Genomic DNA, 144,179 nt, shown 5'->3' on the forward strand with positions numbered 1-144,179 from the left:
TCAGCAAATTCAAAAAAACTGAAATTGTACCAACTGTATTTTCTGATCATAAAGTCTTGAAACTAGAATTCAACTGCAAAAAAGAGGGAAAAAACCCCAACAAAAATGTGGAAACTAAGCATCATAATTTTTTTTTTGTATTTTTCTGAAGCTGGAAACGGGGAGAGACAGTCAGACAGACTCCCACATGTGCCCGACCGGGATCCACCCGGCACGCCAACCAGGGGTGTCGCTCTGCCCACCAGGGGGTGATGCTCTGTCCCTCCGGGGCATCACTCAGTTGCAACTAGAGCCACTCTAGCACCTGGGGCAGAGGCCAAGTAGCCATCCCCAGTGCCTGGGCTATCTTTGCTCCAATGGAGCCTCAGCTTCGGGAGGGGAAGAGAGAGACAGAGAGGAAGGAGAGGGGGAGGGGTGGAGAAGCAAATGGGTGCTCCTCCTGTGTGCCCTGGCTGGGAATCGAACAAGGGACTTCTGCATGCCAGGCCGACGCTCTACCACTGAGCCAACCGGCCAGGGCTACAACATACTTTTAAAAAATGAATAGGTAATGAAGAAATAAGTGCAGAGTTCAAAAGATATTTACAGAAAAATGAAAATGACAGTATGACATATCAGATTCTCTCGGACACAGCAAAAGCAGTAATAAAAGGAAAGTTCATATCACTTCAGGTGTATAAGAACAAACAAGAGAGAGCCCAAGTGAACCACTTAACTTCACACCTTAAGAAACTAGAAAAAGAAGAACAAAGACAACCCAAAACCAGCCGAAGAAAGGAGATAACAAAAATCAGAGCAGAAATAAACAAAATAGAGAACAGAAACACCATAGAAAAAATTAATAAAACAAGAAGCTGGTTCTTTGAAAAGATCAACAAAATTGACAAACCCTTGGCAAGACTTACCAAGGAAAAAAGAGAAAGAACTCATATAAACAAAATCCAAAATGAAAGAGGAGAGATCACCACAGACATCATAGATATACAAAGAATTATTGTAGAATACTATGAAAAATTATATACCACCAAATACAACAATCTAGAAGAAATGGATAAATTCCTAGAACAATACAACCTTCCTAGACTGAGTCATAAAGAAGCACAAAGCCTAAACAGACCAATCAGCAGGGAGGAAATAGAAAAAACTATTAAAAACCTCCCCCAAAATAACACTCCAGGCCCAGACGGTTATACTAGTGAATCCTATCAAACATTCAAAGAAGACTTGGTTCCTATTCTACTCAAAGTCTTCCAAAAAATTGAAGAAGCAATACTTCCAAACACATTTTATGAGGCCAACATAACCCTCATACCAAAACCTGGCAAGGATGGCACAAAGAAAGAAAACTACAGACCAATATCTCTAATGAATACAGATGCTAAAATACTAAACAAAATACTAGCAAATCAAATACAACAACATATTAAAAAAATAATACATCATGATCAAGTGGGATTCATCCCAGAATCTCAAGGATGGTTCAACATACGTAAAACGGTTAACGTAATACACCATATCAACAAAACAAAGAAGAAAAGCCACATGATCTTTTTTTTTTAAATGTGTAAAAACATTTTTTTTATTAAATTTAATGCAGTGACATTGATAAATCAGGGTACATATGTTGAGAGAAAATATCTCTAGATTATTTTGACATTTGATTGTGCTGTATACCCCTCCCCCATAGTTAAATTGTCTTCTGTCACCTTCTATCTGGTTTTCTTTGTGCCCCTCCCCTCCCCTAACCCCTCTCTCCTTCTTCACCCCCTCCCCCCTCCCCCAACCTCCTGCCCCTGTTGCCATCACATTCTTGTTCATGTCTCTGAGTCTCATGTTTATGTCCGTTCTATGTATGGATTCATCTTAGTTTTTTTTTTTTTCTGATTTACTTATTTCACTCCATATAATGTTGTCAAGGTCCATCCATGTTATTGAAAATGATTCCATGTAATCATTTCTTATGGCTGAGTAGTATTCCATAGTATATATGTACCAAAGCTTTTTAATCCACTCGTCCTCTGACAGACACTTGGGCTGTTTCCAGATCTTTGCTATTGTGAACAATGCTGCCAGAAACATGTGGGTGCGTTTCTCCTTTTCGAGCCGTTCTATGGTGTTTGGGGTATATTCCTAAAAGTGGGATAGCTGGGTCAAAAGGCAGTTCGATTTTCAGATTTTTGAGGAATCTCCATACTGTTTTCCACAGTGGCTGCACCAGTCTGCATTCCCACCAGCAGTGCAGGAGGGTTCCCTTTTCTCCACATCCTCGCCAGCATTTATTCTGTGTTGTTTTGTTGATGAGCGCCATTCTGACTGGTGTGAGGTGATACCTCATTGTGGTTTTAATTTGCATTTCTCTAATGATTAGTGATGTTGAGCATTTTTTCATATGCCTATTGGCCATCTGTATGTCCTCTTTAGAGAAGTGTCTATTCATCTCTTTTGCCCATTTTTGGATTGGGTTGTTTGTCTTCCTGGTGTTGAGTTTTACAAGTTCTTTATAAATTTTGGTTATTAACCCCTTATCAGACGTATTGTCAAATATGTTCTCCCATTGTGTAGTTTGTCTTTTTATTCTGTTCTTGTTGTCTTTAGCTGTGCAAAAGCTTTTTAGTTTGATATCCCATTTGTTTATCCTGTCTTTTATTTCACTTCCCCGTGGAGATAAATCAGGAAATATATTGCTCCGAGAGATGTCCGAGAACTTACTGCCTATGTTTTCTTCTAAGATGCTTATGGTTTCACGGCTTACATTTAAGTCTTTTATCCATTTTGAGTTTATTTTTGTGAGTGGTGTAACCTGGTGATCTAGTTTCATTTTTTTTGCAGGTAGCTGTCCAATTTTCCCAACACTATTTGATAAAGAGGCTGTCTTTACTCCATTATATTTCCTTACCTCCTTTGTCAAATATCAGTTTTCCATAGAACTGTGGGTTTATTTCTGGGTTCTCTGTTCTGTTCCATTGATCTATATGCCTGTTCTTATGCCAGTACCAGGCTGAAAAACCACATGATCTTATCAATAGATGCAGAAAAGGTATTTGATAAAATACAACACAACTTTATGTTTAAGACACTCAACAAAATGGGTATAGAAGGGAAATATCTCAACATGATAAAGGCCATATATGAATAACCATCATCCAACATCATATTAAATGGCATAAAACTAAGGGCTTTCCACCTTAAATCATGAACAAGACAGGGTTGTCCACTTTCTCCACTCTTATTTAACGTTGTGCAAGAAGTTCTGGCCAGAGCAATCAGACAAGAGGAAGAAATAAAAGGCATCCATATCATAAAAGAAGAAGTAAAGGTATCAATTTTTGCAGATGATATGATCCTATGCATCGAAAATCCAAAGGATTCCACAAAAAGATTACTAGAAACAATAAGCCAATACAAAATTTTGTATACGCAGTATACAAAATTAACATACAAAAGTCCATAGCCTTTCTATATGCCAACAATATTAGAAAAAAACTCAAATAAAATAATCCCCTTCACAATTGCAACAACAACAACAACAACAAAAATACCTAGGAAGAAACAGAACAAAGAACGTAAAGGACCTATATAACAAAAACTAGAAAGCATCGTTAAGAGAAATTGAAAAAGAGACAATGAAATGGAAAAATATTTCTTGTTCTTGGATAGGAAGAATAAATATAATCAAAATGGCCATATTACCCAAAGCAATTTATAAATTTAATGCAATTCCCATCAAAATTCCTATGACATTTTTAAAAGAAATGGAACAAAAAATTATCAGATTTATATGGAACTATAAAAAACCCTGAATAGCCAAAGCAATCTTAAGGAAAAAGAATGAAACTGGGGGCATTACAATACCTGACTTCAAACTATACTATAGGGCCACGATAATCAAAACAGCATGGTATTGGCAGAAAAATAGACACTCAGACCAATGGAACAGAATAGAAAGTCCAGAAATAAAACCGTTTATATATGGTCAAATAATTTATGATAAAGGGGCCAACAACACACAATGGAGAAAAGAAATCCTCTTCAACAAATGGTGTTGGGAAAACTGGAAAGCCACATGCAAAAGAATGAAACTCGACTACAGCTTGTCTCCATGTACTAAAATTAACTCAAAATGAATCAAAGATCTAAATATAAGACCTGAAACAATAAAGTATATAGAAGAAGACATAGGTATTAAACTCATGGAACTGGGTTGTAGAGAACATTTTATGAACTTGACTCCAAAGGCAAGAGAAGTGAAGGCAAAGATAAATGAATGGGACTACATCAGACTAAAAAGTTTTTGCTCAACAAGAGAAACTGACATAAAAATAAACAGAAAGCCAACTAAATGGGAAATGATATTTTCAAACAGCAGCTCAGATATCCAAAATTTACAAAGAACTCATAAAACTCAACAACAAACAAACAAACAAACAATCCAATAAAAAAATGGGAAGAGGACATGAACAGACACTTATCCCAGGAGGAAATACAAATGGCCAACATATATATGAAAAGATGCTCATCTTCATTAGTTATCAGAAAAATGCAAATCAAAACTACAATGAGATACCACCTCACCCCATTTAGATTAGCTATTATCAACAAGACGGGTAATAGCAAGTGTTGGAGGGGTTGTGGAGAAAAGGGAACCCTCATTCACTGTTGGTGGGACTGTAAAGTGGTGCAGCCATTGTCGAGGAAAGTATGATGGTTCCTCAAAAAACTGAAAATAGAACTACCTTATGACCCAGCAATCACTCTACTGGGTATATACCCCAATACCTCAGAAAAATTGATATGTAAAGACACATGTAGCCCCATGTTCATTGCAGCACTGTTCACAGTGGCAAAGACATGGAAACAACCAAAAAGCCCCCAATAGAAGACTGGATAAAGAAGATGTGGCATATATATATACACTATGGAATACTACTCAGCCATAAGAAATGATGACTTTGGATCATTTACAACAAAATGGTGGGAACTTGATAACATTATATGGAGTGCAATAAGTAAATCAGAAAAAACAAGAACTACATGATTCCATACATTGGTGGGACATAAAAGCAAGACTAAGAGACATGGACAAGAGTGTGGTGGTTACCACGGGTGGGGGGAGGGAGGATGTGGGAGGGAAGGAGGGAGAGGGTTAGAGGGAGGGGGAGGGCCACAAAGAAACCTAGATAGAGGGTAACGGAGGACAATCGACTCTGGGTGATGGGTATGCAACATAATTGAATGACAAGATAACCTGGACATGTTTTCTTTGAATATATGTACCCTCATTTATTAATGTCACCCCATTAACATAAATAAAAATTTATTTAAAAAAATCTCTAAATACACTTCATGTATCATATATATACTTTATATGTATAATTACATATCACCAGAAGACTTCCCGCTGCTCCTAAGCATGTAAAACAAAGGTAGGTTTGGCAACGTAACACCCACAGTTGCATATATAACCAGGTGCTTGAATTACAAATTTATTTACACCTTGCTTTAGGCTGTAATAAATGACTACCGTTCTATCATACAAACATGACAGGAAAGGTTTATTTTAAATACAAAGACTGCAAATGAATACATGAAAAAGTTACACACATGTACAGTACGAATAGTGTATAAATGCCAAATGAAGACCCCTTTAAGTGATTGCCCATGTGCATCTTTACAAAGGTTTCTATTATACATAGAAAATAATTGTTTTTTGAAATGTACTCATTCACTGCAACACAGTTGGGTATTGTTCACTTGAAATTTTTTCTCCTTCCAAAAGTGAGCCCAGCAGCCCTTGGGGCATGGGGTCGTTGACCATAAACTGGTTTGTGGGGTGCACTGCTGTTGTGAGCCGTGTGACCGACTGCACCCCAGCAGTTCTGTGGTTCATGGGGGTGGGACACTGTCACCAGCAGGCTCTCAGGTGCCTGAGGGAGGGAGACAGGAGCTCTTGTTTATATGGACTTGGAATGAAAGTCATCTTTTCTTTTCAGAAAGAGTTAAAATGCTGCATTTCTACAAATTTTGTTAACTACTTCACAGTGTGTGGGCTAGCACATTATTTCAAATGCATCACTGGTCTGGTCTGGTAGACAGGTAGAGGTATTGTACAGCAATCAATACCTTCTCCTATAGGTAAATATACTGTACCTTCAGTTTGCACGCTAAAGAAACACAGAATATACACCATATGACAGATCATAGGGAAACACTCCCCTATGTCACTTCTAAAGGACTGCATGGACCATCACTTGATGGTACTTTAGGAGAGCAATCATTAAATACCCTGTTAAAACTCAACTTGCAATAGCAATAAAAACTGCCCATTTTGGCTTCCTTAAATACACGGTACCTCACTAACAGCTAAAAAACCACCTTTGCTAACTGATTTCTCTACTGGGCAACCCACATGCAGCTGGAAGTTTCTGTCTGAGTCCCTGGGTGACCTCACCTGTGTCCACAGAGCCTCGTGGGCCCATGGGGTGTCAGTCACACACCCCCTTTAGGCAACAGGGCACTGCTTTGTCCTATTGGGGCAAGGATCAAGGATGAACAAGCCTTGAGTCTGAGGGAAGAGAGTGATGCTTCTATGGATTTTGAACGTGTTTCTTGGGAAAAACTGTTGTCTTTCTCTTTGTTCCATCTTGTAATAATTTAGAACCAGAACACCATTGAAACTTGTTTCTTTTTTTTTTTTTTTGCTATTTTTAACATCAATCACATCAATGTATCAAATGCTTCACACAATCAAAATGTCCAGTTAGAAAAAAAAAGGCCAGAAAGCAAAAAGGTATGCTGGATTGGATATTACTGATTTCAATTTAGTGTACGTCTTTTTAAAAACATCTGCAAAATGTGTAGCAGGTAAATACTTACGCAAATGTAAAAACATCACAGCCAGGGGCTCCTGACAAGCAGGGGGCCATACCCCCACAGCACACTCAGGTAAGGTACACTGTATGGTAAATCTGGCTGACACTGGCAACAGAAGAGATGCATGGATGTGACTAAATCACTGTTGTTCAAGAATTAAACACTAAGTCAGCCAAGTGTAGAAAGCATGTTGAAAATATATATAAAGCGAAAAGTGATTTTCAAAATCTGAAAAACCCATGCGTATGTACCTGAACCCCAATAAAATCACATCACAATTCTTGAAAGCTGCCAAAAAAGAAAAAGTTTGAACATTCATGAACTGTCATCACCAGGGTCCATGCAAATAAAATCAGAGTAAAATCTGTAAGTATAGAATGGTCCTGCTCATTGCATTGGGTCCCATGCACCACAGGTCTGTCCCCCTGAAATGTCTTTCATTAGAGTTAAGCAAGAAAAGCAAAGGAAAAAAAAGATGTGACTGCAGAAGCAAGATTACAGTAGTTTAAAGTAAAGGCACAGCCCAAGGCATGGTGAATAATTTAGGTCTAGTTAAAGCTCACAACCTTCATTTTGAATTCAAAGAGCAGCACAGAATGCTCCAGACCAAATGCATTTTAGAAACCAAGGATAGGCGAAGGACTTAGCAGCTAAGTGCACCATGTGCAGACATGTCCAGTGCACTTGAACATTCCCATAAAGAGAAGTTCACCGAGACTGCACAAAGTTAAAAAACAAAATCTAGAAGGCATGCCGAAAAAAAGGAAACCCACATGGGACAAATCTAGTTTCAAGAGAGTTCTGTTTATGTGGCTGTGAGCGGTGGCTTCAAGTGGCCCTTCAGGTCACCTGCAGGGATGCTTCTCTGGCCTCCACAAAAACAAAAGAAAAAAAGTCAAAGAAGCGAGGTGAGCATCTGCAGGCGGGACGGCCCCCCTGGGCATCAATCGTCCGTCTTTACAGAGGGCTTCTCCGAGGGTCCCAGGGCTGGCAGTGGTGACGAGATCCACGTGACACTCTCCTCCCTATGGATGACTTTCTCCCACTGGCTGAGGTTGTTTCCAGGACAAGAGATGCAGGGTTAGGAAGATGCACCCATCTTTAAAAGGATTTCTGGACTGTGCCTCCAAAACCAACCCCACCCCTTGTGCAACTTAGCAACATGGCTTCTGGTGCCATCAGACCCTGACAGCAGCTTACCTGCTGGGCCCGGCTGGCTCCCGTGGCCCTCTGACTGGGCACCATAGCTCAGTGTTCCCAAAAGAGCTGCCAACCACCAAATCCTGGGGGCTCCCGGTCCCAGACACCAAGGACAGAAAGCAAGCTGGGTTCAAGGCAGGCCATTCTCAGCTGGTTAGAAAGGGAAGGACAAAGGAGGGCCATTGGGTTCCTGCTGAGTGGCGTGGGGGTCAGTGAACAGGGAGGGAGTGGGGACACTGAGGGACACTGGAAACAGTCAGCACAGCCCTGCTCCACGGGTGGAAATGAGGCCACATCACATCAGAAGCTGCCGGGTGCCTCATTGTAGACACTGTCATACATAGAAAGCCACCACAAGCTACACTTGCTACATGTCACACATAACATGTCACCGTGTGTTACACCTGACATACATCTGAATCTCCTCGTCACAGGAGAGCTGTCCCTGTGCCCTGGTGACTCCCAATCTCAACACGGCCTTGACTCTCCCTACCCTCCCATCTCTCTCTGTGTGTCTGTGGCTCACAGGCTGCCTGTCATGTGACACCCACCCCATGTTACCACCGTCCTGTCCTGTGTGGGGTCCTGCAGGGATCTTGCCACTCCCCGCCTTGCACTTTGCCTGCTGACATGTGAAGCAGGACACCAGCCATAAAGCTCTCCCGCAGCACTCAGAGCAGAGTTGCTTAGAAGGAGGGAGCTTTTGGGTCTACTGTAGTGAGTGTTAGGGTCTGAGTTGCAGCACCTGCACCCCACACAGCTGAAGGCTCACTGGAGGGTGGGTTGAGGCAGGACATGGAGGCGTGGTTCTGTAAGCAGGGGCAGAAGCCTGCTGGCCGCTACTGGCCTCACGTGTGAGCTCAGTCTTGCCAAGCTGGGAAGGAGTAGGCGTGCAAAAGCAGTCATGCCCAGCTGCCAGCAGCCTGTAATCCAGCCTATGGGAGAAGGGCGGGAACCCCAGAAGGGGTGGAGATTAGCCCTTGAACAATGGTGCAGAGGCACAGCCTGGCCCTGCCCATTGAACCGAGGCTTGTGGTCTGACTTGGGAGCCAGCTCCTCCCATGGGGTTGGAGCAAAAAGCCCAGAACAGGTGGAGTTCCGCTACTGAGCTGAGTGTGGGCATGCAGTCCTGCCTGGCCAGTAGAGCCAAGGATAGCAGCTGTTCATGAGCGGGCTCCTCCTGCAAGGGTGGGGTGAAATCCCGGAAAAAGGCAGAGACCCGCAGCTGAGCAAAGGTGCTCACCACTGCCCTCAGGGCCGAGCATAATGCCACACACAGGGGCAGGGCAAAGGCCATGACCACCAAAGCTTGTGCACCCAAGCCACTCTCGTGAAGGAGAGGTGGATACCACAACAACAGGCCCTGTAGGCAGGCACTGGCAATGCCCAAACCCAAACCCAAAAGATCTAGGCAGCAACAGAAGATGGGGTGGCGGGCATGCAGACAGATCATACCTAGGGAACACAGGCCATACCCAGTGGACTCCAGGGCCCAAAACCTTTCTTTACTCAGAGAAAATGCGAAGGCAGACAAATGCAACACAAATGAACCAAGAGGAAATCCCCAGAAAAGGAGCTAAATGAATCAGATATAACCAAATTACCAGATGCAGAGTTTAAAATAATGATTGTCAGGATGCTCAAAGATATTAGAACAATAGATGGTCATTTAGACCACCTAAATAAAGAGATAGCAAATATAAAAAAGGACATTGAAATAATAAAAAAGAATCAGTCAGAAATGACAAGTACAATAACTGAAATAAAGAACACATGGAAGGAATTAAAAGCAAGATGGATGAAGCAGAAAATCAAGTCAGCGAGTTAGAGACAAGATAAATAAAGGCATGGAAGCAGAGCAAAAAAAAAAGAGAGACTCAAAAAGTTTGAGGAAATTCTAAGAGAGCTCTGTGACAACAAGAAGAGAAATAACATCCACATCATAGGAGAAGAAGAGAAAGAACAAGGGATATAGACTTTGTTCAAGAATACCATAGCTAAAAACTTCCCTTAATTAAGGCAGAAAAACATCTCACATGTTCAGAAAGCACAGAGAACTCCATTAAGGAGAAACACAAGGAAATCAACACCAAGACACATCATAATTAAAACACCAAAGCTAAGTGATAAAGAGAACATATTAAAAGCTGCTAGAGAAAATAAGACTATCACCTACAAAGGAGCCCCCATAAGGATGAATTCTGACTTCTCAACAGAAACACTTGAGGCCAGAAGGGAATGGCAAGAAATATTCAAAGTAATGAGGAAGAAGAGCCTACAACCAAGACTACTTTATCCAGCAAGGCTATCATTTAAAATCAAAGGAGAAATAAAAAGCTTTACAGGCAAAAAAAAAAATCTCAAGGAATTTACTACAACCAAACCAAGCCTGCAAGAAATCCTAAGGGACCTGTTGTAAACAGATCAAAGGAGAAAAAGAATATAACAAAAGAGGAATACAGTTTTAAAGAATAAAATGGCAATAAACAATTACATATCAATAATAACCTTAAATGTAAATGGATTAAATGATCCGATCAAGAGACATAGGGTAGCTGCGTGGATAAGAAAACAGGACCCATACATATGCTGCCTACAAGAGACACACCTTAAATTAAAAGATGCACATAGACTGAAGAAAAAAGGATGAAAAAAACATTTTATGCAAATGGAAATAAAAAAAAGCTGGGGTAGCAATACTTATATCAGACAAAATGGAGTTTAAGACAAAGACTATAGTTAGAGATAAAGAAGGTCACTATATAATGATAAAGGAAGCAATCCAAAAGGAAGATATAACCGTTATAAATATCTTTGCACCTGATATAGGAGTAGCTAAATATATAAAGCAGATTTTAATGAATTTAAAAGGTGAGGTCAACAGCAATACTATAATAATAGGGGATTTCAATACCCCATTAACATCATTAGATAGATCCTCAGGAAAGAAAATTAACAAAGAAACAGCAGACTTAATGGACATATTAGATCAACTCGATTTAATAGATATCTTCAGAACCTTTCACCATAAAGCAGCAGAATATACCTTCTTTTCAAGCGCTCATGGTATATTCTCTAGAATAGACCACATGTTAGGGCACAAAAGTGGTCTCAACAAATTTAAGAAGGTTGAAATCATATCGAGCACTTTCTCTGATCACAATGGCATTAAACTAGCAATCAACTACAACAGAAAAACTGAAAAGTACTCAAACACTTGGAAACTAAATAACATGTTGTTAAATAATGAATGGGTAAACAATGAGATCAAAGAAGAAATTTAAAAATTCCTAGAAACAAACGATAATGAGCTAACATCAACTCAAAATTTATGAGACACAGCAAAAGCAGTCCTGAGAGGGAAGTTTATAGCATTACAGGCATACCTCAAGAAGCTAGAAAAAGCTCAAATAAACAACTTGACCATCCCTCTAAAAGAACTAGAAAAAGAACAGCAAGTAAAGCCCAGAGCTAGTAGAAGGAAGGAAATAATAAAAATCAGAACAGAAATAAATAACATAGAGTCTAAAGAAACAATACAGAGGATCAATGAGACCAGGAGCTGGTTCTTTGAAAAGGTAAACAAGATCGATGAAACTTTAACCAGACTCACCAAGAAAAAACGAGAGAGGACTCAAATAAATAAAATTAGAAAAGAAAGTGGAGAGATAACTGACACAACAGAAATACAAAATATTGTAAGAAAATACTATGAAGAACTGTATGCCAAAAAACTAGACAACCTAGATGAAATGGACAAATTCCTTGAAACATAATCTTCCAAAAATTAACCTGGAAGAATTAGAAAACCTAAACAGACCAATTACAACAAATGAGATTGAAACAGTTATCAAAAAACTCCCAAAAGAGAAAAGTCCTGGGCCTGATGGCTTCACAAGTGAATTCTACCAAATATTCAAAGAAGAACTAACTCCTATCCTTCTCAAGCTACTTCAAAAAATTCAAGAGGAAGGAAGACATCCAAGCTCCTTTTATGAGGCAAGCATAATCCTGATTCCAAAACCGGGCAAAGACAACACGAAAAAAGAAAATTATATGCCAATATTCCTGATGAATTTAGATGCAAAAATCCTCAACAAAATATTAGCAAACTGGATCCAACAATATATGAAAAAAATCATACACCAGGATCAAGTAGGATTTATTCTGGGGAGGCAAGGCTGATACAATATTCACAAATCAATCAATGTGATTCATCACATAAACAAAAGAAAGGAGAAAAACCACATGATAATTTCAATATATGCAGAAAAAGCATTTGATAAAATCTAGCACCCATTCATGATCAAAACTCTCAGCAAAGTGAGAATACAGGGAACATACCTCAACATGATAAAGGCCATCTATGACAAACCTACAACCAACATAATACTCAATGGGAAAAATTAAAAGCACTCCCCTTAAGATCAGGAAAAAGGCAGGGGTGCCCCCTTTCACCACTCTCATTCAACATAGTTCTGGAAGTCCTAGCCATAGCAATCAGACAAGAAAAAGAAATAAAAGGCATCCAAATTGGAAAAGAAGTAAAACTATCATTATTTGCAGATGATAAGATATTGTATTGTATGCAGAAAACCCTAAAGTCTCAGTCAAAAAACTACTAGACCTAATAAATGAATTCGGCAAGGTGGCAGGATATAAAATCAATACTCAGAAATCAGAGGCATTTTTATACACTACTAATGAACTGTCAGAAAGAGAAATCAAGGAATCAATCTCCCTTACCATTGCAACCAAAAAAATAAAGTACCTAGGAATAAATTTAACCAGGGAGATTAAAGACTTGTACTCAGAAAATTATAAAACATTGATAAAAGAAATCAGGGAAGATACAAATAAGTGGAGGCATATACCTTGCTCATGGTTAGGAAGAATAAACATCATTAAAATGTCTATATTACCCAAAGCAATTTATAAATGCAATGCAATACTGATTAAAATACCAATGACTTATTTCAAAGTTATAGAACACATATTCCAAAAATTTATATGGAACCAAAAGAGAACACAAATAGCCTCAGCAATCTTGAAATGGAAGAATAAAGCAGGAGGTATTACACTTCCTAATATCAAGTTATACTATAAGGCCATTGTACTCAAAACAGCCTGGTACTGGCATAAAAACAGGCATACAATCAATGGAACAGACTGAGAATCCAGAAATAAACCTGCACTTTCATGGCCAACTGATATTTGACAAAGGAGGTAAGAGCATACATTGGAGTTAAGACAGCCTCTTCAACAAATGGTGTTGGGAAAATAGGACAGCTACCTGCAAAAAAATGAAACTAGACCACCAACTTACACCATTCACAAAAATAAACTCAAAATGGATAAAAGACTTAAATGTAAGCTGTAAAACCATAAGTATATTAGAAGAAAACATGGGCAGTAAGCTCTCTGACATCTCTTACAGCAGTATATTTGCTGATTGGTCTCCACAGGTAAGTGAAATAAAAGACAGGATAAACCAATAGGACTTTATCAAACTAAAAAGCTTCTGCACAGCTAAAGACAATAAGAACAGAATAAAAAGACAAACTACACAATGGGAGAATATATTTGACAATGCACCTGATAAGGGATTAATAACCAAAATTTATAAAGAACTTCTAAAACTTAATATCAGGAAAAGAAACAATCCAATCCAAAAATGGGAAAAAGAAATGAATAGACACTTCTCCGAAGAGGACATACAAATGGTCAATAGGCATATGAAAAATGCTCAACATCACTAATGATTAGAGAAATGCAAATTAAAACCACAATGAGATATCACCTCACACCAGTCAGAATGGCGCTCATCAACAAAACAACACAGAATAACTGCTGGCGAGGATGTGGAGAACTCTCCTGCACTGCTGGTGGGAATGCAGACTGGTGCAGCCACTGTGGAAAACAGTATGGAAATTCCTTAAAAAATTAAAAATCGAACTGCCTTTTGACCCAGCTCTACTGCTGTTAGGAATATACCCCAAGAACGCAAGAGCACTGTTTGAAAAGAAGAAATGCACTCCCATGTTTATGGCAGTAGTGTTCACAATAGCAAAGACCTGGAAACAGCCTAAATGTTCATCAGAGGATGAGTGGATTAAAAGCTTTGGTATATATATACTATGGAATACTACTCAGTCATAAGAAATGATGACATCAGATCATTTACAATAACATGGATGGACCTTGATAACATTATACTGAGCAAAATAAGTAAATCAGAAAAAACTAAGAACTATATGATTCCATATATAGGTGGGACATAAAAATGAGACTCAGAGACATGGACTACAATGTTAGGGTTACAGGGTGGAAAGGAGAAGAGGGAGGGTGTTGTGGGAGGGGAGGGGCATAAAGAAAACCAGTTAGAAGGTGATGGAAGACAATTTTATCAATGTCACCCCATTAAAATTAATCAAAAATAAGTTTGTCTCACGGCTAATTCAGGCAGTTAGAAGAATAGTATAAGGATGCTAATTCTGCTTCTCAGGCCACATCTTGCAAAAGGGGCCCCAAGCAAATTGGTGATTTAGCTCCTCTGATTTTGAATATTGGATTAAAAAAAATAGGTCAGGAACGCCCTAAAATGGAACTAACAATACATGAGCATAAATTAAAGGACTTTTAGATACTGGAGTTGATGTATCTGTTATTGCTAAGCTACATTGGCCTCCTTCCTGGCCCACTCACGCAGCAGCCACAGAATTACAAGGTATAGGGCAGAGTAAATGCCCTCCACAAAGTTCCATTTTTCTAAATTGGGAAGATTAAGAAGGTCATTCTGTTTTTTTTAAGCCTTATGTGCTCCCTGGATGGCCAGTTAATTTGTGGGGTAGTGATGTTTTGAAAAATATGGGAGCATTGCTTATCAGTACTAATGGTTTAGTCAGCACTCAGATGCTTGATCAGGGATTTTTGCCCACCAAGGGACTAAGGAAAGTACAGTGAGGAGTTCTCACCCTCATAGAAGTGGCACTCAATACCAGAAGGTGTGGATTAGGATATCAAAATTTAGCATAGGGTCCTCGGTAGCTTCTGCTACCTCAATAATGCATTGTGCAGACCCAATTACTTGGAAATCAGATAATCCTGTATGGGTAGACCAATTGACCTTTCTCAGGAGAAAATTAGGACAGCTGCTCAATGGGTACAAGAGCAGCTACCGCTTGGGCACATTGAACCATCTAATAGCCCATGGAATACACATCCATATTTTGATCTTGTCGCCTCCTGGATTATCAAGGGGCATAGGCGACCCTTACAGCTTATAGGTTTTGAGCCTCAAAATTATTGTTGTCCCTTTTTTTAAAGGATCAACAACAATGGCTCTGGGAAACTTCCACTAAATGGCAAATCACTCTTGCAAATCAATGGACAACTTTATACTGAAACTGTCAACTTAAAATCAGCTCAAAGACTAGAATTATATGCCATTATCATGGTTTTTCAGCATTTGCCATATTCCCCCTTTACTCTATATACAGACAGCAAATATTTACTTATGGTGTTTCCAATATAAAGACTGTTGTCTTAGGGACAAATGCTGATGAACTATTTCAGCGGTTCCTCCTTCTTCAAAGACTTGAATGTCAACATAGAGCTCGATGTTTTATAGGACATACTTGAGCTCACTCCATGCTCCCTGGAGCTTTAGCCCTTGTTGATCAAGCTACCCAAAAGAAAATTATTTGGAGCAACCATGACAGATTGAGCAATTCAGTCTCATAGTATTCATCACTGGAACGCTGCAGCCCTGTTTAAACAGTTTCAACTTTCTTGGGAAGCAGCATGGCAGATTGGAAAATCCTGTCCAAGGTGTCCTATACTAAAATCTGTCCCTTCATTTGAAGTTAACCCTCAAGGACCCCTACCAGGACAACTTTGGCAAATGGATGTTACTCATATACCTTCATTTGTCAAACAGTCCTATGTCCAAGTTACAGTGGATACATATTCTGGATTTATAGTAACCTCTGTCAGAACAGGAGAGGCTGCTAAGCATGTTATAGCTCATTGTCTGTATGCATTGTTCTATTATTGGATTTCCTAAAATGGCTAAACTGAAAATGCTCCTGCATATGGAGCAAAAGCATTCACTGTATTTTGTCATGCTTACAATCTTTAAAGTTAAGGTATTATTAAAGTGTACTCAGCAAACATTTTAAGGTCAATTTAAAAAAAAATTTAAAGGGGGTAGTCATATCCTGGAACTCCTATGGGTCTACCATATCATACTTTTTACTTAAAAAAAGTTACATTTCTTTTAAATACTGATGAACAGGAAACACCAAATCTTTTTCTCCTGGAAACTACAACCTTCTTTATTAGATTCAGCTAATATCACTGTTTTGTTTTTTTCCAAATAGCTTCAGATATATAAAAAAGATTTATATAGGCAGATGGGGATCCTCAAACCCCTCAGCGAGATCTTCTGAGCATGGATTTTAAGATACCTAGAGGCAGAAAAAGCCCAATAGAGATCACGGGAACTACCAGATTTTAGGATACATCCTTAAAGGCTCCAACGCCCCAAAGGGGTCTCATAGGATGCCATCTGGGTCCTGCTTCAATAGTGGAAAGGAAGGTCATTGAGCTAAAGCCTGCCAGGCTTACATGCCTCAGCTGGGAGGAAACAGGGACACTGGAAGTTAGGCTACCCCCTCGCTCCTCTAAGGGAAGGTTCAGTCTCTTCCAGCCCTGCTCCAGCCACCTATGACCTAACCTTACCCAGAAAGCTGGGGTTTGCCACTGAAGGGTGAAGGAGCCCAGGGCCGTTGGCCCCATCTACAACACTGTGGATGAGCCTAGGGTATTTCTTCCAAGAAGCAGGTAAACTGATCTCATTTGCACAAGGGCCACTTAACTATATTTTGCCTGAATAGTCAGGTTCTTTATTTTTCCCTCAAAGATCTCTGTTGTGGGTGTTGATAGTCCTATTTTCTGCTGCTTTGCTTAATATATAGTGTTTCCTTTATTCCTCCTACCTCAATGCCCCACTCATATTTCAGGCTGGGACATACTCCTAATTTAGAGCTCTCTTTCCCCCTTTTGCCAACTTCTATTATGAATCTACCTTTGCCACCCAGCTTAGTGCATCCCAAGGTTCTCTTTACCAAGCCACAGTCTCAGAGCTTCAGGGAAAAGCAACCTGGTCTTATCTCTCCAGGCAGAGGAGAACAGAAGATCCTTCTCCACACATGCTGCCAATGGCTTTTCCAGTCTACCTGAATCATTACCAGCTAGAAGCAGTGGTCATTGGGACTTGGATGTGAGCTGCAAAGTATAGAATTGTGACATTTCTAGTGCGATGCAGACTTTTCCTGGATGTGAACTTTTCCTAGACTCCTGCTTTTTGTGACAACTTCTAACAGACCTAACTGGGGTTGGGTTGCATTTTTCAGGGATTTGGCATGGTGTTGGGGCCAACTTGGACTTGGTGAACTTGTTAAGGACACTACTCTTTTATGGATTCTTGCTGTATTGGCCAAGAGTTTACTTAAAGGCTTTAATCACTGTAAAAAAAATAGAAGACTGGATAAAGAAGATGTGGCACATATACAACATGGTATACTATTCAGTCATAAGAAATGATGACATCGGATCACTTACAACAAAATGGTGGGATCTTGATAACATTATACGGAGTGAAATAAGTAAATCAAAAAAACCCCCAAGAAGTTCAGGATTCCACACATTGGTGGGATATAAAAACAAGACTAAGAGACATGGACAAGAGTGTGGTGGCTACAGGAGGCAGGGGAAGGGAAGGAGGGAGAGGGGTAGGGGCACAAAGAAAACTAGATAGAAAGTGATGGAGGACAATCTGACTTTGGGGAATGGGTATGCAACAGAATTGAATGACAAGATAACCTAGAAATGTATTCTTTGAATATATGTACCCTGATTTATTGATGTCACCTTATTAAAATTAATAAAAATTTATCTATTTAAAAAAAAAGAAACTTAAAAAGTATTTTCCAAAGCAGCCATACACTTTATACTCCAAGCAGCAACAAATTAGTATACACTTTGATAGTCTCACATTCTTGCTAATCCTTGGTGTTCTTGTTCTTTTTAAATTGCGGCAATTCTGGAGAATGTGAGTGGTACACTGCTGTGGTTCTAATTTGGATTTTCTTAGGATGAAAGATGTTCAGCAAAATTTCATACCCTTATGATCTAAGTTTTGAAAAACTATTTTCATTCTGGGGTCATTACAAAAAAATGCCTTTAAATGCTGTATAGCTGATGTGCTAAAAAGGAAAAAAAATCAATCCCATAAAATTATCAAATAAAGAACAAAAAATGGAAAAGAGTGGAACACAAAAACAGGAACAAAGAGCACAGCCAAGAATATAAAACAGTAACAAATATGGCAGATATTTTTCAACAATATCAATAATCATTTTAAATAGTAAGGACTATGCCCTGAAGTGAGAGATGGTCAGAGTAGGTTCCAACTGCCCGCTATCTACAAGAAACACACTTTAAATAAAAAGACACATAAAGATTACAAGTGAATGAGTGGACAAAGATATGCCACATTGATGCCAATCAAAAGAAAATGGGAGTGGCTATATTTATGTCAAATACAGTAAACTTACAAGAAAGAAAATTTATCAAGGATAAATAAAAGCATTACATAATGAGAAAGGGGTAATTTATTAAGAATATATAACAATTCTAAATTTGCATGTGCCTAACAATAGAACATTAATATGTGTAGCAAAAATTTGCAGAACTCCAAGGAGAAAAGATGAATCCATTCTTTTAGCAAGAGACTACATACAACACCCCTCTTTCAGAAACAGACAGATCAAGAGGCAGAAAGTTAGAATGGTCATATCTGAACACAACAACTTCATCAAATAACTGGATACATTAGCTTCAATAGATTGCTTCATCCAAAAACAGCAGAAGACTCATTATTTTCAGCTCACATAAAACAGTCACCAAAGTAGACCATGTTCTCGGCCATGAACTACACCTTAACAAACTTAAAAGAACAGAAATCATATATTGTATGCTCTTAGACAAAAATGGAATTGTTTAGGTACAAATAACAGAAAACTGGGGGGAAAATATCTCTAAATGCTTGGAGATTGGACAGCACACTTCTAAATACAACATAAGTCACAGAAGAAATCAAGAGAAAATCTATATGCTTCCACTTTATGAAACTAGAAAAATAATGGCAAATTAAATTCAAGTAAGCAGAAAAAAAGAAATAAGAATTAGATCAGAAATCAATAAAATTGAGAATAGAGGCCCTGGCCAGTTGGCTCAGTGGTAGAGCATTGGCCTGGTGTGCAGAAGTCCCAGGTTCGATTCCTGGCCAGGGCACACAGGAGAAGCACCCATCTGCTTCTCCACCCCTCCCCCTCTCCTTCCTCTCTGTCTCTCTCTTCCCCTCCCGCAGCCGAGGCTCCATTGGAGCAAGGATGGCCCGGGCGCTGGGGATGGCTACTTGGCCTCTGCCCCAGGCGCTAGAGAGGCTCTGGTCGCAACAGAGCGATGCCCCGGAGGGGCAGAGCATCGCCCCCTGGTGGGCAGAGCGTTGCCCCTGGTTGGTGTGTCGGGTGGATCCCAGTCGGGCGCATGTGGAGTCTGTCTGACTGTCTCTCCCCGTTTTCAGCTTTAGAAAAATACAAAAAAAAAATTGAGAATAGAAAATCAACAGAGAAAATCAAACTCAAACCTGTTTTTTGAATAGATCAATAAAATCAATAAGCCTGACCTGTGGTGGCGCAGTGGATAAAGCGTTGACCTGGAAATGCTGAGGTCACCGGTTCAAAACCCTGGGCTTGCCTGGTCAAGGCACATATGGGAGTTGATGCTTCCAGCTCCTCCCTACCTTCTCTCTCTGTCTCTCTCTCCCTCTCTGTCTCTCCCTTTCTCTCTCCTCTCTAAAATGAATAAATAAAAAAAAAGAAATCTTAAAAAAAAAGAAAAAAAAATCAATAAGCCTCTGACAAGTCTGAGAAGAAAAGAGAGAGAATACAAGTTACTAATATCATAAATGAGAAAAGAACATCACTACAGATCCCATGGACATGAAAAAGTGACCAGGCATACATATCATGAAAAACTTTATGCCCCAAGCTTGACAACCAAGATGAAACGGACCAACTTCTTGAAGGATCTGCCAAAATATACACAAGAATAAAAACAATCTGAAAGTACTTTATTTATTACAGATGATTGAGTTAATACTAAATAACTTTTCCAAAACAGAATGAACCAGGTCCAGAATGGTTCACTGGTGAGTTCTATCAAACATTTGAAGAAAAAAAATTGTATCAATTCACTATAATTCCTCTTTGTGCATAAAAGCAAGAAAACACTCCCTCATTCTATGAGGCTGGCACTACCCCAAGACCAAAACTTGACAAAGACATTACAGGAAAAGAAAACTACAGACCAACAGTTCTCATGAGCATAGATGTAAAAAATCCTCAACAGAATTTTAGCAAATCAAATCCAATCCTGCACAAAAGGAATTATACACCATGACCAAGTAGGATACATCTCAGGTATGCAAGGATAATTCAATATTCAAAAATAATTTAATCTATCATATTACCAACAGACCAAAGAAAATCACATGATCATATCAATAGATGCATAACATTCATCCAACAATACTCAACACTCATTCATGATGGCAGCTCTCAGTAAACTAGGGATGGAGGTAACCTCAACTTGATAAAGATGTATGGCTAGCATCATACTTAATGGGAAGAAACCAGAAGCTTTTTTCTAAGATGAGGAATAAGGTAAGGGTATCCTTTCTTCTAAACTCTCCTTTTTAACATCAGACCAGAAGTCCTTAACAATGCAGTAAGACAATAATAGGAAATAAAAGATATACTTATTGAGAAAGAAGATATAAAACTGTCCTTGTTCACAGATGACATGTTTATCTCTGTAGAAAATTCAAAAGAACAGACAAGAACACCACTGGACCTAACAGGTGATTACACAGAGATGGAAGGATACAAGGTCAATACACAAAAGTCAACTGCTTCCCTTGTGTACTGGCAAAGAAGAAGTGAAATTATAAATTAGGAACATAGTACTTATTATATTAACACCTCCCAAAATGAAATGCTTGTTTGTATGATGGCCTAAGACCCAGAATAGCTCACACAATGTTGGAGGCCTGGCATCGCCCGACTTCAAGGCTAACTATAAATCTACTGTAGTCATCAGCACAGTGGGAGAACAGACAAATAGATCAATGGAACAGAACAGAAAGCCCCCAAGTAGACCCACATAACAGTGTCAACTGATGTCTGACAAAAAAGCAAAACCCAAACAGTGGATAAAGACAGTCTCTTCAACAACGGGACACCCATATGCACAAAAAGTGAATCCAGACACATGCCTCTCCAAAAGCTGCACTTCTGTTTTTAGAGGTGCGTGGACTCCGATCACAGCTGCTGGGCTCCCAGCTCTCAGACCCCCCTACCTGTGTTACTGGTTGTTGAGGTTCAGTGAGCTGCTCTGGTACATCTCCTCCAGCTGCTTCCTGTTTCCGATGTAGAGCACCAGGTTGGTAGTGATGATCATTTTGCAGATGATCTTGAGCACCTGCTTGTACTCGCTGGAGCTCAGTGTAGAGAAAATGTTGTGCCCTTCTAGCTGCAGAGACACAAACACACCACCAGTGACCATCACAAGCTCGGATCCTGTGGCTTCTTTCTGGCTGGCAGTAGCAGAGTGAGCCAGGGGCACCTGGCCCACCAATGACAGGTTTGGGGGGAACAGAAGAACAGTCTGAAATGACAAATGGAATGGGTTGTGTCTTCTCTTCCAGCTATAACAACAAAACCAGTACTTGAATGAATTATTTCAGTGTTGGTAACATCATCTGCTGCCACAAAATCTCAGTGACAGGACTACCTACCTAGTTTGTGGATATGTCTAATCAGTTACTAAAGGCCTGAAAAATGTAAAGTATTTAAATAAAAATTTTTTCTTCTTAAATTAAAAGTGTAGTGCTTTTAATATTATACTGAAAATTAATGAGCTACAAGTCACCTCTATCCTTGTCCACTTCAGCAAGAGTAATGAACACTGACATCCTGTCTCCTTACCCTAGAACAAGGGTAGTCAACCTTCTTATACCTACCACCCACTTTTGTATCTCTGTTAGTAGTAAAATTTTCTAACCACCCACCAGTTCCACAGTAATGATGATTTATAAAGTAGGGAAGTAACTTTACTTTATAAAATTTATAGCCTGACCAGGCGGTGGCGCTGTGGATAGAGCATCGGACTGGGATGCAGAGAACCTGGGTTCGAGGCCCCGAGGTTGCCAGCTTGAGCGAAGGCTCATCTGGTTTGAGCAAAAGCTTACCAGTTTGAGCCCAAGGTTGCTGGCTCCAGCAAGTTGTTACTCAGTCTGCTGAAGGCCTGCAGTCAAGGCACGTATGAGAAGGCTATCAATGAACAAATAAGGTGTTGCAAGGCACAAGAAAAAACTAATGATTGATGCTTCTCATCTCTCCATTCCTGTCTGTTTGTTCCTGTCTATCCCTCTCTCTGACTCTCTCTTTGTCTCTGTAAAAAAAAAAAAAATTAAAAAAAAAATTATAAAGCAGAGTTAGAGCAAGTTAAAGCATATAATAATAATTACTTACCAAGTACTTTATGCCAGATTTTCACTGTTTGGCAGGATAAATCTTTATAAAACAATTTACATAGTTAAATCTATCTTTTTTTTTTTTTTTTCATTTTTCTGAAGCTGGAAACAGGGAGAGACAGTCAGACAGACTCCCGCATGCGCCTGACCGGGATCCACCCGGCACGCCCACCAGGGGCGACGCTCTGCCCACCAGGGGGCGATGCTCTGCCCATCCTGGGCGTTGCCATGTTGTGACCAGAGCCACTCTAGCGCCTGAGGCAGAGACCACAGAGCCATCCCCAGCGCCCGGGCCATCTTTGCTCCAATGGAGCCTCGGCTGCGGGAGGGGAGGAGAGAGACAGAGAGGAAAGCGCGGCGGAGGGGTGGAGAAGCAAATGGGCGCTTCTCCTGTGTGCCCTGGCCGGGAATCGAACCCGGGTCCTCCGCACGCTAGGCCGACGCTCTACCGCTGAGCCAACCGGCCAGGGCTAAATCTATCTTTTTATTTATATTTTGGTTACTCTGCTACTGCCCAGCATGAAAGCTGGAGCGCCCCCTAGTGGGTGGGAGGGACCAGGTTGACTACCCCTGCCCTGGAAGAATGCGCCCCACAACCTCAAAGTAAAGTGCATGTCAGCACACTGAATACTCCCCACACGCAAGAGCTCACACACAAAATGCCAATCACACAGGAGCAAGCCCGGGCCACCTTCCCTCCCATCCTTGGGGTGGGGACAGTGCAGCGTGTCCCTCCCAGCAAGGCCCCAAGGCTGGTTACTTTGATTCTACTGTCCCAGAATTCTCCTTCTATATGGGCATCTTTAAAAAACTTTCTACATTATTTAACTTACTACAAATTCTCCCTCTGAGAATTTCAAGTTTTTATTTGTAATTGAGACAAAAATGGGTTGCTTTTCTCCAAACAGAAAAAAGGTTGAGATAATTAAGATGTGTAAAATTTGTGGGTTCACTAATAATATTTTAATTATTTCATTTACAATCATCATGGTGCTACCAAAATTTGGTTTTTTAGTGTTCTTACTTGCCGTAAGCTACTATGATTGGCTGATGAGATATATTAAATTGTAAAGTTATTAAAGTGTATTTCTGTACAAGATCAGACATCTACTACATGCTGTCTGCATCCTGTCACTCTGGAGTAAAGCTGCATATGCATACTATGTCCTTGCCCTCAGTCTTTCTGCATCATTCACCCTCGGGAGTCCGTAAATGTCCACAGTGTCCTCCGGTGCATGCAGCAGTTGGTTCTGGGTGGCTACCTCCCCGAGAGCAAGGGCTGTATGGTCTTCTGCTTGCACAAGGTGCTAAGTGTAAAAGGCACTTTCACATACATGATTTTGCTTTCCAGTTACAAAGTGTAGACGAATCCAGCATCTCTCTGAGATGATGGCTATGCTGGAACATTACAAAGAGGTCCCTCTGACTGACAAGACCCTGTTTCTCCTGGCTATCACCATGACTGTAGTGACACAGCCTCACGGCAGCAGCTCCGCGAGCCCAGAGGGCGAGGTGCAGGCTGTGACCCAATGGACGTCAGCTCGGCAGAGCGGGACGCATCTCATGCTCAGAACATGCGTGAGCTCCATGGGCCCAGCAGCTGCAGGGAAGGCTGCTTAGTGACTGGTGGGGACAGGGAACGACTCAAGGTTGGGTGGCTGGCTGAACTCAACCACCTTTCCATTCAACCTTGCTCTCTGTAGTCCTAGAGCCAAATGCTACAGAACAGAAACCTTTTCTCTAACTCGTGCTGTGACATCTCCCTGCTTTGGCACGACCATGTCCCAGGAGGCCACTGGCCTCTGCTTCCACCCTGAGTGCCTGCAAGCTGGGCTCCCCCTAACATGCTGTCAGCCGCAGGGTGTCCCCCAGTGCTGATATGCTCACCTGCTGACTGACGGGACCTGAAGAGGAGCCACATGCAATCCATGTGTGCACGTGACTCATCCCTCTGCTGCCAATACCCACATGGTCACAGTGCACACAGAATTCTCACGTGCTGCTGGATGTGTTTTTAGTCTGTCTAGAATAGGGGGATCTTAGATTGGACTCTGTAAATGCTCTTGACGACCAGAGTTACAACTGGACTGCAACCCTGTTAGTGTGTCATCGTGATTGTGTTTTCATCCCAGTATAAGAAGTGTCTGTTGTCTAAGACAAATGAAAACCATTATAAAGGAGCTGTATATTCTGCCACCCACTGTGGATTTGTTATTTCTGTGATTGCTTCACAATACCAAAGGAGGAAAAGTTGAGAATGGGATTTCTGTAATAAAAGTTGTAACTAGGACTTATTACTGCCTCCTTTATTTTTATAAAAGTAAAAGAAATGAATAAATAAACAAAAAATGACCCTCTTCCCTTCAAGAGACTCTAGAATAAATATATTCCAGATCGTTTGCAACAACACACAAAACTGTAAGGGAGTCATATAAACCAAACACACCAGATGGACAGCTTGAACTGTCCTTCAGTAGAGGGCCAGGTGAGGGAGGCATGGTACATGTTCACAGTGGGATGCTCCTCAGCCATGAGAAAGGATGACACTGCCATTGTGACAGCATGGATGGATGGTGAGAACGCCATGCTAAGCAAAGTTAAGTCAGACAAGAAAGGCTAAGTACCACATAATTTCACTCATCTGTGGGACATAAAACTGAAACTCAGAGACACAGACAATGGCATGATGATACCAGAGGAAGGGGTGGGGGGAGTAAAGGCTTAAGGAGACCAAACACATGGTGACAGAAAGAGACCTGAATCTGGAGGTGGGTGGACAACACAATGTGTATCACAGAATTGTACTCTTGAAACCTATAGGATTCTATTAACCAAAGTCACCCCAACATATTTAACTAAAAAAAGAATTAAAATAAAATACAGGGTGGGGCAATAGTATACTTACAGTGGTGAGTATATAAAATGGAGTTGATTCTTGTATTGTTATATTTATTATTTTATACAAACAACCATAAACCTATTTTTGCACCATCCTATTTTGTGTCCATAAACAAAGTATTATTTAAAGCTTCAATTTCACGTTAGTTAAAACATAAAGCCTCACAGAGTAATACAACATATGTGTATCTCAGTTGGTAAGTGTGTCAGCATTAAGAGCCCAGGCCACACTGTGTGAGGCTCACACACACTGAAGGCAGCGGGCCCACTGCCATCAGGCAGGCACGTGGTGGAGGCAAGCAGCCCAGCACTCCGGCCTCCGTGACAGCAGAGGTGCAGTCTATGGGCGCTGCGCCCCTGGGACCCGTGCCGTACCTGAGCACACACGGCGCTGAGGTCAGTGATGCTGGAAGGCCTCCATCTCTTACACCTGGTGACACAAAATACCCGCCCCCTTCCTGCCATTGCTGTGTCTGTCTGTCAGAGCGGGGAGCACAGTCCACCCTGAGCAGACGCTCAGCCTGCAGGGTCTCCTGGTGCCAGACAGTGGTTACTTAGGGCCACTGCATTTAAGGCCCAACCTCCCTAAGCTCACCATGGAGGAACTTATGAGGTAGTGAAGCCACAGGAGATGGAAAGTGGACGGAGTGTCTAGATGGGTGGGGAGGGCTCTGGCAGGACAGTAGTGGGACGCATTCTGAAGGACACACAGAGGTGGGAAGGGGGAGCATAAGACGTGTGTTTGCTGGGATGACAGCAACTTCAGGATGTTGAGCAAGTGGACTAGTGCAAAGTGAGAGTTCAGGTAAAGGAGAGTGAACAAGAGGCACAGGAGGGAGCCCACGTCTGGCTGTAACAGGGGCCATAGATGATTCTAGGCAGGTGCTGACACGACCAGGTCTGCTCTACCTCAGCTCTGCAGGGGTCGTCAAACTTTTTATAAAAACCGCCCACTTTTGCAGTGCTGGTAGACCTGGTCCCTACCTCCCACTATTGGGCGTTCCAGCTTTCATGATGGGCCAATCGTGGCGCTGTTTGGTTGCACGGTAGGGACCAGGTTGACCAGCACTGCAAAAGTGGGCGGTTTTTATAAAAAGTTTGACGACCCCCCTGCCCACAGTGTAAATGCGGGCAGAATGGGGCTGTTGGGCACGCAGGCAGAGATGGCCGCACGTGGGCAGGACCGGGGCACATGAGCAGGGGGGGTGAGGAGGGCACACGGCAGGGCAGAGGGCACGTGGGCAGAGGCAGGGGCAAGCAGGCAGGGTTGGGGAAGGGCAGGCACGTGGGCAGGGCCAGGGCATGCCGGCAGGGCAGAGGGGATGCGGGTACATTAGAAGAGATGCGGGAAGACACACCGACCAATCTTTACTCAGCGAGATTTTAAACACTATTATTAATCACAGTAACTCCAGAAGGCCCTGTGCTGCTCAGACCTATGAGAGTCTGTGGAAGGCCTGGGGCTCAGGTGTCGACACCTGCAGTCCAGCAGTCCAGACCTCACTCCCTGCAGTCTTGCTCCAGCCAGGTGGAAAGTCACTGCTCTAGGAAGTGACAGGCAGGGTGGACTCCTAAGGGCTTTAGGATGAAAACGTCCATGACAACTGACTGCATCCAACGTGCACAACCCAAGGCCTTGAAAAGATGCCCAAGGCTCACTCTGATGCGTCATCGCCCCCTATATGGGACAATCGACACACTTAGGAGCAGGAGCAGGCTGTAAGTAAGAACGCAGGTTTTGGGGTCAAGCAATTCCAAAGTTAGATCCCATTCTGCCACTGCCAGTGATGGCACAATGGACGATGCTCACAGTTCTTATCTGTGAAATGGGAGTGCAGAATTCCCACCACACAAGATACCACAGGACTGACAGCACATGAGTATGAGCACGGACCTCGAGTCTGGTTTACAGTGAGTCCTCAGCTGGTGACAAAACAATGACTAGGATGGTAGAAGTGGTTCACTCCACCAGCACCATTCTGCAGTTGGAGGGAAGGAATAGGGATAAGGAGACACAGACAAAGAGATGTGCCCAGATGGACATGGGGGCCAAAGACCATGTCCACTCAGAATCCTGCATGCAGGACAGACTGAAGCCAACCTGTCCCGCCATCTCAGGTCAGCAGCGAGGCAGTGCTGGGCATACCACAGGCAACGGAAATTTCCCAGCACAGACACACTGCAGGAACATGTGAGCATGTCACAGAAACGTCACCACTACATAAAGTAATGATGAAACTGCCATGGGATCTCATAATGCTGAATGAAGAGGAACTTTCTTCAAGTGTGAACATATTTCCAAAGCCATGGGATTTCGAGATTCATAGGATGTTTGGAAGTTTTTCTTAATAATGAGCATAATCATTCCTAATGAGACTGTTTTATAAAATTTTGACTTTCTTATACCTACCATAGGTAGGAGAGTTACAGGAGGCAAGTGACAGAGAAAAAGCAGATTCAATTTTCAAAATAATCATTAACATCTCAGAGGAAAGGGAAGGAATGCATTTAATATTCTGACACTAATGGTTCTAAAACAATCACTAAGGTGAGTGGATAAGGTTTAGGTGAGAAAAAAGGGTCTATTTTTTTGGATGTTACTGTTCACACAGAGGAGTCTCCTCACTCAAAGGCATGCCCCTTTCTCCTGCTGAGCCACCTACTCATTCTGCACCATGGAGACTTACCTACTCACTTTCCCCCAAACAAGACTTGCAGTTTTTATCTCTGGACTTGTTCTGCTCAATCTGAAGACTCCCTCATTCTCCCCATTTATATCTTGGTGTGACCATCTCCACACCCATCCACAGACCCTGAGGCCACAGCCCACAGTTACAGAGATGACTGACATGCAGGGACTGCCCCCTCCGGCTTACACTTCAGAGCAGAAGAGAGCTCACTCATCCCGGAAAGCTCAGCACAGCGTGGAACCAGGAAGACACGTGTGTGCTCCGGGGCACCGTGTGGGGGCATGCTGAAGAGGCACCGGGCCACCGCAGCCATGGCACGGAGCACCGGCCCCTCCTGGCCACGGAAAGGCTATTGAGAAGGACGGACAGACTGCGACACAGCAGCACTGAAGGCAGTCAGGAAGGAGACATGCAGCAGATGCACAGTCTTGGTCAGTGAGGAGACCGAGGCTGGGAGACCACTAAGGACTGCCTGGCAGGAAAGCGACAATGTGCAGACAGACACTGAGAAGATGGAGGGGGGAGGCACCACCTTGGAGAAATGGTGGTCAGGGGACGAAAGGCAGTAAACAGACACGTGATGAAGGACCGAGGTGGGCTGCCAAGCACAAAGCCCTTGAGGGACATGCAGGAGGGCATTGTCAGAGTGTCCAGCTCTGCATGGGGTACTCCAGGTGGGCAGTCTCTCTCTCCTGAATGCCCACCCATCACGACCTACACACAGCCATGGCGCAGTCACTGTGGAAACTATCCTGATGCCCTGAGTTAAGAGGTCTCGGTAAAAGGTTAGAATGCAGCCTCTCTTCTCTCTGGTTGGCCTCACATGGCGGCTGGCTTTCTAATGGCTCCACTCACCCCACTGCCCACTCCACAGGCCAATCCACATGCCTGCTCATGCATGGAAGTGGAGCTGGGCCACATGTCTGTGTGTGCTCCTCCTTCCCTCGGCTGGCACTGCTGTCAGCCCACAGCCCCTGCACGCTCCGCCCACCTGTCCTGATCAGCGAGGAGCTAGCTGTGACCCTGCACTCAGGTCAACATCACTGTGATGTGCACAGCACACAGTTGGAGGTCTGGACAAGCAGGGTCCTGGCAGACCTGGCCACGAGACATGGGGCGAGAAAACTGCAAGTGAAGAGGGGCCGTCCAGGCACAGCCTATGATGGGGAGCCAGGCCACAGCAGGTGCCCACACTGAGCACAACTCTGGCCACACTGAATGCTGCTGGGGGTTTGGGAACCAATGTGACAGCACCCTAGGCTGAGACACAGTGAGAGCCACAGCCCACTAGAAGGGCTGCCTCCCCAGAGCGCCCACAGGCGGAGCAGTGAGAAGAGCGGCCACGGGGTTGAGCTGGTTCGTTGGCCCCCTGCATACCCCAAGCTCCAGGACAGAGACGTGTGCTGCGTTGTCCCCTTGCCTCCTGTGGTGGCTGGTGGCAGCTGGGAGGTGCTCAGTGACAGGCTCCCCCTGAACCCTCAGGGGCAGTGATATATGAGCAGGAACACTCAGAGACGTGTCTTGAGTGTACCTGCAAAATCAGCTGAGAGTACAGAGGTTTCCAGAAAAGGAGGGCGCCTGTCCTGAACACTGCTGCCCATACTATGGGCCCCATGGGGCAGGGTCTGCAGTGGCCTCAGTACACTGCTCCCTGTCACAGCTCACACAGGAGATTTGGTCGGTCTGGGATCGGCTCAGTCTTCACAGGCAGGCTGCTCCCCTGAATCCACAGCCATGCCCAGCCCCTTGCCAGCTTCCTGTCCTTGTGATCTGCTGAGCCCGTCTCCTCAGGAAACAGAGTAGACATGCCCTGGGGCTTGTGCAGCGACTCAAATCCACCTCCGGGGCTTGCAGCCTAATCCTTCCCAGGACCTTCTAGGTGCCAGCGGCTAGCCTGGACTCCTCTCGCCACACGGGCCCTGCGACCAGGTCCTGCTCCCTGGGGGAGCCTCGCTCAGTAACCCGGCCCACACAGCGAGGGACTGCTGCAAGGGGAACCTCTGTGAGTTGCAGCAGCTCGGGGACAGCTGGGTGCACCTTCCTAGGTCAACACAGGCCCCTCCCCACCCACCCGCTTGTATCACGGCCGCGCCACCATCTTTATCACTTCTCTTCTTTCCATAACAACAAATAGCCTGACGGGAGGAGTAAAGTCAAAGGAGACATAAACCTGCGTGAAGTTCTAGAATGTTTGATTATTTACAAAGAGCACGTTTTCCATATGTTGGTGTGTACACACACACACATGAACCCGCTCAGATTTCTAGGCAGGTATGTATGTTTCTATCTATCCATTCATACTTATATCATTACACATATATCATTAGAGGGAAAAAGGGAAATATTTGTATCAAGGGGACATCAGGGACAGAACCAGCCCATGAGAAAGGAGAATGTTCAGCTACCTGCCACAGGGGACTTGAAAACAAAGTGCTCTGTCCCCAACGCACCCTCATGTCTGCCCAGAAGGTCATGAGCACTCACACTTCCACTCACGCTCTGTCTCCTTCCTCTCAGTCCTGCAGGTGGGACCTGAACAGGTCAGCTTCTCTGGGTTAGGAGGTGCTGAGCATGCTCGCCCGGCCAGCCCAGGAGAAGCTGGTGGGGTGCAGAGAGGGCCCCTGGGTGACACAAGAAAGAACTGGCCCAGGCAGAGAGGCCCAGCTACTTCACAACTTGCTGTGGCTGGTCCCTGCTCTGAGCACTCGGAGCGCTCCACTTAGACACAGGACCTGAAGGCCCTCTGATGAGTCCTCCTCCTTCTCTGAGGTGCTGACAGGGGGAGGAAGATACAGGGTCTGCCACCAAGTCAGACACAGCTCATTTTATTACAACCACTCTGAGGTTATTGCTATCTTGTTAGGGTGAGTTTGAGGGAAACGGTTTAAAGTATAGGAGGACCCTTCTCTCTCTCTCCTCCCTCTCCCTTTCTTCCTCCTCTCTAAAATGAATCAAGTCTTAAAAAAAATAAAGTGGAGTATCATATATATTTTACAGTGAAGTTGACAACTGTCCTTGTCTTGATCAATCAGCAAGAACACCTTAAACACAATGCAATGCAATAAAATAAAATAAAAAATTTAAAGGGCTTCAGGAGGCACTTAAAACCTTGAATTTGGCTAACTTTCAAGATTTGTTGTTTAATATATACTGGTTCTAGATTAAGAAAAGCCTCATAAATTAGATTAAACTACATGAAACAAACTTTGCCTTAGGCTGTCATGTACTGAAACATCAAATGTGATCACAAAGTATATTTAAAATCTTCATAAAGGATCCTTCACCCAAATTCATATTAACCTAGTGCTGACCACAAGTGCCAGCTCCCAAGACTGAGAGCACCCTCCTGCCACCCCAAATCACTGCTCTCCTGGGAGGAGCGCCAGCCACAGAGTGGGCACAGCCAGCCAGCCCACCTGCAGATGGACACCATCTGGGAGAAGTGGGTCTGCTCCATTGTGGACGTGGAGTACAGGGCGGCCAGCGGGTGGTTGAACTTCTGCAGGTAGCTGTTGCTGAAGCCAGGTCATGACACAGACACGTGATCCGCAGTCCTCTGCACAGTAAGAATGGCACAGAGCACAGACACTCAGCCTCGCGGACATTGAAGGCAACTCACAGCTAACCACCAGTCACAGCGACCTCTGCCATGGATGTCACAGCACCAACGGAGCTCTGAAGTGCTGAGTGACCTCATCATTTTAACCTCTGTATTTCTGATTATGAACATGAGAGTAAAACCATTCCTCAGTTTTTCTCCTCAACTCCGAGAAGAAGTGGAGTTGGTATCGAATGAAAGCACATACCCAAACCATAGACACCACTGATCTGCACCAGGGAGGGCAGTCTCCATCCACCACAGCCCAAGTCTCACAACATCGCTGCTGTTGTAACTGGTGAATACAGCAAGAAAATCACACGGCATGTACAGAATGCCCAACCATATGCAAGGAGAACACACAGAGCTGACTGGGTGGACTAGCAAGAGGAGGTCAAGGGCAGGCTGGGGGTGGGGGGATGACATGTGTACAGGAACATGAAGGCAGAGGAGAAGGCAGAGACTCAGTGGGGGAGTGGAGCACATGGATGCAGATGAGCCCTCTCTGAGTGTCAGAGGCTCAGGGAGGTGGCTTGCGGACAGTGAGGAGGGGTCACAGAAAGATGGAGGAGGCTGAGACCGTAAGGGCCTTCTTCTCTGCATTAACTAGAGCATGACGGAGAACACTGTCCTGAGAACAGACAGGAAGCTCCCCTCTCTTCGTGGTCACATGCCCCCTGAAGCAGTACAACAGTCCACCGGCTTCATAGAAGAGGAGAGATGAGTTGAGGGAGGGTGTTTGTGGGCTTCCCGGGACCGGGTGCAGGGGAGACCCACTTGGGGGCCAGGTTGGGCCGGACCTGGATCAGCACACTAGGCTGAGCTGCTCTGCTCACCCAGGGCACCTGGGCAGGAATAGACAGCTACCCAGAACCTGCTAGTTCCACGACGGGACAACTTCCCATGTGGACCTGTCATAGGCATGGAGCTGCCGCGGGTGCAGAAAGCCAGGGAGACACCACAGGCCCTATCCCTCTGTGCCAGGAGCTCAAACAGTCCTCAGGGGCTAACTGCATGGGACGCCTTGGGTGGCCCTTCACCAGGTGTGTCCATGCTCCCAGGCCTGTGGGCCACGGGAAGATTCATTCTGCTTAAGTCCCTTCACAAGACTTCATGAGGAAGAAAGGCCACCAAAGTGACTCTTTCCTTGGGGACATATTAGTGAAGTTGGAATTTGTATATCTACACTTCTTACACAAAGTAACACAATAAATGCTTGGGTCTAGCAATCTCTCAGTGTGTTTCTACTGACTGAACCAGAACCTGTCCTGGAATGTCACACATACATGCACACACGTGCTCCACTCAGAGCCCAACCCCCATTCGGTCCCGTCTGGGCAGACCTGGAACTGTCACACATGCATGCACACGTGTGCCCCACGTGGAGCTCAACCTGGAACTGTCACACATGCACACATACATGTGACCCACACGGAGCCTGACCCCCCCCACTGGTCCCAGCTAGGCAGACCCAGAAGTGTCACACAAGCACACACACGTGTGCCCCATTCGGAGCCGACCAGGAACTTTCACGCACACATGCACATGGTGTGCCCCACTCAGAGCCTGACCCCGCCTGGCCCGCTGGCAGAAGCATGCACCTCCAGGTTGGTGAAGAGATCGCGGTTTCTTTGCAGGATGGCATACATGCAGTGGGCCATGGTGACCACGTGCTTCCAGTTGTGGTAGGGAACCCGCTCATAGTTCTTCTTCACAGACATGATGAAGTGACACAGCTTTTCAAGCTCAAAGCTGTGGGAGAAATGGATAGAAACCAGTGGAGAATCAATATGCTTCTGGGGGCCTCTGGCCCCGCACACACATTGCATGGCATACAAGTCAGCCTATGCCCCCATGTGGAGCCCAGGTGCAGAGCCTCACTCGCCCTTGCGCCGCCGAATCTCAGCCAGTTCCAGGAGGAAGGCTTTTCCATGACTTCTCTTCCATCCACAAAGGGACCTGGCAGGAAGGAGGGACTGACAGGCTGGCATTCTCACCACCCACTCCCATCACCTTTCCACTGGGGCACACCTCAACTCCCACAGAGCCCACCCAGCACACCACACCCTTCCATTCTGCTCAAGAGTGTTCTGAATTAGTATTTTCCAAAAAGCATTTTCAGATTCACCCACTACAAATACGTTTACCATGCACAAGATCTTTCTAGATGAGTGCTAATCTTTTCAAAATGAATCCAAACTATTATGGCACTCCAATTATAAGAGGCAAAGGACAACATCCTGACATGGCACATGATAGAAATGATGTATTTTTGCTATACAAGATGGTTATTATATTGTAATTTACATTACTATCATGTATTTATACTTATTTGAATAGGGCTTACCAACTTTGTTTTAAAGCAGCTTAAAACAAAGGCACAAGGGCATCGACACAAAGCAGTGTTCTTCCAAATATCAACAAAACAAGAGTTCAGGAAACTTCTAAAAACATGCAACCTTCTAAAAAATTCTCCACTGAATTTTTTCAAATTCCTTAAAGTCAAAGGTATGTCATTTTGAGAGTTCCGAGTGGTCAAATGACAATGGATATTTAAGAATGACTAGAGTTAGCTATGCTGCGTGTGTCTTTTTAAAATGTCAATTTAAGAAAGTCACTACTGAGTGACATCAGAGAAATGGTGCTGTGAGGAGCACGACCAACAAATCTCCCCAAAATTTCAACAAGTTCATCAACCAGAGACAGAAAAATCTATCATTGGAGTGTATGAAAGGCGAAGGTAAGATCAAACAAAATATTGATTAAATATATAATCAACCTGAAGTAAATAAGTCTGACAAAAAACACTCTGCCTTCCTCACTAACCTGAGCAAAGGCTGCTTTCACTTGAAACTGAGAGTCAGGGGGAGCTAAGGGTGTGAAGGAAGCTAGGCTGGGGCATGGACATTTGTTCAAGCTGAGGAAAGAGGGTGCCTGTGGTGAATAAGCCCAGGTGAACAACCACCCATGCACCGTGAGCAAACGCCCGTGCGCCGCCAGCAACCCAGCTGCCCGTGCGCTGCAAGCAACCCAGCCACCAGCACCATGAGCAACCCAGCCACGTGCTTCAGGAGCAACTGCCCGCACCATGAGAAGCAGCTGCCAGCAGCGCAGGGGCAGTGCGCCAAAGCAAACTTCCCTACACCTGAGCTTCTCTAGGCGGGTGGGGTGCCTCACCCAGCCATTCAGTCTAACAATCAAGTGTTGGGGGAGGGGCATGCAGGCAGCTTGCAGTCCTTTCTAGAGCAGATCAGCAGATCCAATCATTGAAATTAGCTTAACCCACAGTCTGCTCACCTCCCAACTGACCTACGTGGCTCTAATTGACAAGATCTCTCTCAGTTCAGCGATCCAAGACAAGAGGCATGATATTTTTTAGTGCCTCTTGCTAAAGGGATGGGGACAACTTCTGATTGGCAGAGCTTTCATACTCAGGCATATACGCTAAAAAGAGGGATTTGGCAGATGTTAAGACCTCCTGTACTGCAGGCAGCAACTAGTGCATCTTCTTCCCAGCCAAAACAGGTTACAAAGTGCAGAAAGCCTGGGGAGAGTGGTCCCACAGAGTGCTAGGCGTGCTGAACAGGCTTGGAGGCTCATAGAAAGTCACCTTGAGAGCAATTGGCTCCTAGCCCTGCCTGATTATGATGGTGGCTCTGACTGCCAGAGCCTTACCCAGAGCCCTGCATTGAGTGGGGATAGAGTGGGGATTTGCCAGTTCTTTGAGCCACTTACTACCTAGGCAGAGGCAGCGGCAGCCTCATAGCTGGATCATCAGGCTGCTAATTCAGAAAGAAGAGACCAGGAGAGAGGCTCCAGGAAAACGGGGCCTGCAAATGCTAACAAGCCTTGACTACCAACAAGACTGAAGCCAAATATATGACATTGCCGTAGAGTCTCATCAACTGCAAATCCCTACCTAAGCGTGCCACAAGGGCAGATCCTGGGGTACAGAGTCACTGAACAGGGGGAGGGAGAGGAAAGAAAAAGGAAGAAGAAGTTAACCTCTCAAAATCAAGAAAAATCCAGACTTTATAACTTGTTCCACTATTTTTTTGTTTCTTTTATCTTCTTGCCTTTATTATTATTATTATTTCTATTTTCTCCACCTTGGTCCTTTTATTCTCTGCCCATCTTATTCTTTTCTTTCTTGAACTACACTACCCATAAGTGTTACATTTTATTTCTTTTCTTCTTCCTTACTCTCCATGGGGGTTACACTCCAAAACCTTTAACTCTCTCTCTTTGTTTTTTTTCTTTTTTCTTCCTTTCCTTTTCCACTTTTTCTTATTTCTCCCTTTCTATTAGTTTCTTCTTTTCTCCTTTTACTTTTCCTCTCATTCAATCCTCAACCACAAACAAATTATTTAATTTGGGACTAAATTGTTTTTTTGTGTGTGTGTGTGGCATTTTGGGTGCTTTTTACTTTGCTTTTTAACTCATTAGCATTCCTCCCAACACAGGATCTCCATTCTATTTAGTCTTTGCTCCACTTAATACAATAGTTATTTTTTCCCTTTTTCCTGTTTCCCTCTTATCCTTATCATATGTCTCTTAGTCAACCATCACTTACAAGCAAATCATTTTATACTTGACCCAAATTTTTTCCCTTTTTGCATTTTGTGGGACCCTACTTTCTCTTTTGCCCCTTGACATTTCCACCCAAATCAGGCCCTTCATTATAGGCAGTTTTTGTTCCATTAAGCATAATATAATTCACAGTTTACCATGATATTTTCCTAAGGAGAGAAGAGAGAAAGGGAAGAGAAGAAAGAAAAGGTGGGGGGAAATAATAAATTATTATTGTTTTTTTTCAAAATTTTTCCTTTTTTAATTTTTTACTTTTTATTCTTTATTAATTCTCATTAGTGCTATCAACAAGACCACCCTTGAATGCCATTAAGAAAAAGAAAATTGAATATCATGGATACAAAAGATAGAAAAGCAACACAGATAGATGTGAAAAAATCTATGGAGAAAAAATTTAATATATTGGAAACCTTGGAGCTAAATGACAGAGAATTTAAAATAGAAATCCTAAAAATACTCAAAGATATACAAGAAAACTCAGAAAGGCAATTTAGAGAGCTCAGAAAACAACTCAATGAACACAAAGAATATATTACCAAGGAAATTGAAACTATAAAAACAAATCAAACAGAAATGAAAAACTCAGTTCATGAATTGAAAAATGAGGTAACAAGCTTAGGTAATAGAACAGGCTACATAGAAGGTAGGATTAGTGACATACAAGACAAGCAACATCAGGCACAAAAGAGAAGAAGAGAGAGACTCAAAAATTTTAAAAAATGAGAAAGCTCTACAGAAATTGCCTGACTCCGTCAAAAAGAATAACATAAGAATAATAAGTATATCAGAGGGAGAAGAGAGAAAATGGAATGGAGAATATATTCAAATAAATAATAGATGAGAATTTCCCAAGTCTGTGGAAAGTACTAAAGCCTCAAATTTAAGAAGCAAACAGAACACCGAGTTTTCTTAACCACAACAAAATCTACTCTAGGCACAACATAATGAAAATGGCACAAACTAATGACAAAGAAAAGATTCTCAAGGCAGCCAGGGAAAAGAAGAATACAATATATCAAGGAAGGCCTATTAGATTATCATCAGATTTCTCAGCAGAAACTCCACAAGCTAGAAGAGAGTGGACCACATTATTTAAAGCCCTGAAAGAGAGGAATTTTCAGCCAAGAATATTATACTCATCAAAGCTATCCTTCAAGTACGAAGGAGAAATGAAAACGTTCACAAATACAGAAAAGAAGAGGAATTTATCATTAGAAAACCCTCACTCCAAGAAATATTAAAGGGGGTTTGCCAACAATATTCAACTAAAAAAACAAAACCCACCAAAGAGCTCCACCAAGAACACAATAAAACCAAATTTATACTGTGACAACAAAAGCAAAAAAAAAAAGGGGGGGAAGGATGGAGATTAACAGTAGCAAAGGACAATGAAATGCAGAAACACTCATAAGATAGGGTACTACAATAAATATGGTAGGTACTCTTTTCATTACTTAATGGTAACCACACTTGAAAAAACCACCACAGAAGCACATGACTTAAAAAAGGAAGCAACAGAGGAAAGAAGTATGGAATACAAACAAACAAAAACAAATGATAGAAAAACAAAAGAGAAGAATCAAACAAGATACAAAACTAACAGAAAGGAATTTATAAAATGGTAATAGGGAACCCACAAGTGTCAATAATTACAGTAAATGTAAATGGATTAACCTCACCAATAAAAAGATACAGAGAAGCAGAATGGATTAAAGAAGAAAATCCAACTGTATGCTGCCTACAAGAAACACATCTAAGCAACAAGGATAAAAACAAATTCAAAGTAAAAGGCTGGAAAAGAATACTCCAAGCAAATAACATAAAAAAGCAGGTGTAGCAATATTCATATCTAATAATGCTGACTACAAGACAGAAAAACTACTCAGAGACAAAAATGGTCATTTCATAATGATTAAGAGGACACTGAATCAAGAAGACATAACAATCCTTAATATATATGCACCAAACCAAGGAGCACCAAAATATATAAGACAGCTACTTATTGACCTAAAAACAAACACTGACAAAAATACAATCATACTTGGAGACCTCAATACACCGCTGACAGCTCTAGATTGGTCATCCAAACAGAGAATCAATAAAGATATATTGGCCTTAAATGAAACACTAGAGACCTGGATATAATAGACATCTACAGGACACTTCATCCCAAAGCGACAGAGTATACATTTTTCTCTAGTGTACATGGAACATTCTCAAGAATTGACCATATGTTGGGAAACAAAAATAACATCAGCAAATTCAAAAAAACTGAAATTGTACCAACTGTATTTTCTGATCATAAAGCCTTAAAACTAGAATTCAACTGCAAAAAAGAGGGGGAAAACCCCACAAAAATGTGGAAACTTAACAACATACTTCTAAAAAATGAATGGGTCAAAGAAGAAATAAGCACAGAGATCAAAAGATATATACAGACAAATGAAAATGACAATATGACATATCAGAATCTCTGGGATGCAGCAAAAGCAGTAATAAGAGGAAAGTTCATATCACTTAAGGCCTATGTGAACAAACAAGAGAGAGCCCCAGTGAACCATTTAACTTTACACCTTAAGAAACTAGAAAAAGAAGAACAAAGACAACCCAAAGCCAGCCGAAGAAAGGAAATAATAAAAATCAGAGCAGAAATAAATGACATAGAGAACAGAAAAACTATAGAAAAAATTAATAAAACAAGAAGCTGGTTCTTTGAAAAGATCAACAAAATTGACAAACCCTTGGCAAGACTAACCAAGAAAAAAAGGACTCATATAAACAAAATCCAAAATGAAAAAGGAGAAATCACCACAGACATCATAGATATACAAAGAATTATTGTAGAATACTATGAAAAACTATATGCCACCAAATTCAACAATTTAGAAGAAATGGATAAATTGCTAGAACAATAAAACCTTCCTAAACTGAGTCATGAAGAAGTAGAAAGCCTGAACAGACCAATTAGCAGGGAGGAAATAGAAAAAAACTATTAATAACCTCCCCAAAATAAAAGTCCAGGACCAGACGGTTATACTAGTGAATTCTATCAAACATTCAAAGAAGACTTGGTTCCTATTCTACTCTTCCAAAGTCTTCCAAAAAATTAAAGAAGAAGCAATACTTCCAAACACATTTTATGAGGCAAACATAACCCTCATACTGAAACCTGGCAAGGATGGCACAAAAAAAGAAAACTACAGACCAATATCTCTGATGAATACAAATGCTAAAATACTAAACAAAATACTGGCAAATTGAATACAACGATATATTAAAAAAAATACATCATGATCAAGTGATATTCATCCCAGAATCTCAAAGATGGTTCAACATATGTAAAACAGTTAACATAATACACCATATTAACAAAACAAAAAACAAAAACCACATGATCTTATCAATAGATGCAGAAAAGGCATTCAATAAAATACAACACAACATTATGTTTAGGACACTCAATAAAATGGGTATAGAACAGCGGTTCTCAACCTGTGAGTTGTGACCCATTGGGGTTGCCTAAAGCCATTGGGAAATACATAATGCATATCAGGTATTTACATGCTGAATCAGAACTGTAGGAAAATTACAGTTATGAAGTAGCCACAAAAATTATTTTTTGGTTTGGGGTCACTGCAACATGAGGAACTGTATTGCAGATCATGGCATTAGAAAGGTTGAGAGCCACTGGTATAGAAGAAAAATATCTCAACATGATAAAGGCCATATATGATAAACCATCAGCCAACATCATATGAAATGGCATAAAACTGAGGACTTTCCACCTTAAATCAGGAAAAAGACAGGGTTGTCCACTCTCTCCAGTCTTATTTAAGGTGGTGCTAGAAGTTCTGGCCAGAGCAATCAGACAAGAGGAAGAAATAAAAGGCATCCAAACCAGAAAAAAAGAAGTGAAGATATCACTTTTGGCAGATGATATGATTCTATCCATTGAAAACCCCCAAAACTCCACAAAAAGATTACTAGAAACAGTAAACCAATATAGTAAGGTCGCAGGATACAAAATTAACATACAAAAGTCCATAGCCTTTTTATATGCCAACAATAAAATATTAGAAATCAAACTCAAAAAAATAATCCCCTTCACAATTGCAACAACAACAACAAAAAATGAAATACCTAGAAATAACCATAACAAAGAATTTAAAGAACCTATATAACAAAAACTACAAGTATTGTTCAGGGAAATCAAAAAAGGTACAATGAGATGGAAAAATATTCCTTGTTCTTGGATAGGAAGAATAAATATAATCAAAATGGCCATATTACCCAAAGCAATTTATAAATTTAATGCAATTCCCATCAAAATTTCTATGACATTTTTAAAAGAAATGGAACAAAAAATTATCAGATTTATATGGAACTATAAAAAACCCCAAATAGCCAAAGCAATCCTAAAGAAAAAGAATGAAGCAGGGGACATTACAATACCTGACTTCAAACTATATTATAGGGCCACGATAATCAAAACAGCATGGTATTGGCAGAAAAATAGACACTCAGACCAATAGAACAGAATAGAAAGTCCAGAAAAAAACCCACATATATATGGTCAAATAATTTTTGATAAAGGGGCCAACAGCACACAATAGAGAAAAAAAGCCTCTTCAACAAATGGTGCTGGAAAAACTGGAAAGCCACATGCAAAAAAACAAAACTCAACTACAGCTTGTCCCCTTGTACTAAAATTAATTCAAAATGGATCAAAGACCTAAGTATAAGACCTGAAACAATACAGTACATAGAAGAAGACATAGGTACTAAACTCATGGACCTGGGTTTTAAAGAGCATTTTATGAATTTGACTCCAAAGGCAAGAGAAGTGAAGGCAAAATTAATGAATGGGACTACATCAGACTAAGAAGTTTTTGCTCAGCAAGAGAAACTGACAACAAAATAAACAGACAGCCAACTAAATGGGAAATGACATTTTCAAACAACAGCTCCGATAAGGGCCTAATATCCAAAATATACAAAGAACTCATAAAACTCAACAACAAACAAACAATCCAATAAAAATTAGGAAGAGGATATGAACAGACACTTCTCATAGGAAGAAATACAAATGGCCAACAAATATATGAAAAGATGCTCATCTTCTTTAGTTATTACAGAAATGCCAATCAAAACTACAATGAGATACCACCTCACACTTGTTAGAATAGCTATTATCAACAAGACAGGTAATAGCAAATGTTGGAGAGGCTGTGGAGAAAAAGGAACCCTCATCCACTGTTGGTGGGAATGTAAAGTAGTACAACCATTATGGAAGAAAGTATGGTGTTTTCTCAAAAAACTGAAAATAGAGCTACCTTATGACCAAGCAATCCCTCTACTGGGTATATACACATAAAACTTAGAAACATTGATACATAAAGACACATGCAGCCCCATGTTCATGGCAGCATTGTTCACAGTGGCCAAAATGTGGAAACAGATGAGATCGGGCGCGTTCAGGGTGGTATGGCCATAGACTAAAATATGGAAACAACCAAAAAACCCTTCAATAGAAGACTGGATAAAGAAGATGTAGCAGCCCTGGCTGGTTGGCTCGGTGGTAGAGCATTGGCCTGGTGTGCAGGAGTCCCGGGTTTGATTCTCGATTAGGGCACACAGGAGAAGCACCCATTTGCTTCCCCACCCCTCCCCCTCTTCTTCCTCTCTGTCTCTCTCTCTTCCCCTCCCGCAGCCAAGGCTCAATTGGAGCAAAGATGGCCAGGGTGCTGAGGATGGCTCTGTGGCCTCTGCCTCAGATGCTAGAATGGCTCTGCATGCAACAGAGTGATGCCCCAGATGGGCAGAGCATCACCCCCTGGTGGGCATGCTGGGTGGATCCTGGTCAGACACATGCGGGAGTCTGTCTCACTGCTTCCTTGTTTTCAGCTTCGGAAAACTGCAAAAAAAATAAAATAAAATAAAAAAGAAAGAAGATGTGGCACATATACACTATGGAATACTACTCAGCCATAAGAAATGATGACATTGGATCATTTACAACAAAATGGTGGGATCTTGATAACATTATATGGTGTGAAATAAGTAAATCAGAAAAAACCAAGAACTACATTATTCCATATATTCGTGGGACATAAAAACAAGACTAAGAGACATGGACAAGAGTGTGGTGTTTACCGGGGGTTGGGGGGGTGGGGGGGGAGGCATGGGAGGGAAGGAGGGAGAGGGGAAGTGGGAGGGGGAGGGGCACAAAGAAAACTAGATAGAGGGTGACGGAGGATGATCTCTCTTTGGGTGATGGGTATGCAACATAATTGAATGACAAGACAACCTGGACATGGTTTCTTTGAATATATGTACCCTGATTTATTGATGTCACTTCATTAACATTAATATAAATTTATTTATAACCCCCCCCAAAAGACGAAAGTCGCTGCCAAATGGAACAGAAAACAAACTTCTACAGGAGAGAAGTGAAGTTTAGTGCTAGAGAGACTGAGAGCCTCTGTTAGCCACTAAATGAGCAGGGAGAGAGAGAGAAGAAGAAAATTATTCCTCCGGGACACAGGCCAAAGTGAAATGGACAAACAGGTGGAGAGAGGTGTGCTGATGGCACATCACTGCTGTAATGCTGGACTTACTCCTTTCACACCTGTGCTGATGGACACGGAATGTAAGCTGAAAGCCGACATGAATGTACACACCTATTCCCAAACACATTTTAAAACAGTGTGTCATCATGCTGAGTGACAACTTGTCTCTTTTAGTTATGCAGCTGAGGTACATTCAGCCTACATTTGCACAACCACCAGGTTAGGCTCGCGGCTGTGAGCAGAGGGACAGCCACGTGGCCAGAGGGCACGCAGCCTCCAAAAGAAATAGGAGAGGCCCCGGGTCTGTCCAGCAAGCTTACTAGACTTTTTACATTTAAATATCCAGAAAAGGTACTTTACAAATAGCATATTTTATTAATCAAACCAGAAAGTGGCCCGGCAACCAGGCGGGGGTGGGGCGGTCCTGTCACTCAACTGTTCATAGCGGAAGTGCATGGTAGTGCCTACCAGGACGTCCTGCAGGAACGGTGGAGCATGTGGACAAAAATCCCAGGCCACATGCTCTCAAAGGGACCTATGTCGAAGTGGAATCTGCAATGAAATTGAAAGAAGACTGAGTTCATTCCTAAATCGGATCAGTGTAAACATGGTAACGAGGGCTGGCAGCACTGCAACACTGTCCATCCAGAACTGAGACCACACAGGGCAGACCCACTGTGCCCGCATCCTCTGCAGGAAGGTTTCCAGAAGAAAATATCACACGTTCCATTAAAAATGTAGTTCAACATTTGCTTAATTGTCATTGCTTAACTTTCTCTTAAACAATCTGTTAAAAAAAAGTGCCAGGGGGCGGGATGCTGTAGTTACCATCAGAGCAATGGAAAATGCACAAAAAACTGTATTATGAGTAATACATGTATATTACACAACTAATCAATAAGGGAAACAGGCCTTATCAAGTTTTTTTAGAGCTAAAATTGTTCTATCTTCTATTTAAGTACAAAGAAAAATTTCATAAGCATCCAAAGTTACTACCTATTTTTAATTTAGTTACTAATATTTAACCCAAATAAACAGAGTGGCTTAGCACCGACCCAGGGATTAAGGACTCTGTCATGAAGACTGCCCCTCCCATTAGGTAACAACTGCAAGTCTAGGCCCCCAGAGTCCTGACCTACCATCTATAAAGCAGAGGTCTGATCACATGCTACAATAGCTCCCAGAACTCAAAGGAATGCCTGACTTACTGTCTCAGGTTTATTGTAAAGAATCCAACTCAGGAAGAGCCAGATAGATGAGCCACATGGGGCAAGTTCTGTGAGAAGGGGCAGGTGAGTCCACGTTGTCTGGGCTCACCACCTCCCCTACGTGGATTTGTACACCAGCTAGAGAGCTCTACGAACCCCTTGTTCAAGGTCTCATGGGGTCTCCATGTCCTGACCTTGACATGCAACTATCTGACCACCAGGGCCCTCTTGTTTAATTAATTTAACCACACTATCTTCCCAATAAGGCATTTATAAGCTCTGGATCACTCCTGAAATTTCTCTATGTAGTTCAATAGTGTTCACTTGTACTTATAACAAGTATACAAATTCTCACAGGCTCTTCCACCGGTAATTGTATATATTAACATAGAATTGAAAAACAAAGATTGAAAGTTGAATTAATTTTGACTAACCTCAAATATAATTCATAAATTCAAGTTTATATAAAATAAAAACTATTAGATATTCTATATTAAATGCCACTTAAAATTAAATATATATATATATCTTATAATAGTTTAGAGCAGTGTTTCCCAACCTTTTTTGTGCCATGCCCCACGTTAACCTTTCTAAAATTTTTATGTCCCCCCCTATGTAACATACATAATTTTTAACATTAAAAAATTGATTTGTTCACTTAATGAACATAAATGATAGGTTCTAGGAAGAAATCACTATGAAATTGTTAACAAAACACAGTAAGTAAAATTGCAAAACATATAATGAAAAACAGAAATTTAAATTCCAAATAATTTTAATACAGATTTTTCTATATTAATTTATTATTTTAATTTAGTGTGATTTTTGCACTTGATGCTTGCTGCACAGAGATTTTATATTAGGTTCCAATTTGGTTAGCTTTAGTCTCAAGTCTCCACGTTGTGTTATATCCAGCCGATTTCTTTTTTTTTTACCAGTAAATCATTTACAGCACTAAATCCACATTCAGCTAAAAATGAAGATGGAAATGGTAGGAATAGTTTTCTTGCACATTTGGTTGAATTTGGGTATTTGATTTCTGTTTCCACACAAAGCCATGCCATCGCTCCTTTGATATTAAATAAAGCTTTAACTGACTCATCATTTTGCAATTCCGTGAGTTCTTCTTGATACTGCATATTTGATATATCAGACAAATCCACTAACTTTGGCTGCATCATCCATATTGGGAAATCAATTTGTTTTAAATCAGAAAATCTTTCTTTTAAATCAGCCGATAGAATATTCAAATGATTGACAACAAGTAAAGCGGTATCAGTTACTTCACCTTTTTGGAGCCAATGAAACTGTTTAAAGTTTTTGTTGTTAATATGTTTCTGACATAACTCAATATTGGTAATGAAACCAAATATCTTTGCTTTTGCATCGACAAGAGTTTTATTTGTTCTTTGAAGTTGCTTATTTAATATATTTAGTTTTTCAAAGATATCGGCTAAATAACTCACAAATGCTTTACCATCTATTGTTAAAAGATACTTCATTTCAGGTTTGTCGCTTAAAAAATCACTAAGAGTATCAAACAGTTCCATAAATCTTTTCAAACAGTTTCCTTTAGATAGCCATCTTACTTCAGTATGAAGTAAAAGTATCACATGGTCTTCATTTTGTTCTTCAGAAAATAGCTTGAAAAGACGCTCACATTTGCCACTAGCTTTAATAGCAATAACACACTTTATTACTGTATGTAATACTTCATTCAGAACAGGCGAGATGTTTTTAGCTACCAAGTTTTCCCTATGAATAACACAATGCACAAGAATCATTTCTGGATTCGCATCTTTTATCAATTTGAAGTAGCCATTTTTCTTGCCCATCATATTGGGAGCACCATCTGCAGCACAAGATGTTATATTTTTCATTGGTATATCATTGACATCTAAGTAGTTTTTTTAGCTTATTATATATATCTTTGGAGGTAGTGGTGCTTTCTAATTTTTTACAGAACAACATTTCTTCAGCAAAATGTCCTTTATCAATATATCTTATGTAAGTTATCAATACTGCCTCACTGTCTCTCAAAGTTGATTCATCCATTTGCAAGGAGAATTTTCCTGTTTTCAGCTTTTCAATAAGTTGTTTTTCAAAATTTTCACTCATTTTGTCTATTCTTCTGCTAACAGAATTGTTACTGAGTGGCATAGCTTTTACATCTTTGTCATCTTTTTCAAGAACCGTTTTAAGAAATGCTGATATTGACAGTTTTATTAAATTCTCTCCTATAGAGTGATTTTTTTCAGTTTTAGCGATGAATAAAGAAATTTTATAACTAGCCTCAAGAACACGATTAGTTGAAGTATGAGCAGTAAATAGAGACTTTAATGTTGTTCTTTTTTCAAAATTTTTCTTTAAAGTTTTAAAGTAACTCAAATCTGAATTAATATGAGCACTATGTTTTGTCTTCAAATGCGCCTCAAGATGACCTCGTTTTATTGATTCGTTGGTCATGCAGTGCTGGCATAAAAGACAAAAAGGAATCTACTAATCGTGAACAGTGGGTATGAACCCAAATTTTAAATATTCCTCCAAATATTGATGATTTTTTTTCTTGCTTGCACCACTCATTTTACTATGGGCTATAATAAAAATAAGATCAATTAAAAACTAATATTAAAATATGTTAAAATATATTCAATGTGACATAGAGTAAACGTATACTAAAAATTCATATTTATTTAAATGTATATAACACATTTACTACACTACCACCGCAAATCAAAAGGTATCTATATTTTTTCCACTTGACAAAATTTTCTGGAAAGTTATGCTTCTAAAATTAAAATTGTTGTGCATGCACTATTATAGCCCCAGTAATATTTATAAAATATTATTGCTTTCTAGACCCAATGCAAGAAGTACTTAATAAAGAGTTTAATATTGATAAAAATAAAATCAAATACTTACCAATTATATCTATACAATATATATGTATATTTATTAAATCAACGAGCTTTTACAACAGTTTTGACTGACACTTATTTCAAATTAACACCAACTGAATGATGTGAAACACTACAGAAGTTGCGATGGGCCAATTAGGTGAGAATAACTGCGTTGTTTAGCGAGTTTTTAAAACGTCCAGGGTTTCCCATGGCAGATGGGACGCTCCGCAGTGAACCCAGGACGAAGTTTACGTGACGACGCCAATCACCCAGTTGATATCTTGGTCTCATCAAACGAAATTATACTTAATAATAATTCTTCACCGCAATTATTTAAGAATTGCATTTTTTGTTAATCTTGTCACCGATATCTAGCATTGCATTTAAATGGCCCGGGGCGAAAGAGTTAAAGTCGTGTCGAGTCCATTTTCAAATTGCCCCCCTTAACTATCGAATTGCCCCCCTGTGGGGCGTGCCCCAAGTTGGGAAACACTGGTTTAGAGTGTACAAAAGACCAATGAAAAAACTAACATTCAGATGAACTCATTTCATAATTGTATTCAGATATTTTTTCTGAGATAATGAGATCTGGACCAGTTGTATGTAAGATGATGAATCGCATCAGAAGGGGTCAATGTGGCCCTTTTGACTTGAACACCCCCGCCCCTTTTGCTGGGGTTCAGTGACACTGGGAGCCCATCCCAGGGACCAGGACAGTGGATGTACTCACAACCCACCCCAGTGACCACAGATGCACTCACAGCCCGCCCCAGGGACCCAAGATGCAATCACAGCCTTCCCCAGGGACCAGGACTGCAGATGCATGCACAGTCCCAATCACAGGGACTGAGATTGGGACCCGGGCGCACTCACAGCTCAACCTCCTTGCAGAGCTGGCCGGGGAGGCTAAAGCACATCAGGCCTTGCCACTCCTCTGCCGCACAGATGCTGTGGTAGGACAGCTTCTCCATGGTGATGTGGTAGATGCAGTCCCAATGACGAATCCTGTGGTACATCTGAAGGGAAGACCAGGAAATAGAGACAGCTGTGTCACTAACGTTCAGGATCTCTGGTAAGAAAGAGTCAGAACTCCACCAAGACTACAGTCATGGCCCACTGACTGGTACTCCTGTCTGTCTCCCCATGCCCGTGTATGTGGAGATACCCATGCATGGAGTTGTGAAGACATGACACAACTTACTGGTCCTTTTTCATTGCAAACACAGTTGTGTGTTCAGTAGTGAAGATACTCAGAATGTCCCAGGGCCACACGGAGAGCTGGACCTGGGAAGAGGTGGCTAGCAGAAATACCTCCAGTGCACATGCTTTCTCACTGATGGTCTTAATAAACACTGATGTGTCCTCTCCAGAAACAAGGGGACACTGAGGGACAGGTAAGGCACCACAGCTGTGATAGCTGCTAGGGACAGTTCTTATGAAGTGAGCTCTTCCTAATCTCCACAGGATGCTTGGGGAAAATGCTCAAGATAGCAAAGCAAGCCTGTTCAGCAACCTCTTGTCCAAGCCGAAGGACAATGGATGGGCCCTCATCCAATGTCACCAAGGTCCGCATAAGGAGAGGGGATGAGACAGACATGAACTGTGAAAAGACCAGGGGAGCACATGGGTCAGGCAGCCATTTACCAGCCGAGGAGAAGGTCTCAAAAAGATCAAACCTACCTATACCCTGATCTGGGACTTCTTGTTTATAGAACTGTTGGAAAAAGAACTTCCTGTTATTTACCACCCAGTCTGTGGTAATGGGTACGACAACCCTAACAAACTGAGACAGTACTAATATAAATTTTCTGATTTTTAAAAAATTATTCAGTGGAGAATATGAGGATGTCTTGGTTTTTGTTGGTTGTTTGTTGTTTGTTTTTAACAGGTGTACAGGGTTTAGAAGACACTCCATCTGAAACATTCTCACACACACCAGAGAAAGATGATCTCTGGGATGAGAAGAGGAGAGGAGGAAGTAAGACTCAAAGCAAGCAGGTAATACACTAGCATCTGGGAAGCATGGGTACAAGGAAATTCTTTGCACTTCTTCTGTAACCTTGTTTTCTGCTTGAAACCCTTCCAGAATTAAAGGTGTAAAGAACTTACACTAAGCCTTGTTTCACTCCAAACTGGGTAAAGGCAGGGGACTATTGTAAAGCCATAGGCATCTCATTAAGAAATAGTTTCCAGTAACTTGTGTTTTTATTTTTGGTAATTTTATAAAAATTTTATAGCATGGTTGCTCTGGTCACCTATATAGTAATAAAGCCCATGTCACATATGACATACTGTACTACCACAGTCCCAAATTTTCATACTATTATAAGTGTGTGTTTTAGAATATCATCTTAGGGTAAGAATGAAAATATTTAAAGCCAGACTATACTGTATTAGAAAAAATATATGCAGAGTAATGGAAGTGCAGGTTCAGAGAGAAATGAAGGTGCTAAACTTCCCACTCATGAGAGCTCACCACGGGTTTTTACATGCACTGTGCAGGTACCAGGCTGCCAGGGAGCTTAAGTTCCACCGGGTTTATTGACAAGACAATGGAGTCAATAATCAGGGCCTACTAAAAATTACATTCTCTGCAACTTTTAGGTTAAACAAATGTAAACTGTCATTTTTTATTCGTGAAAAAGACACAGAAAATGTTCAAAATAAAAAGATACCTGTCAAGTGCATTAGGTCATCTCCTGTAAACCTAGTCACAACAAACATCCCCAGAAGGGACCTGTGGTGCTACAAAGGAAGATGGACTCTCAGGAAATGACCTCATTGAGATGCAGTTTCTCTGGTCACTGAAGTACTTGCTTTCTGCAATTTTTGTTCTGAGTCAGTCACTAAGCTGTTAATAGCATTGATCATGCAGAACATGATTCTATTTACAAAGAGGAAACTTCTCTAAACTATTAAGGCAGTAAGTCCCATTTATAGTGATTTCAGTTCTATAAAAAGGAGAATAGGACCTGAAGATGGCAGTGGAGTAAGCAGACGCACAGACAACCAGCTCTCACCACCAAACTTGAATACAAATCAATTTATAAAAAGTCAGCATGAAAAACCAACTCTGGACTACAAGAACAGCTCTCAAAAACCAAGAAGCAAAGAAGAAGGCAGAACAAACCTGGTAGGGAGCACCTGATTCCCCCTTGCTTACAGAAACAAAGGGGGAGGTGAGGCTGAGAACCCAGAAGGGCTCTCACTCCAGGGAAAAGAGCAGAAAATACTGCTCACAGCCACTTGCCTGGCAACCAGGGAGTGAGGTGTGTTGAAAAGACCGGCTTATCTCCCAAGTAAAGAGGAGAGAGAAAGGGACAACTGTAAGAGGCAAAGGAATGCAGGAAATGACCTAAAAAAGCTGACTCATCCGTGCTGGAGGCGGCCATAGCTGGGGGAGGGACTGATCCTTCCACAAAAAAAACAAAAAAAAACTGAATTGCTTCTGGTTCACAGATCTCCAGATATCCCTCCAGCTCCAATCAGTGCAACAAGACACAGCTGAAAACAAGAAGTGGGGAGGAGGGGCAGTAACTCAGGTCTCCATGGAGATCTGAGATACACCTCCCCCTACTGAAGCTGAGAAAACTCCCTTCCCCCAGAGAGATTAGTTGGTGGAAGAGGCCTTCAGAGTCTCAGGTTACACCCAAAGCATTCCTGGATACAGTTTCAAGGAAGCCCCCTGTTGAGATCAGTAAATGAAACTATCACCTGTTAAGAAACCAAACAAATCAAGACTTCAAAGCAGCCCAAATCCCAAAAGTGGATTTCAAATAATAGCTGATACAAACCCAAGAAGACCTAGAAATAACACAACTGAAAACTGGAGGCAAACAACACCAAGCCTAGACTCAACCAACTCCACAAACAAAACACCCAAACACAGATAATGAGAAGACAAAGAAGTGCAATCCAAAGGAAACCACAAAAGAAACCTTCAGGAGATGAACTGAGTGATATGGAAATAATCAAACTTTCAGATGCAGAGTTCAAAATAAAGACTGTAAGAATCCTTAGGGATTTTAGAACAACAATGGATGGTCTTTATGAACACCTAAATAAAGAAATAGCAAGTATAAAAAGGGATATTAAAATATTAAAAAAGAATCAGTCGGAGATGAAAAATACAATATCAGAAATAAAGACCAAAATGGAAGCAATTTAAAACAGGATGGATAGAGCTGAGGATTGAATCAGTGAGTTGGAGGACAACTTCAATGAAAGAAAGAAAGCAGAGAAGAGAAAAAAAAGAGATTCAAAAAGTCTGAGGAAACTCTTAGAGAGCTTTGTGACAACATGAAGAAAAATAACATCTGCATCATAGGGGTTCCTGAAGAAGAAGAGAAAGAACAAGGGATAGAGATTTTGTTCAATCATGTCATAGCAGAAAACTTTCCTAAATTAATGCAGGAGAAACTCTCACAAGTTCAAGAAGCACAGAGAACTCCATTAAAGAGAAACCCATAGGAACCTACACCAAGACACATAATTAAAATACTAAAGCTAAGTGATAAAGAGAAAATATTAAAAGCTGCAAGAGAAAAAAAAAGCTATCACCTACAAAGGAGCCCCTATAAGGATGACATCAGACTTCTCAACAGAAACACTTGAGGCCAGAAAGATGGCAAAAAATATTCAAAATAATGCAGTACAAGAACCTACAACCAAGACTACTTTATCCAGCAAGGCTATCATTTAAAATTGAAGGAGAAATAAAAAACTTCCCAGACAAAAAACAACTCAAGGAATTCATTACAACCAAAACAATGCTGCAGAAAATGTAAAGAGGCCTGTTGTAAACAGATCAAAGTGGGAAAAGAATATAGTGAAAAAGCAATACAGCTTTAAAGAATAAAATGGCAATAAACAAATACATATCAATAATAATCTTAAATGTAAATGGATTAAATGATCCAACAAAAAATATAGGGTAGCTGCATGGAAAAAAAACAGGACCCATACATATGTTGTCTACAAGAGACACACCTTAAAACAAAGATGCACATAGGTTGAAGGTAAAAGGATGGAAAAAACATTTCATGAAAATGGAAATGGAAGAAAAGCTGGGGTAGCAATACCTATATCAGACAAAATGGACTTTAAAACAAAGAACATAGTAAGAGAGAAAGTAGGCCACTACATAATGATAAAGGGAGTAATCCAACAGGAAGATATAACTATTTAAAATATCTATGCATCTAATACAGGAGTGCCTAAATATATAAAGCAGACTTTGATAGAATTGAAGGGTGAGATCAACAGCAATACTATAATAGTAGGGGATATTTATATGATAGCATACTAACTGTTCACCTCATTCCAAACACAAACACATAAAGGAAAGCTCCCTTCCAGTGAGACCCCCTAAAAATGAAGGCCCGCATAGGCTCTCAGGACAGGCATGCTGCCCAGGACCAGTGAGCAAGGCCTGCCAGTCCTCAGAACCACCGAGGGACTTGGCAGTTGCCTGCTTTTCCTACAAGGAACTTTCCTGTTTGGGTACAAACACAGCAGTGCAGCACCTAGGAGAAACACTAAGTGTTTGGAAAACAATTCCTTGTTCATATCACTAGATACCGTAAAACGTAAACCCAGTGCTTTAGCATTTTACCTTTATTTAATTTTGTTTTTTAATAAACATTCATGGCCCTGGCCGGTTGGCTCAGTGGTAGAGCATTGGCCTGGCATGCAGGAGTCCTGGGTTTGATTGCCAGCCAGGGCATAGGAGAGGCGCCCATCTGCTTCTCCACCCCTCCTTTTCTCCTTTCTTTCTTTCTTTCTTTCTTTCTTTCTTTCTTTCTTTCTTTCTTTCTTTCCTCTTTCTTTTCTCATTTTTTTATTATAATTTATTTTTTTAATGGGGTGACATCAATAAATCAGGATACATATATTCAAAGATAACATGTCCAGGTTATCTTGTTGTTCAATTATGTTGCATACCCATCACCCAAAGTCAGATGGTCCTCTGTCAACTTCTATCTAGTTTTCTATGTGCCCCTCCCACTCCCCCTTTCCTTTAACCTCTACCCCTCCCCCTGTAACTACCACACTCTTATCAATGTCTCTTACTCTCACTTTTATGTCTCACCTGCATATGAAATAATGCAGTTCCTGGTTTTTTCTGATTTACTTATTTCACTTCATATAATGTTATCAAGATCCCACCATTTTGCTTAAATGATCCGATGTCATCATTTCTTATGACTGAGTAGTATTCCATAGTGTATATGTGCCACATCTTCTTTATCCAGTCATCTATTGATGGGCTTTTTGGTTGTTTCCATGTCCTGGCCACTGTGAACAACGCTGCAATGAACATGGGGCTGCATGTATCTTTGTGTATCAATGTTTCTGAGTTTTGGGGGTATATACCCAGTAGAGGGATTGCTGGGTCATAAGGTAGTTCTATTTTCAGTTTTTTGAGGAATCACCATACTTTCTTCCATAATGGTTGTACTACTTTACATTCCCACCAACAGTGGATGAGGGTTCCTTTTTCTCCACAGCCTCTCCAACATTTGTTATTACCTGTCTTGTTAATAATAGCTAATCTAACAGGTGTGAGGTGGTATCTCATTGCAGTTTTGATTGGCATTTCTGTAATAACTAAAGAAGATGAGCATCGTTTCATATCTCTTGGCCATTTGTATTTCTTCCTGGGAGAAGTGTCTGTTCATGTCCTCTTCCCATTTTTTTTTATTGGATTGTTTGTTTGTTTGTTGTTGAGTTTTATGAGTTCTTTGTATATTTTGGATATTAGGCCCTTATCGAAGCTGTTGTTTGAAAATATCATTTCCCATTTAGTTGGCTGTCTGTTTATTTTTTTATCAGTTTCTCTTGCTGAGCAAAAACTTCTTAGTCTGATGTAGTCCCATTCATTAATTTTTGCCTTCACTTCTCTTGCTGTGGAGTCAAATTCATAAAATGCTCTTTAAAACCCAGGTCCATGAGTTTAGTACCTATGTCTTCTTCTATGCACTTAATTGTTTCAGATCTTATGTTTAGATCTTTGATCCATTTTGAGTTAATTTTAGTACAAGGGGACAAACTGTAGTCCAGTTTCATTCTTTTGCATGTGGCTTTCCAGTTTTCTCAGCACCATTTATTGAAGAGGCTTTCTTTTCTCCATTGTGTGTTGTTGGCCCCTTTATTAAAAGTTATTTGAATATATATATGTGGTTTTATTTTTCGGTTTTCTATTCTGTTCCATTGGTCTGAGTGTCTATTTTTCTGCCAATACCATGCTGTTTTGATTGTCGTGGCCCTATAATATAGTTTGAAGTCAGGTATTGTAATGCCCCAAGCTTCATTCTTTTTCTTTAGGATTGCTTTGACTATTTGGGGCTTTTTATAGTTCCATATAAATCTGATGATTTTTTGTTCCATATCTTTAAAAAATGTCATTGGAATTTTGATGGGAATTGTATTATATTTGTATATTGCTTTTGGTAATATGGCCATCTTGATTTATTTATTCTTCCTAACCAGTTATATTCTTCCATTTCATTATATCTTTTTCGATTTCCCTTTACAATGGTTTATAGTTTTCATTTTATAAGTCCTTTACATTCTTTGTTATTTTCATTCCTAGGTATTTTTGTTGTTGTTGTTGCAATCATGAAGGGGATTACTCTTTTGAGTTCGTTCTCAAATGTTTCATTCTTGGCATATAGAAAGGCTATTGACTTCTGTATGTTAATTTTGTATCCTGCGATCTTACTGTATTGGCTTATTGTATCTAGTACTCTTTTTGTGGATTCTTTGGGGTTTTCGATGTATAGGATCATATCATCTGCAAAAAGTGATACCTTTACCTCTTCTTTTCTGATATGGATGCCTTTTATTTCTTTGTCTTGTCTGATTGCTCTGGCTAGAACCTCTAGCACCACGTTAAATAAGAGTGGAGAGAGTGGACAACCCTGTCTTGTTCCTGATTTAAGGGGGAAAGCCTTCAGTTTAGTGCCATTTAATATGATGTTAGCTGATGGTTTATCATATATGGCCTTTATCATGTTGAGATATTTTCCTTCTATACCCATTTTGTTGAGAGTCTTAAACATAAAATTGTGTTGTATTTTATCAAAGGCCTTTTCTGCATCTATTGATAAGATCATGTGGATTTTGTTCTCTGTTTTGTTGATATGGTGTATGACGTTAACCGTTTTACGTATGTTGAACCATCCTTGAGATTCTGGGATGAATCCCACTTGAACATGATGTATTATTTTTTTAATATGTTGATGTATTCGATTTGCTAGTATTTTGTTTAGTATTTTAGCATCTGTGTTCATTAGAGATATTGGTCTGTAGTTTTCTTTTTTTGTGCCATCCTTGCCTGCTTTTGGTATGAGGGTTACATTGGCCTCATAAAATGTGTTTGGTAGTATTGCTTCTTCTTCAGTTTTTTGGAAGACTTTCAATAGAATAGGAACCAAGTTTTCTTTGAGTGTTTGATAAAATTCACTGGTATAGCCGTCTGGGCATGGACTTTTATTTTTGGGGATATTTTTAATGGTTTTTATCTATTTCTTTTTTACTAATAGGTCTGTTTAGGCTTTCTGCTTCTTCTTGACTCAGACTAGGAAGTTTGTATTGTTCTAAGAATTTATCCATTTCTTCTAGATTGTTGAATTTTGTGGCATAAAGTTTTTCATAGTATTCTACAATAATTCTTTGTATATCTATGGTGTCCATGGTGATTTCTCCTCTTTCACTTTTGATTTTGTTTATATGAGTTCTTTCTTTTTATTCCTTGGTAAGTCTTGCCAAGGGTTTGTCAATTTTGTTGATCTTTTCAAAGAACCAGCTCCTTGTTCTATTAATTTTTTCTATAGGTTTTCTGTTCTCTAATTCATTTATTTCTGCTCTGATTTTTATTATCTCCTTTCTTCGGCCAGTTTTGGGATGTCTTTGTTCTTCCTCTTCTAGTTCCTTAAGGTGTGAAGTTAAGTGGTTCACCTGTGCTCTCTCTTCTTTGTTCATATATGCCTGAAGTGATATGAACTTCCCTCTTAACACTGATTTTGCTGCATCCCATAGATTCTGATATGTCATATTGTCATTTTCATTAGTCTGTATATATCTTATGATCTCTGCACTTATTTCTTTTTGACCCATTCATTTTTTAAAAGTATGTTGTTTAGTTTCCACATTTTTGTGGGATTTTTTCCCTCTTTTTTGCAGTTGAATTCTAATTTCAAGGCTTTATGATCAGAAAGTATGCTTGGTACAACTTCGATTTTTCTGAATTTTTGGATGTTGTTTTTGTGGCCCAACATATGGTCAATTCTTGAGTATGATCCATGTACACTGGAGAAAAAGGTATACTCAGTCACTTTGGGTTGAAATGTCCTGTAGATGTCTATCATATCCAGGTGCTCTAGTGTTTTGTTTAAGGCCACTATATCTTTGTTGATTCTCTGTTTGGATGACCGATCTAGAGCCACCAGCGGTATATCGAGGTCTCCAAGTATGATTGTATTTTTGTCAGTTTTTGTTTTAAGGTCAATAAGTAGCTGTCTTAGCTATTTTGGTGCTCCTTGGTTTGGTGCATATATATTAAGAATTGTTATGTCTTCTTGATTCAGTGTCCCCTTAACCATTATGAAATGCCCATTTTTGTCTCTGAGTACTTTTGCTGTCTTGTAATCAGCATTGTCAGATATGAGTATTGCTATGCTGCTTTTTTTTGGATGTTATTTGCTTGGAGTATTGTTTTCCAACCTTTCACTTTGAATTTGTTTTTATTCTTGTTACTTAGATGAGTTTCTTGTAGGCAGCATATAGTTGGATTTTCTTTTTTAATCTATTCTGCTACTCTGTGCCTTTTTATAGGTAAGTTTAATCCGTTCATATTTAGTGTTATTATTGACACTTGTGCATTCACTATTGCCATTTTATAGATTGCTTTCTGTTAGTTTTGTGTCTTGTTTGATTCTTCTCTTTTAACTTTCTATCTTTTGTTTTTATTTGGTTGTATTCCATACATCTTTCCTCTGTTGCTTTCTTTTTTAAATCATGTGCTTCTGTGGTGGTTTTTTCAATGGTGGTTACCTTTAAGTAATGAAAAGGGTTCCTACCCTGTTCATTGTAGTGCACTATTTTGTGAGTACTTTTGCACTCCATCGTCCTTTGCTACTGTTAGTCTCCATTCTATCCTCCCTGTTTCTTTTTGTTTTCACAGTTTAAATTTGGTTTTATTGTGTTCTTCTTGGAGCTTTTACTTTGGGCTTTTTTTTTTTTTGTTCTTTGTATCTGGTTGGAGAACCCCCTTTAGTAATTCCTGGAGTGGGTGTTTTCTGATGATAAATTTCCTCATCTTTTCAGTATCTGTGAATGTTTTTATTTCTCCTTCATATTTGAAGGATAGCTTTGATGGGTATAGTATTCGTGGCTGAAAGTTCCTCTCTTTCAGGGCTTTAAATATTGGGGTCCACTCTCTTCTAGCTTGTAGAGTTTCTGTTGAGAAATTGAATGATAATCTAATGGGCCTTCCTTTATATGTTGTATTCTTCTTTTCCCTGGCTGCCTTGAGAATTTTTTCTTTGCCGTTGGTTTGTGCCAATTTCATTATGATGTGCCTTGGAGTAGGTTTCTTGGTGTTAAGAAAACTCGGAGTTCTGTTTGCTTCTTGAATTTGAGGCTTTAGTTCTTTACACAGGCTTGGAAAGTTCTCATCTATTATTTGTTTGAGTATGTTTTCCATTCCATTTTCTCTCTCTTCTCCCTCTGACATACCTATTATTCTTAGGTTATTCTTTTTTTTATAAATATATTTTTATTTAAATGGGGTGACATCAATAAATCAGGGTACATATATTCAAAGAAAACATTTCCAGGTTATTTTGTCATTTATTTCTGTTGCATACCCATCACCCAAAGAGAGATCATCCTCCGTCACCCTCTATCTAGTTTTCTTTGTACCCCTCCTCCTCCCCCCCTCCCCCTATCTCTCACCCCACCCCCTCTAACCTCCACACTGCTGTCCATGTCTCTTAGTCTCAGTTTTATGTCCCACCAATGTATGGAATCTTTCAGTTCTTGTTTTTTTCTGATTCGCTTATTTTGCTCCGCCTAATGTTATCAAGATTCCACCAATCTGCTGTAAGTGATCTGATGTCATCATTTCTTCTAGCTGATTAGTATACCATGGTGTATATGTGCACCATGTTCTTTATCCAGTGTTCTATTTTTTTTTACATTAATTAAAAGCCTTAAAGCAAACTCTTGGCCAATACAGCAAGAATCCATAAAAGAGTAGTGTCCTTAACATGTTCACCAAGTCCAAGTTGGCCCCATCACCATGTCAAATCCCTGAAAAATGCAACCCAACTGCAGTTCAGTCTGTAGGATCTGTCACAGGGAACAGGAGTCCAGGAAAAGTCCACATCCTGGAAAAGTCCGCATGGCACTGGAATTGTCACCATTTTATACTTTGCAGCTCATGTCCAAGTCCCAGTGACTGCTGCTTCTAGCTGGTAATGATTCAGGTAGAGTGGAGAAGCCATTTGCAGCATGTGTGGATATGGAGCTTCTGTTCTCCTCTGCCTGGAGAGATGAGACCAGGTAGCTTTTCTCTGGAGCTCTGCGACTGTGGCATAGTAAAGAGAACCTTGGGATACACTAAGCTGGGTGGCAAAGTTATATTCATAATAGCAGCTGGCAAAGGGGGAAAGAGAGCTCTAAATTAGGAGTAGGTCCCAGCCTGAAATATAGTGGGGCATTGAGATAGGAGGGATAAAGGAAACACTATATATTAAATAAAGGAGCAGAACATAGGGCTATCAGCACCCACAGCAAAGATCTTTGAGGGAAGAATAAAAAACCTGACTATTCAGGCCAAATGTAGTTAAGTGGCCCTTGTGCAAATGAGATTAGTTTACCTGCTTCTTGGAACAAATACCCTGGGTTTGTCTACAGTGTTGTAGATGGGGCTGACGGCCCTGGGCACCTTCAGCCATCAGTGGCCAACCCCAGCTTTCTGGCAAGGTTAGGTCATAGGTGGCTGGAGCAAGACTGGAAGAGACTGAACCCTCCCTTAGAGGAGCAAGGGGGAAGCCTACCTTCCAGTGTCCCTGTTTCCTCACAGTAGAGGCATGTAAGCCTGGCAGGCTTTAGCTCAATGACCTTCTTTTCCACTATTGAAGCAGGACTCAGATGGCATCCTAGGAGACCCCTTTGGGGCATTGCAGCCTTTAGGGGCATATCCTAAAAGTTGGTAGTTCACCTGATCTCTATTGGACTTTTTCTGCCTCTAGGTATCTTAAAAGCCATGCTCAGGAGATCTCACTGAGGGTTTTGAGGATCCCCATCCACCTACATAAATCTTCCATATATCTGGAGCTACTTGGAAAAAGACAAAACAGTGTTATTAGCTGGATCTAATAAAGAAGGTAGTAGTTTGCAAGCAAAAAAGATTTGGTGTCTCCTATTCATCAGCCTTCAAAAGAAATGTAAAAAAAAATTTTTTTAAGTAAAAAGCATGATATGGTAGACCCGTAGGAGTTCCAGGATATGACTACCCCCTTTAAAAATTTTTTTTTAAATTGACCTTAAAATGTTAGCTGAGTACACATTTATCATACCTTAAGTTTAAAGATTGTAAGCAAGACAAAATACAGTAAATGCTTTTGCTCCATATGCAGTAGCATTTTCAGTTAAGCCAGTTTATGAAATCCAATAATAGAAAAATACATATAGACCATGAGCTATAGCATGCTTAGCAGCCTCTCCTGTTTTTACAGATGTTACTATAGATTCGAAATATGAAGCCACTGTAATGTGGACATACAACTGTTTGCCAAATGAAGGTATATGAGTAACATCCATCTGCCAAAGTTGTCTTGGTAGGGGTCCTTGAGGGTTAACTCCAAATGAGGGGGCAATATAGGACCCCTTGGACAGGATTTCCTAATCTGCCCTGCTGCTTCCTGAGAAAGTTGAAACTGTTTATACTGGGATGCAGCGTTCTGGTGACAAATAGTATGAGACTGACTTGCTCAGTCTGTCATGGTTGCTCCATATAATTTTCTTTTGGGTAGCTTGATCAACAAGGGCATTCCTAGGCCCTGGCCGGTTGGCTCAGTGGCAGAGCATTGGCCTGATGGGCAGAATTCCTGAGCCAGAGCACACAGGAGAAGTGCCCATTTACCTCTCCACCCCTCCCCCTCTCCCTCCTCTCCGCCTCTCTCCTCCCCTCCCACAGCCAAGGCTCCACTGGAGCAAAGCCACCCCGGGCACTAAGGATGGCCCCATGGCCTCCACCTCAGTTGCCAGAATGGCCCTGGTTGCAACAGAGCAACACCCCAGATGGGCAGAGCATTCCCCCCCCCAGTAGGCATGCCAGGTGGATCCCCATCAGACGCATGTGGGAGTCTGACCACCACCCCATTTCCATCTTCAGAAAAATACAAAAAACAATAAATAAAAGAAAAAATACAACAAAAAAACAAAGAAAAAAAAGAAAAGAGTAAAAAAAAAGTGCATTTCTTTGTGTTAAAGCTCCAGGGAGCATGGAATGAGCTTGAGTATGTCCTATGAAACATGGAACTCTATGTTGACATATAAGTCTTTGGAGAAGGAGGAACTGTTGAAATAGTTCATCAACATTTGTCCCTAAGACAGCAGTCTGTATAGTGGAAACACCATAAGTAAATATTTGCTGTCTGTCTATAAATTAAAGGGAGAATATGGCAAATGCTGAAAAGCCATGATCTTTGTGCCCCTCCCCTCCCCCAAGCCCTCCCTCTCCTCCCCCCACCCTGTAACCCCAACCCTGTTGTCCATGTCTTTGAGTCTCATCTTTATGTCCCACCTATGTATGGAATCATATAGTTCTTAGTTTTTTCTGATTTACTTATTTCGCTCAGTATAATGTTATCAAGGCCCATCCATGTTGTTGTGAAAGATTCTATATCATCATTTCTTATGGCTGAGTAGTATTCCATAGTGTGTGTGTGTGTGTGTGTGTGTGTGTGTGTGTATATATATATATATATATATATATATATATATATATATATATATCAATGCTTTTTAATCCACTCGTCCTCTGATGGACACTTGGGCTGTTTCCAGATCTTTGCTATTGTGAACAATGCTGCCATAAACATGGGAGTGAATTTCTTCTTTTCAAACAGTGCTATGGTGTTCTTGGGGTATATTCCTAACAGTGGTAGAGCTGGGTCAAAAGGCACTTCGAGGTAGGGAATACGCTTCTGCTCTCCATGTAGGATCAGCAAAACGACCTGCTGTTTGTACTGCATCAGATTTTAAAGCTGTCCTCCATTGCCAATTGAGATGGAAATTCCAGAGTTTTTGAAGATGGCAGTGGAGTAGGCAGACACACAGACGCCCAGCTCTCAACACCAAAGTGGAATACAAATCAATTTAGGAAAAATCAGCATGAAAAACCAACACTGAACTGCAAGAACAGCTCTCAAAAACCAAGGAGCAAAGAGGAAGCCACAATAATCCTGGTAAGAAGTGCCTGAATCTCCTCTGCTTACAGGAATGGAAGGGGGGTGGTGAGGCTGAGAGCCCAGAGAGGATTTCACAGAGGAAAAAGAGCAGAAACTACTGCTCACAGCCACTTACTTGGTGACCAGGGAGCAAGGTGGGTTGAAAAGACCAGCTTATCTCCCAAGTGGAAAGGACAAGGAGAGGGACAGACTGTGAGGGGCTAAGGTATGCAAGAAATGAAATAAAAAAGCTGACTCATTTGTGCTGGAGGTGGCCATAGCTGGGGGAGGGAATGAACCTTTCACAAAACAGAGCTGAAGTGCTTCCGGATCAGAGATCTCCAGACATCTATCCAGATCCAATCAGCGCAACAAGACACAGCTGAAAACAGGAAGTGGGGAGGAGGGGCAGTAACTCAAATCTCCATGGAGATCTGAGATACACCTCCCCCTACTGAAGCTGAGAAAAAATCCTGCCCCCAGTTAGATTAGTTGGTGGAACAGACCTTCAGCGTCTCAGGTTACACCCACAGCATTCCTGGTTACAGTTTCAAGGAAGCCCCCTGCTGAGATCAGTTAACAAGACTATCACCTGTTAAGAAAACAAACAAATCAAGACTTCAAAGCTGCCCAAATCCAAAAGTGGATTACAAATAATAGCTGATACCAACCCAAGAAGACCTAGAAATCACAAAACTGAAAACTGAAGGCAGACAACACCAAGCCTAGACTCAACCAACTCTATAAATAAAACACCATTATGAGAAGACAAAGGAGTGCAACCCAAATGAAACCACAAGAGACACCTTTGAGAGATGAGCTGAGTGATATGCAAATAATCAAACTTCCAGATGCAGAGTTCAAAATAATGATTGTAAGGATGCTTAGGGATCTTAGAACAACAATGGAGGGGCAGTTTGAAAACCTAATAAAGAAATAGCAAGTATAAAAAAGGATATTGAAATATTAAAAAAGAATCAATCAGAGATGACAAATACAATATCAGAAATGAAGACCACAATGGAAGAAATTAAAAACAGGATGGAGGCCCTTGCCGGTTGGCTCAGCGGTAGAGCGCCGGCCTAGCGTGCAGAGGACCTGGGTTCAATTCCCGGCCAGGGCACACAGGAGAAGCACCCATTTGCTTCTCCACCCCTCTGCTGCACTTTCCTCTCTGTCTCTCTCTTCCCCTCCCACAGCCAAGGCTCCATTGGAGGAAAGATGGCACGAGCGCTGGGGATGGCTCTGTGGCCTCTGCCTCAGGCGCTAGAGTGGCTCTGGTCGCAATATAGTGATGCCCAGGATGGGCAGAGCATCGCCCCCTGGTGGGCAGAGCATCGCCCCTGGTGGGCGTGCCGGGTGGATCCCAGTCGGGCGCATGCGGGAGTCTGTCTGACTGTCTCTCCCTGTTTCCAGCTTCAGAAAAATGAAAAAAAAAACAACAAAAAAACCAGGATGGATACAGCTGAGGATCGAATCAGCGAGTTAGAGGACAACTGGAATGAAGGCATGAAAGCAGAGAAGAAAAGAGAAAAGAGACTCAAAAAGTCAGAGGAAACTCTTAGAGAGCTCTGTGACAACATAAAGAGAAATAACATCTGCATCATAGGGGTTCCTGAAGAAGAAGAAAAGGAACAAGGAATAGAGATGTTGTTCAATCATATCATAGCTGAAAACTTTCATAAATTAATGAAAGAAAAACTCTCACAAGTCCAAGAAGCACAGAGGACTCCATTAAAGAGAAACCCAAAGAAACCTACACCAAGACACATCATAATTAAAATACCAAAGCTAAGCGATAAAGAGAAAATATTAAAAGCTGCAAGAGAAAAAAAAGTTATCACCTACAAAGGAGCCCCCATAAGGATGACATCTGACTTCTCAACAGAAACACTTGAGGCCAGAAGAGAATGGCAAGAAATATTCAAAGTAATGCAGAACAAGAACCTACAACCAAGACTACTTTATCCAGCAAGGCTATCGTTTAAAATTGAAGGAGAAATAAAAAGCTTCCCAGACAAAAAACAACTCAAGGAATTCATTACAATCAAACCAATGCTGCAGGAAATGTTAAGGGGCCTGTTGTAAACAGATCAAAGTGGGGAAAAAATATAGCAAAAAAGGCATACACCTTTAAAGAAGAAAATGCAATAAACAACTACATATCAATAATAACCTTAAATGTAAATGGATTAACTGATACAATCAAAAGACATAGGGTAGCTGCGTGGATGAGAAAACAGGACCCATATATATGTTGTCTACAAGAGACAAACCTTAGAACAAAAGACACACATAGATTGAGGGTAAAAGGATGGAAAAAAAACATTTCATGCAAACGGAAATGAAAAAAAAGCTGGGGTAGCAATACTTATATCAGACAAATTGGACTTTAAAACAAAGGATATAGTAAGAGATAAAGAAGGCCACTACATAATGATAAAGGGAGTAATCCAACAGGAAGATATAACTATTATAAATATCTATGCACCTAATATAGGAGCACCCAAATATATAAAGCAGACTTTGATGGACTTAAAGGGCGAGATCAACAGCAATACTATAATAGTAGGGGATTTCAATACCCCACTAACATCACTAGATAGATCCTCAAGAAAGAAAATTAACAAAGAAACAGCAGACTTATTGGAAACACTAGATCAACATAATTTAATAGATATCTTCAGAACCTTTCACCCTAAAGCAGCAGAATATACATTCTTTTCAAGTGCTCATGGTACATTCTCTAGGATAGACCACATGTTAGGGCACAAAAGTGCTCTCAACAAATTTAAGAGGACTGAAATCATATCAAGCACTTTCTCCAATCACAACGGCATGAAACTAGAAATGAATCACAACAGAAAAGCTCAAAAATTCTCAAACCAATGGAAACTAAATAGCAGGGTGTTAAATAATGAATGGATTAAGAATGAGATCAAAGAAGAAATAAAAAATTCCTAGAAACAAATGACAATGAGCATAAAACAACTCAAAATTTATGGGAAGCAGCAAAGGCAGTTCTGAGAGGGAAGTTCATAGCATTAAAGGCACACTTTCAGAAGCTAGAAAAAGCTCAAATAAACAACTTATCCTTGTATCTAAAAGAATTAGAAAAAGAGCAGCAAGTAAAGCCCAAATGTAGTAGAAGGAAGGAAATAATAAAGATCAGAGCAGAAATAAATGACATAGAGGCTAAAGAAACAATACAGATGATTGATGAAACCAGGAGCTGGTTCTTTGAAAAGGTAAACAAGATTGATGAACCTTTAAGTAGACTCACCAAGAAAAAGAGAGAGAGGACTCAAATAAATAAAATTAGAAATGGGAGAGGAGAAATAACAACTGACACAACAGAAATACAAAATATTGTAAGAAAATACTATGAAGAAATGTATGCCAAAAAACTAGACAACCTAGATGAAATGGACAAATTCCTTGCAACATACAATCTTCCAAAAATCAATCTGGAAGAATCAGAAAACCTAAACAGACCTATTACAACAAATGAGATAGAAACAGTTATCAAAAAGCTCCCAACAAAGAAAAGTCCAGGGCCCGATGACTTCACAATGGAATTCTACCAAATATTCAAAGAAGAACTAACTCCTATCTTTCTCAAACTATTTCAAAAAATTCAAGAGGAAGAAAGACTTCCAAGCTCCTTTTATGAGGCGAGCATAATTCTGATTCCAAAACCAGGCAAAGACAACACACACACAAAAAAAATTATAGGACAATATCCCTGATGAATATAGATGCTAAAATCCTCAACAAAATATTATCAAACCGGATCCAACAATATATGGAAAAAATCATACACCATGATCAGGTGGGATTTATTGTGGGGAGGCAAGGCTGGTACAATATTCATAAATCAATCAATGTGATTCATCACATAAACAAAAAGAAGGAGAAAAACCATATGATAATTTCAATAGATGCAGAAAAAGCATTTGATAAAATCCAGCACGCATTCATGATCAAAACTCTCAGCAAAGTGGGAATACAGGGAACAAACCTCAACATGATAAAAACCATCAATGAGAAACACAAAGCCAACATCATACTCAATGGGCAAAAATTAAAAGCAATACTTTTAAGATCAGGAACAAGGCAGGGGTGCCCCCTTCACCACTCTTATTTAACATGGTCCTGGAAGTCCTAGCAACAGCAATCACGCAAGAAGAAGAAATAAAAGACATTCAAGTTGGAAAAGAAGAAGTAAAACTATTATTATTTGCAGATGTTATGATATTGTATATAAAAAAGCCTAAAGTTTCAGTCAAAAAGCTACTGGACCTGATAAATGAATTCAGCAAAGTGGCAGGATATAAAATCAATACTCAGAAATCAGAGGCATTTTTATACACCAAAAATGAACAGTCAGAACGAGAAATTAAGGAAACAATTCCCTTCACAATTACAACCAATAAAATAAAGTACCTAGGAATAAAATTAACCAAAGAGACTAAAGACTTGTACTTGGAAAATTACAAAGCATTGATAAAAGAAATCAAGGAAGATACAAACAAGTGGAAGCATATACCGTGCTCATGGTTAGGAAGAATAAACATCATTAAAATGTCTATATTACCCAAATCAATCTATAAATTCAATGCAATATCAATTAAAATACCAATGACATACTTCAAAGATATAGACCACATATTCCAAAAATTTATATGGAATCAAAAGCGAACACGAATAGCCTCAGCAATCTTAAAAAAGAAGAATAAAGTGGGAGGTATCACACTTCCTTTTATCAAGTTATACTACAAGGCCGTTGTACTCAAAACAGACTTGTACTGACATAAGAACGGGCATATAGATCAATGGAACAGAACAGAGAACCCAGAAATAAACCCACAGTTCTATGGACAACTGATATTTGACAAAGGAGGTAAGAATATACAATGGAGTAAAGACAGCCTCTTTAACAAATGGTGTTGGGAAAATTGGACAGCTACCTGCAAAAAAATGAAAATAGGTCACAAACTTACACCACTCACAAAAAAACTCAAAATAGATAAAAGACTTAAATGTAGGCCGTGAAACCATAAGCATCCTAGAAGAAAACATAGGCAGTAAGCTCTCAGACATCTCTCGAAGCAATATATTTGCTGATTTATCTCCACGGGGAAGTGAAATAAAAGACAGGATAAACAAATGGGACTATATCAAACTTAAAAGCTTTTGCACAGTGAAAGACAACAAGAACAGATTAAAAAGACAAACTACACAATGGGAGAACATATTTGACAATACGTTGAATAAGGGGTTAATAACCAACATTTATAAAGAACTCATAAATCTCAACACCAGGAAGACAAACAACCCAATCCAAAAATGGGCAAAAGAGATGAATAGACACTTCTCCAAAGAGGACATACAGATGGACAATAGGCATATGTAAAAATGCTCAACATCACTAATCATTAGAGAATTGCAAATTAAAACCACAATGAGATATCACCTCACACCAGTCAGAATGGTGCTTATCAACAAAACAACACAGAATAAGTGCTGGCAAGGATGTGGAGAAAAGGGAACCCTCCTGCACTGCTGGTGGGAATGCAGACTGGTGCAGCCTCTGTGGAAAACAGTATGGAGATTCCTCAAAAACTGAAAATCAAACTGCCTTTTGACCCAGCTATCCCACTTTTAGGAATATACTCCAAGGATACCATAGAATGGCTCCAAAAAGAGAAATGCACCCCCATGTTTGTGGCAGCATTGTTCACAATAGAGAAGATCTGGAAACAGCCCAAGTGTCCATCAGAGGACTAGTGGATTAAAAAGCTTTGGTATATATATATACTATGGAATACTACTCAGCCATAAGAAATGATGACATCGGATCATTTACAATAACATGGATGGACCTTGATAACATTATACGGAGTGAAATAAGTAAATCAGAAAAAAAAACTAAGATGAATCCATACATAGAAGGGACATAAAAATGAGACTCAGAGACATGAACAAGAATGTGATGGCAACAGGGGCGGGGGTTGGGGCAGGGGGGATGGGTTGAAGAAGGATTGAGGGGTTAGGGGAGGGGAGGGGCACAAAGAAAACCAGATAGAAGGTGACAGAAGACAATTTAACTTTGGGGGAGGGGTATACAGCACAATCAAATGTCAAAATAATCTAGAGATATTTTCTCTCAACATATGTACCCTGATTTATCAATGTCACTGCATTAAATTTAATTAAAAAAAAAGGCACTTCGATTTTTAATTTCTTGAGGAATCTTTATACTGTTTTCCACAGTGGCTGCATCAGTCTGCATTCCCACAACAGTGCAGGAGGGTTCCCTTTTCTCCACATCCTCGCCAGCACTTATTCTGTGTTCTTTTATTTTTGAGCGCCATTCTGACTGGTGTGAGACGGTATCTCATTGTGGTTTTAATTTGCATTTCTCTAATCATTAGTGATGTTGAATATTTTTTCATATGCCTTTTGGCCATCTGTGTGTCCTCTTTGCAGACGTGTCTTTTCATTTAATTTGCCCATTTTTGGATTGGATTGTTTGTCTTTCTGGTATTAAGTTTTACAAGTTCTTTATAAATTTTGGTTATTAACCTCTTATCAGATGCAATGTCAAATATGTTCTCCCATTGTGTAGTTTGTCTTTTCATTCTGTTCTTATTGTCTTTAGCTGTGCAGAAGCTTTTTAGCTTGATAAAGTCCCATTTGTTTATCCTGTCTTTTATTTCTCTTGCCTGTGGAGACAAATCAGCAAATATATTGCTGCAAGAGATGTCAGAGAGCTTACTGCCTATGTTTTCTTCTCAGATGCTTATGGTTTCATGGCTTACATTTAAGTTTTTTATCCATTTTGAGCTTATTTTTGTGAGTAGTGTAAGTTGGTAGTCTACTTTCATTTTTTTGCAGGTAGCTGTCCAATTTTCCCAATTCCATTTGTTAAAGAGGCTGTCTTTACTCCATTGTATTTCCTTATCTCCTTTGTCAAATATCAGTTGTCCATAGAACTGTGGGTTTATTTCTGGGTTCTCTGTTCTGTTCCATTGATCTATGTGCCTGTTCTTATGCCAGGACCAGGCTGTTTTGAGTACAATGGCCTTATAATATAATTTGATATCCAGAAGTGTGATCCCTTCTGCTTTATTTTTCCTTTTCAAGATTGCTGAGGCTATTCGTGTTCTCTTTTGGTTCCATATAAAATTTTAGAATATGTGCTCTATATCTTTGAAGTAAGTCATTGGTATTTTAATTGGTATTGCATTGAATTTATAGATTGCTTTGGGTAATATAGACATTTTAATGATGTTCATTCTTCCTAACCATGAGCATGGTATAAGCCTCCACTTATTCATATATTCCCTGATTTCTTTATCAATGTTTTATAATTTTCTGAGTACAAGTCTTTAATCTCCTTGGTTAGATTTATTCCTAGGTACTTTATTTTTTTGGTTGCAATGGTAAAGGGGATTGATTCCTTGAGTTCTCTTTCTGACAGTTCTTTATTAGTGTATAAAAATGCCTCTGATTTCTGAGTATTGATTTTCTATCCTGCCGCATTGCCGAATTCATTTATCAGGTCTAGTATTTTTTTGACTGAGACTTTAGGGTTTTCTATGTACAATATCATATCGTCTGCAAATAATGATAGTTTTACTTCTTCTTTTCCAATTTGGATGCGTTTTATTTATTTTTTCTTGTCTAATTGCTGTAGCTAGGTCTTCCAGAACTATGTTGAATAAGAGTGGTGAAAGGGGGCATCCCTGCCTTGTTCCTGATCTTAAGGGGATTGCTTTTAATTTTTGCCCATTGAGTATGATGTTGGCTGTGGGTTTGTCATAGATGGCCTTTATCATGTTGAGGTATGTTCCCTGTATTCCCACTTTGCTGAGAGTTTTGATCATGAATGGGTGCTGGACTTTACCAAATGCTTTTTCTGCATCTATTGAAATTATCATGGGGTTTTTCTCCTTTCTTTTGTTTATGTGATGAATCACATTGATTGATTTGCGAATATTGTACCAGCCTTGCCTCCCAAGAATAAATCCCACTTGATCATGGTGTATGATTTTTTTTATACATTGCTGGATCTGGTTTGCTAATATTTTGTTGAGGATTTTTGCATCTAAGTTCATCAGGGATATTGGCGTATAATTTTCTTTTTTTGTGTTGTCTCTGCCTGGTTTTGGAATCAGAATGATGCTTGCCTCATAAAAGGAGTTTGGAAGTCTTCCTTCCTCTTGAATTTTTTGAAATAGCTTGAGAAGGATAGGAGTAAGTTGTTCTTTGAATATTTGGTAGAATTCACTTGTGAAGCCATCAGGCCCAGGAGTTTTCTTTTTGGGGAGTTTTTTGATAGCTGTTTCAATCTCATTTGTTGTAATTGTTCTGTTTAGGTTTTCTGATTCTTCCAGATTGATTTTTGGAAGATTATATGATTCAAGGAATTTGTCCATTTCATCTAGGTTGTCTAGTTTTTTGGCATACAGTTCTTATAGTATTTTCTTACAATATTTTGTATTTCTGTTGTTTCAGTTGTTATTTCTCCACTCTCATTTCTAATTTTATTTATTTGAGTCCTCTCTCTTTTTTTCTTGATGAGTTTCATTACAGGTTCATTGATCTTGTTTACCTTTTCAAAGAACCAGCTCCTGGTTTCATTGATCCTCTGTATTGTTTCTTTAGCCTCTATGTCATTTATTTCTGCTCTGATCTTTATTATTTCCTTCCTTCTACTAGCTCTGGGCTTTACTTACTGTTCTTTTTCTAATTCTTTTAGATGCAGGGTTAAGTTGTTTATTTGAGCTTTTTCTAGCTTCTTGAGGTATGCCTGTAATGCTATAAACTTCCCTGTCAGATCTGCTTTTGCTGTGTCCCATAAATTTTGAGTTGATGTATGCTCATTATCTTTTGTTTCTAGGAATTTTTAAATTTCTTCTTTGATCTCAATGTTAACTGATTCGTTATTTAATAACATGCTATTTAGTTTCCAAGTGTTTAAATGTTTTTCAAATTTTCTATTGTGGTTGATTTCTAGTTTAATGCCATTGTGATCAGAGAAAGTGCTCGATATGATTTCAATCTTCTTAAATTTGTTGAGCCCACTTTTGTGCCCTAAGATGTGGTCTATTCTAGAGAATGTTCCATGAGCACTTGAAAAAAATGTATATGCTGCTGTTTTAGGGTGAAACGTTCTGAAGATATCTATTAAATAGAGTTGATCTCATATGTTCTTTAAGTCTGCTGTTTCTTTGTTAATTTTCTTTCTTGAGGATCTATCTAGTGATGTTAATGGGGTATTGAAATCCTCTACTATTATAGTATTGCTGTTGATCTCGCCCTTTAAGTCCATCAAAATCTGCTTTATATATTTAGGTGCTCCTATATTAGGTGCGTAGATATTTATAATGGTTATATTTTCCTGTTGATTGTTCCCTTTATCATTATGTAGTGATCTTTTTTATCTCTAACTATGGTCTTTGTTTTAAGGTCCATTTTGTCTGATATAAGTATTGCTACCCCAGCTTTTTTTTCATTTCCTTTTGCATGAAATATTTTTTTCCATCCTTTTATCTTCAGTCTGTGTGCATGTTTTGATTTAAGGTGTGTCTCTTGTAGACAGCATATGTATGGGCCCTGTTTTCTTATCCACGCCGCTACCCTATGTCTTTTGTTTGGATCATTTAGTCCATTAACATTTAAGGTTAATTATTACTGATATGTAATTGTTTATTTCCATTTTTTTCTTTAAAACTGTATTCCTCTTTTCTTGTATTCTTTTTTTTCTTTGATCTATTTACAACAGGTCCCTTAGCATTTCTTGCAGCCTTGGTTTGGTTGCAGTAAATTTCTTGAGGTTTTTTTTGTCTGAAAAGCTTTTTATTTCTCCTTCAATTTTAAATGATAGCTTTGCTGGATAAAATATTCTTGGTTATAGGTTCTTGTTCTGCATTACTTTGAATATTTCTTGCCATTCCCTTCTGGCCTCAAGTGTTTCTGTTGAGAAGTCAGAAGTCATCCTTATGGGGGCTCCTTTGTATGTGATAGTCTTTTTTTTTTCTCTAGCAGCTTTTAGTATTTTCTCTTTATCACGTAGCTTTGGTATTTTAATTATGATGTGTCTTGGTGTTGGTTTCTTTGGGTTTTTCCTTATTGGAGTTCTCTGTGCTTCCTGAACATATGCAATGTTTTCCTGCCTTAATTGGGAGAAGTTTTCTGCGATGATTTGTTTGAACAAAGTCTCTATTCCTTGTACTTTCTCTTCTCCTTCAGGAACCCCTATGATGTGGATGTTGTTTCTCTTCATCTTGTCACAGAGCTCTCTTAGAGTTTCCTCAGACTTTTTGAGGCTCTTTTCTTTTTTCTGCTCTGTTTCTGTGCCTTTATTTATTGTGTCCTCTAACTCACGGATTCGATTCTCTGCTTCATCCATCCTGCTTTTAATTCCTTCCATTGTATTCTTTATTTCAGATATTGTATTTGTCATTTCTGACTGTTTTTTATTATTTCAATGTCCTTTTTTATATTTGTTATCTCTTTATTTAGGTTTTTGTAATGGCCATCTATGGTTGTTCTAATATCTTTGAGCATCCTAACAGTTGTTATTTTAAACTCTGTATCTGGTAATTTGGTTATATCTGATTCACTTAGGTCCTTTTCTGGGGATTTCTCTTGGTTTATTTGTGTTGTATTTCTCTGCCTCTGCATTTTCTCTTCACGGATGTGGCTGTGATCACACGCTTGGGTGTATAAGCGTTGGTGGCCTTGGCCTTTGCCCTGCCCCCATTTGTAACATAATGCTCCGTTCTGAGGGCACTGGCGAGCACCTTTGCTCAGCTGAGTGTCTCCACCTGTTTCTGGGCTTTCGCCCTGCCCTTGCAGGAGGAGCCTACTTGAGGAACGGCTGCTAGCCTTAGCTCTACCACCAGGCAGGAATGCGTGCCCAATCTCAGCTCAGTAGTGGAACTCTGCCTCTTCTGGGCTTTGGCTCCACCCCCATGGGAGGAGCCGGCCACCAAGTCAGACTGCAAGCCTGGGTTCCACGGGTGGGGCAAGGCTGTGCTCCACTGCCCTTGCCCCGGGGATTGTCTGCACCCTTTCCAGGGTTCCCACCCTTCTCCCTCTCCCGCAGGCTGGATTACAGGTTGCCAGAAGCTGAGTTTGACCACTTTTGCATGCCCCCTTGCCCTAGCCAGGCAAGATTGAGTTCACACCTGAGCCCAGTGTTGGCCAGCTGGCTTCCACCCCTGCCAGCAGAACTGCACTTTTGTCTACCATTGCCGCCGGCCCTCCGGCGAGCCCTCAGCCGTGTGGGTGGGGGTGTTGCAGCTTGAACTCTAAGGCTCACTGCTGTAGATCCAAAAGCTCCCTCCTTCTATACAACTCTGCTCTGAGTGCTGTGGGGGAGCTTGTTTGGCTGCTCTCCTGCTTCTCTTTGCTGATATTGCTGTTTCCAGGGGAAATATTCACTTCAGCTTTGGGGAGTGACTCGTCCCAGAGGTTAGGGTGGCTATCTCTCAAAATGTTTCTCCCTGTGCCTCCCAGATTATACTCTCTTCCTGTCACTCTGGTCCTCTCCCCTCTCCCTCCATCCCCAGGAGCTCTGGGTGAGTGTTTGTGAGAGAGATGTTCTGCATGGTTCCTTTAAGAAGGATCCTGGGTCTGAGAAATCAAACTCTTTCTCACAAACAGTATCCTGACTTATTTCCAGCTAAATACTGTCCTTACACCTCTTCTGGGCTCTAGGGCTGTAGGCTGGGGCTTTGTTCCTGGGGCTCAGGACCCTTCCCCCTCTGCTAAATTCACTTCCCGCCACGCGAGTCTCTCCCTGCTGCCGTTCACTCGGGGGAGCTGAGCAGCCCTCTCCGCGTTTCTGCTTTTCCTACCAGTCTCGGTGTGGCTTCTTCAGTGTTCTTTGGTTGAAGAGTCCTCTTAGTATAGTCCAATGTTGGTTTTTCCAGATGATAGTTCCAAAAATTAGTTTGTATTCCACTTTGGTTCTGGGAGGTAGATGTTGGTACGTCCACCTACTCCAGCTCCATCTTGTCTCTCATGTTATTCTTTTTGATGGAGTCAGATAATTCCTGTTGGGCTCTCTCAGTTTTTAAAATTTTTGAGTCTCTTTCTTCTTCTCTCTGTTGTGCCTCAAGTTGCTTGTCTTGTACTTCACTAATCCTACCTTCTATTTGGCCTATTCTATTAGCTAAGCTTGTTACCTCGTTTTTCAGCTCGTGAATTGAGTTTTTCATCTCTGTTTGATTTGTTTTTATAGTTTCAATTTTCTTGGAAATATATTCTTTGTGTTCATTGAGTTGTTTTCTGAGCTCCCTAAATGATCTTTCTGTGTTTTTTGTATATCTCTGAGTACTTTTAGGATTTCTATTTTAAATTCTCTGTCATTTAACTCCAAGTTTTTCAATATCTTAAATTTTTTCTCCATAGATTTTTCCTCATCTATCTGTGTTACCTCTCTTTCTTTTGTATCCATGATATTCGATTTTCTCTTCCTTAATGGCATCTGAGAGTAGTTTTGTTGATAGTATTTATGAGATTTAATAAAGAATAAAAAGTTAAAAAATAATAGTAAAAAATGGAAGTTTTTTTAAAAAAATAATTAAATAAAGAAAAATAAAATAAAATAAAAAATTTTAAAAAAAGGAAATTATTCCCTCCTCCTTTTTTCCTCTCCTCTCCTCTCCCTCTTTCTTCAGAAAATCTTGTGGTGAACTATGAGTTATATTGTACTAAATAGAACAAACAATGCCTGTGCTGAAGGGCCTGAATTGGGGAGAAGTAATAAAGGGGCAAAAAACAAACAAACAAACAAACAAAAAAAAAAGAGGGGTATGGACCCACAAAAAGCAAATAAGAAAAAAATTTGGGTCAAGAATAAAATGATTTGCTTTTAGGTGTTGGTTGACTAAGAGCTATAATGAGAGGAATAAGAGGGAAACAGGAAAATGGGGGGACAAATTAAAAAATTACTATTGTATTTAGTGGAACAAGAGCTTGATAAAATGGAGAGCCAGGGATGGGAGCACTGCTAGTGAGTTAAAAAGGTGAAGTAAAAACCCCCCAAAATGCCACAAACATAAGTTTGAGTCCCAGATAAAATAATTTGTTTGTTATTGAGGTTTGAATGAGAAGAGATGTAAAGGAAAAAGGAAGAAAATAATATAGAGGGAGAAAAGAAGAGAGAGAGAGAGAGAAAAAAGAGGGAACCACTAAAAGAAGAAAAAAGAAAAATAGGAGAGAGAGAGAGAGTTAGGGGTTTTGGAGTGCAACCCTCATAGAGAGAAAGGAAGAGGAAAGAAAAGATAATGGGAGATGTAACACTAATAGGTAGTGTAGTTCAAGGAGTGCAGAGAGTAAGATTGGTAAGGAGTTAAACGACCAAATTGGAGGAAAAAAAAAATCAAGGATGAAGATAAGAGAAACAAATGAACAAATACAATATAATGGGATAGGTTATAAAGTTTGCGGATTATTCTTGATTTTGAGAGGTTATCTTCTTGCTTTTTCTTTTCTCTCCCTCTTCCTGGTCTGGTGACTCTGTACCCCAGGATTCTGCCCCTTTGGCATGCTCAGGTAGAGGTTTGCAGTTGATAAGTCTCTATGGCAATGTCATGTATTGTGCTTCAGTCTCGTTGGCAGTCGAGGCTCATTAGCATTTATAGGCTCCGACAGTGAGAGAGTCCGTGTTCCTGGAGCCTCTCTCCTAGTCTTTCCTTCCTCAACCAGCAGACTGAGAATCCAGCTATCGGGTTGCTGCTGCCTCTGCCTGGATAGTAAGAGGCTCAAAGAGCTGGCAACTCCCCACTCTATTCCCACTCAGCACAGGGCTCTGGGTAAGGCTCAGTCAGTCAGAGCTGCTAGCATAATCAGGCGGGCTTCCACCCAGTCAAAGACCTCTGGCTCTGCCACTCTGTCTGGTAACACAGGTTGGCACCCACTCCTGGGGTGCTTGGAGGAAACTCTCACACACTATCTGCGTGTGCAGACCAGGATATCAGGCCGACAGTCGCACACTCTGAGTGAATCCCCTGCCTGCAAGGAAAAGTTGCAGCATTGGAATTGGCTCTCACTCCCTCCCTGTGCGCGGCTCCCTCGGGGCACTGGGGTGGCCCAGAGATTCTGCTCTCGGCCCACACAAAGGCCCCTGACTCTGCCCCTATGTGGGATAACACGAGCGCCCACTGCTGAGGCAGTCGGGGGAATCTCTTGCCCACTATCTGTGCGCACTGACCAGGAGATTGGGGAAAATGGCTGCCCCACTTGTCTTTCTTTGTCTGGGTTTGTCGCGAGTCTTAGCTTGTATTGACTGGGTTGCCACAGGCAGTTTTTCCTCGGCTTGGATCTCCATGCTTCAGCCTGGTTTGGCCATTTGTGCCGCGGCCTGATCTATTCACCCCCATTACCCGCCTCAGTTTCTATATTCTCAGTTCCCAGTGAAAGCCGCCCTGTTAAGGTTAGTGAGGAAAGGAAAGCATTTTTTACTCCCTATTTCCTTCGGGGTTTGATTATATATTTAGCCAATTTTTCACTCGACCATAACTTCGGGTGTATTGTGAAACATCTGGAGGCTCCAAGGATTGGTTTTTCTGTTTCTGGTTGAAGATCTTTTTAAGTTTTGGGGGAGATTTATCAGTATTGCTTCCTTCCGCACCATTATGCTGACGTCATTCCTTCTCTCCTTTCTTTCTTTCTCTCTCTTCCCCTCCTGCAGCCAAGGCTCCTTTGGAGCAAAGTTGGCCTGGGCACTGAGGATGGCTCCATGGCCTCTGCCTCAGGTGCTAGAATGGCTCTGATTGCAACAGAGTGATGCCCCAGATGGGCAGAGTATCGCCCCTGGTGGGCATGCCAGGTGAATCCCAGTAGGGTGCATGCGGGAGTCTGTCTGACTGCCTCCCCGTTTCCAACTTGAGAAAAATACAAAAAAACCCAAAAACAACAAACAAAAAAACACACAAAAAATCCACATTCACACCATGAAATAATGGCAAAATATTAGGAGATTCTATTTCTTTCAAGGCATTTTAAAGCTTTCCCTAAAATACAAGCCACTGGGAATCACTGTTTCTGCTTTATGGAAGACACTTAAATGGGGACAGAGGAAACCTCACACTACTTAATTGGAAAGGTGGGACACTAACACCACATGGTATGGGGCACCAGGATCTGCACTTATGTTGGCACAGTGTCAGGCGAGGGCACAGAAGATGACAAACATTTTGAAGTTGTTCTCGTCGGTCTTGGAGAAGGCACTGTCACTGACCTTGTTCACCATCTGCACCACGCCAATCACTCTGCCCCTGCTCACGATGGACATGCACAGGATGTTGTGGGTGGTGTAGCCCATGTATAGGTCCACTTCTCTGTGGGAGTAGGGAGGCGGCGGGCGGGCAGCACCACAACACGGACAAATGGAATACAGAAGAAAACCACATTTTCTATCATAAATCTCAACTCAGTTCTGCAATTTACATGCCTCTAATCATTAGCTTCTAAATTCAAAGGCCATGTGGCTTTGAAAGTGTTTTACTAAAACTTTTAAAAAATATCCTAACCAGTTTGTTATTGTGTTTTCAAATCTTTCAGACCAATATCCAGGAGGACTTTGGCTTACTGTTTAGTTTTGAGTATCTAGCATTATTAAGAATCACAAACTGTTGATTCAGAGAGAAATCAATATGGTAAAGAGCATGTTCCTTTGACCTTGGTCATGTGTGTGAGAGATGTTGCTCTCTGAATACACATAAACAGAAGTCAGAGCCAGGGTCTGCTGCAGCCATTCCTCTTTTTAAACAGGACTCTAAAGGAACATAGCCCCATCATCCCTTATTGAGTGCCCCCAGCCTACAACAGAGACATTGTGACCTAGAAAAACAATGGCACTTGCTATCGATTCTTAATAGAAAAAGTTCACCTACTTTGAATGAAAGAAAATAGTTTTTGAAAACGAGACTCCATTTCATACAGGCAACCTGTAACTACAGGCAGCTAGCTGCAGGGTAATCTCTGAGCCTGGCATTTTTCACTTAGGTCAGTGGTAATCAACCTGATTCCTACCGCCCACTAGTGGGTGTTCCAGCTTTCATGGTGGGCAGTAGCAAAGCAACCAAAGTATAAATTAAAAGATAGATTTAACTATAGTAAGTTGTTTTATAAAGATTTATTCTGCCAAACAGCGAAAATCCAACATAAAGTACTTGGTAAGTAATGATTATTATATGCTTTAACTTGCTGTAACTCTGCTTTATAAATTTTATAAAGTAAAGTTACTTCCCTACTTTATAAATCATTATTACTGTGGAACTGGTGGGCAGTTAGAAAGTGTTACTACTAATAGAGATACAGAAGTGGGCAGTGGGTATAAAAAGGCTGACTACCCTTGACTTAGCTGAGTTACATTCTCTGTTTCTGATGGTATCGGTGGTGGTCCAGCCCTTTTGATTGCTGAGTAGTATTCTATGGAATGAAGATATCACATTTTATTTGTTCACACCAGTTAATGGACATTACTATAGTTTATGATAATTATAAATAATGTGGCTGTGAAAATTTTCACACACATGTTTATGTTGACAGATGTTATCATTTTTTTGAGAGATGTGGGGGGGGTAAGTATAGTCAGTTTATTCTTCACTTTACAAGGAACTACAAAACTGTTTCCAAAGTGGCTGCACCATTGTACACTCCCGTGAGCAAAGGAGGAGCTCCCAGGTCCTCCACATCCTTGTCCACCCTTGCTGATGTCAATCGTTAAACATTTTATCCGTTCACATTGGTGTGCAGTGGGAACTGTCAATTAAAGTCATGTTTCCTGAATGTCAAACATCTCGTCAGGTGTTTAAAGATCATTCACAGATCTTCTAAGTTTTAGCTATTCTACTGACTTTTGAGAGAAAGGGCCAGAGGAAGAAATAGGAACATGAATTTGTTGTTCCACTTATTATGCACTCATTGGTTGATTCCTGTTCATGCCATCATGGAGGATTGAACCCAAAACCTTGATGTATAGAAACAATGTCTAACCAGCTGAGCTATCTGGTGAGGGCTGTCATTGGTCTTGTCTTGTGAGTCTTGTATATGATCTTGAGGCACATTTACTAAACTGGGGTAACTGATGGTGTTGGAAGAATTTTCTATAGAGTTTAGATACAGGCATTTCGTCAGATTCACGTGACATAGATACTTCCTTAAAATCTGTTACTTGTCTTTTCATGTTCCTACTAGCTGACCTACACATTTTCACATAAAGGTTTTATAAAAGGATACATAATTACTTTCAATATTTAAGCACTAAAATAACAAGTTTGTTTTTCTAAACAGGTTTTCAGCATACTCTTTATTGACAAAATATATTACTAGGATATATCTGTATTTATATACAAGCTGTATATATTTGACATTAATCAAATAACTGATAACATTTCCCATTATTTATTTCATTTAAATGTCTCTTAAAATAAACTGAATGTTTAATTTAACTGAACACTGGTCAAAATACCTGAACTTTTACTCCCTGATAATCACAGCATCCATTTTATGATGCAATTTTTACAGATCTATTAAAATTACCTTAATATAATTTGGTTTCTAGTTCTCAAAAGAAACTCAAACAAAACCACTTTGATAAGCTGTCCTGACTTGGCTCTAGTAACACCTGACAAGAGCGACTGCACCTTCAGGTTCTACTTGTGTGTCCAGTGAAGTGACAAACATTTTATGACTATTTCTTCTGATCTTTTCTTACTGAATTGATTGGGTGATACTGGTGAATCAAGTTTATAGGTATCAGGTGTACGACTCTATGACATTGTCTGCACATGGCACTGTGTCCCCCCACCCAAGTCCAGTCTCCTGTAAAACAGAAATAACACAAAATGAGCATGCCTGCACCCCACTGAAAGGTCAGGAGACCAGGGCTCAGAGGGTGAGTGGCCTCCTCCAGGCCCTTTAGGGCTGGTCAGAGACAGAGCAGGGGCCTCCATCACTCTGGTGGGGAGCCTACAGGGTGTGCTCTGGACAAAGTCACAGTACTACACTGGAAGAGAAAAGCAGCCCTCTAAGTCTAACCCTTCTTTCTAGTTGCTTCTGTAATGTTATAACTCCTGCAGTGGGGCACCATTCATGGCTTGGTGTCCATCATTCTGTAGTTATCTGCAAACACTGAGGACTGATAATAGTCATGTGAAGGGAACGAACAGCACACAGAAAGGACAGATGGATGGATGGACAGATGGACTGCACTGGGACTGAGCAGTACTGGGCTCCACCACCCAGCCCCGCCCTGTGGACATGGAAGCTGACGTGATGGCGGCCTGGAGGTACTCTGTACCTGTTGAAGCGTGGGTTTGCATAGGTGTCCAGGATGTTCAGGACCTCCCCTGTTCTTGCCACTTGACCAGCAATCCCTTTCTCAATTGAAAATCTGCACACACAAAAGAGAGGGATGCAACAACTGAAATACACCTGTCAGAGCATAATCTGAAACAGTTTACTGATGCCAAATATTGAATGAAAAAGCACTGTTTCATTTTAAATGCTTATATTAACTTTACATTTACATATTCTAAATCATATTATCATTATAAAAATGCAAAAGCTGAAAGTCACTGCACTGTAATCACTTGATTTGAGATATAATTTAAAATATGCAAACTTATGCTGAATCATAAATTGAAATTGAAACATTAATTAGCATTCTCTGCTCTGACCAATAATAATCCTTTATAGTGGCAAAATACATTATAATTTACAATACACTTTAACATAAATTCCCTCAGTTAAATCTCACTGTGGCCCATATGGATCCAGGACTTTGCTAAAATTCTTACTACACTAACAGCACAGGGAACAAGCACACAGGTCTACAGTGTGTACTTCCTCCCACACAGAAACAAAGTCACATTTCTGGATTTGGGATACAACACCGGACTGGAATTATAAGGTGTCTGCAACACAAACACTATATAAAAATAATACAATTTAAAACTTCTACTTTTCTTACTTTACTTATTTGTTAAGTTTAAAAATTGTCAAAACACAAGCATTATCTAAATATACTTATGTTTTGATTTAATATCAACATTTTCTGTTATAAATATTTTCTCTTGTTTATAGTTTTCTGATTACAATATTATCATCAGTCACGCACTCATTTTGAAACTTAGTTAACAAAGATGTCTACAATCCACAATACCTACATATTTTAATAGCTGAAAAATAACTTTCATAATCATACACTTCAACATTATAGGACATAATCACTATTGAAATAAAGCTCCACCCTAAGGATTTTCACTAAGAAAAGTTAGAAAGAGAACTGATACACTTAAAACATAAAAAGTGAGCCCAGCAGTGCATAGAACGCAAGGTTGTCTTCATCCTGGTTGTCTTGTGCCATGAGCACCATGACCACCACCAAGGAGATGGCTGGGAGCAGAGTGTTGGAACCCACTGCCTGGCCAGTGCAGATTCCTCAGTCTGAGGGTAGTCTGGCTGTAGCTTTACCCCGTATTTTAGGTGCTGCCCCACATGGATGCCCTGCATCCCCGGTGTGCAGGCAGATCTACAGCCAAGCATGTAGCCCTCACTGTCCCCCCAGACAGAGAACACAGGCTCCACAGGAGACCCATTTCAGCACTGTTAGGGAGCTCCAGAACCTTCTGCAAGAGAAATGACTTCACCTAAATGCCTGTTTACAGACTGACTGGCTGAGATCTACAAAGCAAACCAACAAAAGTTTAGCAACTAACAGAAGAACTAAACAGTGCTTGTAAGTCAGTTACGTGAGTGTGGAACACAGATCCTAGCACCTAGGATGTGGAGCAGGACATGCCCAGTGGGGGACGGTGGCCAGCGCCGCAGGATCACACGGCCCTTCCCAGCTGGTGAGTCCCCTCACAGCACAGGTGGCCCCGTGAACAGCAGCTCTTGATGACTGATGGAGAGTGCTTCCCTAGGATGCCGTAACTATCAAAGCACAAAGTGCATTACGTGGAAAGTAGTTATACAAGACACATAAAGCAAAAGAAGAAGAGCAAACTGTAACAAGCATTCAATTTTTGAATGTCAAGTTTGATTTCATACAGTGCTCCCTGCAAGTGTTCAGACTCTGACTGGGTGGAGCCTCCACAAGCCACACAAACCCTGTTCTGTTCAGTTAAGTGACAAAATCTGCCACTTGCAGAACAAAGAAGGCTTTAAGATCCAGATGTGCCAAAGGTGTGTCCAATGATTGACTAGATGGACTGCCCAGTTACAGAACAATGTGGTGAGGTCATCCACTGGTGCTGGCCAGCTCTCACCATGCTCTGGACTTGGAGACAGCCCTACTGGCTGGGATGGGTGGGTACCCCATTGTGTCAGTACACCCTGCTCCTAACACAGGACACCCTGCAGACTCCATCCAGGTGGAGTGCATCTTTACCTACCTGGAAGCACTAGCAAGTTTTTCCAACATGATTTCCAAAAGGACTGCCTCCAGAAGACGGCATTTGCAGGAGTGATGCTAATGCTCCCCAGGCGTGGTTCCTGGCACTGCATGTCATTCCCAGAAGCACTACCTTCAGGAGATGGGTCCTGGTGGGAATGAAATCACAGGGGGACAAGCACTGTCAGCGCACCTGTGAAAGGCACAGAACAGTGGGTGACATGACACTTGTTAAGCCAAACGCAGCACATAGATAGCTGTGGAGGGCTGTACCTGATCTCTTTGGTCTTCTTGAAGATAGGCTTTCCCTCATTTTCTTCGCTGATATCAAAAAGGTCCGAGTACAGCTCCTCGTTCTTGTGGTCGACCTGGAAGAGCACTCAGCGGTCTGCATTCACCAGGTTTTTTGCATGTATCTAAAGACAAACAGCGCAACATGGTGAGTGGCAAGAAATTAGGAATGCACACGTCAACATCATCAGAAATCAATTCTAATCACAGCTAATCTACTCTAATTGGGTGGTAAGTGAGCACAATAATCAAATAAATAAAGGCACATGAATACAAGGCACCAAATATACAGTCACTGCTGGTGCTCTGGCTCAAGCAGACACATCACGGACCAGCAGCCGCTGAGTGTCTGGCAGGGGTGCTCAGGCTGTGATGCAGCTGACCCTCCCACCAGCCCCCACACAGTCAAAAGTCCACGTATAACTTCTGACTCCCCGAAAACATAAGTCCACCGGTACTCTTGGTATCTGCAGGGGACGGGCTCAGAACCTGTAGAGAGAGCATCACGTCCCCTGTACGTCAGCAATTTTCAACTGGTGCAGCACAAGGAGCTTTGTAACGTACACTACCCAGCTGTTCAGACAGGGGCACCAGCCACTGTTCCCTAGACTGTCACACAGAAATGATGACAGGCAACACAACAATAGCTGTCCGGTGTGAATGAATCAAAATTGCACTTTTTTTTTTTTTGGTCAGATCAGCAAAATATTTTTCAGTGTGCCACAGAATTTCAGTAGTCAGTTCATATGTGTGCCTGCTGTGACAAAGGTTGGGAGTCGCTGCCCTGTACAGTGGCGCAGATCTGCACAGTTCACAGCCATGTGGTTCACGGGGGACCAGCACTGAGACACTTCCTTGTGGGCAGGAGAGCTTCTAGTGGCCTAAGTCCATAAGAGGCTTTCTTCCACCAGGTCCCCCCTCCCAAGTCTCTCAGAAATGCCCTCACAGTGCCCCAGGCTGAGCCTCTGTCCACCTCAAGGGAAGCCTCCCTGACCGGCTGGGGTTGTGAGATACCAGCTGTGAAAAGCATGGGCTCGAAGCCCTAGTGAGACGCACCCTGCCCCTGTTCATATCAGGTGAACTCTATTTGCAGCCATGTCTGATGATGCTGTAAACAGTTGAGTGTTCAGTCGGTGCCAGACATTCCATACACTTCACTGCATTGATGTGTACATGCATTCACTTAATCCTCACAGGAACAGTATGAAGTCAGGGAAACTTCTGTCTCCACTTGACACAGGACAGGAAACAGGGGCACCAAGGTTAGCTGTCCCCTGCCACATGGCTGGTGAATAGCAGATGGAGTGTCTAACTCACTTCAGCTCTTTTGGTGGCCTGTGCTCCTATGACAAATAAGTTTTTCTGTTTCTGGGTTGAAAACTGTGCATTCACCTCATCACTTTTGTTTACCAATCTCCTTCAACACGTATTTCCTTAATGCCTAACAGGCCCCACTGTCCCCAGTGGGTTGCAGCTACAGTTTATGCTGCAAATGCTGTATTTACTTATACCAAGAGCTTTGGCCACCTCAACCCTGTAGATGACAGACATTCAATCCTCCCTCAGAGAAAAGAAGGAATTCTCAGACAACCACGGCATCACCAAGCCTGAGACAGCAGGACATGTGTCCCCTGGTGGCAAAGGAAAACATATGCTCACAGAAAGCCAGAGTCCGGGTTCAGTGACAGAAAGCAGGGCTGGCAAGTACTGCAGTCAGGTCTGCTGCACCCTCGGCTACACGCTTGCCTGCACCACCCTCCTGCAGTCCTCCTGTCTTCTCTGACTGATGCTGCACCCGCTATCGTACAGGTCACCACTCCCCACAGGCCCACATGGCGTCAGTCACCACTCCCTGCAGGCCTGCATGTCACCGCTCCCCGCAGGCTCACATGGTGTCAGTCACTGCCCTGCATGGGCCCTCATGGGGTGGCCCTTCCGGGGGCATTTCTCTCAGAGGCATTCTGCCCCTTCCCCTGAAAGCAGCCGCCTCTTTCCGTGGCCCCTGCACGCCTGCAGTCACACCCTCAGGTGGCCCTGCACACTTCCTTGGCCAAGTCACCCTGCACCAGGAGCTTTCACACCCCCGTGCCCTGTCCCCTCAGTCCTCAATATGATGACAATTCACTAATGTCTGTCCCCTGCCAGACTATAATAAGCTTTGTGAGGGCAGAGACTGTGAGGTTTCTTGCTCACCACATGAGAACTCCCATAGCTATTAGCACAAGAATATAACAGATACCCAAATATGACAGAGCAAAAATGGATGAATAAAAATCCGAAGGGACCAGCATCATAAAAGAAATTGAAAAGAGAATCACAAATCTTTCCCCAATAAGACCCATATGGTTTACCAGATGACTTACAACAAATAACTCACTACTCAAACCATCTTAGTCCATAGACAACAGCGGAACATTTCTCAATTCATGACCCTAATCAATATTACACACAGACCAAAAAAGAAAAAAACCACTGAGCTACCTTATGACTGTAGCAATTACAAACGCAGATGCAAGTGAGAAACACGTGATGACCATCAATCCGGAAGTAAAGGTTTTGTTACAACTAAATAGGGTTCATTCCAGGAATGCAAGCATGATACAACATTAGGTACCAGATTAATACTGTTCCCTATTCTAACTGATCAGAGGGAAGAAAAAAAATATATTACACTCACAATAAAGACTTACAGAAATTGGCCCCTGACCAGATAACTCCCATCAGATCACATATAAGAGTCAACCACTGAATCCATCAACAAGTGAAACAACATATTATTTTTCTCTCTCCCTGACCCTCTCTCTGTAAAATCAACTTTAAAAAGTTGTTAATATTCAATAGCCAATCTGACACAAATTCACAGCAAATCCGAAATAGAAGGAAACATCTTTAGGGTGTAAACAGTACCTACTAGGGACCTATGACAAATGTACACGGCAAAGAAACAGAGAAGCATCACATTAGGAAAAACACATCCACCCTCGCTGCTCCCATTCAACAGTGTCCCAAAGGTCCTAGCAAAAGGCATTTAAATAAGGAAGGAAGGAAGAGAAAAGACACTGGAAATGTAGAACCACCGCTATTGATATATGAATTATAAATGAGCATAATGTTCTTAAAAATACAAGACTATCACCTGAATAATAGAGCAGCTTCACAAATATGGGGGCCATTCGATTGAGAGAGATGTTTAAAAACTGGAAGAAAGAGAATGTTTTTATATGAGAAGATTCCATATCCTGAAGATACCATCTGTACTTTAGTTTTTATTAAATTTAAGGAATTCCAATATAAATCATACACCAGGGGCAAAGTGGGATTCATCACAGGAATGCAAGGTTAGTTTAACATCAGAAAGTCACTTTATACAGTATACCTATACCATATCAACAGAATAAAATTGAGAAACCGCATGATTATCTCAATAAATGTAGAGAAAGTGGAAGTTGATAAAATCTGAAATCCAATTATGATTAAAACACACCAAAAAAAAAACCCTCCTAGGAACTAATAAGAATAGAAGGGAATTTCCTCAATTGGATAAAGGCCATCTGAAGAAACCAAAGCAAACGTCATGCTCAACACTAAAGGGCTGAACGCTTCTCTAACGTCAGTGCACGACAAGGACATTCACACTCTCCACCTCGATTCAACATCGCGCTGGAGGCTCCAGGCAGGACAGTTACTCAAGGAAGGAAAAACTGAAAGGTATCTAGGTCGAAAAGGAGAAAGTAGAACTATCATTAATTACAGATGACATGATTCTGCATATAGAAAACCCTGACGAATCCTCTAAGAAACTATTGTGAGAGCATTATGCTAATGAAATAAGACAAGGCAAGTCAGAGAAAGACAAGCGCCCTACGATTTCACTTACATGGACTCTAATGCACGAAACAGAAACAGACCCATAGATATGGAGAACAGACTGACAGCTGTCAGAGGGGGTGGGGTGGGGGGCTGGATTAAAAAGGTGAAGGGATTAGCAAAGGAAAAGAAAACTTGTACAGTGGTACCTTGAGATACGAGTTTAATTCATTCTGTAACCGAGCTCGTAAGTCAGTCAACTCGTATATCAAACAAATTTCTCCCACTTAAAATAACTGATATAGATTTAATCCATTCCAGCCCTGTGAAACATCCCCAAACCATCCTAAATTATGAAAAAAGACATGTTTTTTATTAAGAAACACACATGTAGATTTTACTAATGCATAAAAAAATATGAAATAAAAAAGTGTTCTTTAGTATTGTACTGTATTCTTACCTTGGAGACAGATGAGTGCAGCTAACAGAGATGAATGGTGGAGGAGGAAGGAGGGAGGAAGGGATCCAGGCACTGTAGACACGTAAACTAAAACTGCACCTTCTTAACACTAAATGTAAATTGAAACTGCATTTTCTTTACTTTAAACAAAACTAAAACTGCACTTTCTTCACTTAAAATTAAACCACAAAAACAAAGTTGTAAAAAAATGCACTTTCTTAACTTTAAACTTAACCTATGTATGCTTAACATTATGTATTTTTTATTTAATCATCATCTGTTTTTGACCTTTTGGCTGCACTTTTGGCACTTTGACTTGTAGGAATTTTGAATAAAAATCTATCCAAAGAAATTTGCTTTTGTCTGCCTTTTAAAATGTTACAAAAATGTGACAAGCAAGCGTCATTAAAAAGTGCTGAAGCCTGACCAGTTGAAACTTTTTCTGGGTGTTTCTTTTCAATGAAACTTGAAAGCTTCTCCCACATTGCCAGCATGTCTTTAATTTCACTTGTAGAAATCATTTCCTCAGACTCTACATCCTCCTCACTACTAATCTCCTGCAGAAGCTCCATATGTTGCATCATCTGTAGCTCCTTCAACTCCTCAGTTGAGAGTTCCTCCTCATGTTCCTCAACGAGCTTGTTTACATTCACCCTCATCTACCTCAGACTCATCGACTTTCTGAGGGACACAATCTCCTCCAACGCTTCTACCTCGGTCTCGGTCTCTGGTTCGAATCCTTCGAAGTCCCTGTCTGCAACAACATCAGGCCATAACTTTTTTCATGCTGAGTTCAAGGTTCTTCTTGTAAGCTCTTGCCATGCCAAGTCAATAATGCGTAAACCTATCATGATGTTGTAGTGATCTTTCCAAAACTCTCAAAGGGTTAGAATTGTATTCTCAGTCACCTCAAAGCAGCAGCAGAACAAGTGCTTTGTGTAAAGTTTTTCAAAGTTGGAAATAACCTGCTGACCCATAGGTTGCAAGATTAAAGTGATGTTTGGTGGGAGGTAGAGGATTTTCACAAATTTGAACTCATCGAGAATGTCATCTTCAAGACCAGGTGGGTGGGCTGGAGCATTTTCAAGGATTAGTAATGCTTTCATTGGGAGTTTATTTTCTTTTTTTTTTTCATTTTTTTCATTTTTCTGAAGCTGGAAACAGGGAGAGACAGTCAGACAGACTCCCGCATGCGCCCGACCGGGATCCACCCGGCACGCCCACCAGGGGCGACGCTCTGCCCACCAGGGGGCGATGCTCTGCCCATCCTGGGTGTCGCCATGTTGTGACCAGAGCCACTCTAGCACCTGGGGCAGAGGCCACAGAGCCATCCCCAGCGCCCGGGCCATCTTTGCTCCAATGGAGCCTCGGCTGCGGGAGGGGAAGAGAGAGACAGAGAGGAAAGCGCGGTGGAGGGGTGGAGAAGCAAATGGGTGTTTCTCCTGTGTGCCCTGGCCTGGAATCGAACCCGGGTCCTCTGCACGCTAGGCCGATGCTCTACCGCTGAGCCACCGGCCAGGGCGGGAGTTTATTTTCTTGAAGATATTTCTTCACTGCAGGACCAAAGACAAGATTTAATCATTCAATAAAAACTGCTGTATAACCCATGCCCTAGCGTTACCACACCACATAACCTGCAGTTTTTCTTTAAGAATCTGGTGAGTCTTAAAGGCTCGAGGATTTTCGGAATGATACACTAGCAATGGCTTTACTTTACAGTCACCACTAGCATTTGCACACAATGCAAGGGTCAAATGGTCCTTCATGGGTTTATGGCCTGGCAGCTTCTTCTCCTCTGCAATGATGAAAGTCCTCCAGGGTATTTTTTCAAAAACAATCCTGTTTCATCACAGTTGAACACTTTTTGGGAGATGTAGCCTTCCTTTGTGATAAGCACAGCAAAACGTGAGATGTACTCCTCAGCTGCCATAATGTCAGCACTTGCAGCTTCAACATGTTTCACCACCGAGTGGATGCCAGATCTCTTCTTGAAAATTTCAAACCAGTCATGACTTGCCTTAAATTTGTCTTCTGCTGCCTCTTTTGAGGTTGGTGGTTCTTTCTTGTTCAAGTTGCCATAAATAATACATGCCTTTTCACATATTACAGTGTCCGTCACTGTATCTCCTACCAGCTCTTTCTCTTTCACCCACACCAGCAGAAGCTTCCCCATTTCTTCAAGGATATTTGTCCTTAATTGGGACAGAATTGTAGTTCCTTTCACTGGACTTGCACTTTTAATGGCATCCTTTTGTTTAAGGATAGTACAAATTGTAGCTGTATTGTGGTCATACAGCCTTGCCAGTTCAATTACTCATACACCATGCTCATGTTTTTCTATTATTTTTTGCTTTACTTCTATTGACATCATTCTCTTCTTCTTCTCACCACTGTCCTTTACATTCACTTTCTTCAGCCCCATGATAGAACACAAAAAATGTTAGTAAAAAATGCAAAAATGATGCAAGAATGAGTGAGTACAGCACACGAGATTCGACTTGATTCTGTGGGTAACACGTGAGAAAGAATGAGATGCTGGTGTTGTGTTGCTGATACTGGACCCATGCACCAATGCGCCAAATAGTGGCAGCTTCCCAAATCATGACTCATATCTCAAAATTTCGCTTGATATTTGAACAAAAATATGAACCAAGTCACAGCTTGTATCTTAAAAAAATTCATGTTGGCCCTGGCCGGTTGGCTCAGTGGTAGAGCGTCGGCCTGGCGTGCGGGGGACCCAGGTTCGATTCCCGGCCAGGGCACATAGGAGAAGCGCCCATTTGCTTCTCCACACCCCCCTCCTTCCTTTCTGTCTCTCTCTTCCCCTCCCGCAGCCAAGGCTTCATTGGAGCAAAGATGGCCCGGGTCCTGGGGATGGCTCCTTGGCCTCTGCCCCAGGTGCTAGAGTGGCTCTTGTTGCGGCAGTGACACCCTGGAGGGGCAGAGCATCACCCCCTGGTGGGCAGAGCGTCACCCCTGGTGGGCTTGCCAGGTGGATCCCGGTTGGGCGCATGCGGGAGTCTGTCTGACTGTCTCTCCCCATTTCCAGCTTCAGAAAAATACAAAAAAGAAAAAAATTCATATGTTGGTCTGCTGATATCTCAAGGTACCACTGTAGACACAGCAGTGTGGGGACTGCGGGAAGGAAATGGCTAATAAGCACAGGGAAAGATGTGTGATGTCATTGTCACCAGGAAAATGCCCATTAAAACCACACGGAGAGAGTGTCTCATACCCACTTTGATGGCAGCATCAGTGGTCAGGCAACACCCAGTGCTGGCAAGGATGCGGAAAACTGAAACCCCTTGGGGGTGGAAAACACTTCAGCTGCTCCCCAAAAGTTTAAACACAGAACTACCATATCTCAGCAATTCCACTCCTGGGTTTAGACTGAAAACAGGTTCAAAAATACAGTACACAAATGTTCAAAGCAGCACCATGCACACTGGTCAAATGTGGACACAACCCAAATGTCCACTGGTGACGATGGATACAACGTGGTGTGTGTGTCATACAAGAGACCATGGCTCAACTGTGGAAACGGAAAGAGGCACTGACACGTGCAACAACACGGGTACACTCGGAGCACGTCCCGCTGAGGGAAAGGAGCCTCCTCTCACACAGCCCTGTCACAGGCGCTGTCTGGAAGAGGGAAAGGGAGACTAGTGGTTGTTAGGACCGGGAGCTGGGTGGGGATGGGGCACATGGAGGTAAAGGATAAAATGGAGCTTCTTTTTGAGGTAAGAGTCATGTTCAAAAATTGACTGGTTACACATACCTGTGAATTTGCTAAAAACCACTGAATTGAACACTTCAAAGGGATGAGTAGTATGGTGTGTGAATTACATCTCAATAAAAATGTTTTTAAAAACATTCATAATATAAGGTTTAGTCAATAAATGTTTCTTGTACTCCTAACACAAGCTTTGTCAGTCTGTATCTTTATATTTTTATATTCTTCTTAGTACTTTCCACTTTTGTATGAATTCTTTAAATTTTGTCATAACCAACAAAGTTATTTTTTACTGTGCAATGAAGTATTCTTTTTATTGTCCAAACAACCCCATCAATATACTAATTACATGAAGAAACATGTAAAAATCAGAAGCTCCACTGTTCCTCTCATGACCCCTGGTAACTTTTATGTCCCCAGAGACACTGCCTGTATCACACCCCACCGTACTCTTTTGCCATAAAACCAAAGAGAAACAGGTCTGAGAACACCCTAAAATGTGGAGACAAGGTGACTCCTGATTGGACAGGGTTACTGGACTTAGAGAACGGCCAGGGAAATGGCAAGGAGAAAAATGACTTATCAAAATATACAACAGATACATTAAAATTCAGTTCAATTACATAATACATAACCAACTGGGTGTCGACAGCACCAGTCGAGCCCAGTGGCCAGTGGAGCAGAGGGCACATCACTTTGATGGCTGGAAGCCACTTCTCCAGTGGAGTCCCAACAAGGTCCTGGAGAAGCCACACAGGGAAAGGTGGGTGAGTCCTGCACTGTGTGGCTTCTGGCTTCCAGTTCCTATGAGCCTCCCATAGGTTTCAGTCTTCATGACTCGGGAGTCATGAAGACTGAAACCAAGTAGAGGAGCCGCATTATCAGGGAGACTGGACGGTGTTGGGCAGATAAAATGTATTATGCTCACTTTGTTAAAGATTATGCTGCCCACGAGGAGGCCATCGCCCAGGTGATATTAATGTGTGTTGGGGTGGGCTAAAGGCAGGCAGAATCCTTGTAGCCTGGGGCTTAGTTTTGAGATTAAGCCTTTCCTACCCCTTTTTTTTTCCTACCCTTTTTGATGTGGGGCGGTACAATCCAATCATGCCTCAGAGAAGTGACTTTGTAGTAGAGACTTCCCTATTTTGTATATTGGATTAAAGGTTATGAATCTACACTATAAAATGGGGGCAGAACAGGAGCTTATGCTCTTGGTTCCTGAGATTATCATTAGAGGAGAGAGCAGAAGGTGGCCATGTGTAGCAGGCCAGGAGAAGCAGCCAAGATGGCGGAGTGCTGAGTGAGATGCCAGTTTGTGTAGAGTTTGTATCTGGGATAAGGAAGGAGATGGGGAACTGAGGAGAATAAGGCTGGTGAGCTAGAAACCTTTGATTGTAGGAAACTCGGATAAGTCAGTAGCTTTGTGAGCACTGAATGTGAGTGGGTTTTGGAGCCCAGTGTGTATTTTTACTTGCCCACCGGGTGCAAGCTAGAATTAAAGATGACAGCCCATCAGTTTGTGGCTCCGTTGTTTCTTTACCGACTGTCCGAATCCGATGCAAACCTGCATGGGCCGGGCTGCTTTGATAGTGGCAGTCCTGGCTGTGTACACTGGCTTTACAGACGGGAATTCCCAATACACTTTATATGCAGAGGTACTCTGAAGACTATCAAAAGAAACTGTTTCCAAAGCTTGCCACCAAGTAATGAAAACCTCTGAGATTTTTTTCAAAACATCATTGAAAGAGCTCAAAAATTAACATGAGTGACAACAAACCAAGGTGACACCTCCAGATCACTTTTCATTCGTTTAAAACAGCTTGTACATCTAATAAGGGTCCCAGCATGTATTAGATATAGATCTAAATTTAACTAAAAGGAGAGACCTGAAGATGGCAGCAGAGTAGGCAGACACACAGACTTCCAGCTCACACCATAGACTGGATTATAAACTAATTTATGAACAATCAGCATGAAAAACCAAATCTGGATTACAAGAACAGCACTCAAAAACCAAGGAGCGATGAAGAAGCCACAACAAACCTGGTAATGAGCACCTGAATCTCCCCTGCTTACAGAAATGGGGGGGTGAGGCTGGGCTCTCACTCCAAGGAAAAGAGCATTAAATACTGCTCACAGCCACTTGCCTGGTGACCAGGGAAAGAGGTGTCTTGAAAGGGCTCGCTTGTCTTCCAAAAAGAAAGGAGAGAGAGAAAGAGATGGATGGTGAGGGGGAGAGGAATCTATGTGACAACCTGAAAAGCTGACTCATTCAGTGCTGGAGGCAGCCATAACTGGGGGAGGGGATGATCCTTTCACACAGCAAAATGCAAAAGAACTTCCAGGTCACAGAAACACAGACATCTCTCCAGCTCCAATCAGCGCAAGAAGACACAGCTGAAAAAAAGAAGTGGGGAGGACGGGCAGTAACTCAGGTCTCCATGGAGATCTGAGATATACATCTCCCTACTGAAGCTGAGAAAAAACCCTGCCCCCAGAGAGATTAACTTGCAGAAGAGGAATTCAGACCTCAGGTCACAACCACTGCATTCCTGGATACAGTTTTAAATGAGCCCCCTGCTGAGATTAGCAAACAAGACAATCACCTGTTAAGAAAACAAACAAACCAAGACTTCAAAGCAGCACAAATTCAAAAGTGGATTACAAACAATAGCTAATGCCAACCCAAAAAGAACTAGAAATAACACAATTGAAAACTGGAGGCAGACAACACCAAGCCTAGACTCAACCTGCTCTACAAACAAAACACCCAAATACACAGATACAAAAAGAAGACAGAGAAGTGCAATCCAAATTAAACCACAATAGAAACATCCAGGAAATAAACTGAGTAATATTAAAAAAAAACCAAACATACAGATGCGGAGTTCAAAATAATGTTTGTAAGGATGCTTAAGGATCTTAGAACAACAATGGATGGTCATTACAAACACCTAAATAAAGAAATAGCAAGTAAAAAAAGAATACTGAAATATTAAAAAAGAATCAGTTTGAGATGACAAATACAATATCAGAAATGAAGATCTAAATGAAAGAAATTAAAAACAAGATGGATAGAGCTGAAGATCGAATCAGAAAGTTGAAGACAACTGGAATAAAGGCATAAAAGCAGAGAAGCAAAAAGAAAAGAGACTCAAAAAGTCCAAGGAAACTCTTAGAGAGCTCTGTGACAACATGAAGAAAAATAACATCTGCATTATAGAAGTTCCTAAAGAGGAAGAGAAAGAATAAGGGACAGAGACTGTGTTCAATCATATCATAGCTGAAAACTTCCCTAAATTAATGCAGGAAAAACTTTCACAAGTTCAAGAAGCACAGAGAATTCCATTAAAGAGAAACCCAAAGAAACCTACAATAAGACACATCAAATTAAAATACCAAAGCTAGCCCTGGCCGGTTGGCTCAGCGGTAGAGCGTTGGACTAGTTTGCAGAGGACCTGGGTTTAATTCCCAGCCAGGGCACACAGGAGAAGTGCCCATTTGCTTCTCCACCTCTCTGCCACACTTTCCTCTCTGTCTCTCTCTTCCCCTCCCGCAGCCAAGGCTCCATTGGAGCAAAGATGGCCCGGGCACTGGGGATGGCTCTGTGGCCTCTGCATCAGGCGCTGGAGTGGCTCTGGTCACAACATGGCAATGCCCAGGATGGGCAGAGCATCGCCCCATGGTGGGCATGCTGGGTGGATCCCGGTCGGGCGCATGCGGGAGTCTGTCTGACTGTCTCTCCCTGTTTCCAGCTTCAGAAAAATGAAAAAAAAAAAATACCAAAGCTAAGTGATAAAGAGAAAATGTTAAAAGCTGCAAGAGAAAAAAGGCTATCACCTACAAAGAAGCCCCCATAAAGATGACATCACACTTCTCAACAGAAACACTTGAGGCCAGAAGGGAATGGCAAGAAATATTGAAAGTAATGCAGAACAAGAACCTACAACAAAGACTACTCTATCAAGCAAGGCTTTCATTTAAAATTGAAGGAGAAATAAAACGCTTTCCAGACAAAAAACAACTCAAGGATTTCATTACAACCAAACCAATGCTGCAGGAAATGTTAAGGGGCATGGTATAAACAGATCAAAGTAGGAAAAGAATATAGCAAAAGAGGAATACAGCTTTAAAGAATAAAATGGCAATAAACAACTTCATATCAATAATAACCTTAAATGTACATGGATTAAATGATCCAATCAAAAGACATAGGGCAACTGCATGGATAAGAAAACAGGTCCTGTACATATGCTGTCTACAAGAGACACACCTTAAATCAAAAGATGCACACAGGCTGAAGATAAAAGAATGGAAAAACATATTTCATGAAAATGGAAATGAAAAATAGCTGGGTTAGCAATATTTATATCAGACAAAATGGACTTTAAAACAAAAAATATAGTAAGAGAGAAAGAAGGCCACTACATAATGATAAAGGGAGCAATCCAACAGGATTGGTTATATATATAAGATATAACCATTATAAATATCTACGCACCTAATATAGGAGCACCTAAATATATAAAGCAGACTTTTATGGATATAAAAAGTGAGATCAACAGCAATACTATAATAGTAGGGGATTTCAATACCCCATAACATCACTAGATAGATCGTCAGAAAGAAAATTAACAAAGAAACAGCAGATTTAATGGACATATCAGATCAACTCAATTTAATAGATATCTTCAGATCCTTTCACCCTAAAGCAGCAGAATATACATTCTTTTCAAGCGCTCATGGTACATTCTCTAGGATAGACCACATGTTAGGAAACAAAAGTGCTCTCAACAAATTTAAGAACATTGAAATCATATCAAGCACTTTCTCTGATCACAATGTCATGAAAGTAGAAATGAACCACAACAAAAAAGCTCAAAAATTCTCAAACACATGGAAAACTAAATAGCACGTTGTTAAATAATGAATAAATTAAGAATAGTATCAAAGAAGAAATAAAAAATTCCTAGATATGAATGATAATGAGCATACAACAACTCAAAATTTATGGGACACAGCAAAGCAGTACTGAGAGGGAAGTTCATAGCACTACAGGCACACTTTAAGAAGCTAGAAAAAGCTCAAATAAACAACTTAACCCTGCATATAAAAGAACTAGAAAAAGAACAGCAAGTGAAGCCAGAGCTAGTAGAAGAAAGGAAATAACAAAGATCAAAGCAGAAATAAATGACATAGAGGCTAAAGAAACAATACAGAGGATCAATAAAACTAGGAGTTGGTTCTTTAAAAAGGTAAATAAGATTGATGAATCTTTAGACTCACCAAGAAAAAGAAAGAGAGGACTCAAATAAATAAAATTAGAAGTGAGAGTGGAGAAATAACAACTGACAAAACAGAAATACAAAATATTTTAAGAAAATATTATGAAGAACTGTATGCCAAAAAAATAGACAACCTAGATGAAATGGACAAATTTCTTGAAACATACAGTCTTCCAAAAATCAATCTGGAAGAATCAGAAAACCTAAACAGACCAATTACAACAAATAGGATTGAAACAGTTATCAAAAAACTTCCAACAAAGAAAAGTCCGGGGCCTGATGGCTTCACAAGTTAATTCTACAAAATATTCAACAAGACCTCTTATCCTTGTCAAGCTATTTCAAAAAATTCAAGAGGGAGATGACGTCAGAGTAATGGCAGGGTAGGAAGCGATACCGATAAATCTCCCCCAAACTCAACAAGATCTTCAACCAGAAACAGAAAAAATTCTATCCTTGGAGCCTCCAGATGTTTCGCAATACACCTGAAGGTATGGTTGAGCGAAAAATTGGTTAAGTATATAATCAAACCCCGAAGGAAATAAGGAGTAAGAAATGCTCCACCTTCTTCACTAGCCTAAACGGGTCGGCTTTCACTGGGAACTGAGAATATAGAAACTAAAGCGGGTAAAGGGGGTGAATAGATCCAGGCCGCGGCACAAACGGCCGAACCAGGCTGTGGCACGGGGATCCAAGCCAAGGAAAAACTGTTCCTGTGACAACCCGGGCAATACAGCTAACACTCACGCCAAACCCAGACAAAGAAAGACAAGCGGGGCAGCCATTTTACCTGATCCCCTGGTAGGCACATAGTGGGCGAGAGATTCCTTCCAAAGCCCCCGGAGGGTGCGCCCGTGTTACTCCACAAAGAGGTAGAGTCAGAGGCCTTTGTGTGGGCCGAAAGCCTCCGGGCTGCCCCAGCACCCAGGGAGAGCTGCACACGGGGAGGAAGCGAGAGCTAATTCCAACACTGGAACTTTTCAGTGCGGGCGGGAGGTTTCACTCAGAGGGTGAGACTCCTGCCTCACATCCTGGTCTGCACGCACGGAGAGTGGGAAGGAGACTCCTCCCAGCACCTCTGGAGTGGGAGCCCGTGTTGTCCCACAGAGGGGCAGAGTCGGGGGCCTTTGTGTGGGCCGAGGGCAGAGTCACAGGCTGCCACAGCACCTTAAAAGAGCGGCACACAGGGACGAGCGAGAGCCAATTCCAACATTGGAACTTTTCAGTGCCGGCGTGGGGTTTCACTCAGAGGGTGAGACTTCCGGTCTAACATCCTGGTCTGCATGCGCAGACCTGCCCGTGTTACCGGACAGAGTGACAGAGACAGAGGTCTTTGAGTAGGCAAAAGCCCCGGCTGATTATGCTAGCAGCTCTGACTGACTGAGCCTTACCCAGAGCCCTGTGCTGAGTGGGAATAGAGTGGGGAGTTGCCAGCTCTTTGAGCCTCTTACTATCCAGGCAGAGGCAGCAGCAACCCGATAGCTGGATTCTCAATCTGCTGGTTGAGGAAGGAAAGACTAGGTGAGAGGCTCCTGGAACACGGACACTCTCACTGTCGGAGCCTATAAACGCTAATGAGCCTCGACTGCCAACGAGACTGAAGCACAATACATGACATTGCCATAGAGACTTATCAACTGCAAACCTCTACCTGAGCATGCCAAAGGGGCAGAATCCGGGGTACAGAGTCACCGACCAGGAAGAGGGAGAGAAAAGAAAAAGCAAGAAGATAACCTCTCAAAATCAGAATAATCCGCAAACTTTATAACCTATCCCATTATATTGTATTTGTTCATTTGTTTCTCTTATCTTCATCCTTGATTTTTTTTTTTCCTCCAATTTGGTCGTTTAACTCCTTACCAATCTTACTCTCTGCACTCCTTGAACTACACTACCTATTAGTGTTACATCTCCCATTATCTTTTCTTTCCTCTTCCTTTCTCTCTATGAGGGTTGCACTCCAAAACCCCTAACTCTCTCTCTCTCCTATTTTTCTTTTTTCTTCTTTTAGTGGTTCCCTCTTTTTTCTCTCTCTCTCTCTTCTTTTCTCCCTCTATATTATTTTCTTCCTTTTTCCTTTACATCTCTTCTCATTCAAACCTCAATAACAAACAAATTATTTTATCTGGGACTCAAACTTATGTTTGTGGCATTTTGGGGGGTTTTTACTTCACCTTTTTAACTCACTAGCAGTGCTCCCATCCCTGGCTCTCCATTTTATCAAGCTCTTATTCCACTAAATACAATAGTAATTTTTTAATTTGTCCCCCCCATTTTACTGTTTCCCTCTTACTCCTCTCATCATAACTCTTAGTCAACTAACACCTAAACGCAAATCATTTTATTCTTGATTCAAATTTTTTTATTATTTGCTTTTTGTGGGTCCATACACCCACCCCTTTTATTTATTTATTTATTTATTTTTTCTTGCTCCTTTATTACTTTTCCCCAATTCAGGCCCTCCATTACAGGCATTGTTTGTTCTATTAAATACAATATAATTCACAGTTCACCACAAGATTTTCTCAAGAAAGAGGGGAGAGGAGAGGACAGAAAAAAAAGGAGGGAGGGAATAATTTCCTTTTTTTAAATTTTTATTTTATTTTATTTTTCTTTATTTCATTATTAATTTTTTAAAAAAAACAACTTTTTTCACTTTTTTATTTTTTTAACTTTTTATTTTTTATTAAATCTCATTAATACTATCAACAAAACCACCCTCAGATGCCATTAAGGAAGAGAAAATCGAATATCATGGATACAAAAGAAAGAGAGGTAACACAGATAAAAGAGGAAAAATCTATGGAGAAAAAATTTAATATATTGGAAACCTTGGAGTTAAATGACAGAGAATTCAAGATAGAAATCCTAAAAATACTCAGAGATATACAAGAAAACACAGAAAGGCAATTTAGGAAGCTCAGAAAACAACTCAATGAACACAAAGAATATATGTCCAAGGAAATTGAAACTATAAAAACAAATCAAACAGAGATGAAAAACTCAATTCACGAGCTGAAAAACGAGGTAACAATCTTGGCTAATAGAACAGGTCAGATAGAAGAGAGGATTAGTGAAATAGAAGACAAGCAACTTGAGGCACAACAGAGAGAGGAAGAAAGAGATTCAAAAATTAAAAAAAAATGAGATAGCCCTACAAGAATTATCTGACTCCATCAGAAAGAATAACATAAGAATAATAGGTATATCAGAGGGAGAAGAGAGAGAAAATGGAATGGAGAACATACTCAAACAAATAATAGATGAGAACTTCCCAAGCCTGTGGAAAGAACTAAAGCCTCAAATTCATGAAGCAAACAGAACTCCGAGTTTTCTTAACCCCAACAAACCTACTCCAAGGCACATCATAATGAAATTGGCACAAACCAATGGCAAAGAAAAAATTCTCAAGGCAGCCAGGGAAAAGAAGAATACAACATATAAAGGAAGGCCCATTAGATTATCATCAGATTTCTCAGCAGAAACTCTACAAGCTAGAAGAGAGTGGACCCCAATATTTAAAGTCCTGAAAGAGAGGAACTTTCAGCCACGAATACTATACCCATCAAAGCTATCCTTCAAATATGAAGGAGAAATAAAAACATTCACAGATACAGAAAAGATGAGGGAATTTATCATCAGAAAACCCCCACTCCAGGAATTACTAAAGGGGGTTCTACAATCAGATACAAAGAACAAAAAAAAATAAAGCCACAAGTAAAAACTCCAAGAAGAACACAATAAAACCAAATTTAAACTGTGACAATAACAAAAAGAAAGGGGGGAGAGGATGGAGATTAACAGTAGCAAAGGACGATGGAGTGCAAAAGTACTCACAAAATAGTGTGCTACAATGAACAAGGTAGGAACCCTTTTCATTACCTAAAGGTAACCACCATTGAAAAAACCACCACAGAAGCACATGAGATAAAAAGGATAGCAACAGTGGAAAGATGTATGGAATACAACCAAATAAAAACAAAAGATAAAAAAATGAAAGAGAAGGATCAAACAAGACACAAAACTAACAGAAAGCAATCTATAAAATGGCAATAGGGAACTCACAAGTGTCAATAAGTACACTAAATGTAAACGGATTAAACTCACCAATAAAAACACACAGAGTAGCAGAATGGATTAAAAAAGAAAATCCAACTCTATGCTGCCTACAGGAAACTCATCTAAGTAACAAGGATAAAAACAAACTCAAAGTGAAAGGCTGGAAAACAATACTCCAAGCAAATAACATCCAAAAAAAAGCAGGCGTAGCAATACTCATATCTGATAATGCTGACTACAAGACAACAAAATTACTCAGAGACAAAAATGGCCATTTCATAATGGCTAAGGGGACACTGAATCAAGAAGACATAACAATTCTTAATATATATGCACCAAACCAAGGAGCACCAAAATATACAAGACAGCTACTTATTGACCTTAAAACAAAAACTGACAAAAATACAATCATACTTGGAGACCTCAATACACCGCTGACGGCTCTAGATCGGTCATCCAAACAGAGAATCAACAAAGATATAGTGGCCTTAAACAAAACACTAGAGCACCTGGATATGATAGACATCTACAGGACATTTCATCCCAAAGTGACTGAGTATACATTTTTCTCCAGTGTACATGGAACATTCTCAAGAATTGACCATATGTTGGGCCACAAAAACAACATCAGCAAATTCAGAAAATCAAAGTTGTACCAAGCATATTTTCTGATCATAAAGCCTTGAAACTAGAATTCAACTGCAAAAAGGAGGAAAAAAATTCCACAAAAATGTGGAAACTAAACAACATACTTTTAAAGAATGAATGGGTCAAAGAAGCAATAAGTGCAGAGATCAAAAGATATATACAGACTAATGAAAATGACAATACGACATATCAGAATCTATGGGATGCAGCAAAAGCAGTGATAAGAGGGAAGTTCATATCACTTCAGGCATATATGAACAAACAAGAGAGAGCACAAGTGAACCACTTAACTTCACACCTTAAGGAACTAGAAAAAGAAGAACAAAAACAACACAAAACTAGCCGAAGAAAGGAGATAATAAAAAATCAGAGCAGAAATAAATGAAATAGAGAACAGTAAAACTATAGAAAAAATTAATAGAACAAAGAGCTGGTTCTTTGAAAAGATCAATAAAATTGACAAACCCTTGGCAAGACTTACCAAGGAAAAAAGAGAAAGAATTCATATAAACAAAATCCAAAATGAAAGAGGAGAAATCACCACAGACACCGTAGATATACAAAGAATTATTGTAGAATATTATGAAAAACTTTATGCCACTAAATTCAACAATCTAGAAGAAATGGATAAATTCCTAGAACAATACAACCTTCCTAGACTGAATCAAGAAGAAGCAGAAAGCCTAAACAGACCTATAAGTAGAGAAGAAATAGAAAAAACCATTAAAAACCTCCCCAAAAATAAAAGTCCAGGACCTGATGGCTATACCAGTGAATTTTATCAAACATTCAAAGAAGACTTGGTTCCTATTCTACTCAAAGTCTTCCAAAAAATTGAAGAAGAAGCAATACTTCCAAACACATTTTATGAGGCCAACATAACCCTCATACCAAAACCAGGCAAGGATGGCACAAAAAAAGAAAACTACAGACCAATATCTCTAATGAATACAGATGCTAAAATACTAAACAAAATACTAGCAAATCAAATACAACAACATATTAAAAAAATAATACATCACGATCAAGTGGGATTCATCCCAGAATCTCAAGGATGGTTCAACATACGTAAAACGGTTAACATAATACACCATATCAACAAAACAAAGAACAAAAACCACATGATCTTATCAATAGATGCAGAAAAGGCTTTTGATAAAATACAACACAATTTTATGTTTAAGACTCTCAACAAAATGGGTATAGAAGGAAAATATCTCAACATGATAAAGGCCATATATGATAAACCATCAGCTAACATCATATTAAATGGCACAAAACTGAAGGCTTTCCCCCTTAAATCAGGAACAAGACAGGGTTGTCCACTCTCTCCACTCTTATTTAATGTGGTACTAGAGGTTCTAGCCAGAGCAATCAGACAAGACAAAGAAATAAAAGGCATCCATATCAGAAAAGAAGAAGTAAAGGTATCACTTTTTGCTGATGATATGATCCTATACATCGAAAATCCCAAAGAATCCACAAAAAGACTTCTAGAAACAATAAGCCAATACAGTAAGGTCGCAGGATACAAAATTAACATACAGAAGTCAATAGCCTTTCTATATGTCAACAATGAAACAATTGAGAATGAACTCAAAAGAATAATCCCCTTCACAATTGCAACAAAAAAAATAAAATACTTAGGAATAAACATAACAAAGAATGTAAAGGACTTATATAATTAAAACTATAAACCATTGTTAAGAGAAATTGAGAAAGACATAATGAGATGGAAGAATATTCCTTGTTCTTGGTTAGGAAGAATAAATATAATCAAGATGGCTATATTACCGAAAGCAATATACAAATTTAATGCAATTCCCATCAAAATTCCAATGACATTTTTTAAAGAAATAGAGCAAAAAATCATCAGATTTATATGGAACTATAAAAAACCCCGAATAGCCAAAGCAATCCTAAAGAAAAAGAATGAAGCTGGGGGCATTACAATACCTGACTTCAAACTCTATTATAGGGCCACGACAATCAAAACAGCATGGTATTGCTAGAAAAATAGACACTCAGACCAACGGAACAGAATTGAAAGTCCAGAAATAAAACCACATATAAATCATCAAATAATTTTTGATAAAGGGGCCAACAACATACAATGGAGAAAAGAAAGCCTCTTCAATAAATGGTGCTGGGAAAACTGGAAAGCCACATGCAAAAGAATGAAACTGGACTACAGTTTGTCCCCCTGTACTAAAATTAACTCAAAATGGATCAAAGATCTAAACATAAGACCTGAAACAATAAAGTACATAGAAGAAGACATAGGTACTAAACTCATGGACCTGGGTTTTAAAGAGCATTTTATGAATTTGACTCCAATGGCAAGAGAAGTGAAGGCAAAAATTAATGAATGGGACTACATCAGACTAAGAAGTTTTTGCTCAGCAAGAGAAACTGATAACAAAATAAACAGAAAGCCAACTAAATGGGAAATGATATTTTCAAACAACAGCTCAGATAATTGCCTAATATCCAAAATATACAAAGAACTCATAAAACTCAACAACAAACAAACAAACAATCCAATAAAAAAATGGGAAGAGGACATGAACAGACACTTCTCCCAGGAGGAAGTACAAATGGCCAACAGATATATGAAAAGATGCTCATCTTCTTTAGTTATTAGAGAAATGCAAATCAAAACAGCAATGAGATACCACCTCACACCTGTTCGATTAGCTATTATTAACAAGACAGGTAATAGCAAATGTTGGAGAGGCTGTGGAGAAAAAGGAACCCTCATCCACTGTTGGTGGGAATGTAAAGTAGTACAACCATTATGGAAGAAAGTATGGTGGTTCCTCAAAAAACTGAAAATAGAACTACCTTATGACCCAGCAATCCCTCTACTGGGTATATACCCCAAAAACTCAGAAACATTGATACGTAAAGACACATGCAGCCCCATGTTCATTGCAGCATTGTTCACAGTGGCCAGGACATGGAAACAACCAAAAATCCCATCAATAGATGACTGGATAAAGAAGATGTGGCACATATACACTATGGAATACTACTCAGCCATAAGAAATGATGACATCGGAACATTTACAGCAAAATGGTGGGATCTTGATAACATGATACGAAGTGAAATAAGTAAATCAGAAAAAACCAGGAACTGCATTATTCCATACGTAGGTGGGACATAAAAGTGAAACTAAGAGACATTGATAAGAGTGTGGTGGTTACGGGGGGAGGGGGAAAGGGAGAGGGAAAGGGGGAGGGGGAGGGGCACAAAGAAAACTAGATAGAAGGTGACAGAGGACAATCTGACTTTGGGTGATGGGTATGCAACATAATTGAAAGACAAGATAACCTGGACTTGTTGATCTTTGAATATATGTAACCTGATTTATTGATGTCACCCCATTAAAAAAAATAAAATTATTTCAAAATTGAAAAAAAATATTCAAGAGGAAGGAAGACTTCCAAGTTTCTTTTATGAGGTGAGCATAATTCTGATTTTAAAACCAGGCAAAGACAACACAAAGAAAGAAAATAATAGATCAATATCCCTGATGATCCAACAATATATGGAAAAAATCATACACCATGATCAAGTCAAATTCAGCCCCTGATCCCCCCCTAACAGGGGCTGGCCCAGATGGCTGCTACAGCAAGCTCCACCGCTCATGGGCTCTGGGTTCCTGCTCTGGCACCTGGGATAAGTTTAGCTGTGGACGTGGGAAAAATAAGTGGGATTTATTCTTGGGAGGCAAGGCTGGTACAATATTTGCAAATCAATTAATGTGATTCATCGCATAAACAAAATTATGGAGAAAAACCACATGATAATTTTAATAGATGCAGAAAAAAACATTTTATAAAATCTAGCACCCATTCATAATAAAAACTCACAGCACAGTGGGAATACAGGAAACATACCTCAACATGATAAAAGCCATCTATGACAATCCCACAGTCAACATCATACTCAATGGGCAAAAATTTTAAAAAATCCCCTTAAGATCAGTAACAAGGCAGGGGTGCCCCTTTCACCACTCTTATTCAACATAGTCCTGGAAGTCCTAGCAACAGCAATCAGACAAGAAGAAGAAATAAAAGACATTCAAGTTGGAAAAAAAGAAGTAAAGCTATCATTATTTGCAGATGATATGATATTGTATATAGAAAATCCTAAAGTCTCAGTCAGAAAACCACTGGACCTGATAAATGAATTCAGCAAAGTGGCAGGATACAAAATTAATACTCAGAAATCAGAGGCATTTTTATAAACCAACAATGAACAGTCAGAAATAGAAATTAAGGAAACAATCCCCTTCACTATTACAACCAAAAAATATAGTACCTAGGAGTACATTTAACCAGGGAGACTAAAGACTTGTACTCAAAAAAATTATAAAATTTTCATAAAATAAACTGAGGAAGATACATACAAGTAGAAGCATATACTGTGCTCATGGTTAGGAAGAATATACATCATTAAAATGTTTATATTGTCCAAAGCAATTTATTAACTCAGTGCAATACTAATTAAAATACCAATGACATACTTTAAAGATATAGAACACATATTCCAAAAATTTATATGGAACCAAAAGAGACCACGAGTAGCCTCAGCAATCTTAAAAATACAAGAATAAAGAGAGAGGTATAACACTTCCTGATATCAAGCTATACTACAAGGCCATTGTACTCAAAACAGCGTGGTACTGGCATAAGAATAGGCACATAGATCAATGGAACAGAATGAAGAACCCAAATAAACCCATAGCTCTATGGACAACTGATATTTGACAACAGAAGTAAGGGCATACAATGGAGTAAAGACAGTCTCTTTAACAAATGGTGTTGGGAAAATTGGACAGCAACTGCAAAAAAAAAAAAAATGAAACTAGACCACCAGCTTAAACCATTCACAAAAATAAACTCAAAATGGATAAAAGACTTAAATGTAAGGCGTGAAACCATAAGCATCTTAGAAGAAAACATAGGAAGTGAGCTCTCCAATATCTCTCGCAGTGATATATTTGCAATTTATATCCACAGGCAAGTGAAATAAAAGACAGGATAAACAAATGGGACTATATCAAACTAAAAAGCTTTTGCATGGCCAAAGACAATAAGAACAGAATAAAAAGACAAACTACACAATGGGAGAACACATTTGACAGTATGTCTGATAAGGGGTTAATAACCAAAATTTATAAAGAACTTGTAAATCTCAACACCAGAAAGACAAACAGTCTAATCAAAAAATGGGCAAAAGAAATGAATAGATACTTCTCCAAAGAGGACATACAGATGGCCAATAGGTGTATAAAAAATGCTCAACCTCACTAATCATTAGAGAAATGCAAATTAAAACCACAATGAGATATCATCTCACACCAGTCAGAATGGCAGTCATCAACAAAACAACACAGAATAAGTACTGGCAAGAATGTGGAGAAAAGGGTACCCTTCTACAGTGCTTATAGGAATGCAGACTTGAGCAGCCTCTGTGGAAAACAGTATGGTGATTCCTCAAAAAATTAAAAATCAAACTGCCTTTTGACCCAGCCATCCCACTTTTAGGAATATATCCTAAGAACACCAAATCACTGATTCAAAAGAAGAAATGCACCTCCATGTTTATTGCAGCATTTTTCACAACAATGAAGATCTGGAAACAGCCCAAATGTTTGTCAGTGTACGAGTGGATGAAAAAGCACTGGTATATATACACAATGGAATACTACATAGTTGCGTAAAAGAAGGAAATCTTACCTTTTGTGACAACATGGATGGACCTGGAGATTATTATGCTAAGTGAAATAAGCCAGGCAGAGAAAGAAAAGAGTCATATGACCTTACTTATATGTGGAATGTAATGAACAAAATGAACTGAGGAACAAAATAGAGACAGAGGCAGGGTCACAGGCCAGAAGGACAGCAGTCAGAGGGAAGGGGGATGAGGGGATGGGGTCAGAGAAGGTAAAGGGATTCATGAATCTGTATTATACATAACACAGAGATACAGGTTACAGGACAGAAAATATCAGAGGGAAGGGGAGATGGAGCTTGAGGGAGGGGGCAAAGAAGAGTAAAGGGGGTTAATGGGGGACAAGGGGGTAGGAGTTATATTAAATGGGACACTTGAAGCCATGTTAACACAATAAATTAAAATTAATAAAAATTAGAAAAAAAAAGAAATAAAGTATGCATCCTTAAAAAAACAAAGAAACTTCTACTAGCACAAACACTTTTCAGAGACTAGAAATAAAAAACTACAACCGAATGCAAAGAAGTGTTTCAAAGCTTCAGTCCTAACTAGCACTGCCCTCTCCAGAGTGGAAGTTCCTGCGCTCGGGCGTGCAGCCTGACAAGTGACACTCACTCCCACTGGAAGCTGCTCTGTGGTGACAGACCTCAGTCTGCCACTTCCAACTGCAGCAGGGTGACAGTTAGCTTTCCAATTTTTCAGAGAAACTAAATGCAGGAACCAATATTTTATAGTAACCACAAATTTTCTTACATATTTCTAAAGTTAAGTAACCTTATAGAGAGAAGATTGGTAATCATTATCACAGCCAGTCAGCTGGCTCAACAAGGGAATAAAACAGCATTGAAATAAGTAAAGAGCAAATTAAAAAAGAAAGATGTGGTGTAAAGTGGAACAGACTCACAGTTTTTTTTAAAAACAATTTTATAGTGAAGTGGGAACGTGGGTCCATGAACAGCAGTTACTTGTGTCTCACTTGGTCAACACCGGTTCTCATCTTCCTTTCCACACACAGTTCAAAGATCACTTTACTCACGAAGCTTCATTTTTATGAAAAGGCTTTAACTCATAACCAATTAAATCTTAGAAATATTTTTAAGATGAAAAAATGATTGAGGTGTACTATTATTTTTCCTACAGACAGCAGATGGCATTAGCTGGTAAGTGAATGCAGACCCATGCAAATGGCATGAGCAACCAGCCCACACCAGCCCACACTCCCACCCAGAACCCGAATTAGAAAAGTAACTCTGCAGAATTCTTGAGAGTAAACTTAATAAAGTTTACTGAACAACTGAAAAAGTCACACAATAATTGTAAACCACTGGCTCCAACTGGCTTCCAAAACCAACAGATGAAATGCAATCTATGGACTTACTTTATGTTTTAAATTCTTTTAAATATGATTAGAGCCTACGAGGTCTTCCGCTTTTACAAACAGCTACTATGGATAACACAAAAAAACTGCAATGATGACTTTATGAAGTTTGTTACATATCAATTAGCTGGAGTATGTGACCAGCTACGAAAAAAGAAAAACTAAAAACATAAGTTGAATTAACAAAATCTTAACCACACAAAAGAGTTTTGTCCAACAAGCATCTCCAGAGGACTGTGGACAGCTAGGTCAGATGCTGCTCTGGTCAGGACACAGACCCCTGCTTCCTTTCTGGGCTCACCATTTCTCAGAGATCGCTGCTTCTTCCTAGAAGTCCTTTATTTTCCCTACTTATCTACTGAGTGGGTGGGCTTCCAGGCTCTGCCCAAAGAGGGCTGATCATACAGGCTTCTTTTAATGTGATTCCCCAGCACGCATCCAAAGCAGGTCCCTGGGCACCGTGGTCCCTCCCTCGGCCCCCCCACCCCGCACCCCCCCTCCCCGGACCCCTCCCTGCCTGCTCTTCACACCACATGCTCTGACTTAGTGTGGATTCCTCAACTCCCCCGTACTGCTTGCACATTCTTTGATGGCAGAAATGACTCATTATTTATCATCATATGCTCAGTAATTTAGCAATTTTTGCTACACAGCAGGTGTTTGAAATGGTTTGCAGAATGAAGAACATTGATGACATAATATTTCAGCAGTGGAGATTAAATTAACTTTTAGAAAGTTTAAGACTCATCCAAGTCACAAAGTTGCAGACTGCACTCACATATTCTAACTCCAAAATCAAACTCCTTTGAAAAGCTATTCACTGGGAAGCTCTACTTCTCTTTGCAAGCTCTGAAACAGAGTTTCTCTGAAAGAAGGGTTCTCTCTCCTGAGGGGCTGTGCCAGTGCAATGTGCCTAGGCAGGTGCAGGACCGTATTCAAGATCGTCACTGCGCCCAGGCTGAGGAACTGCCTGCACTGCACCCTGAGACAGCTGGGAACATGCCTCCACAGGCTGCAGGTGGCAGTGGGCTGTGCTCTGTCAGGTAACCAGCAGCACAGGGTCAGGCCTGTACCACGGCAGATGGGAAAAGGCATCCCTGAGGGGCCCCCACCACTAAAGCATCTGAACCATGACTATCGCCACTCAGAGAGCTAGACTTCTTAGTAACTCTGTCCCACAACTTTGAATCATCTTCAACAAACCTAAAAAACAATCACATTTGGAAAGTGCTGAATTTTTGTTCTCATTTTATTTTACTGCAGATTATGTACAGAAGGGACACAGTCTGTCTGCCATGATGAAACAACTTCTGTGCAAAACTGTAAATCTAAAAATGCCATTTGCAAAATAGCACACAACAAACCGAAATCAAAACAACTGATAAATTACAAGATTTTATGCCTAAATGTTTCCATTTTGGTAAGATTATGGGCTGGTAATAACCACATATAGAAACCAAATACAAGATGACTTTCCAGTACTTAATTACAATGTTATCAAGTTGTTAACATAGTATCTTTTATTACAAGCTTATAATATTTTCCTAAGTAGAGCACAAAAAAAGCAAACAACCCTAATTGTTGATACTTACATTGTTGCACTCACCACGGAAATACAGTGTGACTCCATCGGCTTTGGTGGCTGTCAGGTAACAGAGGAAGAAACGTGGTGAATAGAAGAGAACAGGGCAGGCTCTCCAGGTTGAGCTCTGCGGGAGCCTTCTCAGTGGTCTGTGAACAAACGTCACTCGAGCCGCACAGCACGTGGAACAGAGTGGCAGCACGCGAAACAGAGTGGCTTACTGCTTCGCTCAGTTACATAATTAGAGTATTTTCATTCACATTCATCAGCTATTGCAAATTTTAAGATGTGACATCCTCAAATAATATAGTCCTCCGTGTACTTGTTTAATAACATTTGTCAAACATTAAAATCAGTATTAAAAATATTTTTAAAATTTGATAATTGTATTTAATTGTTAAAGTATTAAAAGCACTGGAATTGATATTCATAATATTGAGTGACCAATATAAGCACCAACCAAGAAGAATTATGTACCTTGGCATGTCATCACTGAGGACGACACAGTTTGGCTTTTCCGAAACGGCTTCAGGGCCATCTAACGGCAGTGACCAGGGCAGTCAGTAGACTGAATCTTGGAGGAGTCGCCCCAACTGAAGGTGGCTTACCCCCTTCTGACCTGTGTGGCCTTCGTAAGAGGTCTGGCCTGTCTTTGCCAAAGCCTTTTTGCCAGTAAAATGGTGATAATCATATACAAAGAGGTCAATTTAAAATTCTTCTTCCTTACAAATTAATAATTTCTTGTGTAAATGTAATTTAGTTCACTAAAACTATATAAAAAAACCCAGGATTTAACTAGAAGACATAGTATATTCCATTTAAACATCAGGCAGATACATTTTTTGGTGTTCTGGTAGTTTCATAATAAAATATTTTCACCTTACCTTTAACCCAAGAATAGCAGTACCTGAATGATGCTCATGTGACTGGGCAAGGACACTGTCTGGGCCCTTTCCTGCAGTGAGACAAGGACTCCAGGCTCTGGTTTCCACCCTGGGGGACCGCGAGGACTTTACCCACTTGGACGACGTGGCTGAGCTTGTACAGAAGCAGCTGGTTGTTGCTGCCTGTGTCCAGCTGCTGCTCTATGTAGCTGCTCAGCTCCTACAACATGCCCTGCATGTTTGTGTCATGGTACTTTGAATAAAAAATAAAAACAAAAAGAAATGGCACAATTAAATATATACTATATGTTGTAAAACATAAACTATCTACATATATGACTTGATATACTGGCTCCTGGTTATGCTTTCATAGTGCATGATTTAATATAGTCTACTATAATAACTGCAAATTAAAAATGTTATGACTTACTTAGAATTATATTTATACTTCATGCATGCCTATTTACATTAAATCTCAAATGTTACAAATTACAACTTTGTTTCTAAAGTTGTATGTCTTATGTAGCAGGCAACCTGATCAGTAAACAATAGTGCAGAAGTTGGCTGAGTGAAACATTGTGAGAAGCTAAAAAAGTCACCCTTATGCATTGCCCCAGGTGAGACCAAGTTTATTACTGTCCTGTCCCTGCACTGGTGTGGCTACCACCCAAGTCCCACCCCAATGCTCCACTAAAACAGGCCAGAGCTCATCCTATCCCCCCCCATGTTGCCACAGTGGTCCCCCAGCAAACCCAAGCCTCATGCGTGGTCCAGGCCCCAGGAACACAGCAGGTGGACAGGGCCTGGCGAGAAGGCAGAGGCTGAGCTAGAGCGACTCCGGGTACCAGCACCACTGGGTCTTCCCCAAAGGCGTTGGTTCTGACATAAGCTTCCCTCCATCCAGCTCGTCTTCCTAGGCCTCCTCTCCACAACAGTCCAAGGTGAACTTGAAAAATAAAATACAATTCTCTCACTTCCAGGCCTCCAAGACCCCTGGGCTTCCCAAGCACTTAGAATAACAGACAGAATGCGTGGTGTCCTCCCCCACCACACAGTGGGGGGTTCTCCATCTCGGAATCTCTCAGACATCCACTTCCCCCCTGACCAAGCGGGCACCTTTCTCTCCATGGCCTGCAGCTGTTGTCTGGAGCACTGTTCTCAACAGACACATGTGGGATGGATAAACAGAGGGAAGGATGAGGAAAAAAGTACACCACATCACAGTCTGCTCCACACGGGCCCTCCTCTAGGCATGCCAGAGGAGGAGGGAGACTAAACTCCAGTCCTGGAGAAGCCTACATTCCAGGTATAAGAGAAGGAACAGTAACCACACGGCGTGGGAGAAGGCCAGAGGCATGACACAAGGTGGGCAGCAGGGTCAAAGTGGGTTCCCCTTTTCAGCAGGACCTGGGAAGGCAGGCTCAGTGACATGGGACTTACAGATGGACTTCAAGGGCACCAGACACCCTGAACACCTGCAGCATGCCGATCGGCCCCCAGCTGTCTTGGACGAGGTGCTGAGCACCCACCAGCTCCCTCTGCCTCTGTCCTACAGAAGGCCTCCAGGGCTGGTAGCCCCAGAAATTGGAGTGTGAAGGACGATGTGTAGGAGGTCCAGCACACACCAAAAAGCATGATGAAATCTAGCCTAACAAAGACTGGGTCTCAGGGGCTGAAACGGAGAAAAAGGGTAGCAATGGATGAAGGAAAGTTCTTTTTTTTAATCAAATTTAATGGAGTGACATTGGTCAATAAGAGTACACAGGTTTCAGGTGAACATATCTGTAATATCTGAACTGTTGATTGAGTTGTGTGTCCATCATCCAGAGTCAAACCACTTTCCATCACCGTATATTTGTCCCTCTTTACTCCTCTCCCTTCCAATCCCCACTCTCTCAACCTTCTCCCCCTGGTAACCGCCTCACTTTTATCTATGGCCATGAGTCTCAGTTTTATATCCCACCTATGTGTAATATCATATAGTTCTTAGCTTTTTCTGATTTACTTATTTCACTTCATATAATGTTCACAAGGCGTATCCATGTTGGCATAAATGGAAATACGTCATCATTTCTTATTGCTGAGTAGTATTCCATTGTATAAATGCACCACATCTTCTTTATCCTATTCTCTACTGATGGACACTTTAGTTGTTTCCATGTTTTGTCCACTGTGAATAATGCTGTGGTGAACATGGGGGTGTATGTGTCTTTGTGTGCCAGTGTTTTCAAGTTTTTTAGGTAGATTCTTAGGAAAGGAATTGCTGGATCATATGGTAGTTCTAGCCTTAATTTTTTGAGAAACCACCATTTTATTTTCCATAATGATTGTACCAGTTTACATTCCCACCATCATTGAATGAGGGCTCCTTTTTCTCCACAGGCTTTCCAACATTTATTCACTGTCTTGTTCATAATAGCCAATTTAACAAGTGTGAGGTGGTATGTCATTGTAATTTCAATTTGCCTTTCCTTAATAGTTAGTGAAGATGAGCGTCTTTTCATGTATCTGTTGGCCATTTGCATGTCTTCTTGGGAGACATAAAAATCTGTTGTCTCTTCAGGTCCTCTCCTCATTTTTTAATCGGATTATTTGCTTGCTTGTTGTTGAGCTTTGTGTGTTCTTTATATATTTTGGATATTAACTCCTTATTGGAGCTGTTTGTAAATATCTCATTTTGTTGGCTGCCTTTTGGTTTTGTTGTCAATTTCTTTTGCTGTGCAGAAGTTTTTTAGTTTGATATAGTCCCATTCATTGTTTTGCCTTTACATCCCTTGCCTATGGGGTCATAAAATTCATAAAATATTCCCTACAGCCAAGATCCATGTTTAGTACCTATGTTTAGGTCTTTGATCCATTCTGAATTAATTTTTGTGCATGGGAAAATCTATATATAATCAAGTTTCATTTATTTGCATGTGGCTTTCCAATTTTCCCAGCTCCATTTATAGAAAAAGCTTTCTTTCATTCCTGGGCTCTTGATACTGTTCCGTTGGTCTGTATATCTGTTTTTTTGCCAATACCATAATATTTTTATTGTCACAGCTCTGTAGTATAATTTGAAATCAGGTAGTATGATACTTCTGGCTTTATTTTTTTCCTCAGGGTTGCTTTGGTTATTTGGGTTCTTCTGTGATTCTATACAAATCTGGTGATATTTTTTGTTATGTTTATTTTAAAAATTACTTTGGGATTTTGATGGGGATTGTATTAAATTTATACAACACTTTGAGTAATTGGACATTTTAACTACATTGATTCATCCAATCCATAAAAATGGACTATTTTTATATTTCATTTTATCTTTTTCATTTTAATAATGCTTTGTAGTTTTTAGTATACAAGTCCTTCACAACCTTTGTTTATTCCTAGATACTTTTGTTGTTGTTGTTGTTGTTACAATTGTAAAAAGTATTGTTTTTTCAATTCATTTTCTGAAGTCCTTCTGTTGGCATACAGATTGCAGTGGACTTGACTGTCACTTGATTGTATTTGTTTGTTTCTAATAGTTTTTTGGTGGGGTGTTCACTGTGCCCGTCAGGTTGGCTGAGATCTGGTCCTGATGTGGCTGACACTGAACATCACTGAAATTCCCAAGGTACCAGGCACATGATCCAGTCTTAGCCAGGTGGGAGTGCAGAGTGGGTTTATTCAGTAGGACCTGTTTACTTAGCTCCTAGGCATGTCCCATGACAGATCCATCCCTGAGGCTATGAGTTGGGCGTTCCTGAGACTGCTGGCCATTATGCAGAGCTCTGTGGTGAGGGTCCCAGAAGGTCCTCAGCCCCCTGTGGTAACTAGAGTTTTACAGACACATCTGGAAAACACATCCTCAGAACCTGGCACTCAGAATCCCACACTGTTGGGTCCTTACCTGGGAAAGGAGTAGGGAATCTGAAGAACAGCTCCTCATGCAACAAGAACAGAGAGAGGTCATTTAATGCAGCTGTGTGTAGTGTTCAGACTGATGGCCAGCTGCTCAACATCTTTTGGACAGGAAATGTCACACACAAGTGAAAACCAGACACTCAGGGACATGGGCACTGATCATGAGTTTTCTTTTAACCACATCTCTGGGTTTCAGTTTTCTCGACTGTATAACATAAAAGGTTAAAATGTATTCTCTTTAAACTTTTTAATACTAGCTATGATAGTCAATGAACTAGGATTTTAATTTGTGTTGTCATTTAAGCTTTATTTTCTAATCTTTAACCTCACAGTCGGGTTACTACACCCTGTTTCCTTTGATTACATAAGTATCACAAGATCAAAATGTTTTATGATAATTGCTATTCATATTAATATAATATTAACTTTCAAATATTGAAGGCTTATCTATATAGTGAATCATTCAAACCATCATCCACTAACACTTAGATGGCACATATAAATGTAAAATCATAAGCTGATCTGTCACTCCTGAGTGCTAGTGTTCTGGGACAGGCAGAGGGAGCAGGTGGGGACAAATGTCAAGTCATGTGTCTCTAAGATGCTCTTATGAAAACATAATAAAAAAAGCTTATAAGGGATCAATTCAGTTCAGTTCTATTAACCTTTAATTCTGTAGGTTGAGTATCAGAAATTTACAATAGAATAGTATTATTTTTTCTTTTTATATTTTAATTTTTTAAAATTTTTATTTATTTATTCATTTTAGAGAGGAGAGAGAGGGAGAGAGACAGAGAGGAGACAGAGACAGGGGGGAGGAGCTGGAAGCATCAACTCCCATATGTGCCTTGACCAGGCAAGCCCAGGGTTTTGAACCGGCGACCTCCAGGTCGATGCTTTATCCACTGTGCCACCACAGGTCAGGCTTTTTATTTTTTACAGAGACAGAAGGAGTCAGAGAGAGGGATAGGCAGGGACAGAGAGACAGGAACGGAGAGATGAGAAGCATCAATCATTAGTTTTTCATTGCTCATTGCGACACCTTAGTTGTTCATTGATTGCTTTCTCATTTGTGCCTTGACCGCGGTCCTTCAGCAGACTGAGTAACCCCTTGATTGAGCCAGTGACCTTAGGTTGAAGCTGATAAGCTTTTGCTCAAACCAGATGAGCCTGTGCGCAAACTGGCGTCCTCCGCATCCCAGTCCAACACTCTATCCACTGCGCCACCGCCTGGTCAGGTACAATAGAATATTAATGACGTTGTTAAGAAAATTTTCAAAACATTTTATTTTATTTTTAATTAACTGTATTAGGGTAACTTGGTTAAGATCATACAGGTTTCAAGTGTACATGTCTATGATACATGATTAGTATAGTGCATCATGTGCCCACCACCCAGTCACTCTCCTTCTGTCACCATGCATTTGAGCCCCTTTACCCTACACTGCCTCAAGCCCCTCCCCTCTGGTGACGACTGTGCTGTTCTCCACCTCTATGAGATTTTGTGTTTGTTTGTTTTTAACTACACAAAGTCCTTTCACTGTCTTTGTTATATGACTTCTTATAGAAGATGTTTCATTGGTTATTTAGGTTAAAATAAAACCTTAAACAGAAACAGTAATTTGATAATCCAACTTAGCAATGTGTATTAAAATCCATGAAATACTCATGTCCTTTGACTCATGACCTGAGACCTCAACATTTTTCCTCAGGAAATATTTACAGAAAAAAAAACTGCTAAAGACATAATCAGCCTATGAAAAATCAGAAACAATTTAGCTCCACACACAGAATGAGAAAGTAAAAGTCATCAGAGAGGACTCAATGGGATATGTGTGGTCATTAAAGATAATACTGGGCTGCATAGTACCATAAAAATACTTACGACATAGTACAATGCAAAAAGCAGAAATAAAAACTATGTAAATGCGTTCATGTAAAGGAAAAACTAGGAGGAAATATTACTTTTTTTATTTTTGTTTTTTGGTGTTTTTTTTTTTTTCATTTTAGAGAGGAGGGAGGGAGGGAGAGAAAAAGAGAGAGAGAGACATAGAGAAGAGGAGCTGGAAGCGTCAACTCCCATATATGCCTTGACCAGACAAATGCAGGGTTCTGAACCGGCGACCTCAGTGTTCCCACGTCAATGCTTTATCTACTGTGCCACCACAGGTCAGGCCATTTTTGTGTGTGTGTTTTTTTTAATAATATCTCTTTCCCAATCAAGGATTCCCTCTTTCTAAACTCAAATTCCACTGAGGTGACAAATGCTGTTTCTTCCATCACAACGACCATGAGACATGAACAAAATTTCCTTTCACAGAAAGGGCACGAGTAGGGTCTATTCTGAATACTTCTTTCTAACATGCGGAGCAGATATACTCTGCCCTGCGCTGCCCCCGCCCCGCGCCATGCCCCTCGCTGTTCTTGCCCCTCCTTGTGCTCCGCTGCACATCGCAGAAAGTCTGCCATAGGAAGCCCTCGGCTCCCTCTCCAATCCCTATTCCCTCTCCTTCACCTTGTGTACGCGCGCCTCGCCGCCCGGTCCAGACCTAACCCCGCCCCACGCCGACACCGCCCCACGCCATCCCCGCTCTCCCAGCGCCTCATTATCCCCCCCCCCGCGCGCCATAATCACTCCTCACCGTCTGCTAAACACTTGTCGTCCTCGTGCCGTCCTGCCCCGCTCCTTCCGCTCCGCCCTGTCCACTACGCTCTGCTTCATTCGCTCAGCCCCACCCCGCGCTTCTTTGTACCCCCGCCCTGTGAGCGCCCGGCACCGGCCCCGCCCGGAAGCTGTCATGGCGGCTCCGGAAGCCTCCGCATGGGCTCTGCCTGAGGGTGCTCATCGGCCCTCCCAGTGCGGGCGGCCGAGGCAGAGACTAAAGGGCTGAGAGGACCCAGTGCCTCAGCGGTCATGTGACTGCAAAGATGGCCAGTTTTCCCTGTTGAGCCGCGCGCCTCTCTTGGGCTTGGGTAGGGTCTGTCGCTGCCTGTCCTGTCGCAGTCTCCGTGTGCGTTTCTGCGAGAGAGAGAGAGAGAGAGAGAGAGTGTGTGTGTGTGTGTGTGTGTGTGTGTGTGTGTGTGTGTGTTTGCGTGTTTGCACACGTGCACTGCTCCTTTGTTGGGTGCTGCTGGTCTTTCCAACCACCTACAGGCTGTCTTGGCCCAGAGGCGCCCCTGAGGCCCCGCCGGCGGAATCTGGATTTTTGCCATCTTTTCCCGAACTTTAGGGAAAACTCAGCCTCCACTCACCGCTTTCCCAGCCGAGTTGGTGCAGGTTCCAGGGCCGCTGGATGCAAAGAACGATGGATCCAGCTCCGGGTCCGAACAACCGGGAGAGCTGTTTGTTCCTGAGCTCTTCAGTCCATCTGGATGGGGCTTGCTTTTTGTCATCTCTGAAAACGCTGTTCCACCTACTCTGTGCAAGACCTCACGCTGAGTGCTGAGGATTCAAAACCCGCAGAATCTTAAGGGAACTGACAGTTTAAATGGGGAACATTAACAGAATAGAAGAATATCTAAAGAAGGAATTTTGATGGAGTACAGCAGCTCCTACAGGCACAGGGAAGACTTCAGAGAGGCAGAGCATAAAGGTGGCTTTGAGTGATGTATAGGAGTTCATTAAGTAGGAGAAAAGGACTCCTGCGAATGTTGCCAAGTTTTTGTGGTTGTAGTGATTGGAACTTTAGGCCATAGCGGGTGCTGAGTGCACAAAAAAGCGACATGTGATGGTGATAGTGAAATTATTTGGGGGTTGAGATCTCCCTTATGCCTCAGAAAGGAAGATAATTTTCTGATCTTTCCAAATGATGTGATGTGGTTACATTGAATGACTGAATGAACAGGTGTAAGGATATATAGCCCCAAAACTGAGAAATAATCAGAGGCAAATCTTAGATAGTTTGCTGATTTGGTTCCAGACCAACCATGCAATAGAGTGAGCTGTAATAAAAATTTAGTAGTGGAGGGTTTTTGCCTTCAGTTTTAAAAGAAAGAAAAAAATAGGGCAACATCTATGAAGCACAATGAAGCTACACACAATAGAATGAGGTCTGCCTATACAACCTTCTGGTTTTCTGCTTCACAGCTGTCTTCCCTGTATTCCCTTTATTTCTGAGTCTTCCTTCCAAAGCTTGGACACACTGAAGGAAGAGTGGATGCCGTTTAGCTCTTCTAGACCCGAGTTTTCTTTGACTTGGTCGTGTGAACCAGCTTTTATGGAATCATTAAGGCTTAAACACAAAAACAGGAGAAACAGCCTCAATTATCTAGAATGTTGTCATCAGAAAATTCAGGAAGATGCTATTTTCATCTCTGTTTCCTACTATTTTTACCATTGCTGTTTTCACTTTAAATTAAAAACAGGTGGTGGCCTTGGCTGATTGGGTCAGCAGTAGAGCATTGGCCCAGTGTGTGGAAGTCTTGGGTTCAATTCCCAGGTAGAAAACACAGAAGAGACACCTATCTGCTTGTTCTAACTTTCCCCTCTCCTTCCTCTCTATCTCTGTCTTCCCCTCCTGCAGCCAAATCTCCATTGGAGCAACGTTGGCCTGGGCGCTGAGGAGGGCTCCATAACTTCTGCCTCATGTGCTAGAATGACTCCTTTTGCAACAGAGCAACGCTCCAGATGGGCAAAGCATTGCCACCTGGTGAGCATGTTGGGTGGATCCCAGTTGGGTGCATGTGTGGAGTCTGACTGCCTTCCTGCTTCTAACTTTGGGGAAAAAAAAAAATAAATGAATTAGGAACAGGTGGTATTAGTCATAGAGCATCTGGGGTCTCCAGAGTTTCTCATTTCACTGTGCTGCTCTAGATGTTTTTCTCTGTTGTAGCACCTAGTCATTACTTGGCTTCTCCACCTGACTTGTTGCTTTTAAGTGAAAGGGACTGTATTTTAACTATCACTGGATCCCCAGTGCCTAACATGGAGCTTAGCAGATAGTAGGTGCTTAGTAATATTTATATAATGAATGAGGAAACCGAGGCCTACAATGAACACTTGTTTCCGGCATGGTTTTTAACTTATGTCAAGCCTTTATTTTGTGCCAGGCACTATGCTAAGTGTTTAACATGTAGCATCTCCTTTAACTCTCATATAGTAACTAGGCTTTTCAAATGAGGAAATAAATGCATAAGTATGACGTAGTTTACTTAGTCATAGAGCCTTCAAAGAGTGCCGAGGTGTCCAGCCATCGGATGGGACCTTACTCAACTGTATGCTGGACCTCAAATCCTGGATTGAAGTTTCTGGGGTGTGCGCTCATCAAGATCCACTGTGTTGTCCTGGGTCTCCCCAGACTCCCTCCTTTCACAATCTTTATGGTTATCTCTGATATACTGTGGCCTAGACTAGTGTATAAAATATATATACAGTGTGCATTATATTTCCTGTTACTCTCATGTAACAGCACCCTGAAAACTACCACCCTTTGGTATCAGAATTTCGATATCATTTAAAAATTTTACTGGTGGCAGGGGAAGTTTGGGATTATGGGAGATCAAATCTATGTGGCCTGATTTTCACTAATAACTTAAAAAATCACTGATTAGTTAAAACAGCTGACAAAAAGCATTTAGTGGATTTTGGATTTTCAGTATGAGGAGTTAAATTCAGTAACTGGTAGAATTTCTACATATCCATATTCTCAGATATAAATAATTAAAAAATAGGGACTTGTCAACATTTAGTGCATATAAGTAACCTGGGATTTTGCTAAAATGCAGATTCTCTTTCTGTAAGTCTTGGATACTACAACACTCCCTTTGCTAGAGATTAAGAAACCATACATGGAGTAGCCTGGGACTAGATGCAGCCAGGAGTGGAGGTGTATGTTGTGGCCATTTTTTCTATGGCAACTGCCAAGGAACCAGAGAGGAGTCTCTGGGGACTGGGATTTTGGGGTGGGTGTTTGTTGACCAGTTCTTTTAGTAGAAAAAATAAAGGATTTTTTGTGAAACTGAGACTAGAGGTCTCTATTTGCCTCACCAAATATGCAGGCACTGAACAAAATGCTGTAGCACCTCAGACTGCAGCAAACACCACGGAGCAGAAAGTAAATTTGAGGAGATAATAAAAAAAGTGATAGAAAAAATCAAAATATAATGGTTTGACATGACTTTTGGGTGAATATTCCCTCACCCCTTTTTATGAGAAAAAGAGAGGTAATCAGGCTGGGAGAGATGAGAAGCATCAATTCTTTATAACCCTAACCCTAAACCTAACCCTACCATAACACTAACCTTAACCCTAAACATCACTCTCAAACTCACCCTCACCCTCACCTTTACCCTAACCCTTGTAACCCTCACATTCACCCTCATAACCCTCCTAAACCTCACCCTCACCCTCACACTCACCCTCACCCTCACACTCACCCTCACCCCAAACCTCACCATAACCCTAACACTAACAGTAAATCTAATCCCCGCAAAGCCACGCTTTGCAAGGCCTAGCAACCAGTGATCTACTTCAACCTGCCCTATCAGGCTGGCTGCTATGACCCCGACCTAATCTGCCAGGCCCAACCTCCTTCATAGGTTTTGTCTTCAGCGATGGCACTCAGCCTGCCCTACCTGACCAGCTCCTTCTCCGCGGCTCCACCCTTCCCCTTTCCCTCATTGCCTAAGAGATCTCACCTGGCCTCTGGCCTGAGTGGCCTTCACAAGGCTTCAAGTGGCTCCGTTCGCCCTCTGCAGTTAAGAATGTATAAAATCAGGATGCCACAGGCTGCCTCCCCTTAGCGGCCGGTCTGGAACAACAAAGGTCCACCCTCTCCTACTACACCTTTTTCTCCCAGCACTTGTTGGGACACCCTGTATCTCCTGCACAGGCCTGTGACTCCTCTGAGATAAAGGCAGTGCCTGGCATGAATTCTTTACCCTCAAGCCAGCTCTTGCCACCAGACCAGCCCCCAGACCAGCACATAGTTGGCTGCAGGGCAGGGTGGGTAGGACCAGCTCCTGTGTCCCATCAGCTGAGATTTCTACACTGAGATACCTCATGGACTGATTTCTTTCTGAGAAGATAGGGCAATACCTAACTTTTTTTAATCCCTGAGTTTTAGAGTAGGAAACTGGCTACGGTCTTTGGTGTATAATTATCCCCCCCCCCACTGTACTTGTTGTTGTTTTTGAGAGAGAGGCAGAGAGAGACAGAAACATCGAGATGTTCCTGTATGTGCCATAAACAAGTAATCAAACCGACAACCCCCGTGGTCCAGGACGATGCTCTAACCAACGAAGCTATCTGGCCAGGGTTTAATTTTTATTGATTTATAAAGACACAGAGAGAAGAAAGGAGAGAGAAAGGGGTGTGAAGGAAAACATTCATTTGTTGTTCCACTCAGCCATGGACTCATTGGTTATGTCCTGTTTGGGGATCAAATCCACAACCTTGGTGTTTCCAGTGAATGTTTCTAACCACCTGAGCTAACTGCCAAAGGCACTCTGCTGTTTCTTTCTTTCTTTTTCTTTTATTTAGTGATAGGAATGGAGGCAGAGAGACCAACTTCCGTATACGGGATCCACGTGGCAAGCCCACTAGGAACCTATGTTCTGACCATCTGGGGCGTTGCTCTGTTGCTTAGCAAACAAGCTCTTTTTGGCGCCTGAGGTGGACACCATGGAGCCACCCACAGTAACTGGGGAAAACTCGCTCCAATTGAGCCATGGCTGCAGGAGAAGCATGGAGTTAGCACTGCACTGCAAATACATCAACAGCAAACCTTCAAAGAGTCACTATGCGGTTATGGCCACGGGCAGCAAACTGAGGATACTGTCTTGACACACACACTGGAGAAACAAGGTGAGAATAGATTTTCCCTGGGCCATCCTACTTCAATATTCTATGAGACTCCACCCTAGGTGCCGCCCCATGACCCAGACCCTTCATAACCCTCCTTATTGCCACACACTGCTCCTACCCTCCCGGGAACATTCACAGACCTTGCAGATGCCTCTCCTTTCCTCCCTCCCCGCCTACCCTTTTGCACCCTCTCCCTTCCCACAGGACCCACACACAGAACAGCAGTGAGCACCATACTCCAGGATATCTCCTGAACCAGTCTCCCAGCTCCCTTCCTTGTGACTTCCCCACTCAGCCACGGTGGCCCTCACAAACTCCCCCGAAACCTCCCCAACTGAAACCCTTCCTTGCTTCTTTCTTCCCACAGAAACAACCTTTAAACAGCCAAGATTCACCATAAAATTTCCATGACACATCTACGACGCTGGCTTGAATCGTGGGCCCCACTCAGACCAGTGGGAACGCATCCCCTGTAGGCCTATGACTGAAGATTCCTCGAAATAGCGCCATTCCCCCCAAACAAAAGTGAACGATCTACCTGAAAATTCCATAACTTCGTAACAGAAGATTTAGAGCCCCCATTTACATATAAAGTTTATTCAAAATCTAGTAAACTCTCATCCTTGTTCCCACAGAGCTATGTCACACAACTCAGACTAAGACTCGATTTTAAGAACACCAATGGGCACCTCCTGCGACATGACAAATTTATATCTTCATGTGCACACTGTGCACCCTCACAGACAGTGTGCCGGCAGACACTTCACATCCAAATCCATGACACGTAATTTTTTGTGGTTTTTTATTTTTGTTTTTTTGGATTTTTTTTCATTTTAGAAAGGAGGGAGGGAAAGTGAGAGAGAGAGAGAAAGAGAGTGAGAGAGGAAAGAGGAGCAGGAAGCATCAACTCCCATATATGCCTTGACCAGACAAGTTCAGGGTTCTGAACCGGCGAACTTAGTGTTCACATGTGACACTTTATCCACTGCGCCACCACAAGTCAGGACTTTTTTGTATTTTTTTGTTTGTTTGTTTTTGTTTTTTTTCATTTTTCTGAAGCTGGAAACAGGGAGAGACAGTCAGACAGACTCCCGCATGCGCCCGACTGGGATCCACCCGGCATGCCCACCATGGGGCGACGCTCTGCCCATCCTGGGCGTCGCCATGTTGTGACCAGAGCCACTCTAGCGCCTGGGACAGAGGCCACAGAGCCATCCCCAGCGCCTGGGCCATCTTTGCTCCAATGGAGCCTTGGCTGCGGGAGGGGAAGAGAGAGACAGAGAGGAAGGCGCGGCGGAGGGGTGGAGAAGCAAATGGGTGCTTCTCCTATGTGTCCTGGCTGGAAATCGAACCCGGGTCTTCCGCACGCTAGGCTGACGCTCTACCGCTGAGCCAACCGGCCAGGGCATGGTTTTTTTTTTAAATAATATCTCTTTTCTAATCAAGGATTCCCTCTTTCTGAACTCAAATTTCACTGAGGTGACAAATGCTGGGTTTTTTTTTTTTTATCACAACGACCATTAGACATGAACAAAATTTTCTTTCACAAAAAGGGCACGAGCAGGCTTTTTTCTGAACACTTCTTTCTAACATACGGAGGTATCTGCTCCGCCCTGCACTTTCCCCACCCCTCGCTGTTTATCCCCTCCTTGCTCCTAGCTGCATATCGCAGAAAGTCTGCAGTAAGAAACCCTCAGCTTCCTTTCCAATCCCTATTCCCTTTCATTTACCCTGTGTCCACGTGCCATGCTGCCCCTTCCTGCCCTGCCCCCGCCCCATACCATCCCCGCTTCTCCCGACACCTCATTATCTTTTTTCGGGCCTTAATCACCCCTCGCCATCTGCCCCACCTTGTGTTGTCCTCGCGCTGCCCTGCCCTGCTCCTTCCGCTCCTCCCTGTTCTCCAAGCTTTATGTCATTGCTCCGCCCTGTTCCCTGTCTCTTTGTGCCCCCAACATCTTCCTGCCCCACACCGTCACCGCCTGGTAGCTGTCATGGGGGCTGCCAGCGCTGCTGCCTGGGCTCTGCGGGTGCTCCTTGGACCTCCCTGTGCCGGCTGGGTTTGGGGTCTAAAGGGCGGAAATGGCCCAGCGCCTCAGCGGTCATGTGACTGCAAAGATGGCCAGTTTTTTCTGTTGAGCTTCTTGCCACTCCTGGGTTTCAGGAGGGTTTGTTGCTGCCTGTCCTGGCACTGCCTTTGTCTGCATTTCTGCGAGATCGTGTGTGTGTGTGTGTGTGTGTGTGTGTGTGTGTGTGTGTGTGTTTGTACACGTGCACTGCTCCTCTGTTGGGTGCTGCTGGTCTTTCCACCCACCTTTAAGCTGTCTTGTCCAAGAGGCGCCCCTGAGGCCACGCCGGTGTAATCTGGTTTCTCGCCATCATTTCCTGAACCTTGGAGAAAACTCAGCCTCAGCTCTCTACTTTTTCAGCTGAGTTGGTGCAGGTTCCAGGGGCGCTAAATGCAAAGAACAATGGATCCAGCTCTGGGTCTGCACAACCACGGAGACCTGTTTGTTCCTGAGCTCCTCAGTCCATCTGGAGAATGCTTGCTTTTTGTCATCTGTGAAAATGGTGCTGTTCAGCCTACCCTTTGTAGGACCCCGCGCTGAATGCTGGGGATGCAAAACCCACAGACTCTTAAGGGAACTGACAGTTTAAATGGGAAACATTCACAGAATAGAAGAATATCTAAAGAAGGCATTTGGGGGGGGTACAGCCCCTCCTACAGGCACAGGGATGACTTCAGAGAGGCAGAGCTTAAAAGTGGGCTTTGAGTGATGTATAGAAGTTAATCTAGTAGGAGGAAAGGGCTCCTGCGAAGGTTGCCAAGCTTTTTGGCTGTTGTGATTGAAACTTCAGGCCCTAGTGGGTGCTGAGTGCACAGAAAAGTGAGTTGTGATGGTGATAGTGGAATTATTTGGGGGTTGAGATCTCCTTTATGCCTCAGAAAGGAAGATAAGGCCTGACCTGTGGTGGCGCAGTGGATAAAGCGTCGACCTGGAATGCTGAGGTCGCCGGTTCAAAACCCTGGGCTTGCCTGGTCAAGGCACATATGGGAGTTGATGCTTCCTGCTCCTCCCCCTGTTCTCTCTCTATTTATCCCTCTCTCTCTCTCCCCTCTCTCCCTAAGAAAAAAGAATAAAATCTTAAAAAGTAAATAAATAAAAAAATTTAAAAAAGGAAGATAACTTTCTGATCTTTCCAAATGATGTGATGTGGTTAGTTTGAATGAGTGAATGAACAAGTGTAAATATATATAGCCTCAGACCTTAGAAATTATCAGAGGCAAGCAAACCTTGGATAGTTTGCTGGTTTGGTTCCAGACCAACCATGCAATAGACTGAGCTGTAATCAAAATTTACTAGTGGAGGAGTATTGCTTTCAGTTTTAAAAGAAAGAAAAAAATATAGGGCAACTTCTATGAAGCACAATGTGCTACACACAATAGAATGAGGTCTGCCTATACAACCTTCTGGATTTCTGCTTCACAGCTGTCTTCCCAGTATTCGCTTTATTTCTTCATCTTCCTTCCAAAGCTTGGACACACTGAAGCAAGAGTGGATGCCGTTTAGCTCTTCTAGACCCGAGTTTTCTTTGACTTGGTCATGTGAAACAGCTTTTATGCAATTATTAAGGCTTAAACACATAAAAAAACAGGAGAAACAGCCTCAGTTATCTAAAATGTTGTCATCAGAAAATTCAGAAAGATGCTATTTTCATCTCTGCATCCTACTATTTCTCCATTGCTGTTTTCACATTAAATTACAAACAGGTGGTGGCCTTGGCTTTTTGGCTCAGTGATAGAGCATTGGCCCAGTGTGTGGAAGTCCTGGGTTCAATTATCAGCTAGGACACACAGATAGAGGCACCCCTTTCCTTCTTCATCCTTTACCCACCCCTTCCTCTCTATCTCTCTCTTTCTCTCCTGCTCCCAAAGCTCCATTGGAGCAAAGTTGGCCATAGTCCCTGATGAGGGCACCATGGCCTCTGCCTCAGGCACTAGAATGTCTCCTGTTGCAACAGAGCAATGCCCCAGATGGGAAGAGCATTGCCCCCTGGTGGGTATGTTTGGTGGATCCTGGTCGGAATTATATGTTGAGTCTGCCTTCCCGATTCTAACTTTGGGAAAAAAATAATAATAAATAAATTACGAACAGGTTGATTTAGCCATAGAGCATCTGGGGTCTCCAGAGTTTTTAATCTCACTGTGCTACTCTGGACGATTTTCTCTCTTGTAGCACCCAGTCATTATTTGGCTTCTCCACTTGACTTGATGCTTATAAGCAAAAGGGACCAAGTTTTAACTATCACTGGATCCCCAGTGCCTATCATGGAGCTTAGCAGATTGAAGTTGCTTAGTAATATTTATAGAATGAATGAGAAAACTGAGGCCTACAGAGAACACGTGTTTCTGCCATGGTTTTTGACTTATGTCAAGCCTTTATTTTGTGCCAGGCACTATGCTAAGTGCTTAACATGTAGCATCTCATCTAACTCTCAAATAATAACCCTGCTTTACAAATGAGGAAATAAATGCATAAGTATGAAGCAGTTCACTTAGTTATAGCCTGCAAAGGGTGCGGAGGTGTTCAGCCCATTGGTTGGGATCTTACTCAATTGTCTGCTGGACCTCCAATCCTGGATTGAGGTTTCTGCGGTGTGTGCTCGTCAAGACCCACTGTGTTGTCATGGGTCTTTTTAGACTTCCTCCTTTCACAAACCTTTAGGTTATCTCTCATATACTAGGGCCTAGCCTAGTGTATAAAATATATAGTACGGTATGCATCATATTTCCTGTTACTCCTTTGTAACAGCACCCGAAAAATGCCACCTTTTGGAATCAGACTTTCTACATAATTTAAAAATTTTACTGGTGGCAGGAGAAGTTTGGAATTATGGGAGATCAAAACTATGGGTCCTGATTGTCACTAATAATTTAAAAAGTCACGGATGAGTTAAAACAGCTGACAAAAAGCATTTAGTGGATTTTGGCTTTTCAATATGAGGAGTTAAATTTAATAACTGGTAGAATTTCAACATATACATATTCTCAGATATAAATAATTAAAAATAGGGACTTGTCAACATTCAGTGTATATAAATAACCTGGGATTTTGCTAAATTCATATTCTCATTCTGTAAGTCTGGGATACTACAACATTCCCTTTGCTAGAGACTAAGGAACTGTACTTGGAGTAGCCAGGGACTAGATGCAGCCAGGAGTGAAGGTATGAGATGGGGCCTTTCTTCTGTGGCAACTGCCAAAAACCAGAGAGGAGTCTCTGGAGACTGGGATAAAGATTTGGTGGTTTGTTGACAAGTTCTTTTAGCAGGAATACGAAAAAGATTTTTGTGAAACTGAGACTAGAGGTCTCTGTTCGTTTCACCAAATATGCAGGCATTGAACAAAATGCTGTAGTATCTCAGACTTCAGCAAACACCAAGGAACAGAAAGTAAATTTGAGGATATAATGAAAAAAGTGATAGAAAAAAATCAAAATATAATGGTTTGACATGACTTCATGGTGAACATTTCCATCTTTTATTATTTTTGAGAAAGGTAGAGGAACAAACAGGCTGGAAGAGATGAGAAGCATCAAGTTTTCATAACCCTAACCCTAACCCTAAACCTTAACCTAACTTAACACTAACCCTAAGGCTAACACTCCTGTCCGTCAAACTCAACCTCACCCTAACCCTTTTAACCCTCACCCTCATCCGAAACCAAAATTTAACCCAATACCTAACCCTAGCCCGAACCCAAAATGAACCCAAACCCTAAACCTAACCCTAGCCCTAGCCCTAGCCCTAACCCTAACCATAGCCCTCAACGTAACCCTAGCCCTAGCCCTAGCCCTAACCCTAGCCCTAGCCCTAGCCCTAGCCCTAGCCCTAGCCCTAACCCTAACCCTAGCCCTAGCCCTAGCCCTAGCCCTAGCCCTAGCCCTAGCCCTAGCCCTAGCCCTAACCCTAACCCCATCCCCAGCCCCAGCCCTGTGTCTCCTCTCTCCCCTACTCTCTTACCTGAGAGAAAAAGCAAGTGTTACAGTTAATGACACAAGAAAATGATACAGCACAGAAATGAAGAAGTGTTTTTTCAAAATATTTTATTGGTTTGAGAGTGAAGAGACAGAGGAGCATGAGGTAGTCACTGAAAATACTTTTTCAGAATGCTATTTTAGGAACTGCACCAGCCTGGACTGTTTTCAGTGAATCATCCACATCTCCACTACACTAAACATTGGAGAGTCAAAAGTCACACTTCCCAAAGCCATCAACTGTACACGCACAACAACGACTCCCATGTAAGACAGAGGCGGTTGACCTCAATGGCTGGCTGACATCCCACACAGACATTCTGACAGATGGAGAAGGACTCTGGAAAAAAAAAACAGAAAATCATCACATATCCAACATCTGACAATATGTTCAAGGAGACCACCAACTTCCCAAAGGCAAAGAACACAGACAATTCAATTTGATCTATGACCTTCTATAATTCCTGCCCTTGAGAAGAACTACAAATAGAAAAGAAGTAAAGACACAATCTACATCAACATATACATGGAGCATCCCTTTCACAGACACATAAGAAAACAATGTTCATATGAAACCAAAAAAAATAATAAAAATTAAAGGCACACACTTAAGGAAAACCAGCAAAAACAAGTTGCCATATATCCATCCCAGGACAATTAGAAATGAACACTGCCTATAATTCTTTCAATAACTTTTTCAAATATCCTTCAACATCTGTGACCTAACACCTTCTAGAACTAATGGTGGTAACTATAGCCTTTGTAAGAACACTGGCACAGAACTAATCTGGAATTTCTGGACAGGTTTCTAGACAGACGGGGTATCCCAAACTTCTCCACTGGAGGGCAGCAAAAAAAAAATTTCTGCTCTCTTTACCAGTAAACGTAATGGAGAAGAGCTTTCCAAAGTACACAATGCAGGCCAACATACATCAGACTAAGAAAATGGATTCTACCTTGACACACTAAGGATCCTATGACAAAAGCTCTGGGTCCCTGCACTACACATAGGAATTGTGAGAGAAACAACTGTGCCCAGTAAACCAGACAGCAGACACTCAACAGAAACCATGTATATCAACAAGGACATAATCACACCAGGTACCTAAGACCCAAAGTTCTTTGACCAGACACATCCCGGCCAAAAACGGGCAAACATAGGAAATGGAGAGACACACAATGACATGGAACCCTTCATGGCAAGGTGCAAATATTGAATACCAAATCAAAAGCTCACAGGGATAGGAACACAGAAACTCCACCTGCACACAGAAACCGTAATCATTGGAAGAGTGCTGCAACGCATGCTTATTCAATGAGCAATTGCCTTGTGCATAGAGGTGAGCTTCACACCCAGGAAGCCCTAAGCAGAGGAAAGATTTGAATATAAACAAAAGACTGCAGAAGACACCTGTATAACTTCAAGGATACAGTCACACTGGAAGCAAAAGTAATATTGACCAATATAATAATAAATGAATGGGCAGACCAATGAAAGCAAATGGCTAAATATATAAACTTATTTGTATGCATATATACACAAAAGCACAGTAATATAGAAAAAAATTTAAGTTGGAAATCCAAAAAAAATCAATAAATAAATTAAGAAATAAAGTAGAAAAAGTGAAATGATTCATTGCATCCATGAGTGAAAAAAAAGGTACATAAATAAGCCAGATAACTAATTAATTTAACCTACGAAAAGAATCAACAACTCAGTCTTTGAAGATAGCAGAAAAGTTAAGACATGCATCAAAGTATAGACCAGATCAATTTGAGAACATATGTACAAACTGATAGTTAGATAGAAGAAAGTGACACAAGTAACAAAATCTCTCAGCTCCATCACTGTGTGCATCATCAAATCAAAAAGGAAAACATAATGAACCAAAACATTTCTTCTCTTCCATGAAACATTTCTTCCATGTCTCTAGCACATCACTAGTGAAGTAAAAATATCGTACCTTTCCATCTTCATTGGACTCTCCTTCCTGCCTCCGATAAGGAATCAGAAGCTAGGTTTCTCCACAGCACCATCCTCTTCTCAGCAAAGAACAGGAGATCATCAACATATTAAATTTTTTTATATTTATTTATTTATTTAGTGTAGAAAGGAGGAGAGAAAGAGGAAGAGAAAGAGAGAGAGACCGACAGACAGAAAGGGGGGAGGAGCAGGAAGCATCAACTTAAACTCCTGTATGTGCCTTGACCACACAGTACATGGTTTCAAACCAGAGATCTCAGCATTCCAGATTGAGGCTTTATCCACTAAGCCACCACAGGTCAGACAAACAGAATGAATATTGATGTACTGACAGCATTTTCAGACAGTGATCCTATAGAAAACCTTAAGGGCTCATAGGTGTACTTGCATTCTTATGCCAAGAGACTATAAGACACGGCCTCTCTAAAATGTGCTATGTTCAATCACTTCTTGGCCTTTTGGCTAAGATCAAGTGTAGTATCTTATCAGTTTAAAATGTACTATGTTCAAGATGTCCACAAGAGAGCACTAAAATAAATTTAAAAATATATTTTTTATTTATTCATTTTAGAGAGGAGGGGGGGAGAGAGAGAGAGAGAGAAAGAGAGAAAGAGAAAAGGGGGAGGAGCAGAAAGCATCAACTCCCATATGTGCCTTGACCAGACAAACCAGGGTTTTGAACCGGCAACCTCAGTGTTTCCAGGTTGACACTTTATCCACTGCACCCCCACAGATCAGGCCAAAATAAATTTTTTAAAAACTTTTTAGGAAGCCTTGCTACTCAGTGAGGGACCCAGAGAAGCACAGTGACTAACAGCAGAACTGAGCCCAGATAAACTTCTCAGTGGGAGGGAATGGAGAACCCTGACAGAAGACATCTCTTTCCTAACAAAATGTGAAAAGGAATGACCTTGGAAATGACACAGCCCTTTCACATAGCTGTCGTTCTCCCCAGAGAACAAGCTTCCTTTCCCAAAAGCCCAGAGTCCTAGGAACCATGGAAATAGGCCCATCTTGGCGTGATGCCAGTCTCGTGATACACGATCTAAATCCCCTGAATTATAAGAACAGAAGACACTTCGGGGCACGCAGAGATGACGTCATGGTACCCTGTGAATTACAGCAGAATTCTGCTACATGGCAGCACACATGAGCATTCCGGAGGGGAGCATGCGAACTCCTTACTCCGACGACGCACTACGTGGTCTGTGCGTCTCAGGAGGGGGCTGTTACACGAGAACGAAGTCAGGCCAAGCAGGGACAGAGGCGGTGCCCGCGGCAGGGTCTCTGACAGAAGCGCAACAAGATCATGCGCATGAGGCGACTGGGAACATGCGGGTCCTGCGGGACCCCCACTTGTTCTTCCCTATCCCAACTGTTTTCTAAAACCCACCGCCTCAAACAGATGGGTTATTTTCTCTTTCATAGAGAAGTCAGGATCTCGTCCCTCACCAACACCTTGGACTTCAAGTTATTGTACCTATAAACCCCAGGAAATGAAAACAGTGTCCCCTCACGACTCACCTCTGGTAAAAGTAAAGGGCTAGAAAAAACACTATACTGTGCACTTATACAAGATGCCGTTGGGGAAAATAGTACCTACTTGAGCAGTGTAGAAATTCTGTACTAATGCCAACAACACTCCCAAAACTGTCTGGTGCTGCATCCCTCACCCATTCCTCAGCTCTCTAGGGGACAAACCTGACAGGCCCGCTACAGCCAAACACCACTCGTCACTTCCTTCATTTCACAGACTGAATCACAACTACCCAGAGTCTTCTCAGGCCTTTCCCTTTCTTTGCAAACACAGAAAACTACACCTCTAACAAAGTGACACCCATTAAGACATAAACGTAGCAACGAAGACACTTTTTGTTTGATGCATGCGAACCACTCCCACCACCAGCATCTAGACAACAAAGGTTTAAGAATTTAAAGGGCTCTTTCCTTAAACCTCCAGGTCTACATGCAGTCAGGTCCTGTCTGCTCCCTTTGTCGGACCTCCGGACCCTTCCTGGTGATACGTCCAGCTCCCACCTACATGACCTGGGTCACTGTTCCCATGCTGCTCTGAACAAGAAAACTGCTTTCCTCCTACCACGTGTCAGGAACGCTGGACGACGCGGAAACTGAGGTGGAGGTGAGCCAGGATCCTCTCGGACCCATGGCTACACCTGACAGCGTCCTCGTGCCCGTCCTGCTTCGTGAGAAGCTGGAGGACTGGACATTAAGCTCACCTGCGACTCAGCACGCTCTGCTCTCTCGAGCTTTCCACAGACAGACGGGAGACCCACCCCCAAAACTTCCCTCGCCGCAGAGGTCGTGTCCTGTCCCACACCCTCCCAAAGTTTCCTTTCGGGTTGGACCTCCTCAGGCCCACGTCCTGTACAGAGGACTCTGCTGCCTTTCATTCCATGGCAATCCTCCTTTCTACACCAGTCCTCCCGCCTCAGAGTGAACGCTCCCCAAACCTCTTCCAAGCTCTGCACTCAGCACCCTCTCATGAACCACCCTCTCCCCCACCCCCTGAGGACAGTCCCATCTGCCTCCAACCGTGGGCATGGAGCCCTCCATTCTCAGCTTGACGTCTCCCGCCCTGACCTGCTCGGACCAAGAACACGTTCAATGGCGCCTCCCTAACGACATCCCCTGGCGAGGCAGGGGCACTTCTTCCCTCTTTCCAGGGCTGCACCTCCCACTCCACCTTCCCATCACGTGTCACAGACTTGCTGCTTTCTCCTCAAGTGCTTGAGCTGCAGGTCACCGTCCCCTCCCTACTTGACCTCCGCATCAACCATGTAATCTGGAGTCTCACCCCCCCCCCCCCCGCCCCGACTCCCAGCACTCAAGCTGTTGAGTAGATGAGTCCATGCTGTGCACTGAGACTCCTCCACAAGGGGAAGGGGGAACGCCGGAGGGGCGGAGGTAGAGAAGAGCGCAACAGCCAGGCCTCAGCTGAAGATGGCTGCCTGGCCGCACCATCCCTGGGGTGTGCACAGTTTCCAGCAGCCGCGGAACTGTCCCAAAAATTACTCTGGAGCCGACTGGCAAGGCTACTGTTTCTTTAAGGGTTTCACATTCAAAGCCTTGCTGAGGGACGCCCCTCACCTACCAAAACTTTAAGTCAGTAACGACTGTTGTTACCGGCACAGAAATAAACACCATTGCACAGAGGAATGCACAACATACACACGATTTCTTGTGGCTCGTGGCTTCAATGGAAGAGTAGGCAATAAAAACTTAAAAATGCCAGTTTAGGTTCAGGCAACTGCTATGCAGCAAAACAACAAAATGCCGTCCAGAACATTCACGAATGACCTGGGAACACCATTCATGGAAGAAGCGGCCTGGAGGCTGAGACCTAAAGTACAGAAACTGAAGCAAGGTCAATGGCTACACACAGTGCTGTCCAGTCCGCCATACATAATGTGCTCGCTCACGAGTCAAGTCAGATACAAGAAGCGACCAATGGGAATGCCAAGAAACAACTACAGGGAACAATGGTTGGTTGCTTGTCCATGTCTCTCCCAATACCCTCTCTAAACTCAATAAAGGAAATATAAGAAACAACAATACAACTATCCATACAGTGCCATTTCTCTGCTGTCCCCTTAATGACTGACAGTCTTTCTGCCTCTCTTTCTCCTCTATTCAGTGTTCACACAGACCCTGAAAGCATACATTTGCCACCTGGGAGGCTGCTCAGGTGCGCTCTGCTGCCTCAGCAACTGTAGACCAGACCATCTGAATCAGAGAGCAGTGTATGGCAAATGACCTGACTGGACACCACTGTTCTGGGTGCTCCCTAACTGCCAGTGGCACTTGTGCCCCATGGGTCAGATGGGCAGATCCAGAAACCCCTGTCTGATGGGGGAAAATCATATCTGACACCTCAACCCACTGAAACCCCTGCAGGCAACTGTCCTTGCCTCATAACTCAATCCTTCCTACTGGTTCTACAGTGGAACTAAAACCAACATTCTTCATCTTTTACTTTCCACAATCCACCACCTACAGATCCGCTTCTTCACATGTTGAACAAGTGCCCCACAATTTATCTCTCAATTCACCCTAAGGGGACATGATATCACTTACATAAAGCTTCTCATTCTCGGAACACCATGCCTCCAGACTGTAAATCACACAACATATTTAAATTACTGTTACTTATTTATCTTTCAATCAAATGAAGACAAATAAAAACAAATATACACAGAATGATGTCAATTTCCCAAAAGTCTATAGATCTTAGGATATAAATGAAAACAGCAACAAGATGTTTAATAACATGGTCTTATTTTCCCTTCACCTGTTAAATTAAGTAGAGGAACAACCTGACCAGGTGGTGATGCAGTGGAGAGTGAACTGGAGACTATTTGAAGACCTGGCATCAAAACCCTGAGGTCACTGGATTGGGCAAATGCTCACCCAGCTTTAGTATGCAGTGAGTGGCTTCAGCGTGGCATCATGTACAGGAATCCATGTTCTCTGGCTGGAGCCCTTCCTCTGACACATTTACAGACACCACAGACGGAAGTTGCAATGACTGTTCCAAACTGTTTTGCAAAGCAGCAGCACAGGTGCAAGAAAATTTCCTGTTATGAAGTGCTATTAATTCACAATTTCCCCACTAGAGCACAGCAAAATAATGTATCCTTTCCCATTAACCCCTATGTAAGTGATATTCCCCAAATGCAGATTGCATGGCAGTGTGCATCAGAGGGCAACAAGGGATCCCACCCACACTTGCAGATGAGAGGATCCAAGCTAATGATTCTTGTTCATCAGACTAACAGGAGAAGGCGTGACACAAAACAAGTCAGCATAGTGAAAGTCAGGACCCTGCACACTCAATGGAGGCTCTGGAGAGCACTACAAGCACCAGTGGAGGACCGAGGGCTTCAAAGCTAAAATTCTTGCCCAGACAGGATTCTGGCCACAAAGATTAAGTCTTAGAAACCGGGTGACCCACTCTGAGATGGAACCCTTCATGTTAAGTTCAATACATCACGATGTAAAATTACAAGATCACATGAATTTAAATCCGTGAAAGCCTCATATAGAACTACACCAAGAAATAGAGCACACACCAAAAAAAGCTGGTTTATTCACTGTAGCTCAAGAACAGTAGGCTCTGGGCAGAGGTCTCGCAGCTATGAACAGAATGTCTGCCACACAATAAAGATGGAAAGACAAAAAGCAAAGGGCAGATCCCTCCTGCAACGGCTGAATCAGGCACAGTGGGATGACACGCACCAGTACCTAACAAGGTAGTGAGGGAACAACCAAAGGAAGGCAATCAAAATTATTAAATAATTAACTAAATAACCTAATAATTGAATAAAGGGAAAAACAAGTATTTATAAATAAAGGGGAAAATGAATCAATAGAAAACAAGAAAGTACAAAAGTGAATGAAGAATAACTACATGAACAAATAAGGAAGCTAAATAAAAGAAGTGTTACCTGCAAACAACCACCTATAGGAAGCCAAGGCGAAGAACTAAGACAGAGATCATGATCAGAAAAATCCAGAGTTCCAGCAAACTCTACTGTTCTACACCAGAAAAGGAAACAGAGTGACCCAAAGCAGTCCTTCCCTTTTCTAAAAAACTATTTCCATATCAGCCCTATAGCAGTTACCGAAATAGCAATGTCATGGCAATCAATCTCTTATAGCCCATTATTCCTACCTGAGATACAGAAACAGACACTTTTGTTCTCTTGAGAACCTTAGCTATTCTCACAGCTGCAGTATAGATTATACATGGAATCTGAAAGTACATGCTTACACCATAGTCAGTTATTCACTATGTGGGAAATTTCAGGGGCATAAAATTATTCACAGAAACCAATACCCACCAACAGCAGACTTTTTTGTGAAAGAGCATTATTCTCAAGATGTCTCCACTGGAGAGCAGCAAAAAAATTCTTCTGTCTTTTCTGGCAATCTCAATGAGGAAGTTTTGTCTGAAGTGCACAATGCATACCAACATGCATCAGACTGACAAAAGTAATTACACTTAATCTAATAATCAATAATAAAAAGTAAGTAAAAAACCCTTCCTTTTTTTAAGTTAAGAAATTCACTCCAAAATAACCGCCCCTCAAAATCACAATTGAAGTTAGAAAATACTTTAAAATTAATGGAAGTAAAAACTACATAAGAAAACCTATGGAAAAAGTGTAGTGATTAATATATTTTATGGGGAAAAAACCTTAAAATACACAGCATTTTCACCCATACTAAGAACCAGGATACTAAATAAAATACAGAGAAAGTAAAAGAAAAAAATGTTCACAGCCTAAGCAGGCTGTGGGGCATTGAATAAAGCATATGACTGGAATGCTGACTACTCAGGTTTGAGATCCCAAGGTCATCAGCATGAGCGTCTGGTTTGAGCAAAACTCACTAGCCCATGAGCCTGAGGTCGCTGGCTCAAGCAATGGGTCACTTGTTTAGCTGTAGCCCCCTGGTCAAGGCTCTTATGACAGTACAGTCAATGAACAACTAAGGGGTCACAACAAAAAAATGATGAATGATCTGAGAACTGGCACATAATATAATGTCTCTCCATTTCTGTCTGTCTGTCCCTATCTGTCCCTCTCTCTGACTCTGTACCTGTCTCTGTGAAAAAATATATATACAAAGAAATGTTCACAGAGACATTTGGAGGGTGTATACCATATTTCCCCATGTATAAGACTCATCTTTTTTCAAAAATGTGGGGTTTGGAAACTGTGTGCATCTTATAGTGTGGTTGTCGCATTTCTTACTTGCATTTTCATATATTTGAATTCATTATCATTTTCTCAAATTTTGTGCCCCAAAATTAAGGTGCGTCTTATACAGGGAGGCTTCTTATACATGGGGAAATATGGTACTTTACAACCTTACCACTTATTTTTCTTGGGGTGAGACTTTGAAAAACATATTTTATTCCTCTATGCAATTTAAGCTGCAAAAAAACCCAACAAACCTGACCTGTGGTGGCGCAGTGGATAAAGCGTCGACCTGGAAATGCTGAGGTCGCCAGTTTGAAACCCTGGGCTTGCCTAGTCAAGGCACATGTGGGAGTTGATGCTTCCAGCTCCTCCCCCACTTCTCTCTCTCTGTCTCTCCTCTCTCTCTCTCTCTCTCTCTCTCTCTCTCTCTCTCTGTCTCTCCCTCTCCACTCTAAAATGAATAAAAAAACAACAACAAGAAAGCCATTGTCATTTTTTCTTTTATTTAATTATTAATGTTAGAAGGAGAAAGAGGGCTAAAACAGACAGACAGATAGTCAGAAACATCAATCTGTTTCTGTATATGCTTTGACCCAGGACCAAACTTATGACATTAGTGTATAGGTGTGATGTTCTAAATAATGAGCTCTCTGGTGAGAGCAAGCCTTTCTTTTTTAAGGGAAAAAATTACTAGAGAAAACCTGAAGTAATTAAAAAATAAAATAATAATCTAGTCTGCTGCGGTGACAACACTAGAAGACTTTTCTTTGCTCATCACATTCAGGGGCATAAACACTATTTCTAACTGTTTAGCAGAAAGCTACCCCTTTTCTAACATGCACTTTTTCTTTTGCTGTGGCAGCAGTCCAGACTGAGAGATCTCCTAAGCATTGGACATCAGAATTTATTTGAACCTGGGTCTCCACTTACAAGCTAGGTTCTTTGGTAACAGAACACCTCCCAGTGTTTTTGTTTCATCACTTGTAAATTTTCTCAGTTTTATAGCTCAGAACATGCATTGCTGAAGAACTGAGACTTATGTCTCAGCTATACCTTCCGAGAAACTGATATGCTGAACCTCGCCATGATCATTCAAAACTGAGACCAAAAACATTGCACTACCAAATCCAGGGCTTGCCACAACTTATAATTATTTTATTTATGTATATTTTCCTTCCTTTGTCTACCCCATGACAGTGTAGTATTCATAAAAACAAAAAGTGAATCTGTCTCATTCATTATAGGCAACAAGTGTCGAGCACAGTGCCTGGCACATAATAGAAATACAATAAGTGTTTATTGAATGAATGAATAAAGAGTCATTTGCATAAGAACACAGATATCCACAAATGAGAGACACTGTGGACACAGAGAGATATGCTCATGTGTAATGCACATCTATGCACACATATGTACACACACCCAATGTACCTGAGTATATATAGATAGAGAAATATAATAGAGACACAAAGCATATGGAAAGAAAATGTCATAATGCTAACAGTAGATATCTCTGTATGAAAACTTGTTGTTTTGTTTTCCTCATCATTTTTTCTTGCATTCTGCAATCAGAATACATTGTTTATAATAAAAAAGCTGTTAAAATTCAAAATACTTGTCAAATCAAAGCACATCCTATTTTACAATACGCTAAGTAGATTTAAATAAAAGAAGTTCAAAAGACAGAAGTAAAAATAGTAGAAACGAAAGTCATTGAGTGCAGATACATCAGTTCCTAGCACAGTGCCTGTTATTTGATGGGCACTTCCAAAGGCTTTATGAAAGTATGGCTGAAAGTATAGAAGAAAAACAAGATGAACTGATAGATTTCCATTAAACAAACTACTAAGGATACACAAAAACTTTACAGAAATGGCAAATTGGAATAAACCTTTATAGACAATCCTCTCTACCAAAACTTTCCTTTGGAACTGTACTGAGGCGTGATTCCCAAGATGCACACGAGGGAGCAGCAGACAAGCAATTTTAATAGAGACCATTACTGTATGTCCTATGGAGCATGTTCCAGCAAACTTCAGAGAATGGAAATGATATCAAGTATGTCTCTTGCTTTCACTACAGTTAACGTTGAAACAAGTAGTAAACAGTAAATAGAAATTCCTTATATTTACAAGTTATAAGAGTATCTTCTAGATAGATTTGGTTTCAACATTGATAGATAACACACAACACCCAACTGCTGTATTTTTCAAGGTGAACTTCTCTTAGCTTTGATTCCCAAATTGCACATGAGGAGGCAGCAGAAAAGCACACTTGGAAAACATTTACCACAGACAATCCTGAATGTTCTTTCAAGCAAGTTTCAACTACCTCAAACCTTTGAAATGATATAAAGCATGTTTCTTGTTGTCATTACACTTAATCTAGTAATCAGTAATAGAAATGAACTAAAAACCCTTCTTTTTTTAAGTTAAGAGATTCACTCCTAAATAACCCCCCCCAAATCACTATTCAATATACAAAATACTTTAAAATTAATGGAAATAAAAACATTAAAAAAACTATGGAAAAATGCAGTGATTAATATATTTTAGGAGAAAAAAAAAACTTAAAATACATAGCCTTTCCATTCATACTAAGAACCAGATACTAAATAAAATCCAGAGAAAGTAAAAGAAAAAAATGTTTACAGCCTGAGCAGGCGGTGGCGCAGTGGATAGAGCTTTTGGAATGCGGAGGACCCAAGGTTGAGATCCCAAGGTCGCCAGCATGAGCTTGGGCTCATCTGGTTTGAGAAAAGCTCACCAGCTTAAGCCCAAGCTCGCTGGCTCGAACAAGGGGTCAATTACTCACCTGTAGCCTCCTGGTCAAGGAACATATGGGAGAGCAGTCAATAAACAACGAAATACAGATGATTGATCTCTGACCTGGCACATAATAAAAAACACTCTCCATTCTGTCTGTCTGTCCCTATATATCCTTCGCTTTGACTCTCTCCCTGTCTTTTTTTTTATTTCTTTCAGCATTTTTTTAAAATAATTTTATTTTATTAATGGGGCGACATCAATAAATCAGGATACCTATATTCAAAGATAACATGTCCAGGTTATCTTGTCATTCAATTATGTTGCATACCCATCACCCAAAGTCAGATTGTCCTCTGTCACCTTCTATCTAGTTTTCTTCGTGCCCCTCCCCCTCCCCCTTTCCCTCTCCCTCTTCCTCCTTTCCCCTTAACCACCCCACTCTTATCAATGTCTCTTAGTCTCACTTTTATGTCTCACCTACGTATGGAATAATGCAGTTCCTGGTTTTTTCTGATTTACTTATTTTACTTCGTATAATGTTATCAAGATCCCACCATTTTGCTGTAAATGATTTGATGTCATCATTTCTTGTGGCTGAGTATTATTATATAGTGTATATGTGCCACATCTTCTTTATCCAGTCATGAATTGACCGGGTTTTTGGCTATTTCCATGTCCTGGCCACTGTGAACAATGCTGCAATAAACATGGGGCTGCATGTGTGTTTACGTATCAATGTTTCTGAGTTCTTGTGGTATATACTCAGTAGAGAGATTGCTAGGTCATAAGGTAGTTCTATTTTCAGTTTTTTGAGGAACCACCATACTTTCTTCCATAATGGTTGTACTACTTCACATTCCCACCAACAGTGAATGAGGGTTCCGTTTTCTTTACAGCCTCTTCAACATTTGCTATTACCTGTCTTCTTAATAATAGCTAATCTAACAGGTGTGAGGTGGTATCTCATTGCAGTTTTGATTTGCATTTCTCTAATAACTAATGAAGATGAGCATCTTTTCATATATCTGTTGGCCATTTGAATTTCTCCTGGGAGAAGTGTCTGTTCATGTCCTCTTCCCATTTTTTTATTGGGTTGTTTGTTTGTTGTTGAGTTTTATGAATTCTTTGTGTATTTTGGATATTAGGCCCTTATCTGAGCTGTTGTTTAAAAATATCATTTCCCATTTAGTTGGCTGTCTGTTTATTTTGTTATCAGTTTCTCTTTCTGAGCAAAAACTTCTTAGTCTGATGTAGTCCCATTCATTAATTTTTGCCTTCACTTCTCTTGCCTTTGGAGTCAAATTCAGAAAATGCTCTTTAAAATCTAGGTCCATGAGTTTAATACCTATGTCTTCTTGTATTGTACTTAATTGTTTTAGGTCTTATGTTTAGATCTTTGATCCATTTTGAGTTAATTTTAGTACAGGGGGACAAACTCTAGTCCAGTTTCATTCTTTTGCATGTGGCTTTCCAGTTTTCCCAGCACCATTTGTTGAAAAGGCTTTCTTTTCTCCATTGTGTGTTGTTGGCCCCTTTATCAAAAATTATTTGACTATATATATGTGGTTTTATTTCTGGGTTTTCTATTCTGTTCCATTGGTCTGAGTGTCTATTTTTCTGCCAATACCATGCTGTATTGATTGTCGTGGGCCAATAATATAGTTTGAAGTCAGATATTGTAATGCCCCCAGCTTCATTCTTTTACTTTAGGACTGCTTTGGCTATTTGGGGTTTTTTATAATTCCATATAAATCTGGTGATTTTTTGTTCCATATCTTTAAAAAATGTCATTGGAAGTTTGATGGGAATTGCATTAAATTTGTATATTGCTTTGGCTAATATGGCCATCTTGATTATATGTATTCTTTTTAACCAAGAACAAAAAAGTATTCTTCCATCTTATTATATCTTTTTCAATTTTCCTTAACAATGGTTTGTAGTTTTCATTATATAAATCCTTTACATTCTTTCTTATGTTTATTCCTAAGTATTTTTTTGTTGTTGTTGCAATCGTGAAGGGGATTATTCTTTTGAGTTTGTTTTCAATTGTTTCATTGTTGGCATATAGAAAGGCTATTGACTTTGGTATGTTAATTTTGTATCCTGCGACCTTATTGTAATGGCCTATTGTTTCTAGTAGCCTTTATGAGGATTCTTTGGGGTTTTTGATGAATAGGATTATATCATCTGCAAAAAGTGATACCTTTACTTCTTCTTTTCTGATATGGATGCCTTTTATTTCTTTGTCTTGTCTGATTGCTCTGGCTAGAACCTCTAGTACCACATTAAATAAGAATGGAGAGAGTGGACAACCCTGTCTTATTCCTGATTTAAGGGGAAAAGCCTTCAGTTTTGTGCCATTTAATATGATGTTAGCTGATGGTTTATCATATATGGCCTTTATCATGTTGAGATATTTTCCTTCTATACCCATTTTGTTGAGAGTCTTAAACATAAAATTGTGTTGTATTTTATTGAAAGACTTTTCTGCATCTATTGATAAGATCATGTGGTTTTTGTTCTTTGTTTGGTTGATATGGTGTATTACTTTAACCGTTTTACATATGTTGATCCATCCTTGAGATTCTGGGATGAATCCCACTTGATCATGATGTATTATTTTTTTAATATGTTGTTGTATTCGATTTGCTAGTATTTTGTTTAGTATTTTAGCATCTGTATTCATTAGAGATATTGGTCTGTAGTTTCCTTTTTTTGTGCCATCCTAGCCTAGTTTTGGTATGAGGGTTATGTTGGCCTCATAAAATGTGTTTGGAAGTATTGCTTCTTCTTCAATTTTTTGGAAGACTTAGTAGAATAGGAACCAAGTCTTCTTTGAATGTTTGATAAAATTTGCTGGTATAGCCATCTGGGCCTGGACTTTTATTTTTGGGGAGGTTTTTAATGTTTTTTTCTATTTCTTCTCTACTAATAGGTCTGTTTAGGCTTTGTGCTTCTTTATGACTCAGTCTAGGAAGGTTGTATTGTTCTAGGAATTTATCCATTTCTTCTAGGTTGTTGAATTTATTGGCATAAAGTTTTTCAATAATTCTTTGTATATCTATGGTGTCCGTGGTAATTTCTTGTCTTTCATTTTGGATTTTGTTTATATGAGTTCTTTCTCTCTCTTTTTTTTTTTTTTTGGTAAGTCTTGCAAGGAGTTTGTCAATTTTGTTGATCTTTTCAAAGAACCAGCTCCTTGTTCTATTAATTTTTTCTATAGTTTTTCTATTCTCTCTTTCATTTATTTCTGCTCTGATTTTTACTATCTCCTTTCTTTGGCTGGTTTTGGGTTATCTTTTTTCTTCTTTTTCTAGTTCCTTAAGGTGTGAAGTTAAGTGGTTCACTTGGGCTCTCTCTTGTTTGTTCATATATGCCTGAAGTGATATGAACTTCCCTCTTATCACTGCTCTTGCTGCATCTTATAGATTCTTATATGTTCTATTGTCATTTTCATTTGTCTATATATATCTTTTGATCTCTGCACTTATTTCTTCTTTGACCCATTCATTTTTTTAAAGTATGTTGTTTAGTTTCCACATTTTTGTGGGATATTTTTCCTCTTTTTTGCAGTTGAATTCTAGTCTCAAGGCTTTATGATCAGAAAATATGCTTGGTACCACTTCGATTTTTCTGAATTTGCTGATGTTGTTTTTGTGGCTGAACATATGGTCATTTCTTGAGAATGATCCATGTACACAGGAGAAAAATGTATACTCTGTCACTTTGGGGTGAAATGTCCTGTAGATGTCTATCATATCCAGGTGCTCTAGTGTTTTGTTTAAGGCCAATATATCTTTGTTAATTCTCTGTTTGGATGACCGATCTAGAGCCATCACCAGTGTATTGAGGTCTCCAAGTATGATTGTATTTTTGTTAGTTTTTGTTTTAAGGTCAATAAGTAGCTGTCTTATATATTTTGGTGCTCCTTGGTTTGGTGCATATATATTAAGAATTCTTATGTCTTCTTGATTCAGTGTCCCCTTAGCCATTATGAAATGACCATTTTTGTCTCTGAGTACTTTTGCTGACTTGTACTGATCATGATCAGATATGGGTATTGCTACGCCTGTTTTTTTTTTTCCTTTTGGATGTTATTTGCTTGAAGTATTGTTTTCCAACCTTTCACTTTGAATTTAATTTTATCCTTGTTACTCTTTTAAGATGAGTTTCTTGTAGGCAGTATACAGTTGGATTTTCTTTTTTAATCCATCCTGCTACTCTGTGCCTTTTTATTGGTGAGTTTAATCTGTTTACATTTAGTGTAATTATTGACACTTGTGAGTTCCCTATTGCCATTTTATATATTGCTTTCTGTTAGTTTTGTGTCTTGTTTGATCCCTCTCTTTCGTTTTTCTATCTTTTGTTTTTATTTGGTTGTATTCCATACATCTTTCCTCTGTTGCCATCTTTTTTAAATCATGTGCTTCTGTGGTGGTTTTTTCAATGGTGGTTACATTTAAGTAATGAAAAATGTTCCTACCCTGTTCATTGTAGTGCACTATTTTGTGAGTACTTATGCACTCCGTCGTCCTTTGCTACTGTTAATCTCTATCCTCTCCCCCACTTTCTTTTTGTTGTTGTCACAGTTTAAATTTGGTTTTATTGTGTTCTTCTTGGAGCTTTTACTTGTGGCTTTGTATATTTTTTGTTCTTTTTATCTCATTGGTGAATACCCTTTAGTAATTTCTGGAGTGGGGGTTTTCTGATGATAAATTCCCTCATCTTTTCTGTATCTGTGAATGTTTTTATTTCTTCTTTATATTTGAAGGATAGCTTTGATGTGTACAGTATTCATGGCTGAAAGTTCCTCTCTTTCAGGACTTTAAATATTGGGGTCCACTCTTTTCTAGCTTGTAGAGTTTCTGTTGAGAAATTGGATAATAATCTAATGGGCCTTCCTTTATATGTTGTATTCTTCTTTTCCCTGGCTGCCTTGAGAATTTTTTTTTTTTTTTTTTTTTTTTTTTTTTTTTTTGCTGTTGGTTTGTGCCAATTTCATTATGATGTGCCCTGGAGTAGGTTTGTTG

At 41.0% G+C, this 144,179-nt stretch overlaps 1 protein-coding gene, 1 non-coding gene and 1 pseudogene across 2 annotated transcripts; 2 read left to right on the top strand and 1 right to left on the bottom strand.

Annotated features, from left to right (window-relative positions):
• Positions 1-28,462: 28,462 nt before the first annotated feature.
• On the bottom strand, positions 28,463-87,289 carry LOC136318241 (uncharacterized). The gene is given in 13 exon segments (XM_066250628.1): positions 28,463-28,669; positions 29,698-29,851; positions 30,994-31,118; positions 31,737-31,835; positions 32,127-32,213; positions 33,520-33,670; positions 43,546-43,629; positions 48,059-48,201; positions 76,817-77,009; positions 79,976-80,068; positions 82,346-82,488; positions 82,755-82,852; positions 87,058-87,289. Coding segments are annotated over 13 exon segments (1,809 nt in total).
• A 16,637-nt stretch (positions 87,290-103,926) lies between these two features.
• Positions 103,927-104,059, top strand: LOC136318243 (small nucleolar RNA SNORA5). Its single transcript, XR_010728035.1, has one exon. It is a non-coding gene; the product is annotated as a small nucleolar RNA SNORA5 (small nucleolar RNA).
• Positions 104,060-130,098: 26,039 nt separating this feature from the next.
• Positions 130,099-130,212, top strand: LOC136318242 (U2 spliceosomal RNA; annotated as a pseudogene).
• Positions 130,213-144,179: the final 13,967 nt, after the last annotated feature.

Source organism: Saccopteryx bilineata, unplaced genomic scaffold, assembly GCF_036850765.1.
Source record: "Saccopteryx bilineata isolate mSacBil1 unplaced genomic scaffold, mSacBil1_pri_phased_curated manual_scaffold_19, whole genome shotgun sequence".
NCBI lineage: Eukaryota > Metazoa > Chordata > Mammalia > Chiroptera > Emballonuridae > Saccopteryx > Saccopteryx bilineata.